Source organism: Rhododendron vialii, chromosome 12a (assembly GCF_030253575.1).
Source record: "Rhododendron vialii isolate Sample 1 chromosome 12a, ASM3025357v1".
Taxonomy (NCBI): Eukaryota; Viridiplantae; Streptophyta; class Magnoliopsida; order Ericales; family Ericaceae; genus Rhododendron; species Rhododendron vialii.
This window is the reverse complement of record NC_080568.1, coordinates 27658432-27797071: the sequence shown is the minus strand read 5'-3', so window position 1 is coordinate 27797071 and position 138640 is coordinate 27658432. Positions and strand designations below refer to the sequence as shown.

The 138640-nt window shown below is 39.4% G+C and overlaps 15 protein-coding genes across 27 annotated transcripts; 10 read left to right on the top strand and 5 right to left on the bottom strand.

Annotated features, from left to right (window-relative positions):
- Nucleotides 1-223: 223 nt before the first annotated feature.
- On the top strand, nt 224-3002 carry LOC131310863 (pentatricopeptide repeat-containing protein At5g48910-like). Its single transcript, XM_058338107.1, has one exon. The coding sequence runs from the start codon at nt 401-403 to the stop codon at nt 2039-2041; it is 1641 nt and encodes a 546-aa protein (XP_058194090.1). The 5' UTR covers nt 224-400; the 3' UTR covers nt 2042-3002.
- Nucleotides 3003-4803: 1801 nt separating this feature from the next.
- LOC131310864 (protein NEN1-like) lies at nt 4804-12150 on the top strand. The gene is made up of 6 exons (XM_058338108.1): nt 4804-5314; nt 5951-6108; nt 8817-8863; nt 9356-9419; nt 10014-10732; nt 11662-12150. Exons 1-6 carry the CDS (start codon nt 5032-5034, stop codon nt 11894-11896), a joined length of 1506 nt encoding a protein of 501 aa, XP_058194091.1. The 5' UTR covers nt 4804-5031; the 3' UTR covers nt 11897-12150.
- A 3119-nt stretch (nt 12151-15269) lies between these two features.
- LOC131310767 (two-component response regulator-like APRR1) lies at nt 15270-22160 on the top strand. Its single transcript, XM_058337963.1, has 6 exons — nt 15270-16222; nt 17201-17362; nt 17494-17627; nt 18089-18283; nt 19697-19793; nt 20607-22160. The coding sequence occupies exons 1-6, from the start codon at nt 16006-16008 to the stop codon at nt 21539-21541; spliced, it is 1740 nt and encodes a 579-aa protein (XP_058193946.1). The 5' UTR covers nt 15270-16005; the 3' UTR covers nt 21542-22160.
- Nucleotides 22161-22824: 664 nt separating this feature from the next.
- On the top strand, nt 22825-25102 carry LOC131311629 (pentatricopeptide repeat-containing protein At5g61370, mitochondrial). The gene has a single exon (XM_058339151.1). The coding sequence runs from the start codon at nt 23274-23276 to the stop codon at nt 24726-24728; it is 1455 nt and encodes a 484-aa protein (XP_058195134.1). The 5' UTR covers nt 22825-23273; the 3' UTR covers nt 24729-25102.
- Nucleotides 25103-26773: 1671 nt separating this feature from the next.
- Nucleotides 26774-30927, top strand: LOC131309618 (uncharacterized). Its single transcript, XM_058336227.1, has 8 exons — nt 26774-26927; nt 27011-27373; nt 27481-28689; nt 28772-29212; nt 29312-29539; nt 29643-30293; nt 30404-30472; nt 30536-30927. Exons 1-8 carry the CDS (start codon nt 26774-26776, stop codon nt 30925-30927), a joined length of 3507 nt encoding a protein of 1168 aa, XP_058192210.1.
- A 976-nt stretch (nt 30928-31903) lies between these two features.
- LOC131310845 (NADH dehydrogenase [ubiquinone] flavoprotein 1, mitochondrial) lies at nt 31904-36849 on the bottom strand. 3 transcript variants are annotated; one of them, XM_058338080.1, is made up of 3 exons: nt 36685-36848; nt 32954-34424; nt 31904-32158 (listed from the first exon to the last, which is right to left on the bottom strand). In XM_058338080.1, the coding sequence occupies exons 1-2, from the start codon at nt 36706-36708 to the stop codon at nt 32967-32969; spliced, it is 1482 nt and encodes a 493-aa protein (XP_058194063.1). In that variant the 5' UTR covers nt 36709-36848; the 3' UTR covers nt 31904-32158; nt 32954-32966. The 3 variants fall into 3 exon arrangements, with proteins under 3 accessions (XP_058194063.1, XP_058194065.1, XP_058194064.1); XM_058338082.1 differs by lacking the exon at nt 36685-36848 and adding an exon at nt 36154-36174; XM_058338081.1 differs by lacking the exon at nt 31904-32158 and having other exon boundaries at nt 32748-34424; nt 36685-36849.
- A 4451-nt stretch (nt 36850-41300) lies between these two features.
- On the top strand, nt 41301-43308 carry LOC131310866 (probable xyloglucan 6-xylosyltransferase 5). Its single transcript, XM_058338110.1, has one exon. It carries the CDS (start codon nt 41591-41593, stop codon nt 42941-42943), a length of 1353 nt encoding a protein of 450 aa, XP_058194093.1. The 5' UTR covers nt 41301-41590; the 3' UTR covers nt 42944-43308.
- A 7084-nt stretch (nt 43309-50392) lies between these two features.
- Nucleotides 50393-59390, top strand: LOC131311459 (uncharacterized). 4 transcript variants are annotated; one of them, XM_058338940.1, is made up of 19 exons: nt 50402-50556; nt 50589-50663; nt 51237-51338; nt 52112-52194; nt 52344-52428; nt 52535-52621; nt 52988-53049; nt 53153-53334; nt 53451-53511; nt 53962-54139; nt 54970-55008; nt 55109-55170; nt 55271-55307; nt 56873-56922; nt 57047-57116; nt 57923-58004; nt 58390-58469; nt 58578-58646; nt 59027-59390. In XM_058338940.1, exons 2-19 carry the CDS (start codon nt 50595-50597, stop codon nt 59084-59086), a joined length of 1458 nt encoding a protein of 485 aa, XP_058194923.1. In that variant the 5' UTR covers nt 50402-50556; nt 50589-50594; the 3' UTR covers nt 59087-59390. The 4 variants fall into 4 exon arrangements, with proteins under 4 accessions (XP_058194920.1, XP_058194923.1, XP_058194924.1 ...); XM_058338939.1 differs by having other exon boundaries at nt 50413-50544; nt 50581-50663; XM_058338937.1 differs by having other exon boundaries at nt 50393-50663.
- Nucleotides 59391-60284: 894 nt separating this feature from the next.
- LOC131311457 (formin-like protein 20) lies at nt 60285-79201 on the bottom strand. Of its 3 annotated transcripts, XM_058338931.1 has the most exons (17): nt 78513-79201; nt 76201-76904; nt 75898-76119; nt 73727-75816; nt 73350-73476; nt 72059-72130; nt 69611-69709; nt 69406-69447; nt 67295-67375; nt 67152-67202; nt 66992-67073; nt 65507-65601; nt 63716-63787; nt 63510-63626; nt 63085-63153; nt 62926-62992; nt 60285-61476 (listed from the first exon to the last, which is right to left on the bottom strand). In XM_058338931.1, exons 1-17 carry the CDS (start codon nt 78583-78585, stop codon nt 61325-61327), a joined length of 4215 nt encoding a protein of 1404 aa, XP_058194914.1. In that variant the 5' UTR covers nt 78586-79201; the 3' UTR covers nt 60285-61324. The 3 variants fall into 3 exon arrangements, with proteins under 3 accessions (XP_058194914.1, XP_058194915.1, XP_058194917.1); XM_058338932.1 differs by lacking the exons at nt 60285-61476; nt 62926-62992; nt 63085-63153; ... (1 more) ...; nt 63716-63787; nt 65507-65601 and adding an exon at nt 66538-66708; XM_058338934.1 differs by lacking the exons at nt 60285-61476; nt 62926-62992; nt 63085-63153; ... (3 more) ...; nt 66992-67073; nt 67152-67202 and having other exon boundaries at nt 69598-69709.
- Nucleotides 79202-85780: 6579 nt separating this feature from the next.
- LOC131311464 (uncharacterized) lies at nt 85781-89869 on the bottom strand. 2 transcript variants are annotated; one of them, XM_058338949.1, is made up of 4 exons: nt 89707-89836; nt 89393-89648; nt 88556-88678; nt 85781-86145 (listed from the first exon to the last, which is right to left on the bottom strand). In XM_058338949.1, the coding sequence occupies exons 2-4, from the start codon at nt 89643-89645 to the stop codon at nt 85988-85990; spliced, it is 534 nt and encodes a 177-aa protein (XP_058194932.1). In that variant the 5' UTR covers nt 89646-89648; nt 89707-89836; the 3' UTR covers nt 85781-85987. The 2 variants fall into 2 exon arrangements, with proteins under 2 accessions (XP_058194932.1, XP_058194933.1); XM_058338950.1 differs by having other exon boundaries at nt 89422-89869.
- Nucleotides 89870-92406: 2537 nt separating this feature from the next.
- Nucleotides 92407-110333, top strand: LOC131311463 (probable LRR receptor-like serine/threonine-protein kinase At1g74360). 3 transcript variants are annotated; one of them, XM_058338948.1, is made up of 3 exons: nt 92407-92521; nt 106560-106570; nt 108579-110333. In XM_058338948.1, the coding sequence occupies exons 2-3, from the start codon at nt 106564-106566 to the stop codon at nt 109742-109744; spliced, it is 1173 nt and encodes a 390-aa protein (XP_058194931.1). In that variant the 5' UTR covers nt 92407-92521; nt 106560-106563; the 3' UTR covers nt 109745-110333. The 3 variants fall into 3 exon arrangements, with proteins under 3 accessions (XP_058194931.1, XP_058194929.1, XP_058194928.1); XM_058338946.1 differs by lacking the exon at nt 92407-92521 and adding an exon at nt 102519-103768 and having other exon boundaries at nt 106308-106570; XM_058338945.1 differs by lacking the exons at nt 92407-92521; nt 106560-106570 and adding an exon at nt 107779-108054.
- Nucleotides 93250-98107, top strand: LOC131311458 (probable LRR receptor-like serine/threonine-protein kinase At1g74360). Of its 2 annotated transcripts, XM_058338936.1 has the most exons (3): nt 93250-93811; nt 94341-97590; nt 97852-98107. In XM_058338936.1, the coding sequence occupies exons 1-2, from the start codon at nt 93748-93750 to the stop codon at nt 97586-97588; spliced, it is 3312 nt and encodes a 1103-aa protein (XP_058194919.1). In that variant the 5' UTR covers nt 93250-93747; the 3' UTR covers nt 97589-97590; nt 97852-98107. The 2 variants fall into 2 exon arrangements, with proteins under 2 accessions (XP_058194919.1, XP_058194918.1); XM_058338935.1 differs by lacking the exon at nt 97852-98107 and having other exon boundaries at nt 93251-93811; nt 94341-97725.
- Nucleotides 110334-119837: 9504 nt separating the features above from the next.
- On the top strand, nt 119838-121185 carry LOC131311465 (uncharacterized). Its single transcript, XM_058338951.1, has 2 exons — nt 119838-120011; nt 120673-121185. The coding sequence occupies exons 1-2, from the start codon at nt 119871-119873 to the stop codon at nt 120913-120915; spliced, it is 384 nt and encodes a 127-aa protein (XP_058194934.1). The 5' UTR covers nt 119838-119870; the 3' UTR covers nt 120916-121185.
- A 798-nt stretch (nt 121186-121983) lies between these two features.
- Nucleotides 121984-128144, bottom strand: LOC131311460 (flavin-containing monooxygenase FMO GS-OX-like 9). The gene is made up of 7 exons (XM_058338942.1): nt 127465-128144; nt 126138-126208; nt 125083-125241; nt 124882-124964; nt 123337-123472; nt 122494-122667; nt 121984-122296 (listed from the first exon to the last, which is right to left on the bottom strand). Exons 1-7 carry the CDS (start codon nt 128018-128020, stop codon nt 122099-122101), a joined length of 1377 nt encoding a protein of 458 aa, XP_058194925.1. The 5' UTR covers nt 128021-128144; the 3' UTR covers nt 121984-122098.
- Nucleotides 128145-128683: 539 nt separating this feature from the next.
- On the bottom strand, nt 128684-134277 carry LOC131311462 (flavin-containing monooxygenase FMO GS-OX-like 9). Of its 2 annotated transcripts, none has more exons than XM_058338944.1 (7): nt 133495-134277; nt 132573-132634; nt 132021-132179; nt 131563-131645; nt 130935-131070; nt 129609-129782; nt 128684-129404 (listed from the first exon to the last, which is right to left on the bottom strand). In XM_058338944.1, exons 1-7 carry the CDS (start codon nt 134048-134050, stop codon nt 129207-129209), a joined length of 1368 nt encoding a protein of 455 aa, XP_058194927.1. In that variant the 5' UTR covers nt 134051-134277; the 3' UTR covers nt 128684-129206. The 2 variants fall into 2 exon arrangements, with proteins under 2 accessions (XP_058194927.1, XP_058194926.1); XM_058338943.1 differs by having other exon boundaries at nt 132573-132643; nt 133495-134276.
- Between the last annotated feature and the right edge of the window lie 4363 nt (nt 134278-138640).

The following is a 138640-nucleotide window of genomic DNA, read 5'->3' as shown; positions in this document are numbered from 1 at the left end:
TGCGTGAATCTCGATTAATTGTGAGATCCTGAAATTGACAACCGAAAAAACCATACAGTGATTCAAAATTTGAAATAATTGACTTCGTGTGATTTAAACATGAGATCTCACAGAAGAAAAACAATTGTTACTTTCTCATGCTTCTTCGACTAAAAACCATTGGGATTCTAATTCAGCCGGGTTATAAGTGCGGTACCCGTGTTATCCACCACCACAAGAAAAAGAAACTCTGGAGTTACTACTCCACGGGTTATAAGCGTGGTACCCGTGTTATGCGCAACCTCAAGAAAAAAGAAACGCTGGAGTTACTACTCCACTATGTATCGAAATTGAAATTGATCTATGTATTACTCCAGTAGTTTTTATCCTGGAAAAAAAAAATCCACCGTTTTCTTTTCAAATGCTAGTTGAAGGAGCCCTTCCCGCCATTCCAACAACCTTCGGAGCACTCCAACACACCCTCTCCTCTCTCTTGCTCAACTGCAACACCATCAAAAGCCTCACCCAAATCCACGCCCAGATAATCACCAACGGCCTTTCCCACAAAAACTCCATTCTCGTCAAACTATTCCACCCGTACATAACGTCAGGTTCCCTCTCAAACGCCCAAAGAGTCTTCGAACAGATTGAGTACCCAAGTCCTAATCTTTGGAATCAAATCGTAAGGGGCCACGCTCGGAGCAAAACGCCGCGTAAATCGGTTGAGATGTATAACCTAATGGAAGCGGCACAAGCTGTGCCTGACGGGTTTACCTATTCGTTTGTTATTAGTGGTTGTGCGAGGGGTGGGTTGGTTAGAGAGGGGGAACAGATGCACGGGAAAGTAATCTCAAATGGGTTTTGCTCGAATGTGTTTGTTCAGACGAATTTGGTCAATTTGTATGCAGCGGGTGGGGTTGGGAGCGCATGCCGCTGGGTGTTTGATGAAATGTCTGAGAGGAATGTCGCAACTTGGAATTCGTTGATCGCGGGTTATGTAAGAAACAAGGAGATTGATAGGGCGCGTGGGGTCTTCGATGAGATGCCGGAGAGGAATGTTATCTCGTGGACCACGATGGTTGCGGGTTGTGCGCAGAATGGAAGGTGTAAGCAAGCTTTGGTTTTGTTTCGCGAGATGAAGAGAGCTAATGTGGAATTGGACCAGGTGGCATTGGTTGCAGCTCTATCAGCCTGTGCTGAATTGGGTGACCTGAAATTGGGAAGGTGGATCCACTCGTGCGTTTTTCATTTTAGAAACCAAGCAGTGCTGGTGTCATTGAATAATGCACTCATACACATGTATGCCAGCTGCGGCGTGGTTGAGGAAGCTTATAAAGTACTCCTTGAGATGCCGCGGAGAACATGTATTACTTGGACTAGTATGATCATGGCTTTTGCAAAACAAGGACGGGGAGAAGAAGCCCTCCGTGTCTTCCACTGGATGCAATGCGCTCCAGCCAGTGAAGCAAGACCCGATGAGATAACCTTCATAGGGGTCTTGTGCGCTTGTTGCCATGCTGGTTTAGTTGACAAGGGACGGAATTTTTTCCAGTGTATGAATCAAGTTTGGGGGATTGAACCAAGGATTGAGCATTATGGTTGCATAGTTGATCTATTAAGTCGTGCTGGATTTTTAGATGAAGCGTATGGGCTTGTTCAGACGATGCCCATCAAGCCAAACGATGCCATTTGGGGGGCCATTCTTGGTGGTTGTAGAATTCACAAGAATGTGGAACTTGCTTCGCGTGTTGCCAAGAATTTGGTTTTGGAACTTGACCCTGAGCGAGCTGCTGGATATCTCATGCTTTTGTCAAATGTATATGCTACTAGTAATAGGTGGCAGGATGTTTCGATTGTGAGACAGAAGATGGTTGAAATGCATACGAAAAAACCACCAGGCAGAAGTTGGGTCCAAATACATGGGGTTATTCGTGACTTTGTGGCAGATGACAGGGACCACATTCATGAATATTCTATATATGAGGTGCTTGTAGATATCTCTGCACAAGCTAAATCAGAAGGGTTTGAGCCTGACAATTTAGAGGTACTTCTGGACATTTAGGACTTAGAGCAGTTGATTGAAGTTGGTTTTTGCTTATGGCTTCATCTCAATCCTGGCGTCGAGACTAAAATTCATCTAGTGAGGATTTCTTTACTAGACCTCGTCCAATGTGAAATTTTACGCAGTGGGTCTTCACGTATGCATATCAGGGGTTTGAGTCGTCACTGTTCTGAAAGGAGAGCCAATTGCTCCCAGTGAACATGCTAAAGTTGGGTGGAAATCATTATTTGGAAGGTGGAAATTGGGGAAGGTTCTGCTATCTCTTTGTGCAGCCCAACAATTCCTCCCCCAAAGACCAAAGTCCTAACTTATTCGTTCGTAATTTCAAATTTCATGATTGGCCTGATAAACCCGCTCAATGGACAGAAATGTGGTCACGGATCAAGCATACGATATGGGTAGATTTGTACATTAAGAAGACAGTGTGCTTTCTTTATATTTTGGCAAGACCAAGAGGTTGGTCTGGTCTGGTAGATGAGGCGCTCTCCTTAATACCCATGCTTAATGCATTTTGACTTTCGAGTCTTACTGCAGCTCCTCAATAGCAAAAAAAAAGGCAAAGTTGCTCGTATTTTGATATCCTAACACCCCTTGGTGTTTGAGATGAGTTTGCAATCTTTACTCATTCAACGAGAAATCATTTGCTTGATGATATCAATGTGGTAGCAAAGGTGCAGCAGAGTTATTCAAGCACAAGCAAGGAATAATACCAAGAGTAAGTGACTCAATTTACTTCCTGGCTTGGTTTTGGTGTTTGAAATGGCTTCATGGTTGGAATTGGAATATACAGTTAGGCAACAGATGTGCAGGTTAATCTATGAACTCAAAAATTGTCGTTTTGGTTTGCTTTGCTGTTTTTATAGTAGTAGTATTTAACTCTTTAAAATGTCAATTTTTTTTTATTGGTTTTGTTCCCACGGCAGTAATGAATTTCATGGTTAGGAAGTCTGCATTATTTGTCATCTCTCATGCCGTCACGAAAGTGTTTTCCACAATTGCCCCCCTCATCGAACTTTTCCCTAATTCCCTAATTCCTGTTATGGGCAGTTAGCTTTGGGCAAAATTGTAAATATGCAATTCAACTCCTCACCCCACGTTGCTACAGCCACAACTGCCAAAATGACAACTTCCATCAAACCTCAACCTATTCCTTTCTTCTCTCTTCTTCACGAAAACAATGATACCTTTTTTTTAGCTCGGCAACAATGATACCCTCGATCCAACTCATGCAAAGAAGGGGCTTTGCTTTTTTACACAGGTTCTCTCTCTCTCTCTCTGTCTCTCTCATTTGTATACTTGTATTATGTATATACATCTTTACATACGTAAATTTATATATTTTCATAATTACCAGTATCAGTATGTAGATATTTACATAATTTCCTGTAGAGGTAGTTAAGCTTTTGAACTTTCTATGGCCATTTTCCAAAGTGACAAAAATCTCAGTCCCCGCAGAAATCCTCCAACGCCAGTAATTTAGAAACTAATATTTGCCGTTATTCCAAATTTCTCAAACCCCACAGAAAACCTCTAATGCTTAGCCAAAAAAATTTAGGAAAACTCTAATGCCAAAAAAATTTAGGAAAACTCTAAACCTCTAATGGTACAGTCTTTTTGGATATTCTTCCCGCCTGAGATTCTCAAGTACCGTAGTATGTTGCCGGGGAAGTGCAAGAGCTGTTTATTTAATGGTTATCGTACATTCAAATTTATTAAGATTCGATTTTCACACGCACTGTGTGTACCTCGACCTCTGGTGAATGTAAAAGCCCAAGAAGATCAATATAATACCCATTTCCTTTCGCGCATGTCTAATCTTGTGCGATTTGTAATTTATCTAGAAAGGCCTTGTTTGAATCGGGGATTAGGCGTATGAGATAGGAGTAAATGTGCCTAATCTCGCGTTATCTTATGTTTGGTTTTCGAAATGGTTGTCGGGATTAATAATCCTAGGATTAATTTTAACCATATATATGTAGGGTACTCTCTAATCCTAATCTACTCTATCATAGGGGACTTGGAGAAAGAGATGAATGCTTATAAGAATCGAACTCTGTCCATGTACATGATAGTATAAGGGAGACACCAACTGCATCCCACTCCACTTACGAGAGCGTGTTCCACTAACTAAAATAAGTACTTATTTTTTAAAATTAAAGGTAAAAGTGATATACTATAAGAGAATGACCTATCTCATAAAGCGAAAAATAAGTATTTATAAAAAAGAATCTTAGCGGAACGAGATGTCATGATTCTACTCCATAACTTTTCTCATAACAGTTATGGCATACGAGTCTTGGTTCTTGTTCTCTTTTTGCAGAAATCACAAAAAAACTTGTTTGGTGAAGAGGTTTTGAGACCTATTTTCCAGATAATTTTTGAAAAAGATTAGTACTTTCTTTAAGGCAAAATCACAAAATCAGTCCAATAGGTGCTTTCAGTGATCGAATTAAAATTTGTATTTTCACCGCATGTTGAAATTTCACAGAGTTTAAATATCCCTAATATTGAGAGTTGGGTCTACTGGAGAGAACTTGTCCGATGATCAATTTTATACTTTTAAAATTAGTCGAGACGCACGCTAAGCTTGTTTAGAACGTCGGATTATGAGAAGATTTGTACCGTAGTATTTTCAGAAAAGCAACTTGTACAACACGCTTTGTCGTACCGTGTCCGTTACATGGCACGTTTCTTCTTGCTTCTCTGCCACTATCAACCTCCATTTCCTCCCTCCCTAATCAACCCCTGGAAAAAAAGAATTCATGTCCTTTTCTTCTTCACCATGTACCCCACAAACCGTCCGATGAAAGCAATCCCAGTCATTCACCACGCCACGACGGACACCAGTCAAATCTACCTCTATCCCTTCATATAATACCTCTGGAACAGATATATACTTGCATACACAAATCCAATTGGATTTTGATTTAACCCAATTACTCTCTCTTTCTCTCTCATCCAAATCTCTCTCTCTCTAGTGCTATACTACTATGGTGGTTTTGGGTGGTGACAGGTCGGAGATAGCGTTCTTCGACGTCGAGACCACGGTGCCGACCCGACCCGGCCAGGGCTACGCGATCCTCGAATTCGGAGCCATACTGGTCTGCCCCAAGAAGCTCGTTGAGCTCGAGAGCTACTCGACCCTGGTCCGGCCAGCTGACCTATCCCTCATTACCTCCCTCTCTGTTCGATGCAACGGCATCACCAAGGCCGACGTCGTTCCAGCCCCCACTTTCTCCGAAATCGCCGATAGGGTCTACGACATTCTCCAGGGTATGCCTCCTTCCTTCTCTTTTTATGGATATATTTATATTATATGTAGTATATGTTTTTGAGTTTTCTGGGGTTTGAGATTAGGTTCTGATTGAGTATATGTATATGTTTGTTTTTTGGGTTTTCGTGATTTAAGTTTTGACTGGGTATTTGGGTGGAGATTTTATGTACTGGGAGTACGTTTTTGGGTTTTCTGGGTTTTTGTGATTGGGGTTTTGGTTGGGTGTTTGGGGTGGAGTTTTTATGTACAAATAGAAGTATAAGTTTTTAGTTTTCTGGGATTTTGAGATTAGGTTTTGATTGGGTACATTTTGGTGGTGTTTATATGTATACTTACTTAGTCATGTATGTATGTGGTTTTGGTGGTTTTCTGGGTACTGGGATTTGAGTTTTGAATATTTTGATTGGGTCTTTTGTGTGGTGTTTATATGTGTATATGTTTTTTGGATTTTGACACCCGTTCTGGGTGGAGTTTTCATGTACATAAAGGGGTATATGTTTCTGGGATTTTGAGATTAGATTGGGTGGTGTTTTTTTTTTTTTTTTTTGTATACTTATCATGTTCGTTTTGGATTTCTGGGTATTTACGATTTTTGGGTTTGATTGGGTGTTTTCTGTTTTGTGTGGTGTTTATAGGGAGGATATGGGCGGGCCATAATATACTGAGGTTTGATTGTACTCGCATTCGGGAGGCCTTTGCGGAGATTAATCGGCCGCCACCGGAGCCGAAGGGGACAATAGATTCATTGGCTGTATTGACGCAGAGGTTTGGGAGGAGAGCTGGTGACATGAAGGTATATTTCTCTATCCGAACTGTCATTAGTTCGTTTTTATGGTGAGGTCATTATTAGTGTTGAAACTATGCAAAACATTGACGTAAGATACAGAAATGGTAACTAACTTGACAAATGTTATATGTCACCGCTTAGTGTATGGTTTTGATTTGCTTCCTATGTGTATACGATTAGGTGAATCATATTTTGCCGCATGGGGTGAAATAAAATGGGGATAAAAAGCGGTGATTTGTAACAGGCCTCAAATTATATTGACGAGTGTAATTGGCAATTGGTTGTGTGTGAATTAGGTGATCAGGTGATGTGAATTTGCCAATGGAACAATTCAGGAGATTGTACAGGCACACGGGTGTCTTGTTTTCTTCAATTGATAATGTTAGCACTATTATTGCCTTGACTTAAGTGTTTTCACGTTTATAATTTCGTGGAAGTTGGGTTTTGCATTTTTCGGTTGCTGAAGCCTGAAAGTGGGGCATTGCTCAGTATTCTAAATCTTTGAGTTTCTATTATTTTTTCTGATTTCTAAATCGTGTTCTCGTCATCTATCTTTGAGCATACGTTTCTAAGTTCAATTGCCATGCAGCTCTCATTTGGATTTAGAATATATTGTCATACCAATTCTCTGATCGGTCTGTAGTTTCCCATTCTAGACGTTTCCATCATAGAATGTGACCCAACAATCTTCTACTAACCAAGGACTGAACCAAGACTTCTTTATTGAGGTGCAAGATGACCGACAGGTTTTCAATGTTTAATATGTACTAAAATTCAACAGGAAATTAACAAAAACATAACTAATAGAAAGCTGAAAGAGCTAAATTTTTGATATATCATATATCAACTAAGCTGCATCAATATGGAATTCAGCTGTTTTAAAAATTCCCGCAAATCATTTTTGATCAAGTGTGTACTGAATTTTGCAGTAACTTCCTTCTGTACATAGGCAAATTAAGATTTATAAGAAACTTGCTGCTCATGTTGTTGCGAAGTCTAGTTTCCACAATATTCACGGCTTAACATACTTGTTATGTAGTTCCAGTAGACTGTACTGTAAGTGTACGCACAAGTACCACCATTCTATAGAGTATTATAGACTCAGGAAGAACGACAATCTCCTGCTCCTAACAATTACCAACCATTGACATTGTCCAGGAATGCTTGACAACGTTTTTGAACTTGGGGATGTTGAACAACATTATGCTCCTAATAGTTAAGTTTCACTGTTTCACTCAGCTGATCTGTGAAGTGTTATAGACTGAATTATACCAATCCCAATGGTCAAATATCGTCAATTTTGTAATCTCCATGTGGCCGCATACTTTTTTCTTTTTGCTAATGTCAAGGGGGTCAGATCAATGGCACCTGACCTCATACATACATACATTACAGACATACATATAACTGTATATAGTGGTACGCTTTCTTTATCACACCCGCAAGAAAAAGTAATTTTACAGTTTAATTAAGTTCCAATCGGATAACCCCTTGGGACAAAAGAGGAAAACGACCCCATGTAACTGCTTGAGAAGTTATCAAATGGGGTTTGCCCTCTCCTCTTCTACGGCTTTCTACTAGTTTTTGCACACACATAGCGTGTCCATGGACATGAGTGCGTGCACACAATCTATTCACCATCTATTCTCGTGAATAGATCGTTCGCGAATCTGGACCATTCAAAACACAATCCAACGGCTGAGATCATGGTCCACATTTTACACAAAATCTGGGATCCCGGACTGGATCCGCGTGTATGTTTACATATATATATGCATATAGGCGGACAATGACAAACTACATAAGATATCTCATCTTTTCCAAGAAGGGTTTTAGAAAGCCATCTGCAAAATATTTTTCAGTTAATCTGTTCAATGAATTTAAGGAAGAACCTAAATTATGTTTCACGTGGTCTGTGAAAGCTAGGGTGGGAGCTTATTTTTTTGGAATTTTTCTGAAGGACGGAAGGATGGTTGGCTAGTGACATGGTGAGCATGTCTTCAATCTTTAGTGTATTGGGAGTTCCTGCACCCATTTTGGGATACATATATCTCATTCTGAACCTGTTATAATCTTCTCCAGTCTCTGTTACATTGCTGGACCAAGGGCTGATTCTAGGCTCAATTGAGGGATTCTATTGTTCTAGTCAATGTTGTTTCCTTTTTTCTTTCTATTATGTTTTCTTAAATGTTATTGTCCATAGCTAGTCCTGTAGTCCATGAGTCAGTGTTTATGGCTTCTTGGATTTGTGCTGATATGCTGGGTTATGCCGATGGGTAATTGGTGCGGACACCAGGTTCACACTTGTCTATAGCCGTTGGCGTGGGAGGATGGCCCATCCAGTTTCTTTATGGGTAGATGATTGTGGGGCCATATGATTTATCATTATGATATTTATGTCATTTGCAATTTAGTATCCTTCTCATTTATTTGTTTCTAGATAGGTTTTTTCTTCTTAGTTTGTGTTTTATCTTTTGGTAGGGGATGTTATCACATTGGGCCTATATATATTATATATGGCTCCTGCAGGTTGTTTATGGATTATTATTGAATGAATAAAAGTTTTGGTTTCTCTTGAATTAGGGTGGATTCTAATTCTACCCCCCTAGGTGTGGATTCCTAGGGGTTGCGCATCAGTTCTACATCAGTAATGTTATTTGCATTTGTTTGGTTAAGACTTTTGAATTCTGATTCAACCATACTCTTGTATACAGATGGCCACACTTGCAGCTTACTTTGGGCTTGGGCAGCAAACTCATCGGTAATTATGAAATATGCATTCTCGCCTCAAATATAAATTTGACCATCTTTTCCCCCCCTTGGAAATGACTACATTCTTTAGAATTTGTCTAATTTAAAGCCCTCATCTGCTCACATTTGATTTTGAGTTTATTTTATTTTATATATATATATATATATATATATATATTATTTTTTATTTTTTGTGAATGGAAAATATGTAAAGGGTTGAGTTCTTCTTTAAGCATCCTTGGTGTTCACTCAAAATCTGTACTTCTATCGGAATGTCTAAGTGTCCAACGGCTGTGCCTATATGATGCCACGTGTGCTAGCCCCAGAGGTGTCTAGCTCTAACATGCATGCATGAACTTTTAGAACGACCAATGACATGAACACAATCGATGGTCCAAATAATGTTTGCTTTGAGGAATGTGAGCCTGTGAGAAATGGTAGTCTCTTACTGTTGTCAACTAATTATTAACGTCTGACGTTTCTACTATGTGATGATTCTCAGGAGTTTAGATGACGTTCGGATGAATCTCGAAGTTCTCAAGTACTGTGCAACAGTTCTATTCTTGGTAAACATTTACCTATTCAAGTTTCGATCTCCTTTTTGATGAAGGAAGCATGATCACACTCTTAGCCTGCATTCAATTTTACATGCTTTATCGCAGAAATAGACATAGTTTGTCACACCTACTAAAATATGATGTCTGATCCCCTTGTTCATAGAAGGACTGCTGGCTATGTTTGTTAGGTAACTTAGATGATTAGATCATATAACTACAAGATTGGATCCAGAGGAAGATGCAAGTAGGGGCTTGTGGGGATGGGCCCTTATGGAATTTTTTAGAATTATCCCGATGCCTCCATAAAATCATGATGTGCCCACTCTCCTTTTATGCAAATGCACTCCTTCCTTTCTGTTTATTGCAACATAAAGTTACAAACATAGCCAAGCAGTTACACTCCTTCCTTTAGTAATGTGTGAAATTCATTACCCTGTTTCGTTATGAGACAAGAATTCAGCATTGTCATTTATATGTGCCCCTGCTATAGTAAATTCCTGAATCTGCCACTGATTGGGTCACCATTTGTCACTTCCTGGTTATGGTTGAGAGTTTTGCAAAGTTGGTTCATGGAACTGGACTAAAAATCTGCTTAACATGCAGGAATCAAACATACAAACGGAAAACAGTTGGGTTTCTCCAAATACTACTACAAGAAGTAGGAGTAATGGGTCAGCTTCTCGGGACGGGATGATCATGAGCTCAACAGATTCATCCTCACCAAGTATCAACATTGAAAACCACCATATATCATCTCCCACAAATCAAAACAGAGAGGGAACCCTTCATGTACTATCTCTAATGACTCCCAACACAGGGGAAGAGGCTCGTCCAGACCCTTTTAACATGGGCCAACTTAGTGTTGAAGTGGAGATACAAACTCTTCAATCAGACAACATGGATGAAGAATCCAGTTTGAAGTCTCCAGAGTCTTCAGTAAATGCAGCAGTTGAATCTGAGGGCTCCAATGGGTATACAGCCTTCTTAGAGCCTGATGGAGTTCATGTACCTTCGATTAGTGTGTCACTTGCCCCATTTTATCGTGGAATTCAAAGAATACAAGTAATGCACAGAGATGTTTTGCTGCAGCTGTCCTGTACTCACTTGAAAGTGCGCTTTGGAGTAAGTACGAAGTTTGTCGATTATGCTGGGCGTCCTCGGTTGAGTTTTGTTGTGGACGGAACTCCAAATCTTTGCCGGGTTTTGGATGCATGTGATGGTCTTGCGCAGAGGTTGTCTGTAGATTCTGGTAGCAGCTCTGAGTGGAGGCCTGTAGTCACCAGAAAGGGTGGCTTCATGAACTCGCGTACTGTGAGATTGAAGTAACTCTCTCTCTCTCTCTCTCTCTCTCTCTCTCTCTCGCGCGCGCGCACAAATATATATTTGGACTAACCAGTGGCGTAGCTAGGATTTTGGTTCAGTGACGTCATTCAACAAGTCATCGTGTCATTCTTTAGTGCTTCCAATGTACTCAAATTAATCAACTTTCCTTTAAAACCAGGTAATCTCGTAGATTTGCAACAGCGCAAGCGAAAGTAACTTGTCAAGTTACTGCAAACTTATTAAGTTTTGGTTTCTCAGGTTGACCCCCCCCCCCCCCCCCCCGTTTAGGTTTTCTCTAAAATTTCACTGGTGTCATGATTGATAGAAGCTGCGCCAAATGTCTGTACTATGTGTCCCTAAGTATTTCAGATTCCCGTGGGTTCACACGGGATCATGTGAACCCACCCAAATGACTGTAGCTACACCCTTAAGTTAATCTAACTGGCTCAGAATTCAGAATAACATGCTAAGTGCAATTTTGTAACTTTTGGTTTATCATATCCGATAGGAGGTTCAAATGTCAAGTAGCAGATTGTTTCGCCATATCAACTTGTTTAAAACATAGTAAGCGACTTTATTTCAGTAGAATTATTCTGTATGCTTCAGAAAGTGGAAGGGAGAAATGGGGGACTTGACAAAGACTAGAGTGGTTTTGTTTGAATGTTGATATCATGCTTTTTTGATATCCAAAAAACGAAGTACACGTTTCATGCTTTATCTTGTTTCTGCGAAGATTGGAAAATTATTGGTTAAAATTGAAATCTTCGGGTAATTTCAAGACGGAAATGGAGTTATGATTGAAATCCTGTTAATCCTGTCTAACGTGCAATTTTTATTCACAACAAATGAGGTACCAGTGGCCAGTTTAAACTGTCTCAGATGTTCTGTTGTTACTGAAATCTGACCTTCGATTTTGCCATTTCTGCAGCATACCTACCATAGCAGATGGGGGTGTTTCCAGATGGCTCACAGATATATACAAGAAAGAAGGTTCCGCCACCCCACAGCGGCTAGTGGTTAGTAGATATGACGTTGCTGAACTCGATGCCTTGTTCACTCCAGGAACCTTTGTGGATGCGTGTTTCTCATTGGACGCGTATGACTATCAGCAGAGTGCTGGTATTCGACTAGTGGCGAAAAAGTTGATTATACATTCTAACTGACACACGCGTACTTCTCCTTGGAGAATTAGCGAAAAAGTTGATTATACCTCTAACAGATAGGTTGTTTCTCATACGAATTTGTAATAAATTGATTAATTAGAAGATTGTATGTCATGGTTGTAAGGTTTAAACAGAATAGGGATGGATACTGAAAATGATGTCATGTAGTTGAAGCTACCATTTGTTTTATTCATGTCAATGGCCTTCGATGTAGGATGGATTAATTTGAGATGAAGGAACCTGTTTCTACCCTATGGTTTCTCTTATTAAATTTGTTTTTTTGTGCCAATATTGTATAGTTAGTGGAGGTTAGTGGAATGTTAATCAATGGGGAATTCAGAGATTATCCATAGTCTTGAAAATCTGAAATCTCAAACCCGCCTTTCGTGGGGCTCGAACACTGACCTCCACGGAGGGGATGAGAACGCACCCACTAGTGTTAGCCGGTAGTTCTTGGTTTTCTCTTAATTGCTTTTGTGATTGTGGGTACTCTCCATCTCCACAACATGATGGACAAAAGTCAATGCTGTATGGAGTTTGCTGAGTGATGTGACTTGTGAGCATTTAGCAATAATCTTTTTCCTTTATTAAAAGAAAGCACTAAACCATATGTTTAATCTTCCCGAACAGCTATATGCACTTGAACATAAGCTTTAAACGAAAAGTTTTTATAAAAGTGGTCCCTACAAAGAAAGTACCTTGGGTGAAAAAAAAATTCTATATGTGGGGTGATAATTTCTAAAATTTCAAGTTATCAGATCACTTTTTAGGTTGTGTGAATGCAATTAAACGGTAACTATACACATACAATATTGTCTCTTCTTTTGACCTCGTGACGGGTGTGGCTGCGCTAGCTTCTCCAAGGTTTGGGTTGCGCAGTCGAATCCATTTAGTGACTTGACCGTAGGCCCGTTAACAAAAAATAAAAATAAAAATCTGAAATTTTCTCTTACTTTGTGTGTGTTCAGTTGCCTAAAAAACTTGTGATACCAACATTCCCAGCAAGTGAATTGAGGGCCACTTAGAAATGGTACAAGGGAGCTTGCTTGTGTGTCAAAGGGTTAGAGGACCTAGAGAGGCTGAAAGTGTCAAAGCAATGCCATACCACCCACCTTACATACAAAATAAAATAAAATAAAAATTCAAAACAATACTTTCATAATGATCAATTGGCCGACCAAACATAATTTATCAATGGGTAAGAACACGTGGAGTACTTTGTGAAAAAAGCCTTAAATATAAATAAACATAACATATCCTGTTCAGAAATCAGAAAATATAGCTTATTGACTTCAACTTGTAATGAACTTGCACCCAAGGGGCCAAATGTGCTTTTCTAACAAACGAATCCATAACCATGTTGCCAGACAAACCCAATATGTTCATGCAGAGTTTGATTTTTTGGACTAATTTCCAAGCGATTGAGAGTTATATGAAGATAATACTGCATAATCTACTATAACGATCTGTGCCGAAAGGTTAATCCTAGATTATACAGTAGCTGCTCGCAAATCATTTTTATACCATTCAAAGGGACTAGTTTTTTTCTCAAATATATGGGCTCCCACATCTACCACTGGGAATGTAAATTTCGAAGTGTCATTTCATAATAAACAATTAATCCGATAGCCTGTTAAGTTATTTAGTATAAGTTGCTACTAACTATTACTCCCAATTAATCTGAATTTGTCATCTCATACCTAATTATGATATCTTCATCCTTCCACTAATCAAACATGAGTTGCAACGCATTTTATTGTTACGCTGAGCCTAACCAAACTAATCTCAAACAATCACTCTATCCGTTCCATAATTTTTGTCTTGCTTGAAATTTAGTGTTTTTTTAAAAGCCGAAAAAAATTACACCGTCTAAAAGTTCCCAATTAGGCTTTTTGAAATGTGTAAAGCAAGTTTTAAAACCATTCAAAAAAATACATTTTTCTGAGTTCCAAAATGATACAGAATTTCGAACAGGACAAACCCTAGGCCTAGGTGATAGAAGGGAATATTTTTTTTTCTTTTTCAGCACTCTCTCTCTCTCTCTCTCCATCTCAACGAGATAAATGTATTTTTTTTAAAAATATCTTTGACCAAAAGTTCTAAAAAATGCTTCAATAAAGATGAAATAAACCCCCTAAAAAAAATGATTTTTGACCTTATTTGGTAGTACAGATCTGTGTTATGTTTTCACTTATCCGTGAAACTAAATTATCTGAGAAGTGACTTTGCTACTCCCATTTTTTTTTCTAACGGCACTCTTTTTGTTTCACAAAACAAATCAAATGATAGAGACACAAAGAGAGGTACCGTTAAACAAAATAAGAGTGACAAAATCACTTTCCAATTATTTTGACCAAAACTTCAAACAAGAAAAAGAAAAGCGCGCGTACACAGACACACACAAAAACATGAACAAACCAATTAAAGAACCATGAATACAAAATGGTCCTTAATTAAGGCTCTGTTTGGAACCTATGGAAAGGAAAGGAAAAAAAAAAAAAATCCTTTTCAAGAATTTCAAGTATAGTGAGTAGTAAATTTTTCCTCCAATTTTTCTCTCATTTTCCTTCTCTTTTATTTTCCTTTATTTTCATTTCCTTTCCCTAGGTTCCAAACCGAGCCTAAAGCATTACAATCTAACTCCTGGTGATTAGGAAAGGATACATATTCTACGATTAGCTATTGATTTTGCCATATAAACAGACGTCACAAATCGATTGGATTGGTTTTCGTTTTCGTTTAGGGAGTCGCCCATCCTTCTTGACAAGTGGTTCAACATCCATGTGATTGGGCCCACTCTCTTTAACCAATAATCACCCTTGCATAATTCGCGCCCGCATGCATGTGCTGCAGCGTGAGCGTGATCGTAACTTCAAAACACATCCTAGACATCTTCAACTTTTGCTTCAAGTCTCGAGAACTCAAATATTTTTTGGAAGGCTAGCGTGGTAATTTGAGACCCACATGCTATTTTTGATAATCTTTATACATTTGACAATTGATGCCAACTTCGAAGAAAATTGGTTGTCTTTAAAATTCATTTGGAGGTAAGGTTGCATAGAGCTGTGATGTCAATTTTGATAAGTGGAGCTCCACGTAGAAGATGCTCCATCTTTTTCCAAGCCGGTAATTTCCTACAGCGAAAATTAAGAACACAAGCACAGTGCGGTTATCGATGGCGGGTGTGTGCTATTTTGAAGGATTACGGGACTAAAAAAAAGCCCATGATACGCATCCTTCCAACTTGACGTGTCCACGTGTAGTTCCGGATTCCGATCTCCGTCCTCTCGAGATCTTTCTCCAAAGATCTTCCCCCCGTGACGTGGCCAATTTCCTATCCCTCATTAAATATCTCCTCACGCGCCCCCGGACCGCACTTTTTCCCCGCACTTTTTCCTTTTCCTTTCCCACTGTCCACGTCCCCATTCCCGCTACCCTACGCCCCTGCGCGCACTGCGCCACCCAAAACCCAATCCCGGCCCCCCGCCTCTTTATTTTCAACGGCCCAGATCACCGGCCCCTTCCCGCGCACGTTAGCCGCCACCACCGCCACGTTTTCGCCAGACTAGAAAAGGCTTAATCCAAGGACGACACGGATCAGACCAGAAGAAGAAAGAATTTCCGTTTTCTTCGGCCCCCTCTGGTCGGGAGAAGGAGAAGACGTGTGCTAACGTGCGCTGGGGGTGATCCGAATCCGGCTGTTGATTTTTTTCCCGTTTTTAGTTCTTGCCTCCGGATCAAAAAAAGAAGAAGAAGAAGTTCTTGCCTCGATTGGTTGTGATTTCTTTTCTGAAACTTTCTACTTTTGGGGTAAAGATATCTTGCGCTGCCGGTGCGCATGGTATTATCAAGCGCAACTTCACTTCTGCTGTCTTCTTGGCTGTTGAAAAATTAGGTTTTTTGAAATCTGTGTATGGATATTTGTGTATTTGACTGAAATCTGTATTCAGAACCCTATTTTCCTCACCTCTCTCTCTCTCTCTCTCTCTCTCCTATGGAGGTTATCTAGTATTCTATGAAACTAAGCCTGTAGTCAAAGGCGGTGGTGTATTTTTGAGGGGGTTTTGGGGAACTGTTGTGAGGTTTTTTGTTATTGGTTTTAATTTGAGATGATGGAGAGGGATGGGATTGTACCCGGAAAAGATGGCGGATTTAGCGGCGGGGCCGCCGCCGGTGGTGGTGATGGTGGTGGTGGTAGGGGTGGGTTTGGTGGTAAGAACGGCGACGCGTTTATCGATCGCAGCAAGGTGAGGATTTTACTTTGCGACAACAACCCGAAGAGCTCGGAGGAGGTTTTCACGCTCTTGTGCAAGTGCTCCTATCAAGGTATTGGATTTTGAACTAATTGGTTATTTTTATGATAATTGTTTCGTTGCGTACGATTCTGTTGTGATAGTTCTGGAATTGTTGTAGAAATATGGCGTTCGATTCGGAATTGTGATGTCGAATTATTGGTGTGTGCGATTCTAGTGGGTATAGTAAGTGTTGTAACTTCTATAGTAGATGTTGATTAAGTTACTTGAAAAAGGTGTATGGGAGAGGTTTCTTGGATTACCTGTCTTGATTCCACTTGTTTTTTTGTACTTGATTGCTAGACCCAGCATGTAGAGAGAATATACCTGCTTGTTGTTCTTGACTTCTTGGGAAGCTATTCTTTTAGTTGGAAAAGCTGTTACTACCTGAGTACCTGTTTGTTTGTTCGAATTGGACAATTACTGTGGAACAAGATTGATCCAGTTTCATGCTTCACTAGATGGTCTATATTACCAACATGATAACGTTTTCTGTATTTTCTTAGCCTCGTAAGCTATTGTATTTGCTGTGTGAAATCATCTTCTTTAGAAAGGCTAGGATATGGACTCATGCTTGAATGCTTTGTCGAGAAATGACTTATTTTGAACTGAGCAATATGGCTAGGGCTTTCATTGTGGGACTGTTAAGTTTCTTTTGAAAAAAATTCTACATTGTAAGGACCTGTTGTGTTCTAAAAGTTCTAATTTAGAAAGTACATCCTGCACTTCCGTAGACATCTTGATTTGGAGTCTCTAATGGAATCATCTTATTTGCAATCAGGCTTTACATTTACTAATTGACATGTGCAGTTTAGTGCCTTAGTATTTTCAATCCGTGCCTGTTCATCTTAATCTAAAAGTTTTTATCGTCGCCTTCATTTTCTTGTATTGTGATATTTTAGTTCACTGAGAAATAGACCTCCTGTAATTAGCTGATTTTTACTGAATTGACATTTATTTTAAGGTAATCTACAGTTTGTTATGCTATTTACTGGCTACTGGTGTTTTGCAGTAACTTTAGTGAGGTCAGCCAGACAGGTGATAGATGCACTGAATGCTGAGGGGCGTGAGATAGACATCATTTTGTCTGAAGTTGACCTTCCTATGGCCAAAGGCTTGAAGATGTTGAAATACATTATGAGGGATAAAGAGTTGCAACGCGTTCCTGTTATCAGTAAGTATCAACATTGGTTACTCTGCGGTTCAAAAAAAAAAAACATTGGTTACTCTGCTATTTTCTATATGTGATGACTTTCGTTTGCATTGGTAGATTTTAATGAATATGCAATTTTTTCGTTTCCTAAGTGATGTCAGCGCAGGATGAGGTTTCTGTTGTTGTCAAATGTTTGAGACTTGGAGCAGCTGACTATCTCGTGAAGCCTTTACGCACGAACGAACTGTTAAATTTATGGACTCACATGTGGAGGAGAAGGAGAATGGTACATACTACATAATGCTTTTTATTGTTTCATTGTTGCTTGAAAGCATCCTTGATCCTTATTCCACTTTTGGCAAAATTGTGAATGAACTCGAGTCATTTATTTTGAAAGCACGTGAGATATCATGAATGAAAATGCAAATTGATAGGTGAATACTTTGATCTTCGTTTCAAATGGAAGGATCCTTTTGCAAGTGCTGCTTCTCTGTCTTTCATTTTCTGTCATCAAGGATTGTATGGTATCAACTGTCTGTAATTTCAAAAAGCTACCCTGTAATATTACACTCTGACACTACCTCATGAGAATGTTTTTACTGTTACTTCGTGATCATGTTGTTACTTGTGTCAATTTTAGTTGTATACCCCTATACTGGATTGCTTTCTTACCGTGTTTTCAACAAATGTTCTTTCAAAATCTCTCTTAAGGAAATATTCTTATGATCATTATTCTTTTGTGGGCAGCTTGGATTGGCAGACAAGAACATGTTAAACTATGACTTTGATCAGGTGCCATCAGACCCTAGTGATGCTAATACGAACAGCACTACTCTGTTCTCAGATGACACTGATGAAAGGTCCCGGAAGAGCACAAATCCAGATATATGCGTTGCAACCCGCCAGGAAGATGAGGTCAATGTGATACAGAGTCAAATTACGGTAATTATAATACAAAAAACCCTTCATACTGGTGACTAGATTCTTCTGAATGCCATGCGGCCCATGATTAATTATGTGAATCATCGTTTTGATTGTGAGACATTAAAGTGAACTTAGTCTGTCTCTTCTACCAGCATTCTCCTCCTTTTGACATACTGGCTTCTGCTAACAAAGGTGAAATAGTAAGGAAGGCTTATGGATAAGGACTAATGCATGGAAAAGTATACATGGATAAGTTGGTGTACATCATTTAACAATTGGAACCTACGGTCTAGTAAATTTTTTATCCAAATAAAAATAGTAGAGTTTCACTACAGAGGAGAAAAAAGGGAACTCCATTCTAATTTCTTCTCTGGCTGTGGAATTGCTTAATTCATAGAAAAATTATCGTACTGCCAGTGTTGAACACCTTACCTTGTGACATGACATGTGGCATTTGGGGTTACTATGTCACCAATCACAATAACTGAACTTCTTAGTTCTCTAGTGTCGCCTAGAATCTGAGAATTCTTCTTTTCCTTTTTCAAGGATGACGAATTAAGAGAATTTCATTTACGTGTCAAATATTTACAGCACCTAAACTGGTCAAGGTGGAAGTTTTAGAGGTTTGTAACCTGAATTTAAGTTTTGAAATCTAAGATATGCATGCTATGCGCTGTATTTGCAGGATAGAAGGAGTAACTTCATGTTGGTTGAGAGTCCTGAAGTTTCTTTGTTTTATTGCTTTAAGCGGCTTGTTATATATCTTGCTTCCAGCTTTCAGATTCTTTTGTATATACTTCTCTTTATCATTCAGTTCAGATTTAGTGAAGCTGTTTATTTCACTCCTCATCATTTTCCCAACAATGGAAGTCTATGAGATCTGATTTGTAAATGAGTCAAACGACTATGACAGCTCATGGTGTGGATGAGTAAAAAGTAACTAAGATTCTCAATTGTTGGATGCTCTGGAAGATCATACAGTATATGAAAACACTACAACGTAGCTCTCTTTAATAGATGATCTGGTGGCTGCTGCTGCAGCTCATATTCCAGACGAGCCAGGAAAGAAAGCTTGTAGGCAAGCTAGTAGTGACTAGAAATTTACCTCAGCTATTTGGAGTGCAACTTGGTGGAGAGTTATTGGATATCTGCTGTTTGTTCTTAATACGTCAAAGTGGATTTTATTCTATTTAGTATTATATGATTAAATAACGTTCGACACTACAGTAGATTAAGTATAAGACTTGCAGAGTTGAACAAACCAGCTATATGCTATGGGTGCTGTTTCCATCTGTGAACTGCTTCAAGGCTAGTGTTATTATGTAGCTGTTGTATTTCCTGAAGCAAGTATATAATTTGTGATTGAATTGCCCAACCTAAGCCCTTTTATGTTGTTATGTATTTGTTCTCTTTGTGTATATACATTTCCAGTGTAATGCTGCTACTGCTGCTGCTCCCTTAGAGCCTCCACCTAAGGATTCACTTGATTATCGGCCTGATGTGCCTGGAATTAGTGACCACCAAACAGGTGAGCACTCCTCACACTTCTGCATCAGCTTCTTTGCATGTGGTGTGTTGTGCATGTCCAACAATAATGGAATGATGGTTGTCAATCTCTTAATATTAGCGTTCCAGAAATTGTAATCGTGATTTTATGAGTATTTGAACTGGTTAGATTACAATTCTATAAGGAACATCTTCAATTTCATAGTATCTTCCTATTTGGTGTGCTCCATTTTCTTGGATTATTTGCATTGGAAGCAAAGTGAATTGGTTTTTCACTGCTGTATTTTGCATAAGCACCAGAATCTTGTGGAATATGCATGGCTGAGTTTCTGAATATCCCAGTTGCATCCTATATATTCACCTTGAAAGTTTATGAAATTTGTAAAAACTGCTGGTGCTGGGAGTTGGCCTTTTCACCTCCTGCATGGATAAAGCAAAATTACTTGCCTAATTGGTATGTGGTGCACTGGTGGCATATTTGATATTGGTGGAGGAGATGTTTCAGGTTGCTTACTAAATTACATTAAATTTGGGTGAAACTGAACTTCATGTTGGCAGTGACTCCTTCTGAATTAGCATAGTGTCAATTTTCTGTTGTTCTTTTAATGTTATTTGCATGCGCAACGTATGCTTTTGTTTAAAAAGCAGATTATTACAGAGCAAACAACCCCTGCCACAGCAAATTGTGTATCCATACGTCATGTCTAGCCGCTTCCTACTTGCTTCATATCCAATTTCACATTAGGAATCTCGGACTTGATACATGGGTGCATCTTACACCTTTTTTCATCATTGCCTGCAATAGAGCTTATAGAAAATTGTGTTACTTTTTCAGGACAATTTGCATCAGGTCCAAAGAAGAGTGAACTGAGAATAGGCGAGTCTTCCGCCTTCTTCACTTATGTTAAATTAAGCATGCCCAAAAGCTATACTCAAGAGGTGGCCCCAGATAGTGAAAAAGTTACTTGGGACTCCAGAATAACAGATAGCAAACTTTACCCATGGGTTGGACAAGTGTGCAATGATACTCGAGGTTGTGAAAACGAAGAGGCACACGAGACCCAACCCCAAGGAGATGACTTTCCAAGCAGTAGCAGTATTCCTGATTCTCTTTCTATGGAGAGGTCCTCGACTCCTCCAGTATTCACAGAATTTCAACAGCAAAGAGACTCCAAAATGGAAGAGTTCTCTCAGGTCCAGATGCATCCGGGCAATGACTCTCATCAAAGAGATGTCTCAGGTTTTCATCCTCATCCTTATCCGTATTTTGTACCAGGCGTAATGAATCAAGTTATGATGTCACCGGCACAACTTTACCAAAATAACCTCCAAGATTTGCCAAACCATGCCACAACTGCTATGCTTCCTCAATATGGCCATATGCCCCAGTGCCCTCCTCATATGGCACCATTCCCATATTACCCATACGGCGTGTGCATGCAACCGGGTCAAATGCCCACTACCCACCCATGGCCACCATCATATGGAAGTTCATCTGTCGCGGAAGTAAAAGTAGGTAAAGTTGATAGGAGAGAGGTGGCCTTAATGAAGTTTAGGCAGAAGAGGAAAGAACGTTGTTTCGACAAGAAGATTAGGTATGTTAACAGAAAACGGCTAGCCGAAAGAAGGCCTCGTGTACGTGGTCAGTTTGTGAGGAAGAAAAATGGGATAAATGTGGATCTTAATGGACAACCTACTTCGGGTGATTTTGACGACAATGAAGAAGAGGAGTATGAGGAAGAGCCTGAGGATGATGCTTCAATATGCTAATTATGAACACTATTGAGATTTTCCCTTCCCAGTGGTAAAGCTATTGTTGACTCCCCCTGTGCTGTAAAAGTACTCCACATTCTGCTAGCGAAGCCGTAGTTTTCTGGTGATCTTGATTTGAGAGAATACTTTCCATTTGATCTTTGAACCGCACTGTGTTCTGTGGGATTGGAAGCGTCTGCATCATGCGATTTCCAAATTACAATCAGTCAACTCACTTCATCGAGTACAAAGATGGCACAAACTCACTTCACGTGATACCCAGTGGAATTTTGGAGCCATGGAATGACGATTCTGATCTGCAGATGTGGATTACCAGCCGGGTTATGCTGAATTTTCGAAATGCTCTTCCCAGAGAAGGCATGCTATTTTGTATCTGTGGTTTCAAAAGTCAAGAGGATGATACCGGAGGGAAAACTATCATGCCTGAATAACAATTCCTTCGAGTACATGAGATTTCCAGTTCTGTAATATTAGATTATGAGTACATTTTGATTTACCTCTTAATCTAGTGAACAAATTTGCCCTTTCTTTTCTTTTTAACATAGGAACACTAAGCAAATTTGTAATTGAGATAAAACATTTCAAGGGATTAATCCTACCTTCCGCTTGAACCCTAGTGACTTCACTGGTACAACTTTTTTTAAAACTAACCCAATGTAAAGTTTTTCCTATGATACGGTAAATACTCTATCATCTTATTGAAATATTAAAGATTTATTATGGCTTGGGTGGGTTTTTGTAAACATTTTATTTTTTCATTTTGTATTTTGTTCGTCTTTTTTGAATTTTTGTTAAATTTGCGTTATTTTTAGAATTAATCCTCCATCTCCATGAGAGTAGTCTGAAAAGTAAAAAATTATTACCAAAAGAAATTTTTTTTTCACCAAAGACAAAAAAAAGTATCAAACAACTATTTTTTTTTGTCATTTTATACGAATTTTTTTCAACATCAATCCATATTTTTATATTTTTCCGATTCGTTCCATCAAGAAGAAGGATTTAAAAATTACGACAAAAAGAAGCTTAAACTTTCAAAATTGTTCTTCAATTCAAGTAGACTTGTCACATAAATTCAAGATTAAACAGGCAAAAGGGTAATATTTTGAATCTCTCTCTAATTTCTCAAAAAATGGACAACTTGGAAAATATGAGTGATTATTCAATAATTTTAGGGCAACGCTGCTACTTAGTAACTTAACACCTTTATTCATACATTTCCGTGGAATCAATGCGATTAGTAGTAGTAAGTAGTTTCGCGGAGATGTGCGGTGAACAACAAAGGTGTGGACCATCACGTGGCGGTGCTCCAAGACCACATGCATAATTTATTTTGGAAAATGAGATTGGAGTAAACTCCTACCGATTGGACATCTTTTTTACCTAATCCCCATTTTTCGGACAGCGTAGTCAGGATTTTGTTTGTTTTGGAGTCGGACATGCGATATTATCTGGGTTGCTATACAGTGTAGTCTACTTGCTGGTCGTTGGACCAAAGAAGATTCTTGCGCGAGCAATCGCACAAAAGACGCTTGCTTGTTCCTATTCTTGTTAGGTGTGAAGAAAGCAGCAAAAGAAAGCAAGAAATTCAGGCACTTTATCAGGGGTCACACCATCTGTTTGATAAAATTCCCCAGACAATGTGCTAGTTCTGTGGGTTTTCCAAAGTTCTTGTACTTTTCATGTTAAGTTGTCAATTGCATGACTTGTTCACTGAGTTTCTTTGGAAGAGATGCTATTCTTATGGAAACCGACATGGCGAAGTTTGACGCGGCTGCAAACTATCAGTGCCTGGAAGCCCACGCAACGTTTTCCGCCACTCTACTGCACAATGCCACCAACCCATTTGCATACAGATATCCAAGAGCTATGTAGTGTTGTTTGTAGGAGCTTTGGGGGTTTAGATGAACTGGAAGCGAGTCTTGATAGATTTAGCATTCCTCTCACGTCATCCCTTGTTACCCAAGTCATTGATTCTTGTAAAAATGAAGCGCCCACTAGGAGACTGTTAAGGTTCTTCTTATGGTCACACAAAAATTTAGATGATAAGCTGGAAGACGCGGATTATAACCATGTGATTCGGGTGTTTGCAGAGAATAAGGACTATAGGGCAATGGAGATACTAACATCGGATCTTGGCAAGGAAGGTCGGAAGATGGAGACTTGCACATTTAGTGTTGTAGCTGAGGCATTGGTTAAATTGGGTAGGGAAGAAGAGGCATTGGGGATTTTCAAGAACTTGGACAAGTTCAACTGCCCACAAGATAGAGATACAGTCACAGCTATTGTTAGTGCCCTTTGCTCCAAAGGGCATGCTAGGAGGGCTGAAGGGGTTGTTTCCCACCATAACAATAAGATTTCAGGTGCAGAGCCTTTGATTTATAGAAGTCTACTATATGGGTGGTCGGAGAAGGAGAATGTTAAGGAAGCACGGAAAATTATCAAAGAGATGAAGTCTCTTGGTTTTACGCCAGACCTCTTTTGCTATAATACATTCCTCAGGTGCCTTTGTGAGCGAAATTTGAAATCGAATCCGTCAGGTCTTGTTCCTGAAGCTTTGAATGTGATGATTGAAATGAGGTCTTATCAGATTAGCCCCACCTCAGTCAGTTATAACATATTACTCTCTTGTTTGTGTAGGACACGAAGGGTCAAAGAATCTCTTCAAATTCTCAATATAATGAGGAGTTCAGGTTGTTTTCCTGATTGGGTTAGCTATCATCTTGTTGCAAGAGTCCTATATTTGACAGGTAGATTTGGGAAAGGTAAGCAAATAGTCGAGAAGATGATAGAGGATGGGTTGGTGCCCAAACGAAAGTTTTATTATGACCTAATTGGCATTCTGTGTGGAGTTGAAAGGGTGAATTATGCTCTTGAGCTGTTTGAGAAAATGAAGAAAAGCTTTTTAGGTGGCTATGGGCCTGTTTATGATTTGCTTATACCAAAGCTTTGTAGAGGAGGAGAGTTTGAGAAGGGCAGAGAGCTATGGGAGGAGGCAACGACAATGGGTGTCACTCTTCAGTGTTCAAGAAATGTGTTGGACCCGTCAATCACTGAGGTGTTTAAGCCAGTGAGGAAGGTGAAGGAAGAAGTTAACCTCGTCGACCACACACCTAGAACCAAACCCCGCGTAGCAAAGACTATCAGAAAGAATTATAAGGGTAAAAGCAAAAAAAGAACAAAATAAACGCTTCTCGTACTTACTTGATATTTGACATCTTCCTCATTGTTGCTCTTTCATTGAGCTTCATTCTTCTTAGCATTTTTCTATTTTCCTCAGCTTTTTTATCCCCTTGAGATCCCAAGTAACTTTAATGGTGTTTTATTTATATTAGGATATTGAGTCTCGCATGCTGACTCTTAAAAGAAAATGTCATGTTTTCATCGATAACTGACGAATGTCATTTTTTTGTTGTTGTTGTTGTAAACGAAGGGATTGGTGTTCACAGCTTTCTGCAGTTTAAGATCTCAAAACAAGCATGTTGATGTTAGTATGATCAACGGAATCCCTGAACGCATTCCTTTCCTCAGTTCCTGTTTCTTTCATCCTGCTGGCATAATTGGGCGTGGTTGTTCGCTAATTCATGGTTCTATGTAGGGATATCATGTATATAGGGTGCTCTTGGGCATGCAAATGCCAACAGACAGTAGTGACCTCTTGGTTGCAGGGAGTGCTCCAATGAAAATAGTTTCTGCTAGGCTGAACTTTTTGCATTTTCTGGTACATTAGCATTCTAAAATGCCATCATCCTGAGCAATAAGAGCGTGCAAATGCAGGAAAGAAACTTTCGTCAGATTTCATGCTTCACTTTGAGCACACCTCTTTGTGTTATTGAAATTGTTTTTTTGGACTTCAGGTTGTTCATTAACGATCCAGTTCCCATACGATTATTGAAACGCGGATATGCTAGGTTCAGAACTTCGAAGCAGCAAGTTTGGTCACGTTCTGGACCAAAAACTCCATCAATCATTTGCTGAAGTGCGATGCAGGTATAAACCACCTCAAAAGGGTTATTATTTGAGAGGATAGAAAGCCTAGCTTTTCTCCTCATCGCAAAACTATTGTCAGTCGCATTTGGATTTTGGAGACCTGTGTAGTCACTAGATCCTGTGCCCTGCCTTTGTCACAATTAAGACCAAAAAAATTAAAATTTGAAAGCTAGAGTGTTACGCGTGTGGTTTAAAGAAATAGAAAATGGTCTTGTCGTAGTGCTCATCTGATTGTACAGCGTATTGGCTCCTATGATGAAACTAGGAAACTGTGTGTGCACATGGAATCTGAATTTGTTCTTCCGTTGCGTGGTGGGATTACATTGCTTAAGTCTCATTGTGTTGTTATCCGAACTTTTGGCAAATGAATACTGTCGTTTTAAGTTCCTATTACTGGTTGAACTGCTCGATTAGGAATTTGATAAATGCGCCTCTATCTTGTTCGTGCTATCCAAAAGTTTAGGTACGTTGGGAGAATTGGGAATTTGGTCTCTGGCAAGCAAGGAAGCTTAAAGAACAATGCAGGATAACTCTTTCGGCATGTTGGTTCATGTTGTTTTCATTCACCTGACCAGGCTGTCAAGGTACTGTAATGGAGAAAAAAAAGGTCAGCTTCTACATCTTATGATAGCCTACTGCAAATTTAACATAGTATGGAGAAAATTGCAGGCTGCGAACAGTGGCTGCCCATGTATCAAGTACAATACGGCTGAGAATGCTCCAATCTTCGAAGGTCGGAAAAGGTTTTAGTTGGGGAAGTTGTTTGGCTAAGATGGTGGTGCAGAGGGCTCGGAGGACTTCGAAAAGAGCATTTACTCCAGTGGATGAGGAGGAGGGCCCTCCAAAAAGGAAATCACGATCTTCCTCTTCGGCATCTTCAGAATCTTCTCCGAGGTCAACTCCGTCCTCCCAAGCTCCTGCTACAACACCGGATAATGTGTTGAATTTTGCAAGAAGAGGGAGGGATGGGGCCCCGTCCAGCGCTATTCTAGGCGGAGAAGGGGTATTGGTTTCTTTGGGTCTTGGCGCAGTCCAGCGTTCAGGGATGGAGGACATTAATGTGGGTGATTATTTGAAGATGGTGATTCATGAGTATTGTCAAAATCTCTCAGATGCAGAGCGGAAGTCGGAGCACTTGAAGGAAAAATTGAAACAGTTGATCAGAGATAAGCTTGTTGAACTTTTTGCACTGAATTCGAACGGGTCAAAAAACGGGTCTTCGGAGGAGGTTGTACCCGATCAATGAAGCTCCTTAGCTGGAACTGTCAAGGGCTGGGCCATCCCCTCACAGTTCGAGCAGCCCGTTCTCTGGCCTGTGGGAATGGCATTAATTTGCTGTTTCTTATGGAAACTAAATGTACAGTTTACTCTTTGCGTTCTTTGGTTTTTAAGTTAGGTTTTTGTCATTCTTGTGGTGTAGATGCATGTGGTAGTAAAGGTGGTTTATGGGCAGCTTGGGATAATTCGATGAATGTTCAGGTGATGGAAACAAATTTGCATTTTTTGCTCCTCAAGATGGTGGACGGTATTTATGGGGACTGGTTTTTGCTGTAATATATGGACATCCGGTTCTCAGTCGGAGGGAGGATACTTGGGTTTTTCTAGGTGAAGTGGCGTCAAAGCTCTCAGGACCGCTGCTTGTCATGGGGGATTTTAATCAGGTTTTAAATGACGATGAGAAGTGGTCTACGAATACAGGTCAGATCCGAGGTTGGAATTGGTGCTCTAATTTTGTTACTAGATGTGGGCTATCTGATATACCTAGTTTTGGGGTTAAGTTCACATGGTCCAATAATCAATCCGGCGATGCTGCTACTTATGAAAAGTTAGATCGAGCTATGGGTAATGCGGCTTGGTCTCATATGTTTCCAAGGCAGCGCTTCTAATTCTACCTATTTTCAGATCAGATCATAGTCCTATAATTTTGGATACTCATTGGCAACAAAAAGCGTATCAACGAATTCAGCGGTTTGAAGAGGCTTGGGTGGGTATTGATGCAGTTCATCAGATTGCTAAGAAGGTGTGGAATGTGCCGTTGAATGGTTCTTTTGCTTTCAAAATTATGCAGAAGCAAAAAATGCTTCTTAGGCACCTGGCGAATTGGAAGAAATTATCGATAGGATACTTGACCGAGGAGATTGAAAGTAGGAAGCGTCAATTGGAAAAAATCCAGTTCCAGCTAGGCGGGCAGCAATGGGGATTGGAAACAGAAGTAATTGTTAAACAAGATTTGTTGGTAAGAAGAGAGCTGGAGGATCTACTGGCACGTGAAGAGGCTTACTGGGCTCAGAGAGCTAAGCAGAATTGGTTAGCGATGGGGGATCGTAACATTAAGTACTTTCATAAGATGGCATCTATTCGAGCCCAAAAGAATCGTATTGTTGCATTAAAAGATTCGACTGGGGTATTGGTGACCGATCCTGATGCAATTGAAGCTATGTTTCTGGATCATTTCCGTTCACTTTTCAGATGTGAGGCGGGTTCTAGTATGTCAAAGCATGGGTACGCAGATTATGTAAATGGAGTTAGGGACGAGACCCGAGTTAGTCCTAGTTTACTGACTACTATTAAGACTAAGCTAACGGGCGCGCAGCAACAGGACTTGGACCAGCCTATCACCCCGGACGAGATAAGGAAGGCTATGTTTCAGATGGATGGACGCAAGGTGCCGGGGCCGGATGGATTTGTGGCAGCATTTTATCAGGAAAATTGGGATTGGCTCGGAACGGATGTTGTTCAAGCTTCATTGGCATTTTTTGAGTCGGGTTTCATGCTAAAGGAATTAAATCAAACTCTTATTACGCTAATTCCAAAGGTTCCTAATCCTCAAAGCGTGAGTGATTTCAGACCTATAAGCTTGTGTAATGTGTTATACAAGGTACTAACCAAGGTATTGGTGAATCGACTCCGGTTGGGTCTTGGAGACTTGATTTCCCAATATCAGAATGGTTTTGTTCCAACTCGGATGATTTTGGACAATGTGTTAATTGCGCATGAAATGTTGGAGTTCATTCGGAAACGGAAACGAGGGAAACGGGCAATGTATGCTCTTAAGCTTGATATGAATAAGGCATATGATCGAGTGGATTGGAATTTTTTGTTGGGAGTTTTGCGGACTATGGGCTTTAGTCAGAAGTGGGTAGGGTGGATTCATCAGTGTATCTCTACTGTCTCCTTTTTGGTGGTGTTAATGGAAGAAGGTCTCGCCCTATTATACCAGCTTGTGCCCTATTATACCAGCTTGTGGACTTCAGCAAGGGGATCCGCTCTCGCCTTATTTGTTTATATTGGTGGCTCAGGCTTTCTCGGATGGGTTAGAGGAATTTGCTTCTCATGACATTTGCAGAGGTATCTCGGTAAGTTCTTGTTCCCCTCGTGTTTCCCATTTAATGTTTGCGGATGATTGTTATATTTTTATGGAGCATAATGTGGATCATGCATGGTGTCTAAAGTGGATACTTGATGTCTATTGTGATCAAGCGGGTCAAAAAATCAATTTTAATAAGTCAGAGCTTGTCACTAGCCCCTATATGAAATCTCAGGAGGTGGCATACTTGAAACATATTTTTGGTGTGAAGTGTGTGGATAGGCCAGGAGTATATCTTGGTGCTAACATGGATTTTTCTATTCAAAAAGGTAGTCTTTTTTCTAAAATTTTGGAGAGGATTGCTGCTAAGCTGAGTATGTGGAAGGCTCCTTTGCTAGCTTTTCCTTCACGGGTTATTTTGGTTAAGCATGTTTTGCTCTCTATCCCTAATTACTTGTAATCGGTTTTTCCAGCTCCGGCCTATTTCCTAAATAAAGTCAAGTCTGTGGTGTCGCGTTTTCTTTGGCATGGGGAGAGTGGAAAGGGGATTGTTTGGCGTCGGTGGGAGGTGTGCTGTTTACCTAAGGCTAAGGGAGGGTTAGGTCTGCGAGATTTGGGTTGCCTCAATCAAGCTTTGCTGGCTAAACTTGCTTGGAGATTGTTGAAAAACCCAAACTCTTTGCTTTCTAAGGTACTGGTTGGTAAGTATTGCCAGAGGGTTTGGTTTTCTTGATGCCCGCCCATCATCTTTAGCGTCTTGGGGTTGGAGGAGTATCTTGTGGGGCAAGGAGTTGTTGTGTAAAGGTCTTAAGTGGAGAATTGGTAATGGCAAGAGGATTAGTGTGTTTCGGGATGAATGGATCCCAAAAATGGTTAACCCTCTCAAAGGGTCTCCTCTTAGTGGTGGTTTACCAGATTTTAAGGTTTCGGATTTATTTGATTCGAGTTGCGGCGTCTGGAGGGAACCTCTTCTTGAGGTTCTTTTTCCCAAAGTGGTGGTCGAAATTATTCGGTCTATTTATTTCCCAATCCAGGAAGTTGAGGATGAGTTGATTTGGGAGCACACTAAGAATGGTGTGTTCTCAGTAAAGTCGGCCTACCTGTTTCGGTTTCAAATCCAGTTTAGTGAGACCTTTCGGCATGAACAGGGTAGGTTCCAAGGTTGGGGTAAAATTTGGGCTTTAGGGTTGCCCCCAAAATTCTTGCTGTTTGTTTGGATTGTTATTCACCGCATTCTAGCGGTTAACGATGCTTTGCTAAGAAGAAACATTACGGTGGACTTGTTGTGTCCTCTTTGTGGGCAGGATGTGGAAACTATTGAACATTTGTTTTTGCAATATAGCTGTGCAATGAGAGTATGGAGAGCTTCTCATTTGGGTTTTGATTTTTCGAAAGGAAGTCCAGTTGGTTTAATGAATGGTTTAGTCATTGGCTCAAAGAAGCTCCCGACAAGGAGTTGATCCAGGACTCCATTCTCGTTATGTGGTCGGCTTGGTGTGCGCATAATGATGTGTTATTTAAAGGAGCTAATGTCGATATTGATAATGTTTTACACTCTTTTTCAGGCCTTATGATTGTTTGCAGGTCTTCTCAAAGGAATAGTGTGGTGAGATGTAGAAACGTCAGTGAAGGGGGTGCTATGAGCTAGCCCCTTAGCTTTTATTATTCAAAGCCTGGGTTTGGGGAGAATTATATAGGTTGGGTTACGTTTGTCACGGATGGGGCTTGGTTAGCTGAGTCTCATAAAGGGGCTGCGGCTTGGGTACTGGAATCAAGTGACGAGGACTCGCCGTATCAGTGTGAACAATGCAGGGCTTTATCTGCTTCTTTTGTGGAGATTCGAGTAGGTTTGATGGTGTTACATTGGGCACTCGGGCAGAAAATGGATAGTATTTGCATCAAGACAGATTGTGCAGTGTTTGTCCAAGGGCTTGTAGATCGGCAGAGCGCCCCTTATGATGTTCAAGCTGTTCTTTCTGATTTTTGTTCTCTGTGTTCTAAGTTTAGTGCTGTAAAAGTTGTTAAAATTTCTAGACTAGACGTTAAAGCTGCCCATGTTAAAGCTAGGGCGGCATTAATGCGTTTGTAAGGTTATTTTTCATCCATATGCAGTTTATCTTTGGTCGAAAAATAAATAAAAAAGAAGGTACAATACAACCGCCCGCGAGTTACAAAAGAAGTCTATCCACATAACTTAAGCCCTTGTTAATTATAGGGAAATGATTTTGCCATCCCTTTTTTTGTTAACGCTACTTCTACACTTGCAGGGGAATAACGTTAATAAAAAAAGGAGTGGCAAAATCAGAAGCCTAATCATATCACAATCTTTAAAAAAAACTGTGATCATAAATGCCCAATGACTTGGAAATACAGTTTTGTCTCGCTCCCTTCTCTTGTCTTCGAATGTGGTAGTCAATAATTTTAGGGAAAATGACGGCCCAGGACGTGTTTTGATAATTAATACCCGCCAAGGACATGCTGAGAATATTTGAGTGCATTTGTTAATGCTGAAAATGTCCTTGGAGGGTATTAATTATCAAACATGTCCTTAGCCGTCATTTTCCCATAATTTTAGATTAAACAACTTTTCATTGTACTTCTTTACAATAAGATTTTGTTATAGTTATTTAACATTAACAATAACCAATTCTAAAAATATTTAGATGCCATTTCTGACGTCCATTGTACTTTTTTTACACACGAATGCTTTTTTCGACCATTAACGGTTAGATAACTAACCTATTAAATAAAAAACTTTTAAAATTATATAACCATCCTATAATTAGAACTTAACATAACGCTCAAAAACTTGGAGTCAGAAATACCTATCCCTGGGATTTTCGGAACATGTGGTGCGCTTTTTCAGAATTCATAAGGTTAACAACTCACACATCCCTCCGTTTCACTACAGCAGATCTAATAAACCAATTGTTGCTATTCAACACATTTCTGATTATGATGGTGTCGGATGTTCTTTGTTTTTCCCTCGCCTAGTGAACTCGTATCCTTCAACTTCAATCTCGAACGTGCAACATGGCATTTTTGTTTTATTCAAGAAATAGAGATACTTTAAGCAAGTTTATTCAAACAGTCAGTAACATGTCCTCATGGCTCAAATAGAAGAATTGACAATAAAAATTCAAGACCCACACAAATTGGGGAGGAGTTACAGCATCTCTGGTACAATCATTATTGATACAAAATCATAAAAATAAACATGCCACTCACTAGGACAGCCAGCTGCCTGAGTCAATTCTAATGTTTGGAGTATTCCCTTTCCCCTTCTTTATTCTACAAAATCCAGCACCAAAGGTGTTTCCCTACATACCAGAACACAGACCGAGAATTGCCGTAAATCAGGAACAGGTAGATTGTTGACGTCCATTGAATGAACAAATAAACATGGTACTTCTATGCGATTCTCAGACTAGGGTATTGTGTGTTGTGTGCGCGCGTACAGGTGTGCGCGAGACAAGTTACAACTTACACTTCCAAAGGCTGTTGCCATTTTGCCAATGCACAAGGCTATTAGTTGGGCAACAAACTATACCTACTCGGGAAAACTATAAACATTGTTTTCAGTTTTCGCTCAGTCTTGTCACACAGGCTCATTATTCCATGTTGATTTTCGAGAAAATTGGTTTTTCAGGTCAATTGTAATCTGCCCTCAAATACTTGGATGTTTTTATATGTTACTGCGAAATTAGCTAGTTTCAATGACACTGCAGTTGTAAATGTAGAAATAAGTCCTCCAAATACCACGGGGGCAAGCTCCACCATACGTTCGTAGAGGACTGTTATTAGGGAAAAGTCATTAAACAATAAGAGCTATCATTAGAGCTAGTGGAAATGCTACCCAACGCTAGCAGGGAGGCCTAAATTAACCCAGGATGCATTGTACAAAGGAAATTAAGGAAATAGGTCTAATTGATTAGAAGGCCCTTGACAAAGCAGAATGGCGAAAAAACGGTTCTTGTAGCCAACTCCCCTTGATTGGGACACAAGATTTAGTTTGGTTCACTTCTTGAGAACGGTGCACGTGGCTAGATCCTTGGGAGTGGTAGCAAATACTCACAATGCGAAAACTAAAAGCCAAAAAGGGTGCACAAACAAACCTGAATTCAAAACTCAAGCAGCAGCCTCCAGTAACTCCCTCTCTGCACGCTCCCTAATTCTCCTCTCAAGCTCTGGCCTGAAATGCCTAATAAGACCCTGAACAGGCCAAGCAGCAGCATCACCCAGCGCACATATGGTATGCCCTTCAATCTGTTTTGTCACCTCCTGAAGCATGTCAATCTCCTCCAACTTAGCATTTCCAACTTTCAACCTCTCCATAATCATCCAAAGCCACCCCGTACCTTCCCTACAGGGCGTACACTGACCACAACTCTCATGCTTGTAAAAATAAGAGAGCCTTGAGATTGCGTCCACAACATCGGTTGACTTGTCCATCACGATCACAGCCGCAGTCCCTAATCCTGATTGGACGGCCTTGAGCGCATCGTAGTCCATCATCACATCATCACATATGTCCTTAGGAATCAAAGGCACAGATGAACCCCCCGGTATTACTGCAAGTAAATTGTCCCATCCACCTCTAACACCCCCACAGTGCCTCTCTATCAGCTCTTTCAATGGAATACTCATCTCCTCTTCAACGGTGCACGGTTTGTTCACATGACCCGATACACAAAATAGCTTTGTACCTGCGTTGTTCTTCCTGCCAAAACTAGCAAACCACTCTGGCCCACGCCTTAAAATGGTGGGAGAAACAGCAACCGTTTCGACATTTGTAACAGTTGTGGGACAACCGTATAGCCCTGCATTTGCTGGGAAAGGAGGCTTCAATCTGGGCTTCCCTTGTTTCCCCTCAAGGCTTTCCAAAAGTGCTGTCTCTTCACCACAGATATAGGCGCCAGCACCATAGTGGATATGCACGTCAAAATCGTAACCAGATCCACATGCATTTTTTCCCAACAGTCCTGATTCATAAGCTTCTTTCAGGGCCTTCTCAAGGTTCTTGCGTTCATTTACATACTCGCCCCTGATGTAGATATAAGCAGCAGTAGCCCTCATTCCCACCCCGGCTATTAGGCATCCTTCTAGTAGTTTGTGTGGATCATGACGCATTATTTCCCTATCTTTACAAGTTCCGGGTTCACTTTCATCAGCATTAACAACAAGATAAGAAGGGCGTCCATCAGACACTTTTGGCATGAACGACCATTTGAGACCCGATGGAAAACCAGCACCACCGCGTCCACGTAAGCCAGACTTCTTCATTTCATTAACGATCCAATCAGCACCCTTGAGTACTAGGTCTTTGGTTCTATACCAGTCACCCCGTTTCATGGCCCCTTTAAGAAAAGGATCATGCAAACCATATACATTGGTGAAAATGCGGTCTTCATCCTTCAGGCCACCAAAATGGGTTTTCTCAGGAGGTGGGGGAGGTGGGGCAGGCTGTGGGGTGCTAGCAGTTGTTGCACCTTGGGTGCTAAATAATCTGCTGCCTGGGACCCAGCTCTCACTGAGACGCTGAACCAAAGCCATCCTATGAAGAGTAAGCATGGTCTTAAGGGGTACCTATCAAAAAAGTCAAAGAGTGACATCAATGGAAACCAAAATATCATGTTTTCCCATCTTGTCCAACTTTAATTCAGGTATAAATCTACAATGTCATGAACATAACTTCTACTTGACAGAAAATATAACACTCTGCCCCAAGCAAGTGTAAAAGAGATTTAAAAAATGGAAAGTAAATAATACTAGATAAAACGGAATAGAAAAGCAAGTGCATTAAACCTAGCCATTTATCTTTTATTCATTTTCTAGAGGCTCTGTAAGCCTCTGAAATGTCAGGTATACATCCCCACTAAGGAGGGTAATAAGAGAAGTAAAGTAAGCACAAACTGACATTAGACTAAAGCTATGTTTGTTTGGGTGTAAAATATTTTCCTGGAAAATGTTTTCTTATTTTTTGGTGTTTGGTTCTGCAAAAGACAGGAAAATATTTTACCACGTAAAACATTTTACTTCATATGTTTGAAAATGTTTTTTTTCCTTGAAAAGGTGGTACGTCATTTTCCGAACTTGGCGTCGTTGTACTGAGCTCTTCTACAGCCCTAATCTCATCCACCTATGATATAACCCTTTGTTTTCTCATCAAAGACAACAAAATGTATGTAATACATACGTACATACATATATACATCATTTTACAACTATCAGTCATCAACCAAACACCAGGAAATTTTGTTTTTTGCAAAATCATTTTAAATGGAAAAACTTTTACATCAGAAAACATTTTACTTCGAAACAAACGGAACCTGAGAGAATAGGAACATGATCAGATTTAACAGTAAGGATAACTGGATAAGTGGTCAAATTAGACTGGGTTCACATATCCAAATTGTGGACATTCTTACAGATGAAAAACTGGATGGAAGGTCTAGAGTGATAACAGATATCAGTCATGTTGGTGGCTATAGCTGCAGCCAAGGGTTCAAGATAAACTGATCAAACAGTATAGAGATAAAATGCCACAGGTCATAATTTTCAAGAATTTGCAGACATAGGCAGAGGCCGCAGAGCCAACTTAATAGATCAGATAAAACAAGTAAGCACGTACTTAATGCAATCAAGAAACTTCATCAATCTTTCTAAGTTAAACTTTTTTGAGAACCCAGAACACACAATCACGAGTCACACATCATCTGTATGACAGTATTAATAATGAACTTAAACAACTGAATGTAACAAAACTTCTCTCAAGCATTTAGCTTCACTTACATGAACTTGTATAACTTCTTTGGTTAGAACATACTCCTGTGACTACTGGTACTATATGATTCCTAGTTAAAATATTATGTCGCCCTAATCTAGAACAGTCGATGCGGAACATGATTAGTTCTCTTCATTACATTTGGAAAAGTTACTAATTTATAAAAATCGGTCGAGTTGGCGCCTAAGCATTGGGCGGGGGTCAAACGCGTAGATAAAAATAGGTTGTTGGACCCTCGCCTAGCACTTAGGCACCGACTAGTCGGCCAGCTTGGGAGCTAACTGGCTGACTAGTTGGCCTCTGGACACTAGGCATTCCTCTTCCGCCCGACCAGTGCCTAACGACTTTAAGAACACTAAGATAGGAAGTAGAACACAAATGATACAGAATTTTATTTTGAAATAACACCCAATTCAACTCTGCACTCTGTAGTGACAACATGAGTGTCTGGAGTTTATTTCCTCAATCATCTTGAATACAACCATACTGGTAGCTATTTACTAAAAAACACTACAGTGGTAATATTTTCACCTGCCACGAGTCCTTGAAACCAATTTTGTCACTGTGCTTGCCTTATGGTTCACACGTTCTCTATAAGGCACAGAGAATGATTAAAACACCACTCCAGTATCTACACACAACCCTAAAATTCAGAAGGAGTTCATATGCAACAAAAAAAAAACCTTCCAAGAAATCAATCATTCTTTCCCGGAACCCATGTCATGTGACAATGTGAAACTATCTTTTTTTCCCCGGGCGAAAGTCAGTATTGTTAGAACACTTCAATTAGCACCTTGGGAGAGGAGTTGATGTATACTAATTGATGCCCTAAAACACAAAAATCCTCACTTTTGATGTAACTACACGAAGCATAAAGTTCCCTTTTTTCCTCACATTTCCCGAACAAAAATTAAGGAAAAGAATAAGGCGAACCCATGTAGATCTGTTAAAACCACAGATTCTTTATAAGTCACTCGTAAATGCGATGGAGGTATAAACTCGTATACCACCATATGTACAGAGAGAGAGAGAGAGAGAGAGAGAGAGAGAGAGATTGCGTACCATAACACCACGAATTTTACGCATAACACCACGAATTTGGAAGACCGGTCGAGCTCTGAATGTATCGGCGATGATTCTCAGGTGGGGATTTGATTTGAGGAAGAGGAGGATAATATTTCCGGTAGTTTGAGGGTCCACGGTAGAGAGCTCTGGTGCGAGTAAAACGGACGATTAGGATGTAATTATCGTAATTGTTTTGACTGAGAAAATTATTTGACGGTGGGGATTGGTGGAGGTTAGGCGATCATAGAGCGAACACGTGGAGTGCTGGAGAACTGTGCAACCTTGGGATTGGCGGAGTTTAGGCGCTTACAGTCCAAACACAGGTTGCACAGTTTTCCGGCACTCCACGTGTTCGCTCTATGATCGCCTAACCTCCGACAATCCCCACCGTCAAATAATTTCCCCTATTTTATTTTCATTCAAACTAAATATTATTTTATCTCCTCTCTTTAATAACTTGTCCAAACAAAATACATTTTAATCTTTTTCCATAAAAATTATATTGATGTTGGGCTCCTCCATGGGACCCCCTACATAGATAATACTACTATTCTCTACTATATTCACCTTGTTTGGTTTGTATTTTTGAAAATTATTTTTGATGTAATAAATGGTAATGAGTGGAGAGAGATAAAGATAAAAAGCTATTGAGAAACGTGTAAAGAGAAAAATGAGATGAGTTGATATGTAAACCAAACAAAGTGATTATCTTTTTCATAAATAATTTCCAAAAATTTATCACGCATCCAATCGGACCCGTAGAGACTAAAGTAGGGGTTACTGGATAGCCATTTCATTGCTTTATAGTTTATACCTTCCTCCTATGTCATGGCTGGAAAATGGGAATTTGCAACTTCATATCAATAGCTATGTTAATATCCGAAAACTAAATGCCCCCGTAAGGGAGAATACCAGAGGTCAAAGGTCTGATCGCAGACTATGCAGTTGGTCCCAGGGTTCTAGACTTCTAGTGTCGAAAAGGATGTCTGTTGTGTCATGCAAATCCGGCTACAGGCCTATAGACCCACTAGGTGACCGCTTAGAGCCTTTAGTTTTGAACCTAATAATTGAGCTTCAAAATAGTAAAATATATTAAATGTTATGAATGTGAAGTATTATAGAAGTAGGTTAATGTGGTACACTGGTAGGTGGGCACGCAATAAGTGTAGGGTCACGAGTTCGAACCTCAACATCTTCAAAATGACAATTTTGAGGCTCCAACTCACATTCTTAGGGAACCATGAAGTGATACAACAATTTGGCCACTGAACCACAACACGAATATGCTTCTTTTATGGAACAACTAATTAATAAGTATATCAACATATAAGAGACCCCATTTTCAAATACCGTCTAGGGCCTCGAAAATTCAGGACCGGGCCTGGTGTCATGTTTGTCTGGTCGGTTTTATTGTGAGCGGATAACTAATACCACGTTCTCCAACGTATAACTGATAAAGGAATAAGCGATCCCTCTACCAACTAATGCATTGGAGAAAAGTTCCATCTGCAGCTCCGAAAATGCGATCCAAGGAGAACTGAAGGCAGGAATCTGCAGCATTGGTTATTAGTTTAAGTTATTCGAAATTATGGAGATTGATGCAGTTTTGTACTAACTAATATGACTTCAATTGTCTCTGAGTTGAGATGGATTGGAATCCAATGGGCAAAATGTCAACTCAAGTTTTTCCTTTCCTTTTTCGAACGCGACCTAAAAAGCTTGGTTCGTTTTTTGTATTCACAGAGTCTAGCCAAACCGAGCTCCATAAAACCCAAACCAGCTGAGCTCGACTAGCCTAAGCATTTTTCGACGTATATTCAGAGTTTCTAGGGCTCAACTCACCGTAGGTGCGTCCGCATGCAGCAAAATCACAGGTGAAAAAACCATGCAATTCTGGCCATTTTCAACATAGGGGTGATACTAGAGCAACCAAATACAGAGAGAGAGAGAGAGAGAGAGAGAGAGAGAGAGAGAGAGAGAGAGAGAGAGAGAGAGAGAATTAAGGCACATGAGCAGCACATGAAAGCAAGGAATCAACTAGGCATATGGCTTATATTTTAAGGGTATCACGTATGTATTTCTCCAGATAAGTGCTCTCCTGGCCACTTCCAGTCTCCAATGCTTTTCCTTCAATACCGGCGTGGACTTTTCTAACCCCTAGGCAAATCATTGACAACAGTGTGACGGTGCTCTAAAGCCCTTCCGCGCTACACATTGGCGTGGGTTTCATCACAATGTACGTGACTTACACACCAATTAATGTGTGGTGAGGAAAGACACTGAAATATCACGTGGTAGTGCTTTGAGACTACTGAATACTTTCTCCGATTGATCCCATGAAATGGTTTTTATGACTATTATGATATGATACTAAAAAATTATTGCATGTACAAAAATCATCCCATTAAAATATGGCTTTAACCCATCATGGTATGCAACACGTTAGAGTATTTTCGCCATCAAGTCTTAAAAAGGGCTATAAACTAGATTTAATTACGAGTTGTGTAACCAAGTGGGAAACCAAACAATTATTGAACGATCTCTTGGCCACAAATATTGAAGAGGAAGTTCGGTACTATCAACAATATTGACGCTGTTATGTAATGATAATTCTAAAAAATGAAAATCCATTTAATACAATTATGAACGCTCACATATTTTTTTAATTAAATAGCTCAGGTGTCTAAGCCAGTTTGCGTGTATCTCGACTAACTGGTTAGCTAAGAAATGTAGTTAATTAAGCCTTTGATATGTGCTATGTTAAAAATAGATGATCGATTGTTCATTAATCTAGTAAAATGGCATTTACGTTTGTGAATGACTATGATGATAAAATCCTAGAGTCGGTGGTGGCCGTGGCTCTTGCCCATAGTCCCTTCGGTGGCACTGGCAAGCCATGGCCCTCGCCTGCACTTCCTTCCTATCATGATAAAATTCTGGAGTCCCCCACTGATCGTGGCCCTCACCCGCATTTCCTTTTGTCTGCCAAGGAGAATGAACGAGGTAAGTTAAAAGTTTTTAAGCAATGTTCTTTGGTAGAAGCAGACTTGGGAAAGAGGAGCTTACCCTGTACAACCCCGAGGATTTGGGAAAGTGTTATCAACTTCTGTGGAGCCAGTCCATAAGTTCTTGCTTTAATTGAAAATCCCGCAAGTGGTAGGTGGGATTTATTCCACAAGATTAATCTAAGTGTGTGTAAGCTGGCTCTGGCTTTGATTGAGACACCCCCTAAGTGGACGTTGAGATTGGTCTTCCGAATTAGTTGAGTATGCGGAAGTTGACCTGGACACTTGAGTTATTAAAAAAACAAGAAGAAGAAGTGAAGTTTGGGAAATCATTCTATCATCCCCATCCAACCAAATTCTAGATGGCCATAGCCAGTATAGAATGACTCAAGAGATGGCATTGGTACTTGTTAAATCCGGACGTGCAAAGAACATGCCCGTAAACCAAGGGTCACATTCACAGGGTTGGGGTCTTAAATCATGTGTGGACTCTTTTCAAATCCCATTTCGATTGTCAGAATCGTTTATCTTTCGGAGCTAGTTGAAAACTTATATCATGTCAAAAATTACAATAACTAAATTTCAATCGAAGTTGCCTCCTAGCTCAATTTGTAGATCAGGACATCAGGTAATGGACACTTTGAAGTAATGAATTCGTTTGGCTAGGATTCAAACCCAACCCCTACTCCTCCTTTTCCTAGGATAGGGTAGAATATAATTTTCTTCCATAAAAAAAACTCTTTAGTTTTAAAACGAATTTATCTTATAATTAATTGTCACGCTGAATGGTTCAATTCCATGGAGTATGACTGATAAATAATCCGAACAATTAATGATTTATTTGAGATTCGTGTGAAAAATAAATGAATTTTTAAAAAAAATATATAGTTGGTTGCTTTATCAAATAAATTGATTTCAAATAAACTTTAATCAAGTCGATCACAAGTAGTATATATTTTAATATCATAAACTGAAAAGCAAATAATAACTTATTTAGGCTTGATTTGTAAGCCTTAAGAAGTTTTTTCTCAAAAATATTCCAACCAAATTTATTTATACAAAATTTATATTAAACAGACACAGCTTCTTTGCAGACCTCTTTGAACTGTAGTGCGTTGTTCATCACACCCCCCAACCTCTACTCGTTGACCCGACCCGTTTATATTGTAGGAATTGTCTAATGGAATATCCATGCTTAAACATTCAATTTGATCGGACAACTGCAACTACCTCATCAAAACGCTTTTATATAGAGAAATGGACAAGTAATCATTTGTCTACATGACTAAAGTATTCCAACGAGGTGGTTACAGATTCTCGATCAACTTGAATTTTTGCGTGAACATCATATTTTGGCAAGCCTTTTAAGATGAACGGATCAGATCATTGATCAGAGATCCGGGCATGGTGAACCGCACACCGCAGTCTGCATAGAAGCTGTGTTCTATACAAAAATGAAGCACGGCCTCCATTCCCGTTGACTATGGCACAAAATATTTAAAAAACGGTTGGTAACACATCGCCCAAAACAGTTGGTGCATCCACTTCTTCTTCTATGTATCTTCCTTTCCCCCATCCCCACACAAACCCCTCTCTCTCTCTCTCTCTCTCTCTCTCTCTCTCTCTCTCTCTCTCTCTCTTCCGGATACAGCTCACCCACCACGGTGACTCCGTTGTCACCGTTACCAAGTTAAGGTTTTACATTCCCTCTTCTTCTCTTTCCTAGCCAATAGCCATAGCCATAGCCATAACAAGAACCCTTTCGAGTTTTAACTCTTAGATGTCCTCTTAACTCGTTGTACTTTGTGTTTTTCGAGTTAATAAAATCTTTTTTTGCCGATCAGAAAGTATAGCGCCATAACAAGATTGAGAGAGCGTGGGTGTGTGTTGGGTAGGAAATGGGCCAGGAGATAGCTCAGAAGCGCGCAGCCAGCGACGGCGGCCCGAGAAGAGGACCCATTATACCCCGCGGCCAGCAGCTCCGGAAAACGCTCAACAACATCAAGGTCACCATCCTCTGCGGCTTCATCACCATCGTGGTCCTCCGCGGCTACATCGGCATCAACCTTGGCGGCGGCTCCTCTTCCGCAGAGACTGACGCCGTCCGCCAGAACCTCCTCGAGGAGACCAACCGCCTCCTCGCCCACCTCCGATCCGACACCGATCCCGACGACCTTGACGACCCCCTCCCCGACACTTACAACTCCAGCACTTACCACACCTACACTCTCGGTGCCAAGGTCACCACTTGGGATACCGACCGAAGCACCTGGCTCCAACAAAACCCGAGCTTCCCCTCGCACATCCAAGGCAAGCCCAGGATCTTACTCGTCACTGGCTCACCACCCAAGCCGTGTGATAACCCAATTGGGGATCACTATCTGTTGAAATCAATCAAGAACAAGATCGATTACTGCAGGCTACACGGGATCGAAATCGTGTACAACATGGTCCATTTGGACAACGAGCTAAATGGGTACTGGTCGAAACTGCCAGTGATCAGGAACCTGATGCTGTCTCACCCGGAAGTTGAGTGGATTTGGTGGATGGACAGCGATGCCCTGTTTACAGACATGTCATTCGAGATACCAATCGGGAAATACGCCGGCAGCAACTTGGTGGTGCACGGGTACCCTGATCTGTTGTACGATAAGAAAGACTGGATTGCCTTGAGCACCGGGAATTTCCTGCTGAGGAACTGCCAGTGGTCTCTGGATTTGCTCGACGCCTGGGCTCCAATGGGGCCGAAAGGGCCCGTCAGGGAGGAGGCGGGGAAGGTCCTGACGGCGAATCTGAAGGGCAGGCCGGCGGATTTCGAAGCGGACGACCAGTCCGCGCTGATATACCTGCTGGTTTCGAAGCGGGGCGAGTGGGAGGACAAGGTGTTTCTGGAGAATTCCTACTACTTGCACGGTTTCTGGGGCGAGTTGGTGGACGGTTACGACGAGATGATCGACAAGTACGATCCGGGGTTGGGCGACAAGAGGCGGCCGTTCGTGACCCATTTTGTGGGCTGCAAGTCTTGCGGGAGCTTCGGGGATTACCCGGTCAAGAGGTGCCTGAGCAGCATCGAGAGGGCGTACAATTTTGCTGATAACCAAGTTCTCAATCTGTATGGGTTCAGGCATAGAGGCTTGTTGAGCCCCAAGATCAAGAGGTTCAGGAATGAAACTGTTAATCCCTTGGAGTTTGTAGATCAGTTTGGTATCCGGCAGCGTTCGGTGCACGAAACCCACAAGCCTCGGAGCTAGAAAGGAGTAATCTCATAGTGAATGGGTGATGATTTAGTCGGTACCAGGGTTTTAAATAAAGTCCGTTGCTCATCGGATTGGCCGTTACAATTGATCCGGTTTTCAACACCCGAAACGGTTTACCACCGATACCATTACGTTTCCTGATACCGCGATTTAAAACCCTGGTAGGTACTGTATTTTTTTCAGCTGATACAAAGATTTTAAACTTTCCAACAATTCAATGTAAGTTTTTCTTCTTTTTCTGTTTCCTTGTATTTCACTTGAGCTTGAGAAAATTTGAGCTGAATTCTTTTGTTGACTTACAGTTTAATCTCAAAAGGAATAAAATTTGTCGGCCCTGTTTTTATGGCTGTTTTTCTTTCCTTGTAAACTGGCATTTCTGATCAATCATACGTTCTGAACATTCTTATACAAATTAAGCAGTAGGGCTGCAAAACGAACCGAACTATTCGCAATCAGCTCAAGACTTGGCTCGTTATGGGGTCGACTCGGCTCTTTAGCAAATGAGTCAAGCTCGATTTTCAAGCTCGTTCAGTAAACGAGTTGAGCTGTTAGTTGTAACTTGGCTCCTTAATAAAAGCTCGGATCGTTTGTAGAGAGACTCGGCTCATTAATGGAGTCTTGTTTAGTAAACGAACCGAGTTCGAACACCTCCATGCTAAACGAGCCGAGCTCAAGCTCGATTGGCTAAACTCTATGATAGTTCACAACTCTCTTGCAGCCCTACGAAGTGGTCTGGGACTATAGGCGGGCAATCTTGCCGCACCTTTTTGTAGAGAGTTTAATTCCCGTGACTCGTGCGGCTTAATAGCATTTCACTTGTCTATATATAGCTTTGCCTAGTTTTGGCCTGTAAGCATTTGGATACGAATCCAAGCCAGTGTTGTAAAAAGCTCTAGGCGCTCTGAGGCGTCACGGTCCCTTGGAGGTTTTGCATGAGGTGAGGCACACGCTTCATTAGAGTGACGCGAGTTGCATAAACTATGAAGTGCCAAGAATTGTGCAGCTAGGGCTCGCAACTGAGCCCTTTTACTTCAAACGATTCGATTCAGCATTTTCCTAACTTGTAATCCTTATAAATCGACGGCCGAGTTGGGACTTTTAACGAGTCTGGAATAGGATAGTGAGGCTCATGCCTCATGCGCCTCAACGTGAGGTGCGCAGTTTAGGAGCCTTAGTAGCGCTTCACGAACCTTGCCTTGACTCAAGGTATTCAAGGTGTTCTGGCCGAGTCTCGCATCTCCTTAGTCCCCTTACCCGCGAGGTGACTGCGCGCCATTCTGAGAAACGAATCCGAATCTCATACTGCAAACACATTGCAATATGAACTCATCCAAATTGCAATTTCTCTGTGATCTGCTAAATAGTTGTTCAGCACATTGATGGACAAAATTCTGGAGCTCTTGGAAGTAATTGGTTCTTACATTTAGATGATTTTTTTCATTCAGAAACTGAAGTCCTGAAAATCAATGTAAAGGTCCTTCATATCATAGGAGTATTTGTTTGCTTGTTTTACAATTGATCCGGTTTTCAACAGCTCTCGCAAATTTACTGGGGAAGCTTTTTGCTCGAGTCTTATTGATCGATGCTGATATTCTTGCACCGATTTCCAAGTATTCTCTTGTAGAAATGTCACGCTCGTACTATCATTTTATTGGGTTGGTCATTGTACCCCTTAAATGCGTCACGTCTTCTCTTCGCAACGATTTAGACTGTTAGCATGCCATATTGAAGAAGTTCCACTAAAGGAGAATACTTTTACGAGGTTATGATGATTACTGAGTTTCAACTGCTAATGTACCAAAGGCTGCAACCCTTTGACCTTGTCGGTAAGAGAATCCATCCATCCTTATCGATAAAAGAAGAGCGCCGCCCTCTTGGTATGGACTCAAAATTGAGGCTGGCTCACATTTACACTAGACCAAAATTTTCCTTCAACTGTCACCGTATTTCCATTACTATTGTGTATTTCCCTCCAACTAAATGCCCTTTTAAAGGACGAAAAAAACTGCACACATCTCAGATTTAGCATTACGAGCCCCTGTGGCATCTCATCTGAACCTCTTACTTGTGTTTGTGTTAACGTATTTTCTATGATTTGAAATCAAATCGTTCACTTTAGACGTGGATTGGGTCTGATTTTGTCGAAATAGTTTCAATTTCATCATCTTGAGTACTCGTGGGTTCTCTGTTACTATTATAACTATATCTTGGTGGGTTTCTCGTTTAACATTGTGTACGTTCCATTCACCAAGTTAGCTACAGTAGAGGACCTTGCGGTTTTAACTGCATGAATGGTTCTTGCAGAGTTCTCTAACCTGTTTCCACAGAGAAAATGGAGGTCAAACCTTGTACCAAGAAAACCTCTGTACCTCTGTTTCCTGTGCATTTTCAGGGCTCTAATGTTAGAATCTCTTTTACTATTGTGCAATTCTGTGGTTGAAAATGCACGGAAACAGAAGTACAGACACTTTTGATATAAACGATATGGTGCTACCGAAAGGACATGAGATTCTAAACAGTAGAGCCCTGGTTTTATGTTCTAGCACGGACAAACGGATGATGGTTGGCCTGCCTTTGTTAAGCCAGATGCGTGGCGATAAAGGCAATTTTTGCACATTGCATACGATTCCGGTTTGGTTTTTATCTCTAACCTTGAAAGGAAGTACTGATTTATGAGCTGTGCCCAGAAAAGGAGAAGAGGTAGGCTGGGGGAAGAGATCAAGGGAATCCTCCTAACTCTTTTGCTTGGCAGATTGATCGAATGGAAAACACTGCAATAGGGGTTTGTTCCATCGTAACAACTCATGTCCGATTATCGTTGCTAGCAACTCTTGGGATCGCCTCATCTCACGTGTATATAAGTTAAAAGGGTTGTGAAAGGGGCAGTAGGAATTAGTCCGAGGTCTGCACAAATTGGCATGGAACACTCTACATACCCCAAATAAATAAATTGACCCAATGGAAAACAAGCCTAGAGTCAATGGTTTGGCGCCTTCAAACCCTCAGATGTAACATGTGCAACAGCAAATATGGTGGGGTTTTTTTTTTCCCGAAAATGCTATGGCGACCGACCTTGCACCATTGGTCACGCAGGACCCACGCACGAAAAATCCAAGCCGTTTAATATTTAAAAAAAAAACCTAATGGCCCATTGAAAAATCAGCTCAAACAAATCTTCCCATTTCATTCATATTACAGGATCGAACGGCTTGAATTTTCCGTGCAGGTTCCGTAGTGGGCTCCGCGTGACCGTTGGTGCAAGGTTGGTTGCTGTAGAAGGGTCTTTTTTTTCTTCTACTCCATTTTTTTAGAATAGAATCCCCCAAGAGTTTTGAGGGATTTGTCTGGTGTTCAGCCTTTGTCGCACTGAGGAGATAATATTTTATGTTACCCTTCTGTCTGTAGTATTAGTTGGCTGAATGTAACATCAAGCGGTGGCAAATTGGCAATCACTCATGATTATTACTCCCTCCATCCGAATTTAATTGTTTTCAGTTCAATTTTAACCGGCTAAAAAATGGGTTATATCTTTTAATCCGTAATGAATTTCAAATCGAATATGGATCTTATTTGATAGATCTCAATTAGTTCTATAATACAATGTTTTCGAAATCGCGTAAAACATTATAAATTGAAAGATATAATCGATTGAAAAATGACACGAACTCCAAAAAAAAAATATTAATTCCGGACGGAGGGAGTATTTATTTGCCTAGGTTGTGTTTAGAATAACTATAAATAATGACTTCCATTATTTTTTTCTTACATATATAATGACTTCCATTATTCTATTATTAGTACATTACATATATGAGCCCCTTCTGTCAATGGCATAAGTTGTCAGCGTCAAATGAGCTAGTATTTCTCAAAGTCTGGAAGTAGTAATTCTGAAGAGATCTTTTGTCCATCGTAATTAATCCAATTTTTGCTTCAGGCATATGTTCCAGTTCCCCATCTCGAGGCCCTGCAAAGTTTAGTTTCCAAATTTCACAAAATACTAGCAATGTTTCGGTTTGATTCAATGCAATTCCTCCGGCACATGATCTTTTTCTGGTGATGAATCATGTTATATTAGTTGTTAGTATTTGGTTTGTTAGAGTGTCAAAAATGTTACAATGAATAAATGTTAGTATTTTCAACGATATTCTAATGCAATTTTGGCAGTACTTTTTTTTTTTTTTTCCTGGTCAAACGGAAATTCAATTTTGGCAGTACTACTCCTTCTCTACTATTGGATTAAAAGCATTAAGGATTAAAAAGGCATAGAGGATGACGTGAGAGGTAAAAACGAACTTCTTTTCAATGCCTTGTTCAATTCACAATTCTATTTAAAAAATATTTCTTAACTCAATCATTATTCTCTTTCTAACTTTTTAATCATTACTCTTTTTTCTCACTCTATCTCTCTTCATTTTTTACCTCTCACTCCAATCATTACTCTCATTATCTCTCTACTCATTTTTCAAAAACACTACTCAAATCACAAATCAAACAAAGCACAAGTATATGGATCTTGGGCTTGCTGTGGTTGGGACACAATGAATCTTGCTGTGCTGTTCTTTTAGGTCCGTCGCGAGGAAAAATAACGATTCAAGCCATTCATTTTGATCAGCTCGTTTTGTTCGTCATCTATGTTGTCTATGGAACAAATCAAATTGATTGGACATTGATAATCATATAAATTCCCACGCATTTCTTTTGACGTTTACTTCATAAATAGTATCAGCTGTTAATTTTTTTTCAATACTAACGCATTTTTATTCATGTAAATAACAACATCCAACCTTACTTGCCAACTTGTATCAGAATATTCGACGAGCATAACAAAATGAACGAGCTGTATCCCTTTTTGAAGCCGAAATGGGGCTGTATCCGGGTCCCATTGCGCCCGGTCCGGGATCAGACTCTTGGTTCATTGGTAGAGCTTTTGCTTAGTGTTCGATCAGAGTTGGGCTTCGGCTGCAGATTTGGTCCACTGGATAGTTGCTTCAAAGGAAGGCTTTCTGTTTTGCACTGGTGATTATCTCAAGTGATGGGAGGCCATGAGGCACTGGCTAAAGTTTTAAGGGGTCCATCCTGCTCGCCCCCTACGTCCGTCGGTTAGGTTTTTTTTTCCCTTCTATAACAGAGTGCCCGGGCTAGTTTGCATCTGCTATTGAATTCGTGACACTAGAAAAAGAGTTCGAAACAAAATATACAATAGTAAAACGAATTGATCCAAAAAAAAAAAAAAAGTGAAAGCAAAGAACAAATTAAATTGTGACCTTGCACCACTATTTTCTGAAAATTAAGATGTTCAACTTTGATATCGTGGAACAATTGTAAATATCTTATTTACTCCAAATATGCAACCGCTGTTATATCGACTTGGGAACGGCTAGAGCGAGTGTTCTAACCTTCTACGGAGAGGTTTCTGTCCAATTTTATTAACTTCTAGTCCCATCTAGTTTTCGGTTTGCTAGATGGTTGCATGTGCGAAAGAAAAAAAAGAAAGAAAGAAAAAAAAAAAAGACATCTGAAGTTTCAATTCATATTTGGCTTTCCTTTTTTTCCCTCGCACAAATACAATTTGTTTTTTCTAGCAAAATGAAGTCCGATCAAAATGATTTTCAGCATAGATATTCTTCTCGACAAATACCATAAAATGAACGAAACCTATCACTTGTTTCTGTCCGAAATGGACCAAAACAACTAAAAACTAGACGGGAAGGCTAATAGAGGGATGCTACATACACTACATCTATTTATTACATCATCCATTATATTTTTTGTGGGGTCCATCCTGGGTCCCAAAAAAATACAGAAAAAAATTTATAAATTTAAAATTAATATTTTATAGGGTCCTGTAAAAAATCAACTCCGAGAAATATCGATAAGTATTATTTCTTAATTTGTAAGGGAGAAACTGCTCAACGGCACAGTTTCACCCATAGAATCCATAAATAATACTTACCTTGGAGCAGATTTTTTACAAAGCCTTATAAAATATTATTTTAAAATTTATAAATATATTTTTATATTTTTGTGGGATCCTGAGGTGGACCCCACAAAAAATGTCTTCCCTAATCTAATGAGATCTTATGTCTCTGCCTTGAAAAGATTTTTCTCCGGTAAGGGGGGGTGGTTGCTGTGCCCAATTTCTGGGCTCACTCCGGTCTCGCTCCGATGATCGGAATCGTTCACTTTGTAGAGCTCGTCGAGTAGAATAATTATGCAAAAAAATCAGCTTAATTGGATATCATTAAGTGCTTGATCGGAACCTTTTTATCGTGAAAAGAATGGATCCGAAACACTGGATCGAATCCACTGTAACCCTAGAACCGAGAGTTACATGAGCTCCGATCAGGCACTTAATGATACCCAATTAAGCTAATTTTTTACATAGTTGTTCTACTCGACGAGCTCTACAAAGTGAACAATTCCGATCATCGGAATGAAATCGGAGTGGGCACAGAAATCGGGACAGCAGCCCCCCGCTTCCAAAAGTTAAAACTAGCCCCGACGTACCTCTCCGTATGGCCATACACTCTTGTGATTATATCGACTTGTTGAGCAACCGCCCTCCTTTCACATTTATGTAAAATTGCACATAAGAATATGTGGTCCAGACAAAGTGGAGCCCCACATACAGATAAGCGAGGTGTGGTTGATGGATGCATACATGTACTTTCTCGATCCGGAATATCTGCTACTCCATTACTCTCTTATCCCCGTCAATTTCCTGATACGTGAAGTACCGGCTAAATCCAATCCAACCACCCGTCAACCATTCTACGCAAGTCATTTTCTTAGACTGTAGTTCAGTCGCAGTCGTTTACGTCGACAATCGATAATCCAAATTTACGGAAAGTTATATACTTTTTGGTTCATTTAAAAAAATGAATTCACTAGAAATAATATTTTCGAGCGGCTACGATCACACCAACTACTTCTTTCATTCAAAGGTGGACCGTAGACAAAGTTTTTTTTTTTTTGGACAAGGAAATGAATAGATAGAGTTAAAATTCTTTCCACCACATGTGAAAACCTTTGGTTTTTCACCATAGCTCGTTACGGGTCTCACCAAGCATTTTTTGTTATAATCTGAACCGTTCATCTTGTAAAGCCCACATAATAGGATATCTACGCAAAAAAATGAGTTTGGTCGGATATCAATAGGTATATTAAAAATTGAATTTTGATTTAGGAAATGCCATAAACAATTTAACTTTAAAATTTATGACCCTCCATTCCGTAAACCAAAATTCAAGTTTTGATATATCTATTGACATTCAATCAAGCTGATTTTTTTTCATGGACATACTACCCTACGTATTCTACAAGATAAATGGTTCAAATTGTAACAAAAAAAGTCTTGTAATTTCCACATGCAATAGTAGAAACCCTGTGGTTTCCACCCATGGCTGATAAAATTTACATTCGAATAGATATAGAGAGAGAGAGAGAGAGAAATGTGGAGAGAGAGAGAGAGAGAGCACGTAAAATCATATAGTCCGTATATGCAATCGCGGCTGCAGGGAAGAACACGAGTGCTTTCCTTCACCTTCCTCTTCCCATTTCAGCGTCCTAAATTCTCCGATTCTCAGTCTCATCTCCCTCTCTCTCTCTCTCTCTCTCTCTCTCTCTCTCTCTCTCTCTCCTGTAAATGGCCGGGGAAGCTTCACCGACGGAATTGAGCTCGGAATTGCTCGAAGACGTCGAGGACTTCGTCGAGGTGAGTTTGTTTTTCCTTCGACGTTCGTTTCCGATAAAATGTAGCCTCACACAAAGCGAAATCATATCTCCCTTTCGAATGCATTCTATACGAGAGACTGAGTTGTTTTAACACACGGTCCGGTTCTATACAGAGAAGTTATTTTCAACAAAGAAAACTTCACACTCACCATCAAGACGCCAGAAGTTTTTCTTTCGGTTTTGTACCCCCTCCGTCCCGGACAAGACGATTCTGCCAAACGAGGACTTAAAAAATACATTTTTGTCAAGAAAAATTCTAGCTTAATTGATAAATTACAAGAACTCGTTGATATTTAGTTACTAGCAGTAGAAAGGTTGAATTTTTGTCAACAACGATGGATTAACTTTAAGTCCTTGTTTTGCTGACCGAACAAACTTTTTGGACGGAGGTAGTAAGTCTAAAGCAATGAGAAATTTTCTCAGTTGAGACTGAGAAATAATGTGTCCGTAATTTTCCCTACTTTTTTTGTTGTTGCTTGTTGAGTGTGGAGGAATTTGTTGAATCTTTGAAGGTATGTTTTATATTTATATGGGAGTATGATTTGAAATGCAGACGAATGAAGGGGAGTCTTCATTGTCGTCAGAGCGAATTCGTCATGTTTCTGATCTTATGAAGATTGGGAACCAAGCATTCCGAGAGAATTGCTTCGAAGAGGTTGTTCTCTTACTCTTTGTTCAGTCACGAGTCATCTGGTTTTGGATCCTGTTCTTAAATGGTGTTGGCTGTTTTAGTTCTCCTTGGCTTTTCTTCCCCCGTTTTCTACATGTAATCTTAATCGTATTCCATTCCCCTTCGACCTGTAATTTATTTCCTTATCTTCGGTATTTAGGGAATTTTGAATGTTGTGGTTTCATATGATTCGAAAGTTAGAATGAGTTTCAGAAAATAGATGTTGTTGAGCTAATTGGGACTATTTCAATGTAGTACCTTTTATTTTAATTTCTATAGCTCTAACACTCGTAAATTGTTTGACTATATACTATACACGAAGAAGTGGTTAATGTTTAGCGTATGTATATATATGTAGTTGGATTTTGGATGCATATGACTGGACTTACTGGGTTCTTGGATTTTTTTCTGATTAAATGGAGTAAATAATTGAGTGGTACATAAGTTCCCTGTTTTCCTGGGGAGGATCATATAGTTCTTAGATTCCTTGAAATTTGTTGGATCATGATGCGGCGGAGGGGCTTGGAATTTTCGGGGTAGCTTCATTCTTAGTGATGTAGAATTATACCTTTTCTAGTGCAGCAACTTATTGACTGTGTTGGGTTTTTATTTTCACGAGGAAAGGTGTAAGTTTAGGATTATCTTCTTCTGTACTTTTCCACGAGACACGTCTCAGAGTGACTTTTGTTTTTCAATATCACACCAATTTCTTGTCCCACTGATATATCTGTAATAGTCTGTTTGTTTTTCATGTGCAGGCAATCAATTGTTATTCAAGAGCTAATTCTGTTAAGCCAGGTGATCCTGTCATTCTCAGTAACCGATGTGCTGCTTATCTAAGGTTGCACATTTTGCCGTGGTTATGTTTTGATTAGTTGTTGTTCCATAGTCCTCCATCATTCCAATGAGTCTGAATTCTTATAAATTTTTTTTTTATTGCTATATAGATTTTCGCCTGATAACAATTTGTATTTCTTGAACTTCAACCAGGATTTGCCAATTTCTGAGACACAGACGTCCATCAGTTTCTGAATACAGTCCACTGAGTGGATTGGATCCTACAATACATGCTGAGGTATCTCTTGATGTTTTTTTTTGTTTGGTTGGTTTAAAACGTTGCCCTCCACATTTGATGGCTGTTGGATGTATTACTAAATTTGCTCTTAACAACAATCTCTCAGCTTGCATTGAAGGATGCTGAGAAGGTGATGAACTTTCAAGGTGACTCAACAAAATCGTATATTTTGAAGGCCAGCGCACTCATTATGGTAATAGCGTTATCGTGTATTTCAACTCCCATCATCCTAATAGAGTAAGATGTAAAATATCATGGTTTCAAAACTCTTGCATGTTCTTTACTTCTGTTACAGTGGATTCAATAAACTCTAGTTTTTGCTCAAACTCGCATGTCTTTATTTGATCTCACTATGGATGGGAAAGGGGGTTAGTAATTTCCGTGCTTCATTGTCTTTATTTCAGCTCAGTAATCACTACAAATGGTTATTTTGTCAAGTGGTCACTAAATGCTTATGTGCTGGCAAAGTAGTTTCAAGTTTAGGATTGCCTCCCATTTTCATATGATATTTTCTAGGTGGTTATTAGGCTTCTGACTCTACCTTCATTTCAATTGGCAGTTAGAAAAATATGAGCTAGCCCGGGATGTCATTCTTTCAGGTCTCCATGTAGATCCTACGAGGTAGTAATTTTTAAAATATGACTATGAGTAGTTACATATACCCAACGGTCACGTGTCCCACATCCTAAGTTCCTTCTCAATATTTGATTGTGGTGATTTGTAGTGATCCTCTTAAGGATTTAGAGAGAACAACTGCGAGCACAATTGGGAGTAGAGGCCATGGGAAACCTGAGCGTACTGATGATTTTGATTGCACTGTTTGCCTGAAGTTACTTTATGAACCTGTTACAACTCCTTGTGGACATACTTTTTGTCGTTCATGTTTGTTTCAATCCATGGACCGAGGTGATTTTCTGCAGTAAACACATTCAGAGACAAGACATTTTTATCGGTTAGATCGTATATTTTATTTGGATCGTTTTCCCTACTTCACCATTCTGACCTTGAATTGAAAATGCCAGGTAATAGATGTCCATTGTGCCGAACTGTTCTGTTTATTAGTCCAAGAACATGTGCTATCAGGTGAGCTGCCTACATTCGTAGTTTTTTTTTTTTTTTAGCTGTCAAACCATTCGTAGTTATTTATCATCCTTGTCTCAGCAATGTGACATTAGAGCATGTGTAGTTGGTCCAGAAGCAGGAATTCATCCCACCATCATTGTAACGTTTGTGCATTGCGATTTTGGTTTTGGTTTTGAGATTTGAGTTTCATTCACCTGACTTAATGTTGATCCATAGAGGAAGCACAAAGTGGAAGGAAAGGAACATGCATTACTCAACATCTTTCTCAAGAGTCAATTTAAGTTTGGCCGAGTTTTACATGCTAACCTGTTCATTTGGAGGGAATGGCAATCCTATGCTCCTTCTGAGTTACGCTTTTGCCTAATTTGTATTTTCAATGTTTCGAATGATGTACTCTGAGTATTTGTTAACTTATTTGTCTATAGTGTATAACATAGCTTGGTTCAACAGTTTCACACTGAACAACATTATCAAAAAAACCTTCCCTGAGGAGTATGATGAAAGGAAGCTGGAGAATGAAAGTTTGACAAGCCCTGGTGGTGATTTTATGCCTCTTTTTGTCATGGATGTTGTCCTACCTTGCCAGAAGCTTCATCTCAACATATTTGAGCCTCGCTATAGACTTATGGTGAGTTGGCGATGGCTATTTCTCATATACAAGTTTATATGTGTTGGTATGCCGTACACTATAGTGACATTGCTTTTCCGCATAACATGCTGTCAGCGTATACATTTAATTTTTTATAAATAGAAAGTTAGCAACAAGTTTCTAACTATGCAATGAAGCATTGCACTTGTATTCCAACATGTTTCCAATACTGAGTGAAATCGAAAAGGCAACCAGGTCGACTGGCACTGGCATTACTTCTATGCGGACAGAATTTCCTTAGTGTTTTGTTTCTGTGAAAAATATGCAAAGGCTTCTCTGCCTTGCTTGGTGTTTCCCACTATTTGAAACTCCTCTCATTAGCCCATTAATGAACCGCCCTTGTTGGAGTCATTGTCTACATTTCACTCCCTGACATTCCGTAAGAAAATATAGGATTTGAAGTTGCATATTCCAATTTCAGCTGATAATTGGTACTCCGTATTATATCTGTTCTATGTCAATGGATATGGATACATCACATCGTTGAGGGAATGTCACATGATAACCCCGAGTTTGACCCTAGCAAGTAGTAACAGATTGAACCCAATTTTTTTTAAGCAATAAAAATTCAACTGAAATTACGAGTTTTTAATCTTGTTTCAATCTTAATGCTATTAATCTCTGTTAAGTTGCTTTACGGAGAAAAAACTTAGTTGCACGCGTGGCACTCTCCCTCATTTTATCTCTATGCTCTAATAGTCATTTCAAACTTAATCACAACCATAGTTTACCAGACAATTTTTTTTGTCTTCGTTGTGTAGATTAAAGTAGTCTCATTGTTAATGTTTTCTTATGTACGTGATTTACAGGTCAGGAGAGTAATGGAAGGAAATCGCCGCATGGGAATGGTAGGTGTCTACGGTCCATTCGTTTGCATTCTTCTTGAAGCATTTGTTGGTGTATTGTTCACTCACTACTTCTGGCTGTGACCTCTATATTGTTCTGTAGGTTATCCCTGATTCTAGAACAGGTTCAATAGCTGATTTTGCATGTGAAGTGGAGATCACTGAGTAGGTGGTGTTTTAAATGAACCGCTTCTAACTCTTTTGAAATAGAATTTTCAATCTCGTATTTGTGACAATATTTTTCGTTTCGTTTCTTTTCCTGCAGGTGTGAACCACTTCCAGATGGACGCTTCTTTCTTGAGGTGAAGTATCAATACAATTTTGTTGCTTATTTTTGTGTTTACCGTTTGTTCCCTGTATCATGTAGTAATACTCCCTGACAATGGTAAAGCCTAAACCAGTTTGCTGCTGTTTTGGATGTTGTATCTTTCTTGCTTATCCGAGGTTTATATAACAGAAGCCCTTTTGTGAAATACAGGAAAGAAATGTTTAGGTGGTGGATTCTTAACATCTGTTTAGAACTCAATCCAGCCATTGCACCCGACATCCCTGTTGAAAATCTCTTGCTTATTTCTTGTCTAGTTGTGGGAGTGTGGACTTCCTATCAAATTTTCATAACCTTCAACTCTGAAAGGCGAGTTCATTCTGCACACCTTAGTGAGATCCCTGGAATGGATAGGACTAATGCCCACTCTGGTAATCAGTTTTAACTGTCAATGCCATAGTAACTACCGAAATGCTTATGGCCGAGCAAAAAAAAAAAACTACCGAAATGCTTATGTTTTGCGGTTGGATCATGCATCGTAAGTAACAACAAAGAGCAAAAACTTTGACCTGACTGGGAAGAGTGAGTAGGCTATCCGCTACTATAAGTTGGAACTGTGAACCCAATTGATATGATAGACTTTCGCTTGTAACATCCCACCTCAAAGACTGGTTGGGGTTTATGTTCAAGGATGTTTTTGTTTAGTCTGTACTTCAGAAGGACATTTTTTATGCTTGTGGAGCCTGTGCATGTGATTTAATGTCTTTGTGAGTGCTTCATAGAAACTCTGAGAGGTGGTGTTTTTGTGTGGGAAATTGGTACTTCGCATATTGCTGATTCTTCATTGTTCACTGAAGAAGCACCATTTTGATATCCATCACTGTTCAAATGCACAATTTTAAGCAGAGAGGCTCCTTCTAACAAGGAGCATGTGGGTAGTGATTCAGTTAGGAATGGAAGCTTCATTAACAAAGACTCAAGGAAAGGAATTCATTATTCTTATCTCAGAAGGCTGGTTTTGTGGCCCGCAACTATTTAATCGGTTAATGCATTAAGTTGGAGACATTTGATGATAAATGGAAGAAATGGCATTAAGACACCTTTTCTTTACAGATATTCCCAAAAAAAAACCTTCGCCTTGCAAGCTATGGGCTACCCTTATGATCTCCTGGTGCTAGTGTCGGTTTGGTTTCTTTTTTTGGTCTATCTGGGACATGGCCATGTGGGTTTTTCTTTCTTTCTTTTCCTTACGATCTCCTGGTAGTATGATGTTGGTTCCATTTCCCAATGGTTAGAGCTTCTAGGTACAATTGGTTACTTCACATGGTATTAGAGCTTTGGTTTTTGGTAGGTTATGGGTTCAAGTCTCTCCGTTGGCATTTGTCCCCTGTTTTGATTCTCCCCTTCGCATTCTATTCTCTTTCAATCTCCATGTGCTATACAGGGTTGCACATTTGGGAGGGTGTTGGATTAGCTTAGTATATATTGTTGGGCCTGTTTTCCTAACAGTTTAAGCTTTTGCGACAAGTGATAACTTAACACGACGTTCCTTTTTCATCTTCACTAATTCTGATTGTCTAACATGGGTGCAATAAATTGCAGCTTGAAAGTCGCAGGAGATTCCGCGTTCTTCGGGATTGGGATCAAGATGGGTTAGTTTATTAGCGCTTTTAAATGTCAATTATCTATTATGGTGGCTTCTCATATTATTGGCATTTTATTCAGTTGTTTGGCTTTTGAAGTTCACTTTGATTTCGTGTGCCATTATGTATACAGGTATCGTGTGGCTGAAATTGAATGGGTTCGTGATATATCTCCAAGCGCAGGAACAACACAGAGAGAAGATGTAAGTGTTACACTTTGACTTCCATCTATTATGTTCCTAAACTGCGTCCAAGGCCTAAAAAATCAAGCCGACAGTCTTATTGAATGTATACCTCAAAGCCCTACGGGGAGGATCTTGGTTGCAACTTTTCTGCCTTTCTTTACCTTGGTTCATGAGGCCTGCATGTCATGATGTCATCTAATTAGCGTTCAACTTCCTCTTTTCTTTTTGATTATTTTCCAAGTGGGCAACACTATGTTGGAGATTTCCCTCGTGTTGAAATCAATGTTGGCTCCAATTCAACCTTCCGATAACCCACAGTCTTCGTTGACAAGATCAAGCATGCTCCAGCTTAAATGAGCTTGGAGAAAATCTCTTCAAGCGTGGAAGTGAACAGCTCCATTACTTCTCCTATAAGTTGATAGCATTGTATAGGGCTAAATCATCATATAGAAACAATTGAGAGTGGGTTGGGTGCGCACTTTGGCGTTTGGAATTGTGAGTGATTTGTATCCTCTTCTAGATAATTGAAATCTGCTAGACATAGTCAATTGCCTAATCATGTTAAAGCGTGGTCTCTCTGCATTTTGGGTGCTTATGTGTGTTCCGGTATCCCTGTGTTGTGTAACACTGCAAGCATTTGGTACTTTTTGTGTTCAATAAAAGATTTACCACGTTTTGTGTTTGCTATTATACTGGGTTTTTTTTTGCTTGTTTAAATCATCCAGTACGTGGTTGAGTGTTTGTATTTTTTTTCATTTACAATGACGGCGATGCTTTTAACTGCGGTGTAATGGTTCCTCTGACTAATTTCTGGATGCTCGTAGTTACAGGAAGTAATCAATGCTGCAGCTGAATATGCTCAATCATGGATGAAGACAGCTCGAGAAGAAGCACAGCAACGACAAGGTAGAGATTGACTGAAAGTGGTGAATCTAATGATAGTCTGGAACGTACCTTGCAATTTGTTGCTTTTATAATACTAGTTGGACTATCAGGATCTCAACTTGGTATGTCAAAGTCAACATAGATGCTATTTAATCATTTATCATTATTGTTCCGGGTGACCCGGCAGAGCATGAAGTGAAAGAGTAATGCCAATGATCATGTAATTGAGGAACTTGTGTGCGGTGTTCTATTTAGAGTGGGCCCTGGCAGGGCCATGTACCCCTCAAAATCTAAGCATTCTGCTACCAATAATCATTAACTAATTGTAAATAATTTTTGACTTGAGCAATCGTATTCGCTCCTCTCCTTAATCAGCTCTACTGTTTCATGATGAGTTTGTGGGCAGATAGGGCGAGACTCCTAGAACTTGATGAATTGGAATCGATGATGCCCACAACACGGGATCCTGAGCTCTACAGTTTCTGGGTATCCGTGTTCATAAGTTGTCCTTTTGGTTAACATCATTTTCATAATTTATCTTGAACCGGAGTATGGTTTTGTGGTCACATTGTTGATGCATATGCTTAATTACAGCTTACTACTCTTACAAGACGAAGGCCATCAGAAAAATTGGAACTCCTTCGAGAAAGAGATACGAATCAGGTATTGCGTCATAATTTTTCCTACGAATTTCTAGCATTGGTTTCATGCATGGCTGATTGTGATCACTTTGTTGACTACATTGAATTGCCATAATTCTTACAATAATGGTCTAACTTTAGGATGATTGTAGTGGTTACCCTGTGTTCCTTATTTATGTGTCCTTTACGGGTGCCATATGTATGTCATCTTTCTCAGAAATGCCATGGCCATTTTTGGTTGCAGTTTCCTCTCTTTTTTTTCCCTGGATACGTTTTATGATTATAATTGTAATGCCATCTCGGTATTCAATACATTTTATTTTTCATTTCCTCAACTGAATGATGACTTTAGTTTGTTGTAACCCATCGTTCATTGTGTCCTTTTGGAATTCATTACGGCAGAGGATAAGCAAGGCACTCGTTTACCTGAGATTAGAAGCCCAAACCTGCGCAATTCAATAACAAAGCTGATTGTCAACGCAAGCTGGCTTGTGTGAATGACTCTTGTGGATGTGTGTCGGCTCGCGTTTTTTTCTTGGGTTCTGGATGTGTTCTAAATTCGATTTCTTGCCCGCTATCATTGTTTTAGTATTGTTTAGTTTGATTTTCAAGAAGCTCCTGGAGTTGCAAGAGATTTTTCTTGAGCATTGTTGTAATATCTATTTTCTGGGTATAAAACAAGCCGCATTATGTATATTACTCTGATGTATTATTTTTTTAGAGGAACTCAATAACGAAAAACAGTATAGATAATTCCTCTGCTTTATTATTCTTTTACAAGCCTCTTGATGTTTGTTTGATTCACACTAGAACGATCGTGGACCCTGTGATGGGGTGATTTACTCGGTTCTCAGCGGGTCTGATCCCTTCCTTCGAGTTGCCCTCTCCTTCCCTTGGACAACCTACAAAATAGAGGACCGGTTAGTGTCATTTGGCCGTAGTCAGAGTTACCCTCTTTGGGGTTTATTTCTTAGGTTGTATAAAGTGTACTTGTTTCCCAAGTTTGTCTGTGCTATGCACAAGCTGCTGACATCAACCGTAATCGTTTTTGGTAGGCGACATCATGAGTGATGCTCGGTGGGCAAGTGGCCGAACGCATGTGTCCAATATGTGGCACCAAGACGCCGCACAGAGTCCAGCTAGCCACTGGGTCATCCTCACTTGCTGGTCACAAATCTCGTCGGCTTCCCTAAATGGGCTTCACGTGCTGCTCACAAATCTCGTCGGCCTAAATGAGCTTCAGGAGGAGACGGCCGAATGTCTGGACCATGGGCGTCCGGCACGTGTGAGCCCCAGTACAATGGGCTACCCAGAACGTCAGGCCCATTGCCTTGTCGGATTTGGCCCACTACAGTGAAGTAGTGGACCCTCTGATTATTTGCTCAACCTTAACCGTATTATTGTTGCTTCAGCTTTGTCAATTGTCACCTTTTCTGCATATGTATTCTTTTCATGCCTTTTAATCTGGACTAATTTACTCAAATTATTTAAGTGAACACAGTTTGAATTGCACAGTTTAGCACTCAAATAAACTGAAAGAGAAGGTTTACAACTCCTGTGCTTCATAAAGAACTGGCCATAGACACCAATAACTAGCACGCAAAAAGCCAGAACTGCCAAAAAGATCAGACCACAAGAGGAGAACGAAGAGAAGCTTTGATGTCATACAAACGAGAATAATTTACTAAAGAAGAGTCAATGCAATAAACAAGCTGTTGCTAAGCCAACCGTGTGTATTATGGTTATGCTACAATTGCACAAGAGACAGGAAACAAGGGTCTGAGCAGTGGTTATGGTACAATTGCACTAGAGACAACCTGTCTCGTACTTCCTATTACTTCCTCTTCTTGTCCTATCACCCTATACAACAATTCTTACTTCCTCTTCTTATCCTATCACTCTATACAACAATTCCTTTTTGAATTCGATGAGAGGATACAAAAGGATCCTACTTCTAGTTAGGATGAAAATCATCGAATTTGAATGTTAATAAAAGGTTAGATCAGTGTACATGTCAGTGATACTATGGGGTTATGCTTTACAGTTCCGAAGGCAATCACGCTGGCGGCGAAGAGGCCCTTGAATGTTGAAAGCCATTCTGTGCCCATTTAATTGGAGGATGCCCAATGTTGCCAAATCCTCTTCTATATACGAACCAAGAAAAGGTCTGTTCCACAGATGCATCATATGAAAGACCACCTTCTATTCAGAGTGGCAATAAACACTGAGCAATTGTGTGAAAATCTGGTGTATCATGTGATATCTCGTGTGAGAGATAGATCAGCTGCAAACATTCGAGTGCCAAAATGGCGATCGATCCAGCAGGTGCAGCTGACATTTGCAAAGAGAGGTTGGGCGGTGTTTGGATCATGTACTTCATCAAGAGCAATGAAAGTGACAAGGACAAAATTTCACTTCGTTATTTTTGTTACTTTCCTTCATCTTTTCTTTAACCGCGAGAATTCTAACCTTCACAAATCCAGGATCCAAACACAGACCTAAGTTCCGCAAGCTGCAGGTAGGAGCCTTTTCCCTTAATTTTCTTGAATCTGCTTGAAGGGAACACAATCACCAAATGCTGGAGGGAGGGATGCTCCTTAGCATTCTTTTGAAGAAGCATTCTTGGACACAGTTCAAGGTCCAAGATGTTCAATGGAAGAACCAGAATCCCACACCTAGGACTGAAGCAGACAGTCTCAACTATTTACCACTTTTCTTCGATAGATTCATCCCCTTCTGACTCTCCATTTCAACCTCGTTCTGGACTTTCTTCTTCTCCAATTCAGCCTGTTTACAGTTCTCTTCATGTGCTTTTCGGAACAACCTCACAAAGTTTAAGAGGGTCAGAGTAACTGCAAAAAATCAAATAAATCAATCAGCCATCGAATACAAGTCATGGATTGCAAGAACTGTAGAGCAATATACACTAAAAGAAAAACATTTAAGAGCCACTGAGATATCCTACAAAAGCTGAGTAATGCTCCCGAGTGTTTCACTAAGTTTTCACATACGGTGACAATAAACGAATCCCTATGTACTATATTGACATGTCTACCATAATGCAACTATGGTAAAACCATCTCTCAATATTTGAGCTAGCAGAACCCGTGAAAACATTGTAGGAGTTATCTCTCTCTGAGTAATGCTCCCGAGTGTTTCACAGAGTTTCCACATACGGTGACAATAAACAAATCCCTATATACTATATTGACATGTCTACCATAATGCAACTATGGTAAAACCATCTCTCAATATTTGAGCTAACAGAACCCATGAAACATTGTAGGAGTTAAAACATCTCTCTCTCTCTCTCTCTCTCTCTCTCTCTCTCTCTCTCTCTCTCAGTAATGCTCCCGAGTGTTTCATTAAGTTTCCACATACAGTGACAATAAACAAATCCCTATGTACTATATTGACATGTCTACCATAATGCAACTATGGTAAAACCATCTCTCTCTCATAATGCAACTATGGTAAAACCATCTCTCAATATTTGAGCTAACAGAACCCGTGAAAACATTGTAGGAATCAAACCATCTCTCTCTCTCTCTCTCTCTCTCTCTCTCTCTCTCTCTCTCTCTCTCTCTCTCTCTCTCTCTCTCTCTCTCTCTCTGTGGCCTGTCACCTCATCAGCCCCCAGCGATCTTGGGTTGTTATTGTATCAACCACGAACCATCTTGCCCATGGCCTGGGACTTAGTAGCATCAGAATAAACAAGTCGTGGGAAGAACCCAAGCAAGGAACTCAAGTGCGTGAATTCAACGGTTTGGAGTGAGACTTCACAGTGATTACTTCGACCAATTGAAATTGCAAAATTGATCAGGTGAAATGCGAATTGTAGCAGCAAATTGGGGTTTAAAATGATAATTACTTTTGGATTTAATATGAAATAAAAGTTTTAAAAACAGAAACATATATTTACAAGTTAAACTTCAATCCAATTTCCCAAATAAAATCAAACCATGAATTCAAAGTTTCATATTGGTTAACATAGGCAAAACTTAGAAAGTTGACAAATGTTCAATTTGTAAATTCACAACTCTTAGTGCCACAGCAACCTTTCTCATCATGTAAACGCGAAATATACCAGATAAAAGAAATCCTACTAGTTAAATAGATCCGCAAATGTGAACGACTTGATCCCTTCCTGAATTTTCCTATCTCAACTAGGAAGCGTAATTGGCTACCTTTTGGTCAGTCCTAGTGGCATCAAATGGCATAAAGGTGAAACCCAAAACTAAGAGAAGGCAACCTTACGCCTATGAGATCAGGAAGGGGATTGAATTAACAATGGCACTTACCTTGTTCAAATGGGCAACGGGTTGGGTCCTCGCCAAAATAGAGGGCTAGTGCATCTGCATTTCTACCCTGTCCACCAACAAGAAAAATGATAAAAGAGTTCAGAGAGAGAGAGAGGCTATAAAAATATAATACACAGACAGATGGACGTAGAAAATTACCACCACGGAGTACATATTTGTTACAGATGCCACCTCTGTCTCAGCAATATCAATGAACTCCTTCAACGTCTACAAATAAACACAATAATCCTTAAGTGCAGTAAAACTACAGCGCTTGAAAAAAACTAACTCCTCGGTCCTCAATAACAAAGTTTAACTTTCCACATATAGATAACTTGAACATTTGACTGAATCCAGATGTTTATGTGTACAAAATTTTCTAGCTAAGAAAAGGTCAAACTTCTAATGGAAAGACCTTTGAAGGGCATACTCCATGTTGTACTATTTTCTATTTACCACAATTTGAAGAAAGTACTTCAAGTTGAAAATTAAATCTTAACCAAACTAGCAATTAAAGTTTTATTACTCGATGAACATAAAGATTTTCTGTTGCAGAATCAAAACTTACAAATCATGTTGGATACCTTATGAAAAACTTCAGATACAGGGCCATCATTTTCCGATGCGACCAGCTCGAGCTTTACCTTTTCTAGACCTTTGATAATAGATTGCATTTCTTCTGCTAATGACTTCAACTGAATCTGCAAGGACGAAAACCCCAAATGAAACATTTCTAATATTTTCTCTCACATACTCCACAGCGGCAATGAGACAGAGAGATCATGTCAACCTTTGATGCAGCTTCAAGGCTAATAAGATCCTCATGAAAGTCCAAAAGAGATGGTGATTTAGAGGCAAGAACCTGAATCGCAAGACAGGTCAGTACTAAGACTAGACAGCAGATAAGTTTTCCTTTGACAAGTATCTATCAAAAAGTTTGGAGGAGCACTCATGAACATAAAAACAGATACCTGCATTTATGCATGAACATTCCGCACTATTTGCAATCCTACATGTGCATATATACAAAATTGATTTAAATTATAAGAGTTCCAGCACCATCTTCACTTTCCTTTCTGATTTATTCACCATACCAATCATTTAGGGCATCTCTTTACAAATCCATACAGGGATTCTTTGTTGAGGACATGAGGTGTTCATCATCTAAAGGGTATGCAGCAGTCTGGGTCCAAAAATGCATCACTCAGATAGCGCCCTCAATGCCACATCATTTTGTTCCGCATAAAATGTTTAATGATAAGTCTGCTATAGCTTGTCATAAGTCACAGCTATGCAACTTTAACACTTAAGGGCCCAGGACAGCAGACTGAATATATACATCACTTGTGTATATATATTCTGCAGGTTGATAGGTGCGGAAATATGCCTATTTACGCCCCTTAACTTGGGCTTGTTACATCCAATTATTATATTATTTGGAGTTTGATACTCATTTTCTTTGTTTCAGGCTTACGGAGCAATTAAATGGTGTACGGAGCTAAATTGGTAGTTATTTCATATGGTGGGACCACCGAGAAAGCAAATTCAATTCGGAAGATTATGGGCTAATGTTGGAGAATTAAAGCTTGGCTTGTGGGCCCAAGTAAGGAAGTTAACGTGGAGGCCATGGGTAATTTGATTAGAATTATGAGGGCCAATACGAGATTAGTTTAATTGGAGAAGGAATTCTTTTCTCCTTCGTTATACACGGCAGAACTAGTATAAAAGGAGACAAGCGTTTTGCTTTGCGGGACAATTCTTTCGACGCACAAACAGTGCCGCGGCTGTGGCTTCCGAGCAACAACTCAATGATCGGCTAATCTCTTTGGCTAGGGTAACGAGGATGTCTCTCCAAGTAGCATAGTTGTTAGATGTTTAGGATGTTATATTCAACTCGATTGTAAGACTTGGTTGATTCATAACTTTTTATGAAGTTTTATATTTTCCCGAATATTCGAATGTGTTTGTATCCATGGTTTCAAGCACCGTCTTACAATGATTTCTCATGTTTCGAGATAGGCTTTGAGATAGACTATACGACGTGAGACGGGTCGTGCCGTTGGTTAAATCTAGTGAGACGATCCGTGCTGTGTTGAGATAAGCCTATACTGACTGAGTACAAGTCTTGGTTATATTTTTAGGGATTATCGATAGGGATCGCTACCTAAGGGTGGTCTGGTATGATGTTGAATACGAACCCTAGGTTTCGAAGCAACTATGCTATAAGGGGAGGCTGAATTGGAAACCCTAGTCCCTCCTCTCTTCTGTTTACAAATCATTTAATCACTTTCTAGTTTAGTCTATAGTTTAAATCAAATCACAAATCCAACTTTTATTCTCCGAGTTAAATTAAAAATAAATCGAAAGTACAGCAACTTCGCTTTTTACTCTCCGTGGAGATCTCGGACTCAACCGTTGTTCTTCGGAATAATAAGTAATTCCTTGTTTTATAAATTGTATTTTTGGTACAAAAACGACAGACCACAGGTCCACTACTACAACTAATACAGTTAGAATGGACAAAAAACCTCAATTGGACAATAATGATCTAAGAAGAGAAAAAAGAAGAAGGTGGCATTACCTTGCAAAGATAATGCATCAGTGTCATCTTGCTGTTGGAAGCACGTGTATCAGTGAGTTTTAAAAGACTGTCCATCTTAAATCCAATTGCAGAACCTGACAATGGATAAATTACGTCATTTTGGCAAGTTTATTGAAAGATGCGATAGTATGCTATGCCACTGGTATAACCACACCATTTCTGTTTAAAATAGATGTGCAAGTTCTACATAAATTAGGAGCCAAAGCATCAGTGTGATGTAGCTCACTTTGGAAAGTGTTGCAAGAGAATCAAGAATAGCAAGCAACAAGTAAAGATAGTTAGTCATGTAAAGGTGAAAACCGAATACCTCTGGTCTCCTAAAACATGTTCATAAACAAGTTCCTGAAAGGGATTCAGGTAATCATACACTTCAAGAATATTACTTACAAACCGGTGGACATGAATCTGATATGGTTCCTCTTGGCATTCACTAAAGCTCTAAAGTTGAAAGCCAATACATCTGATCTCCTAAAAACATGTTCATAAACAGGTTCCTGAAATGGAATTAAGTAATCATTTACAGTTTTAAGATTATCAATTACAGACCAGCGGACATGAATCTGACATGATACCTCTTAGCATTCAACTAAAACTATACTGTTGTGGACAGAAGCCACATTATGTCCATTGTCCACAATCTACATAGTATGACTATGAATGCAGTAGAAGGAATTTCCGCCATCCGGGAGAAAGAAAAAAAAAATTAACCAAACAAAAGGTTTTCCATTTGTTTTTTTATTTTACAGAGAAAAACAGATTTGATTCTCTTTACAAATGTGGTGTTCACAAAACTCTTAAGTCTGTGATCTATTTTGGACAATTGAGCCTTCTTAAACTATTTCCTTTCAAGAACCAAAAATATTTGTGGCAAAACCCAAGATGCCAAGAAGAATCAAGGGTTTTGAAAACACATCATGGATCTAGAAGTACTCTTTCTGCATCTCGCCGACCAAATCTGCCTACAATAGGATTAATCCTGAGTCCTGACTAATCAAATTCCATAGAATCACCTTCAGAAACAAGAAGTTCCGGTCCCTCCCGAGGCTTGTCCCCTATGCCACTCTCTTTACTCTATGTTGCCCTAGCTGACTCCCAATCTACTCTGTCAAGAGGGGCGCCATCTTATCAGTACCTAGCATTAGTACCCGGTTTTTCCAATTCATCATAGACCACCAGAAAGCCTAAAACAATCAGCACAGCCGAATGTTAAGTCTACCAATATCATAGGCAAGGACTCTCATGAAGATCAGGACTTTCATATCTTTTTCTTCTGCTCTACTTATTGCCCTTTGGCAAAAAACTCGTGTGTGTTCTTCTTATGAGCAAATATACTCGGATACACCTAATTAAAGTGTTTTACAAGCCCTAGTTAGAGCAAGACAAAGAAAACAACCCTTTCAATTTCCGCAGGACCTAACAGATGAACATTAACGCCAACTTCTTAATCATATAAAGGTCCTTTACCTCTTGCAGTTCCTTGATTCAATGTATTCCCCAAATATAAGATTTTCTTCATGATGTCCTTCAGTTTGAGGGAATTTCGAACCTATGTACATCGAGAAAACCATATTATGTAAACAATCAAGAAACCACATGAAAAGCTTATTTATTTACAGAGGAATACCTCTTCACATGCAGAGTTCACCGAGTTCAAACTCTTCTTAAATTCTGTAATCTGCAATGTAGGTCAACAACTAGACAACTAAGGCCACATGCTAACTTAAGAAAATATCCTAGAAGTAGCACCAAAATCTTCAGCTACCAAACCTGAGTATTAAACTGAATCTTGAAAAGAAACACTCTTAGTTTAGACTCCACCCTAGGCACCTTCATCAGCTCCAACAAGAACTGGAAATTGAAAAAGTCATAGGATAAGAATACGAAACAGCCATGGTTATATGGTTCAGCAATTGCAATATGAAACATCCATATAAAAGAACCCAAAAATAGAAGCAAGGACAAGATAAAAGCACTCAAAAACTCAAACAGTCTATTCACTAAATCCTTTGCAACTAAGTTTGCTTCAGGAGCATCCATACCATCCCTGTTTGGCCTCATTTTTTCCTTGATTTCCATTTACAAAATTTAACGCATCACCTAAAATCGTGCGCAAGGGAGCCCGAGGAAATTGGTGAAACCTTTGATTGATTTTGATAGACTCGTACAAAAAGGGATACAGATTGTTGGCCTCAATTGCCTCCCCCCGTCAGACACCATCTCCCTCCTCACCCCTATCTTCCACCCTTTGCCCTACCTGCCAGAAGAACCATCTAGACATCTAATTGTCTTTCCATTTATTATTACGAATGTAAAATATCTTAAGATATCCGAGAGTCTATACCATCTGATACGTGATCAGAAACAAGATACATGATTTTCTTATTTGATTGCCAAAGAGGAAAAATCCCCCACGTTTGTGGAGTTCCAAACTTACCATCCAAGTGTAACAAGTACTAAGTTCTCCATGATTGTCCCAACCATGATACTACATGGTTATTATTAGATTGTTAACCACCAACTCATCTAAAAGCTTAAGCTGTTACATAGAGGGGCAACTTTATTATTTATATTCTCAACACGCCCCCTCACGTGTAGCCAGGCTCTTCTCCATAAGCGGGCTAAACACTTGTAAATTTTAATCATTAGGTAGGCGGTGAGGTTTGAACACAGGATCTATTACCTGCTCTGATATCATATTAGATTGTTAACCACTAACTCATCAAAAAGCTTGAGCTGTTAGAGACAGGGGCAACTTTATTATTTATATTCTCAACAGTTATCATAAATCTCATTGTATCCCATAACACCATCAACGATTTTTGTACATTCCATCATTTTGACATCTAAATCCCATGGTCCACCCATTATTTCCTCCATAGGCGAAAATCTGATTGGTTTTATGTTCCATCTCTTCTGGTTCAGTGGTTCCTAATAGAAAACTCGTGTGACAAGCACCTTAAGCTTCTCAATATATGGATCTCATGCATCATCAAAACATCAAATAGAAAGCATGACTTGCGATCTCTTTTTGTTTCTTATAACTCACGCATGTTGTGTACTATTGGGTACTAGAGAAGGATATTCTCAAGCAATCCCATGTACTCCAAGGCCTGCCCATGTATGCTTATGTGTCAGGACAGCAAGCAGAAATTAGGTTCTATATGCCTATTCATTGGGACTATTCACCTTAAAACCTTGATTCATCACCACCTTCAATTCTGCTAACCCTGATAAACATCATTTAACTTTTACAGAGGGCACATTAACAACAACATCATTCAAAAGGCAATCCCTGTATCCCTGATTAGAGAGGAGCCAGCTACTATTTCCTCCCAAATAGCAAATTCCAATTCAAGCACCACACCGCATGTACAACAAAGTAATGTGGACTTGAATTATATCCTAGGTCCAAGACACAACAGTTTCACCAAACAATTGTCCAGGCCACAGTTGCAAAAGGGAAGTAGGAGTCTATGCAAAACTAGGAGTCAAAATATACACAGACTCTTTCTCGTAGCCTAACAAATCAGCAACACAAATTAAAATGTACAAGATGCAACATGTTTATGTCTGTAAAATGTGAAAGAGTGTGTGAGGGCGGCAGAGAGAAGGGTCTACAAATAAGCAGAGCATCAACTCAGCAAAAACACGGGACAAACAATCAATCCTCAAAAGTTCTCAAGTGAACATGGAATCCAGATACATCAACACAACTAGGCAAGACCGAATCAAATTTCAGAGTATTCAAATACTTTGGCGGATGATAATTATTCAGTTCAAAAATTAAAACACTTTTTCCTGTCCAAACAATCAGATCTATAAAGCACTCAAATCTTGTTACCACTAGACAACTAAATCATGTAAGCTTGTTTACAGACCTGTTCACATTTTCCCAGGTTCTCCTTGTCACCAGAGTAACCCTAAATAGTCATAAAGCAGAAGGTCAACATAAAGTAAGAGGAGAACAAGAGGAAAAGGACCAAAGAAAACTGTTTATGCAGCAGGAAACCATCTCATGTCCAAAATAACGTTATTAAATATACCAAATATCCAAGAGCACGATGCTTTACATTATTGCATCACCTTAAGAAGTTCCATTTCCTCTTTAGTAGGACAAAATTTTATAAGATTTTCCACTTGATCAACATCTAAAATTGACTCATCCATCGCAAGTGCTGCAGCCTGTGGAAGTTGAGCATAAATGCTGTTAGTCTTTATTTAGAAGGGAAACAACCTCAACACCGGAAGGCAAAACACCAATTCATGACAAACAAAGTCCAGTTGATGGTCTATAAAGGTAGCCGTTCAAGCCATGCAACCAAATGTACCTCCCGTCAAAAGGAAAGCCGACACACACGCAGACACCTAATATCGGTAATAAACAAACAGATATCAATTCACTTCCATACAACCACCAAATATCTTTTTCATATATTCCTAATTTCAAATTTCATTCATTAGTGGATTTATTTATTTTCTGGCAACACTAGAAATCAGGACTTGAATGAGATACCTCTGTCTCACACTACTAGGTGGCATGGCGTTGCGATAGTTAACAAATTTTGTTTTGTGTGCGTCAAGTCATGTATGTTCTGAACAAGCTATTTTACAGACTCTTCGTAATGCATGAAGCAACCATGTCAACTCAGACACACATGACCCTTGAGTAAGGCCGGTAATACATCCATTATTTGAAGGATGTCTCAAGGACACATGGTGCGATTCCATCTTCATTGTTGTTGACAGATCTCCAAGATGGCGACATTTCATTCCTTTGTAAGAAGACATCTGATGCCAATCATGTCTCTCAAGTGTTCTTTGGAGAGGAGTTCGTCCGCATAGTTTGCCAAAGAACCGTTTCAAACCTGATAGAAAATTACTTGGTCACTTCTACGAAACTCTGGAAACGACGTCATACTACTTTAGGGTATAGCACTACTTTTCATCCCCACACCAATGGTTACTGGTTAGGCTAAGGTGCTAAATCGCACATTGAGAAATATTCAACGACGTTTATGTCAAGAAAGTCCAAGGCAGTGGGATTTCATTATTCTCAGGTCGAGTTTGACTACATTAATGTACCAAATAGATCCATACGACAATTGTCAACGTACATCCTAAGCTTCTTGATATGAGTATTATTACTGATCATATGGAAGTGAATCTGCTGCAAATTACAAAACAGTAGCAGAAAAGCATAATAAGCTTAAACGAAAGAAGGGTGGTCCTGTTCCATTACTGAAAAGTGATGAATGATAATTGTGATGGGGTCGATCTTCTGGATACTTCGCCATCTCCAATACTTCCGATGTTCAAGACTTGTTTGAACTTTGACCATCATACAAACTCGGATGTCGTAATTCCTATCGTTAACTCAAGGACAAGTTCTTTCAAATACGAGGAGACTGAAGCAAAACAGGTTGCTGTTGACTTCCTAAGGAAATTGGACTGTCGCAATTCAATGAAGTAGACACATAGTTGATTAATAATGATAGGAGAATACTAAATAAATGTCTTTCAAAGTTCCAAAGTTGTTTCTTTATATCCTTTAGTTTCTTTTTGTAAGACACAGGAGTCTAAGGTAAGACACGGAAGTCTAAGGTTCGGTTCTTTGTATTTCACACATGAGTCTAAGGATTAGTTCTACTATAAATTGTTCGTATCAAATGGTAGGCTTATCTTTTACTCCCTCCGTCCATATTGTTGGTCCAATATGAAAAGACAGGCAATTTTCGGATCAAAAAATGAAGTACTTCGTTGCACAATTTTTAAAATTTCTTGACACCCATTAAAGAACTCATTGGGAGTATCTAGAATAAATAGGTTGTAAACCTACAGGCGAAGGTATGAACTTTTCAATCAAACTACAAAGATTTCTCTATTTCTTGTGTTCAAGGTATTCATCTTTTTCTTGTGAATTGAAGAAACGATCTATGAGAACGAAATCTAACCAACTAGTCTACTAGAATGATATATAATCATTCTTTCCGCTACAACGCTCCGTCAAAGCAAAAGCATCCCTAGCTTGCATCAATAAGATGTTCCTAAATAAATATGTTGGAAGAAAACAAGTAAATACAGTCAATGCAATACTGAGGCAAATGCATCTATGTAATGTGCATCATATCTACATGTCATATATTGTTTTGTTATACATTGTCAAAAGGAGTCAATCCCCCATCTATATCAAGAATACAAGTTGATTTATTTATAAGGCATATCCTATTTGTGTACCATCGTGTTAGTATACAAGTCAACACCCCATATAAATCATACCACACTAATTCTGTTCTCATATAGGTGAATCGGGTTTAAGTTAGTTTTCGACGAATGATATGTACATGCAAAGTGTCATAATTTATTATACTGCAAAGTTCTTTTCCTTATTGATTTCGAACATTTTGTATATATTCCACAAACACAAATACAAAACAATTTAAGGAAATGCCACGGCAAACACCTTAATCTGTGACAAAAAGAGAAAGGAGATTCTGTGCCACAAATCAGAAGGATTGCTCATGCGAAGCTTACCATCATGTCAGGAAGCGGCATCTTAACTTTTGTGAGCATAATTTCAGTGTTATTGGCCCTCCTGAGATCAACCTGCAAAGCTTTGAGAAGAAAACAGTCAATAACACACCACGGAAGGCAAAGAAATGAGCATCAAACCGTAAAGCCAAATTGCAAAAATGTACGAACACTTTTTTAGGAATTTTTTTTGACCAATTGTTCTACAACCAGTAACTTCAAGTCAACGTTAAATTGTTCTTCTGATGGATAAATGACTAATGCAACTATCTTGATACTATCTTCCTTTAAGCCACTCAGATAACAGGAAAACTAAAAAAACATGCATTTTATATCCACACTGTTGATTCGTGTTATGATCATGGAAGGCGAATTTGTCTAGCAGTACCCAAAATAAGTCGGTGTGGCACACATCAACAGATTAATTAGATCCTTAGTAAAACAAATAAACAAGGTTAATCAACTCTCAGCAGAAAAATGCATTGATAAGGAAATGTATGCAACTTACAAACGACAAAAGCTCCACTTCACTAAAGAATTATCCCACGCACTGGAGATCAAACAGCACATGCTGGCAATAGATCCAAAGATTACCGCAAAAAACAAGGTCATATTAATGACCCATGTATTATACCTAAACAAACATGCATGCTTCATGCAAGACTTTCTCACACACAACAGCCTCCCAAGGGAGAAGGAAGTAGGGAACACCCTTTGGGAAACAAGTTTTCATATTTGATGCCAGATATTCCAACTTTGCTCCCAATGAAGCACATGGATTCACAATATGCGCATGTATTTGCTTTGATCAACTAGAATGGTAGTAACGCTATATACTAAGTTAGAACCTTCAAAATTAAAAAGACCATACGGCAAGGATAGGGGATGAGAGCACCAATTAACCAGTCTCGCGTCCTTTCATCTAAGTGCCAGCCTCACGACATGCCTTCGTTGAAACCTCATGTAGCCAAAACAATCAATCCATTAACATCACATTTACCCTGCCAATAGACTGCTTGACGAGCTTATACTTGGCTATTCTATGATATCCTCGGGTGTGGGTGATGATGTGTAACCATGTGTTACAGAAAAGATGGTTATTTATATCATTAAATTCCTAAAGCATGACATTTGAAATTTCACAAGGATCTGCTAAAAGACTCACTAAGATGGCAAGAGATAAAACAAGCAAAACCAGGACACATCATGAGACCAGCTCACATAAATGCTACAAATTTCTCCCTCAAGAGAGCAATTTTCTCAATAAAACTATTCCAAAAGTTAATTTGGTTACCAGGTTGACTTTGTCAGATTTAGATCCAACAGACTTCCGCCGGTCTCCAGATTTATCTCCTGAGTTCAACTTTGGGACTGTGGCAGCGAAAAGAGTCTCCAGCTCTGACACATCAAATTCTGATGCACTAGGATTAGAGTGTATATCATCAGTGAGTTACAATGGGTAATAGTAAAGCAAAAAGTTACTGAATCACATTTCAAATGCCATGCTGAAACGATATGCATTTGTACAAAGTCTGTAGAAACAAAGTCTGTTTCTACATGTGTGGACAAAAAGATGGACATTAATTACTTAGAATAGAGAAATTGTAACTATGGCCAACCCTGATATAATGTCATACAAGGGAGTTGAATTCATAAGAAAAGTTGCAATACATTTGTGGCTCTCCATGTCTTTGCAATTCTTCCCATAAGCTTCCTTGCAATGCCCTGGTAACCTTGCTCCAATGCAATGGCTTCATGGTAGATCTTCGCGGAGCTGAAGCAAGAATTGCAGGATGTGAAAGCCCACGCCCTCTGCCGGGAGGTGGAGGAGGTGCACCACATGATGGTGGTCCATTGGAGCCAAAAGCTGAAGGTGGGGGAGGTGCAGCACCTGGAGGTTTTGCTGGGGCAGGTGGTGCAGGGGGGCCTGGTGCATGGGAACCAGGAGGAGGAGGTGGAGGAGGTGCTCCAATGAGCGAGGGAGATGGTGGAGGTGGTGCTCCATGCAGCGGGGGAGGTGGCAAAGGATGACCTCCAATCTTAATAGAAGGCAGAGGTGGTGCTCTACTGAAAGGTGGTGGAGGAGGTGGTGGTGGTGCAACACGTGGAGGGGGCAAGGGTGGTGGAGCACCGTGACCAGGAGGTGGTGGTGGTGGTGGAGGAGGAGGAGACATAACTCCATGCACGGGAAAAGGTGAAGAGGGAGGTGGAGAACCACAACTAGCAGGTGGATTTGGCGAGCGAGATGGAACAGAAACTTCAACCCCAGCAGGTTTAGAAGTAGCAGATGCTCTAAAAGCAGGAAAAGGTGGGGGTGTGGGTGTGGGGGAAGGAGGAGGTGAACCCAATGCTGTCACAGTGGCAGTTGCCGAGGTCTCAACTTTCCAAGGTGGTAGAGGAGGCCGAGGGGGAAAAAGAGTACCACCATTCTGCATGCTTGATGGAGGGGGAGGAGGAGGAGGAGGAGGAGGGGTAGTGGTTGCTAGAGGAGTTGCCCTTAAGCTTCCATGTGGAGGTGGAGGAGGAGACAGTAGGGGAGAAATCACAAAAACTGCATTTTGTGCCAATGGTGGAGGCGGTGGTGGAGGAGAAGGTGGAGGAAAGGGTAGACTTTTTGTTTTTACCAGAGCAGGTGGCAAAGCAGATCTAGAGGAAGAAGTATCAAATGAAAAGTTTGAAGAGGGAGGTGGAGGGGGTGCAGGAGGAGGTGGAGAGGCCTGTATTGCTACTGATTGCAGAACTCTTGCAGGATTGGGTGCAGAACGGACATTTGAAGACTTGTTGAAAGATGGTGGGGGAGGCGGAGGAGGAGGAGGAGAGGGAACTGAAACTGGGCCTTTATGAAGTGATGGCAAAGCTGAAGAGAGAGGGGAAGTCACTTGAAGAGGTGGTCTACCCAAAGGTGGACCAGATGTATGTTTCACTGGCTCACTGTTTGCACTTCTCATATAACCAACTTCATGACCTAAAGAGGCAGGAGTAGCAGTAGAAGCTTTTGACTTTCCGCCTGCATGAGAATCCTTTGCAAGGGCCAGTCCACGGGGTGGGCTGTAATGCCGTGATGACGGTAGATACGCTACATGCATTGAATTAGTGTACGAGCCTTTGTTAGAAGGAACCCACCGAGATACTGCATCTGGTTTTGCCTGTCTTGCAAGAGTTCCCAGAGGCTCTTGCTGTTTTACTTTTTGTTTTGTGGTAGTTGAATCTGCAGCTGATTTAGCATTTGAAGTTGGCTGCTTCTTTGAGGAAGATGAAATGGACTTGTCAGATTTTTGTCTACTGACATGGGCACTAGACTTTTGATGCGAACCCTGCCGTTCTAAGTGATTCTGTGAATATAAGTCATTCCTATCTCTTCTATTCTCCATCTCTTCTAAATTGCCACTCAGACCTTCGGTTGCTACTGGGGAACCTAACTCATCTGTATCATGTAATGCAATGCTCTTGGCTGCCTTAAAATTAGGATCCACACTCCCATTTTGTTTGCGACCATGGAAATCAGATGTGGATTCAGGAAAATCATGACGTTCCAACGCCTCCTTCCAAACTACTTGGTTATTCTCATCATCCCTTTCATTGTATCGAACTCCCTGAGAATCCAAGTACGCCTTCCCATTCTGTGAATCTACTGCATTGCTGAAGATCTCCTCAACCTCAAAAAACTCATCAGGTGTGACACTTTCTGTCTCACTCCCATCTTCAGTTCCCACTTCTGTGGTGACGGTTGACGGAAACACATCAGCATCCAAAAAGAGTACCTGATACAAAAATGAGTATGAAGCATTCAACCCTATAGCTTAAAATAAAGGAGCTGACATCTAAGCAAAAAGAGATGATACCTCTGCTTTGAACTCCCTAGTGAACTGGTCCTTTGCGTCCCACAAAACATCCACTTCTTCATTGTTCAACATCAAAACATTTGACTGGACAAATGCAGTGTGAAACGTAAATCTGAACATCACTTCTTCCCTTACTAGATCATCATCCAAATGGATGCACTCTAGAACCACATCCCCTTGAACGTGGCGATGAATATCTATTTTAACTATTTTACACTCTTCCTGCAGTAGAAAAGTCATAAGTACGCAATAAACACTTACCCAGAGATCCTTTAATGGTGAAAACTAGGAAATTAATATTACCTGTCGGTAAAGGCGACCACGTTTCTTTGTCTTTAAAGTAGAAAACAGAAGCTTAGAGCTTCTTGTGGCTGTATTAGAAGGGTCCTGACCATAAACGCGAACAACCGGTCGGCAACCCTTCCCTCCACCAAACACAGGAAGGTATCTAAGTATAATACAATCTAAAACTAAGGGCGTATCTGCCGGCGGCCAATCTGAACCCAAATTCCATCTGGAGATGTACTGAAGATATCTCAGCTGCGAGGGTTGAGGATTTATAGGAGACAAAAGATGAAGAAGAACCCTAGGAGCTTGCTTGTACATCATTTCAAGAGTCTTCTGCTCACCACTGTACTGTTTTCTGTATAACAGAAGACCAGCAAGCATAAATGCAAGCACTGGCCATCCTCCCCTCTCACAATGCATCAAAAGCACATTCTGCTGCCCTGCCGATGTCAGCCAGCTTTCACTGGACCGAAGGAAGTGATGAATCATCTCCAATGGTAACAAAGGACACCCTTCATATTGCCGAGGATAATCCATGACTGTCATGTCATACTGAGATAATATATCTGAAATTTGACTCCTCTTTCCCCCTTCTCTGAAGTTAAAAACCATGAAAGATGCTTCGGGATAGTAGTCTTGCAGCTGAGCTATAACACCACTCATGTAAATTTTGTACTCATCTTCTTCCAATACATCTGTTGAGAAGCAACAATCGAACACTGCAGAAAGATAAAACACATAGGGATTACCAAAATACACAGTCAATAGTCAGCCTCCAACCAAGGGAAAGAAGAATAAGGAAAGGCAAACAAATGTTTGTAAACCTTCAAAGTCTAGGATGATATCTTTAAATAGGGATAAGAAATTTTCACATGTGATTCAAAATTACACAAGAAAATACAAACAACCAAAAGAAAAACATAGGTGCTGTTAGAAATGTCATGAACTCAAGCTTTGCACTTGAGATTTTTACAACTCCAATTTCTGCACGTAGAAAGCATGCTGCATACATGAAGTCATTATTCTCAGAAGATCACCCACGTTCCGCACCCCATGAAATTTCAAGACTTTGGATGAAAGTACGGGAAGTAAAAAAAAGTATGTCCATTTAGTGTGTCGAAGCCTCCAGCGATACTTCTGAACTCAAAATTCTTTATGGAGACATGACACTCAAACAATGTGACTGAAAAATACCAATGTCTTTGAATTCCAGTGCACTAGCTACAAGCTACACAGTGGACAAGTCTCTCTTTTCGTGTTTCAAACTCGGGCTTTCTAACCATAAACTTGCAACATTCTAACCTCAATGCATAAGAAATGCAGAGCGAACCCCAACATGTTGTGAGGATACTGAAAGTGTTACCAAAAACAATCATGAGCAAACAGAGAAGGACTACAATATTAAGACTGGGAAATAAACTTGATATATCTTCATATTGGAAGTTAAAATATCTACTACATCTAAGTTTGAATTTGTTCATTTGGAATCTGGGCAGAGCAAAAGCTAAACCTCAAAAGTGCGAAAGCCAAAACCTAAAGTCTGGAATTTGTCTAACATAGCATATTAGAAAAATTAGCAAATTAAAATAAAAATGTGCATCATATTGTAAGCTAATCAAGTAAAATATACATGGCTAATTGTCCATCTTAATCGTATTGGCACCCCCTTAACTGAAAAAGGTCATCGCAAAGTGACTTGTTGACGAGCATATCCTCCCCCCTTGGAACACAACTTTTCTCAATTTTTTTCCACACAAATTGTTCTCTCCAAAGAACTTTTACCAAATTATTCAATCTGTGAGCATTTATCCCGAAAAAAATTCACCATTTCTTTGTCTTTCCCTCTATGTTTTATAAATTTAGAAGAAACCCACTTTGTGTAATTAGATAAATAAAGACCCAACAAATTGATGCAGAACACGTCAGAGAGATAAAGTTGGGAAATAAAAAAATAAAAAAAGGAGACAAAATCGCAGTGTCAAAGCATTTGGTATAATCGGAATTTTGCATCTAAATTTTGTGTTGACCCCAGGGCCAAGGGGCTGGCATGGTGGTCAATGCCATGGACTTAGGGGTTTGCTCCTCAACTCCTTTGAGCCAGTCCATGGGCCCAACTAGTGGACGGTGGGCTTGGTTCAAGAATTAGTCGAAGTGCGCGTAAGCTAACATCTAAAAACCGTAATTGTGTTGGCGTGGTTGAAATCCTGTTTCCGCCACTGCGTTCATTGTCCGTTAGAAGCAGAAGAAAATCAACAAAATCCCGTTTGGCAATACCATAAAAATTATAATTATGAGCTAATAAATGGGGAAACGCAGAAGTAACGAACCGTAGACCCGCTCCGAGATCTCGAGAAGACGGTCCGGCGGTTTCCGGTAGAAGAACCTCCTGAACAGCGCCATCTAATGGCGCTGTCGCTGTTGCTGCTCCCCAGATCCGACCCAAACCGTCGATTTCATGAGGCAATGTATCAACGGCCAGATCGGCTCATTTACAAAAGTTGTTCCAAAATTGAGCAACCCAATTTGAAAAGCTTCAACAAAATGCACAATGTACGTATATTATCTCTCACACAAACACGCAGAGATTTAGAGCTGGAAATATTGTATAGTGCAATAATGTGGAGTGAAATTTTAGAGAGAGAGAGGAGGGGGGAAGAGTGAGAGTGTTTTAGGGTTTGGGGAAAAGTGTGAAACGGAGGAGGGGGAGAGAGGGAAACAAAACGAAAAGGTAGAGTGGACTGAAAAAGGTCTAAAGACAATTTTTAGCAATGGACAATTGATGTACGCGTGGCACGTGACGGATTTCGAAGGTGACAGAGGAGAGAGAGAAAGAGGTTTTGACAGAAGAAGAACGAGAAGAAGGGTTTGGTACAGCTGGGTGTGGAGCAGAACTGGAGAAGAGGGCGTGGTTATTGCGTTGAGGCAATGGCGGTTGAGATGAGAGAGACGAGCTTGAGAGGGAGAGGGAGAGGGAGAGGGAGGGAGAGAGAGAGAGAGACGTTTTTTCAAGTGGAAGACAGACAAGAGACAGAAGTAACGTTAATTTCAGTTTAACCTAAGTTTTCTCCGGGGGGTTGTTTTGGACGTTTATTATTGCAAGTACACATTGATTTTTACGTTCTGGATTTTGCATTATTGCTCAAAAGACCAAATTATCCCCAACCATTTATGGAATTACCCCAACATTGTTATGAAGAATAACCAATGGTAAAATCAACTCATAATTTATGTTTATTTAGTAGTATAATATAAAAATACTCCCAAACACTCCTTTATTGTAAAATTTATTATGTACTTATCATCCAAACACTTTGTAGATTCACAACTTAATTTCGACTACAGTAACACATTTACATCATGTGACATACATTAGGAGAAAGAAAAAAGAAAAAAAAGGGTCAAGCATTGGCGTGGAAGAGGGGAGGCAGGATTCTCTATGCCAAAAAACTCTGTGCCTCTATGGAGAGAGATTTTTCGGCCGTTGAATTTAAAACATAAAGAAAATTACATAATTCAACGGCCGAAAAATTTCTCAACAGAGGGTTTTTCGAGACAGATGAGATCGGACTCTGAGAGAGGGACACCGTATAAAGTGGGGTGACTTGATGCATGGACTTTAAAGTTTCTCCATTAATCAATCACAATTCTAATAAGTATTTTATAGAGTAGTAGTTTTTGAAATGAACTCCACAATTGCCATGAAATTGACCCGAAGGAAAGCACTCCTAAAAGGTTCATGGAATGAATTCCTTTATACTGGGTGGTTTGCAGACCGAGGGACTGTGCTGTGCAGCTTCGTGCTACATACCGTGCAGCGCAATTTTCGGCGAGGCTTTTTGGGCATCGGTCTGACGATCGGAGACGTTCACCGCGTAGAGTTCGTCGAGTTCTACATGTGCACCAAAAAATCATTTTTTTCAAGTTATATATGTTCCGATGAGGCACTTAACGATATCTGATCGAGCTGATTTTTGGTGCACATATAGAACTCGACAAGCTCTACGCGGTGAACGTCTGCGATCGTCGAACCGATGCCGGAAAAGTCTCGCCGGAGGCTACACAGCACGAAGCTGCATAGTACAGTCCCTCTTCCGTGGTTTGCTAGACACCACCCGATAGGTGGATGATAAACATACATTACCAACTTAAAATTGCAATACACATTTTGCAGACGTGAGTCCTAGGGGTGCAAAGTGTATACGTTTTGATTTAGTTCAGTACTCTAGACGTTTCACAAACATAATCGGACATTTCGATTTGGACATTTTGTAAACCAAAATATTTTATTCGAGTTACCATTTGGTCAGGCTTGGTTGAGTAGACCAATCTATTCTGAATTTTTATTTCGAAGAAAAAACACTAGCTCGTGACTTCAAGCAAACTATAATCTAAACAACAAATTTTAAAGTCCAAATAACTATCACGAAGCAAAAGCTACTAAAAACAAGGTTAGGGAAGAAGAAGAAGAAAAAAACAGCAAAAGAATTTTGAAGTCCAAACACCAAACATTTTGATGTAGGCTTAATTAGGCCACTAAATGTTAAGCAAACGCCAACAAATTCTAACAGACATTCGAAGTCCACATTTCATTGTACAACAGTAGGGGAAAAAAATGATACTATTAAGCCAAATCTTTGAAATAAAAGTTAGAAGTCGACAACCGTAAACGATGGTCGACATTTTATAGATAAAAATAGACATTAAATGTAGATAAACATATCCGGTTTGGTTCAATTTATTTCGGCTTAGATGATGACGAACCAGTCCGGATTGATTTTGTTCAGTTAGGTTAAAACTAAAACAGTTCTGTAACCTTTACCCCTGAAATCCATCCAAATCACTGATTTGACCTGATTTTTGTTTTTGATTCGATTTTACCAGGGTTTTTTCACACCCCTAACTTAGGGGGTGTTTCCACTAAAGTTTTTGGGTAACAACTTTTGCTATTTTAGCATTTTGTTCACACTAATTAACAAGTTTTCACATTTTAATATATTGTTCACACTAATCATGCAACAACTTACCTACACTAATCAACAACTTATTTAGCATCTTATTCACACTAATCAACAATTTATTAGTTAGTGAAAACAACTAACAACTTGTCAACAACAACATCTTCTTCTTAACTTATTCTCTACCGAAAACACCCCTTAGAACGGTCGTTAGATCTTCTGTTATTGAATATTGTTAGGGTGGTCGTTAGTATTCCCTGTTATTGAATACATGTTTTATTCTCTGATTAACAAATACTAAGAAAAAGACTTCGGGGAGGAGTAAAAAATACAAGCAAATTGGTGGTTTGACCATATTTTTATATAGCTAATGTATACAAAAGTTTGTCATTGCAATTGAAGAAATCACAACCACACCGACACATTAGTTTGAATATAATCTTAGTCCAGTTGGTTGGTGAGTTTGCTCTTTATATAATTGATCAGAGTTTGATTCTCGGGATCTTGTCGCAAGAAAATTATTTCTTGTGAATTTTCTCATTCCGGCGTAAACGACATGCCTTTGACCGAATCAGAGAAGGAGTTAGTTGAGGTGCTCCTAAACTGACTCCGACGCCTCTGATAGTAAGGGAAAAAAAAAAACCGTCTGACTCGAGCCACTCGACGTAGCCAAACTTTATGAAATCTAATCGAATAAAAAAAAAAAAATTTGAAATCTAATCTTTGGTCAACGTACATGCTGGCAAATGAAATGATGATCATACTATTAAGCAAACCTCCTTTAATGTTAGTGACCCCACCACGTGCATGTCATGTGCGGGCTGCCTCTTTAAGCAACATCATTACTCTAATTGATTGTGAGTGTTTGTTGTTTGTTTTTTGTATAAATGTGTTGGTGGTTTTAGCAAAATTTGATGATTCTAATAGAGGAGTATTTCTTTACTCGGCTCTTGTCTGGGAGCGGTGATACAATTGGGCTCCAGGGCTGCAAACGAGCCGAGTTTTGTTGAGCTCAAGCCTGAACGAGCCAAACTTAGTAATTTACTAAACGAGCCTCTTTCATCGAACCGAGTCTTTACTCGGCTCGTTTACTTAATGAGCCAAAAACTCGAGCACGAGCTCGCGAACTGCTCGATTCATTTGCAGCTCTAGGCTCCACCTGCATGATTTTAGGTTCAAGACCTTCCCCATCGCTCCTCATTTTTAGTGGTTAAATGGTTGAAAACATATCCTCTTCATGAAATTTAGCCAGACTAGGACAAAAACTAGTTTATGCAGCATCGCCACTACCAAGGGCGTGCAAAAAATTTGCCAATCCGACAAACACATTGACCCGCGCCGAAAATCTTGGGTTGAAAATCATGACCGGGTTGGGTTGGGCGCGCGGGTAAAACACAAATTTTAAGCGTGTCAGTTTGGAAACGGGCAAAAATTCTCTAACTTGATTTAAAGAGTCCCTTTCTACAAACCTTTCCATGATAGAAGGGAAGCTCAAAGAGCTTTCTTTAGTACCTTTAGAGGTTCCTATTGCCTTGCTGGTTTACGTTTCCTGAGACGAGAACCCCTTTTCTCCATCGCCTTAGAAAGGCAATGGTGGGATGGGAGCTCAACCCAAAACAACAAACATAGCCAATGTACCAGGGGACTCATTCCCAACCTGCTATATCTACAAGTGTAGAATAATAGCCAATAGAATCCACACCAATTCTAAACCTACCCTAGTAACCCCAGGTGCTCACCTCATTCCATCCTTCCTCTCTTTGTTAGGGCAAAGAGTACACAATTGTTGAGAGTCTTGTGACCCACTAACTTTTCAGCCAATGCCACCCCAATAATGAAGCTTTTCCAACTCGCTCAACCTATCTATTCTACTGAGTCGAAACTATCAAAAAGTTAACCAACCCGCTGGTTTTAAAGGTCGGTGGGTTGGGGGCGGATTAAAAAGTCAGCCTGCCACATACAGGTTAGTTGGAAAATACACCTTTCATCCGCTCAATCTAACCTCAAATGAACAGAATGGCTGAAATTAAACAGCTTGAGACTATGACTAATTTCATTCTGTTCACTTTTTGAGGAAACTTTTGACATGTCTAGTCTAGACGTGGTGTTTTGGTGCTTTCTTTTGAAAACCCAAAAATAAATACTACTTTGGTGAATGAAGGGGAAGATGATAAAAAAAAAAGAATGAAGGGGAAGGAACCAAAGCAGTCATTTTCTGTGGTGGTGGCACTGGTCCATTGTACCCTTTCCAGTTTCCACTCTTATCATTTGCCATTAGGTCCCCCAATAATTTTAGCCTTTTGTGATGTTGTGTGTCCCCTCAAATTTAGGTAGTCACATTTCAACTGGCTCATATAGATCGAAATCATTGAACTAGAACTTGATATTCTTAGATATAACTCTAACTTGGCATTTGGGAATGACTCAACTATTTGAAGTAGAACTCGGTTGCTATCAGTCCTGAAACAGATATGCATACCAAATCATGGGCTGTTGATCAGTTTCACATAAACTCCAAAGACCTCCCGTTGACATGGCCGTTCACCTTTCCTGGTATTAGCTCAATATGATTTGGTGTTTTCTTTTGAAAACTCGAACATAAGTAATAGTACTTTGGTGAATGAAGGAGAAGGTGATCAAAAAAAGAATGAAGGGGAAGGAACCAAGGCACTCATTTTCTGTGGTGGTGACACAGTGGTCCATTATTTGGACCCTTTCCACTCTTATCATTACAATGCTGGACACTTCGTAAGATACAAATTGCAAAAACACAGAGTGTTATCATTTGCCATTAGGCCCCCCAATAACTGTAGCCCTTTGTGATGTCGTGTGTGTCCTCAAATTTTTGTTCTGTTTTGTTGTATTTTGCTTTGTTGTACTTTGTTTCTGTAGTAATATAACTAGGATGAATATATATTGAAATCATTGAATTAGAACTTCATGTTCTTCGGGAATGAGCTGGTTGAGCATAATTTGCATCTTCCTATCAGTTTAATTTGCGTTTGCTTTCAACTTAGACTGACTCAAGCCCATAAAAAAAAAAAAAAATTTAGACTGACTCAACTATTTGAAGTACAACTCGGTTCCTATCAGTTTCGCATTAACTCCAAAGGCCTCCCATTGACATGGTCTTAGCCTTTTCTGGTATTAGTCGATTTGGAAGTCTGGGATTTCCAACGTGTGACAAATATACAAGCACCATGTAATTCGGGGATCTCTCCTGGTTTATGGAAACGATTTCCAACCTGAGAGCTAAAGGAAACGCCTCATTAAGTAATGCATTCGGGATGGATGTCCCACCGTCCCATGGATAGGTAATTGGCATCCATTGGGTCCTCTCTATAAAAGGTTCAGGTGACAGGATTGTGTGCAATCTGGATAGATCCTTGGAAGCTAAAGTTGCATCTATACTTTATAGTGTCTCATGGGTAGCAGTTCATGGGAATCGTCCACCACGGATAGGCTGTTGGGGGTGGCTAACGATACTCACTGTTTTCCACGTAATTCAAGTGTTGATAGCTACAATCTTCTCTTCTTAGAATGCTGCCTCGCTGCAGAAGTTCGGAAAAAAAATATATTATTGGAAAACTGAGTAGCTAGAGATCCTATGCACCTTGGTGCCGAAATTAATTGGGCAGTGAATAAGCAAACCATTGGCAGCAGCCACCTATTTCTCGCTGCGGGAAAGGAATAAACGTTCATCTCAACATATGGCTGTGGATCCCAACAATCTTGCAGCACTGCAAGGGACATTCGAGCCAAGCTATGCTCTACGGTTATTTTGGAGAGGATTGACCAAAGCAGATTGATCTGAGGAGCGGAGGGTGCACTACAGTGTTATCACGAATTAGTTGTATTCTGTGTGTTTTTAGCTAAGATGTAGATTTTGCTCCTCGGGGTTGGTTTTGGCTTTTCCCCATACTGTGGCTTGTTGTGTGCTTTTCCCTTGTTTGTTTGTGTTGTTTTGGGGTACAGTCCTGTGCCTTCGTTGTTCTCGTGTTGTTCAATGATATAGTTACCCCAAAAACCAAAGGACTAGCATTTCTACCTTAAATGTGCAATTGGAAAAGCCATCACCAATAGGTTTTTCTACTATTTGAAACTGTAGGGTTTTTTTTTTTTGATTGGCAAAAGAAAATTTTATTAAACTTGAAGAGGGTACATAGAGTAAAAGGGGAGGGGGAACCAGAAAGTTCAACCCAACCCTACAAAGATAAACAAAGACAAGGTAAATAATAAAAGGAAAAATACACCCAAATACTCCTAAATAATGAAACTGAAGGTTGAAAGCTGGTAAATCAAAATAATGTATCAAGGTGTAGACCAGAACCACATAGCCAAAAGCAATTTCCAGCAGACCATCGGAATTCGGATCCATATATCAAAGCATCTATGCACATGTAGGCCTCTTTTGTTTCCTTTTTTGGGTTTCATATACTCTCTCTCAGAAACACATGCGCGTGCCTATTCAATCCAGTGGCATGTCTAATTAACCATGATCAATTCAAATCCCCTAACTCCTAGTTATTTAACTGTCCAAATTTGAGACCAAAAAAATGTTACAAATCATTTTCCAACTAATAACATTTGGGTGGCAAGGGTTCCAATACTATTCCAACAATGAAGATTAAAAACATTCATACAACAACAGGACTTTTGATTTCCAATCCATCTGTACGAGTCATACAGTGTACAAATACATTGAAACAATGCAATTAACAAACAACTAACGATTGCCACATATATGCAGCTTCTCACAAATGGTACATTAGCAATTTTTGACTAATGAATAAGGTAAACTTTTTCTAAATGACGAGTTCAACAATTGAATTCAAAACACTTGCCTGCTACAAGGACTCGCTACTCTGTGGCAACTTGCAAGCCGCCGTGCTGTCTTTAGACTTGTATTTGCCAAGCATTTCTGCAACAGTTCTACAACGACACTGATTTCCTGGCCGGATTACATCCCCATAAACAGCCATTTCAATAATGTCAAGCTCTTTATCTGCAAGTAGATGAACATGTCATTTGGGAGTAAATCTACTTCCTACTCGAAGCAAAAGTCAGAAAGGTTAGAAATACTAGGATGTTTAGATATACCACATAAACAATTGATTCAAGAAACAGAGCAATTAGCCATGGTTGGAGTCCTTTGGGCAACGTTTAAGAGAAAACAAGGTTAGGCAGGAAGTTGGACATGTTGCGATAGGATGAGTATTTTAAGGTTGATAACTACTACAAATACATTAGCATTAGCAATATGCCAGTACCAGCACATCGTCCTTCACAAACTCAATAGTTCTGCATATATCTTTAACCACCCATCTGTACATGTCATAATCACCACCCTAGTTTGCCAATGGGCAGTAAACTATGAGCCTCTGAACTGAAACATTGACACCATAGCACTGAATTTGGGCATCTAGGTACAAAGCTAGCTATACTATTTTAATAACAGTTAAAAGAGGAAAAATGAAATTTTCGCCATCAAAACTTTGGACATACGTGGTTTACCTCTAGAAGTTTGATTGAGTTAAATCTCCTGCCTCTACCAAAAGGAAAGTGAACTGATCAACCCCCTTATGTAACACATGTGCGAGTGTCTTATCTCGACCAATAAGAAAACAAGAAGTTCGGTCAATGATCATAAAGTATTACTTCAACACTTTGGCGTACCGGTTATACAGGTCATTTTGGTGCTTTAGCTTAAGTAGACATATATGCAATGATATCCATGATTCAGCTAGTATGGACAAAATATACTGAGAGGCTGCATGGATACAGCAAGCTCCTTCACAGAATAGGGTATGCAAATTCAGTACACAAAAGGATCCTAGGCTCCTAGCTGAATATATAGTCTCTTATTACATTTCTACCAGCTCTGACCTGCACTATGCGCTGTTCACGATCCATGTCAGCAGACATGGTAGAATGAATGAATCCAAAAACTTACTAACTAAATACATCCATAAGATCTTTTTTTATAAGTAAATAGATATATTAAAAACCAAGCATTAAGGAAATGCCACCCATTTACAAAAAGAGGGGATTGCAAAAAAGGCCCTATACCCGACCAAAAGTATGAAAATGATCAATCCAATCTATGAATAGGTCAAGGGAGGGATTACATTCCCCCTTGTCCCTACTATACAAGCTACTAAACAAAACCCCTTGATCCTAAACAAAGGATGCGAACCCCTTCAAAAAATCTCATGTTCCTCTCACGCCAAATAATCCACATCAAACTAAGAGGGGTCATGAGGCAAACACACTACCTTCTTTTTCCTACTCTAGCACCTCCCCACGCGATTAAGAGCTCCAATACATCCATAAGATCTCACGATTTACATGGGGACAAATAAGAAAAACACCCTAAATAGCATCAAGAAATCGTATGTAACAGTGATTATGTAAGCATTATCTTGCCTAAATTTCTTTAGATTAGGCTCAATTACTGACTACAAAAGTATATCCTGAGAAGAAAAAAAGTGTCATTAAGAAGTATGTGCCATAGATTTCCTCAAACATACAGGAATATAAATTTGTCAAGAAGAGTCAAATTGTATGCCAACCACACAAACTTGGAATATTTCTCATTGCTCCTTCAGTTCCAACAATGCAATAATGAAATGATTTATTACGTAAAACACCAAATGACCAACTTATGTGAAATAGAACATCTTGATTGCACTGAATTCAAGCCACATAACAAACACAATTTTACAAAGGACATCATCAGCATAATAGGCTATTCAAATATTAAAGGGAAAATTTTCTTAGTCGTCCCTCTAATTTTACGGTTGTCTCAATTTCCATCCATGTAGTTTGTTTTATATTCCAAATTGGTAAAATCATTAACACCGTTAATGAAACTAACGGAAAAATATGATTAAAAAATTAAGTGCTCAAATTTTCAATCCGGTTGAACCGGTGCAAAGATTTTATTTTTTTGATCATTTTATCTTAAATGGTCATAATGGATTTTTGGCTCTAAGACCTTTCAATGAGCACCCCAAGAGTGCCTTGGAACTAAATAAGGAGTCCTCGGGTGCTCGTTGAAAGGCCTTAGAGCCAAAAATTCATTACGACCATCAAGGATAAAAGGATCAAAAAAATAAGATCTTCGCACCGGTTCAACCGGATTGAAAATTGGAGATCTTAATTTTTTAATCATATTTTTCCGTTAGTTTCATTAACGGTGTTAACGATTTTACCAATTTGGAATGCAAAACAAACTACAGGGACAAAATTGAGACAATTGAAACTAGAGGGACGAAATTGAGACAACCGTAAAACTAGAGGGACGACTACGAAAATTTGCCTAATATTAAATACACCAAAGTCGGGTAGCCAAGCAAGCATTCGCAGAAGACGAAAAGCCCAATGCAAAATGGGAGAGAATGGAGCAATCATACCTGTAAACTTGATATCACAAGAGTAGCCTTTCAATTGGGTAGTATCCACCTCATCTTTATTTCCTTTGAATCTATTTACCCTGCTTTGCAGAATCTGACAGTTTTCTGCAACAGATTCACCACCTGTAATACAAAGCTCCAATTTTAAAACAAAACAACCCCCAAAGCTCCAATTTTAAAACAAAAGAACCCCCAAAGATGGATTTTTTTTGTCCAATTCACAAACGGCCAAGGAAACCTAACCATTAGAATTTATTCAATTATCATCAACAAAAATCTATCAATCAAAAACCCTATAAACCCACTTATCTATTTACTAAAACATCACAATATTGAAGGAAATTAAGAGAGAGAGAGAGGGGGGGGGGGGGGGGGGGAGGACAATCCATAGAATTTTCAATCTTTTTTTTTTCTTTTTTTGGTAATGCAGGGCGCGCGCCTAGAATAAATTGCTGTAATCACCTCCCACAGCCGTTTCACACGCTTACAGGTGGGGTGGGGTGAGGTGACCCCAAAAATTATTGGCAAGAAGAATTCAACCTAAGAACTTTAGGAGGGAGCAAACCCCAAATTAATCAATCAAAACCCAAGAAACTCATTTATTTATTTATACAACTAAAAATGATGGAATTTGCAGTTGAAGGCAAAAAACAGTGGAACAATTGAAAGAGACAGAGAAAGAAAGAACATATGCCAATTAATCAATCGAAAAACGACAAACCCATATATATTTATTCAACTAAAAAACAGTCACTCAATCGAGGTACGAATGGCCGAAATGTTGAACAAATGGGGTTGGGTTTTAAAGTGAACTTGATCGAAGACAAGGGGGAAAACCTTTGGAGTAAGGGATGATGTGATCGTACTCAAAGCAGAGGCAACCGAGGCAGTTGAAGAACCGCTTGCAGACGACGTTGTCAGCAGCGTCCTTGCGCCACCGCTCCGGGTGGCGGCCTGGGACGGTCTTGGCTTTGGCCCAGCAGATGCTCTTTGCCTTTGTGTTGAAGAACCTCGGCGTACTACTATTTCCCTCTTTTTCGCTACCATTGCCACCACCACCGCCACCACTTGGGGAAGAAGAAGAACCCATGTTGTCTCTCTCTCTCTCCCTCTCTCTCCCTCCCCGGTTCTTGGGTTCTTGTGAAATCGAGGACTCTCTCTCTCTCTCCCCTGTTCTTGGGTTCTTGTGAAATCGAGGAGAGAGAGAGCCCTAATCTCTGTCGTTGGCTCTTGGAGCTGTCTGCGGAAATGTTCCGGCAGTGCTAGGAGGAAAAATTACAAATGCATACCTCATTAATAACCAGTTTCCGATTTAGCCCATTTTTTGCTGAAGGGCAACACTTTGCCCCATATAAGAACAAAGGTCCTTGATGCCGTTCATGCCGTGGCGGACGCATAAGCTCGAATCACATACCTCCGTCCCGGTTTATTTCTTTCCTTTTTGACTTATACATGTCTCAAATTGATTGTCCAATTTTAAAATCAATGCATCAGATTATTTAAATTTCCAAATCAATGGATCATATTTGATTTCCTTAATAAGGTTGGAAACTCGAGATTGGACAAATAAATCGGGATGGAGGGACTATTTTTGTATAGACAATAAAATTATAACTATATATTGTTACTTGTGAGATCCAAAGAAGAGACAATATTGTGAGTTTGCCCGCCTAACCACCGTTTGTTTTTATACACGTGACATAAAAAAATGATTGATAAGGGATTTTTCCACCCCACACAGAAATTTCAAAGAATTGTTTTTTCAAGGAATGTGCTGGGGTCAATTAGAATTTTTCTTAATTAACCAAATCTCTACAACTGCAGTTAATCTCATAGAAGTTTGTGGAATAAGCAAAATCAAAAAGTTGGTAAAATTAGCAATATTTGTGCAAAAAATAGCTTACATTAGAATAACCAAATTTAATAATCTCTTAAAACATCCTCATTGAATAATCAAAACTGATTTTGATTATCCATTTAGAAGTTGCTAAAGTTAGCAATATAAAGTTCACATTGTTTATTTTTTGCCTATAATCAAAATCAATAGGCCTACTGCCACCTATTCCTTCTTGCCAAAATGTTCACCTCCATTTCACGCTTATTTCATCCCTCCAAAATTTTCCCACCGCTTCGTCCCAATAATTTTTCCACCATTCTATTATTTTGTGGGTTTTGCTAATTTGAGGTTGCCAATTATAGTTGGAAAATTATACTTGAAAGCTGAAATAAAACAAAATAAAGTATTGTTTCCCTGTGATTTGGAAGCATTTAGCTGCCGAAAGGGCAACTGATCACATGAATATGTTGACTGCCTTTTAATTGGGGAAGAAGTTGTGAATAGGAAAGGGGAGGGCGAGGAGGTGTCTAATAAATTTGGTTATTGGCAAAAACATTACTAGTTTTGATTATGCAAATGCCCAAATTTGATTATTGGTTAGAAGGTTACTAAGTTTGATTATTACAATGTAAGCACTTTTTTTAAGCACATATTGCTAACTTTAGCAACTCTTTGATTTTGATTATTACAATGAGGATGCTCTTAGAGCATCTCCAAAGGGAGATGTCAAAATTGACGTGGACAAGTTAACAGTCATTTTTTACATCAACTCACAATCTAACCCATTTGCCTTCACTCATGCCAAAGCTGAGGTGGCTTTGACAACTTACTGCCAATTTTGAAAGCCTATCCCTCGCCTGCCAAATTTCAAAAAGTAACTGTTAGGAAAGTTTGAAAACTTTCTGTTGAGATCAAACATGATTTTGCCTACTGCCTTTCGAGGTTTTTTTTTTTTCGTTTAAGTTTATGAGCTTTATTTTTTTTGACATAGGATTGAAAAAAGAGAGCTTGATGTCAAATGAGAGATGTCAAAATATCACATAAGCCTTCAAAAAAATTGACATCACTAATTTGACATCTCCGATTGGAGATGCTCTTAGCAACTCATCAAATTTTGGCATTTGAATAATCAAAACTAATAAACTTTTGTCAATAACCAAATATAGTGATTTCCATATTTTCTCAATTAAGTACACTTATCATTACACAAAAACTTTTTCTCTCTCTCTCAACAATGTTTTCAAAAAATAATTTTAAATTTTTTTTAATAAAAAACTGTTTTTATGAACATTTTTTTTATAAATTTTTTTTTAAAAAAAAAACTTTTTTTTCACAATTTTTTTTCATAACCTAATTTTTTATACAGCTATTTTTTTTCCTTCCAAAACTGTTTAAATAAACTATTTTTTTCCAAACACAAATTTTTTTATTAAAAACTGTTTTTAACATAAAATATATATATTTTTATTAAAGACTGTTTTTAACATAGATTCAAAAACTAGTTTTCCAAAAAATATACGTGAAATGAAGTAGGAAAAGTTTAGAGGAAACTCAGGGAAGGAATCAATGTACACATTGGTTTTGATTATGAGCAAAAAATAACCAATGTGAGACTTGACATTGCACTTTGGATGTAGCCTATGATCAAAATTTGATATGACATGTTTTGATTATTCACTTCTGCCTATTCCACCGTGGATGTTCTAAGAGTTTAACAATAGCTTTTTGGATTTTATCTTAGATATTTTAAAAAATATATAAATAAAATTTATAATTTTTATTTTTTTGATTCGTACGAATTAATAATCTACAAAAATTAGACGCCAAACTAACAAATAAGAATTTTTTTAAATAAGAAAAAACTTAAAAATCTTTGGAAAACTTAGCCAAATGATTCTTGTGCAAAATATTTTTTTGTAGAGAATAATTCTTTACACCGTAGCTACGTGGCGGTATAAGAAATTTATTCTCTTTTTTAACGTTGAACAGTCATAACGTCAGATCCTCTATTGCGCCCACCAAATATACATGAAAGGTCAAAAGCAATACTCCATTCAACTAAAGTGGGGACGTCATGGGCAGGCGAATTTTGACGTTCACTGGCGACGGAGATGGTCGGCGACGGCGATGGCGATCTGAATGCAAAGGTGTGAATTATTCAGAACCTTTTCTGCATTTAATTCGTTCTTGAATCCCACGCATAAATGGTCTAATACAAATAATTTGCGAGGGAGGATTATTATTGTATTCAACCCTTGGGAATCACACTTGATGATCTGAAGTCTGAACAGTTAGTTTTGTTGGACTCAAATTAAAAAAATTAGGTTAACTGCATAACGGCAAAGGTTTAATCGAGTGATATATGTTTGACGACAAATGAACTGGCAGGTATCTGGCTGTCTATTTTTCTCGTGACAATTACGTTTCCTTCAGACGGATATTGATGCCCGGTCGATCTAAATTTTTTGATTGAACAATATGGATCAAATCAGGTCGCGATGGAGCCATCCAAAAGTGTATTGGGCGGTCTGGATGTGCCGAGTGGGTATCGCGTGGGATATACCCACCCGGCACCAGAAAATTCCTCCCTCGAGGAACCACATGAGGAAGTTTACAAGAGAGCGAGAGTATTTCATTCGTACAAGTTAGGCAAGACAATTGACCAAAGAATGATTTAAAATTGGAAACTACTCATCAAAGTTCTTAACTTGAGATTTAGAAAGACAGAAAACTCTCCCATTCCGAGCGTGCGCATGGAATTCAGTGTTCTTGTTTTATTATTACATGATTCGGTTCAAAGCAAAATATATCACGTACACGTTAGGCACACGACCATTGACCAAAAAAGAATGATTATTATCAAAAGTGGAAATTAGTCATTGGATTTTCTAGAAAATACACTACCAACTACAAATAGACGTGAAGGCCAAGAGCATTCCTTTTGACTCTAGGTTGAATATAGAGCCCCCATATATGGAAGGAATAACCAGTCAAACTGGGCGGCTGTTTTGCTGCCCCCACAGGCTCTCTATGCTCTCTCTCTGTGTGTGTTCTTCTTCCCACCCAGAAGAATAGTTTAACAACTAATACAAGTCTTCAACTTTAAACAACTCCCATCACACCCAAATAATCAAACTCTCTAACCATACACAATTGTACATAGATATTTCTTATTGTTTAAACCAGGTTCTGCTCTGAATCCCACCAAATTCTCATACATCTGTTTTCCCAAGTACCCTGTGTTGCTCTTGCGAAAAAGAAAAGCTTGTGCTTTTTTGATGATAATCTAACCCCCCATGAGATCACTTTAGAACTCGTCTAATATATATCTGAATCAGAGGAAGTGTTGCTGATCATGTCAAAAAACAAAGTCGGGGCTAGCTGTGTCGAATTAGTCTTTTTCTTGATCTTGATTTCAGGTACTAATCAAATTTTCCCTGTCTGAGTAATCTTCTGTTTTTGTATCTACTTGGGTTGTATGATCAAGCTTTTCTGAATAGCTTTGCAAGAAAATCTATCCATGTGCTGGTTTTGCAGTATTTGCTGTTTGATCAGTTCAGAATTAGAGCCCTTAGTGGTTATCAATGTTTTTCTAACTCAATTCTTTTTTTCTTATGGTCAAAGAGTACTCCTAGCATATGCACCCATGATTGAGGTTTCGGTATAATGGTATGACATGGATATTTTTCTCAATTAGCCATGTATTAATATCACATGGTGATTGATTTTGTTAGCAGGACTTGAATTTGATTACTGTCGATCACGGGTTTTGTTGAGGGTGAAAGTGTTCGTGGATTTTGTTGCTGGGACTGGAATTTGATACTTACCCAATAGCTATTGTTGATTTTGTTGTTTGCACTTGAATGGGATTCCATTAATCTTGGCTTTTTCTTGATAAGATTCCATTTCCACTGTTCTGCTATGTCATCAAGTCTGAACTTTTGTTAGGTACTACTGTTACTGGAGATACATTGGAGTCTGACAAAAAGGCACTGCTGAACTTGAAAATCTTCCTCGAAGAGCACAATCGCGTAAACCAAGGTAAATACTCTGAATGGAACAAAAATCAGACTTTGTCCCCATGTGCCTGGCCCGGAATCACCTGCTCCAGTGGCCGTGTCACCGGTGTCAACCTCTCAAGCAGCGAAATCTCCGGCAACATATTTGGAAACTTCTCCGCCTTAACTGCCCTCAACCACCTGGACCTCTCCAGTAACACTATTGGTGGTAGATTACCAACCGACTTAGGGCAGTGCCATGGCCTCAAGGTGTTGAACTTGTCTCACAATATCATCAGTGGTGAGCTTAACTTGACTAGACTCAACAACTTGGAAATTCTTGACTTAGCTACAAACCGTTTTTCTGGTGCAATTCAGTTAACTTTCCCGGCTATATGTAATAAGTTGGTTGTAGCCAATTTATCGACCAACAATTTCACTGGCACAATTGTGAATGGATTTGATTCATGCAATAATTTGAAGTTCCTTGACCTGAGTGCCAACAGATTATCGGGCAATATCTGGCCGGGTTTCGTGAGGCTTCGGGAATTTTCAGTTTCCGAAAACAAGTTAGTTGGCCCGATTTCACCTGATTTTTTCTCTGAGAGATGCGGTCTGCAAGTCTTGGACTTGTCGGAAAATGGTTTTGTTGGAGAGTTTCCGAAGGAAATTTCAAATTGTGGAGAATTGGTGATTTTGAATCTGTGGGGAAACAATTTCATCGGTCAGATCCCCGAGGAGATTGGCAACATTTCGGGTCTGCAAGGACTTTATTTGGGAAACAATAGCTTCTCCAGAGATATTCCAGAGTCTCTACTTGGATTGACAAACTTGGCCTTTTTGGATTTGAGCACGAACAACTTTAGAGGTGACATACAAGAAATTTTCGGGAAATTCATCCAAGTCAAATTTCTTGTATTGCATTCAAATTCATACACTGGTGGGATATACTCATCAGGAATTCTCAACTTGCCAAATATTTCCAGATTAGATCTAAGCTTCAACAACTTTTCGGGTCCATTACCAGTTGAAATCTCTCAAATGAAGAGCTTGAAGTTCTTGATGCTTGCATACAATGAGTTTGACAGTATTATCCCTCCAGAGTACGGGAATTTGCAAAGCCTCCAAGCTCTTGATCTATCCTTCAACAAGCTAAATGGGTCAATTCCTTCAAGTTTGGGAAACTTGACATCCCTCTTATGGTTAATGCTTGCCAACAATGCCTTAACCGGTGAAATCCCAGCAGAGTTGGGAAACTGTGGGAGCTTGTTATGGCTAAACCTTGCAAACAATCAACTTTCCGGGAAAATCCCCCCCGAGTTGACCAACATTGGCCTCAATGCAACTCCAACTTTTGAGCAAAATCGCAGAAACGATAGGGTGACAGTTGCTTCGGGCGAATGCTTGGCGATGAGGAGGTGGATTCCGGCGGATTACCCTCCATTTAGCTTTGTGTATACACTTCTTACAAGGAAGAGTTGTCGAACCCTTTGGGATCGGTTGCTTAAAGGGTATGGTATATTTGCGCTGTGCGTTGATGGCGTGAGGACGTTTCAGATGTCTGGTTATGTTCAACTCAGCAGCAATCAGTTATCTGGTGAAGTCCCTCGTGATATTGGTAAAATGCTTAAAGTCAGTATGTTGAACTTGGGAATCAATGGATTCTACGGTGATCTCCCTCCGGAGATTGGACAAATGCCACTAGCTGTGCTCAATATTTCGCAGAACAAGTTTTCGGGTGAAATCCCTAGGGAAATTGGGAATATTAAGTGCTTGAGAGACCTTGATTTGTCAAACAACAACTTCTCTGGAGTTTTCCCTACCGAGTTGAACAATTTAAACGAACTTAGCAAGTTCAACGTCTCGTTCAATCGCTACATCACCGGTGTTATCCCAGCAACCGGACAATTAGCAACATTTGAAAAGGAGTCCTTCCTTGGCGACCCACTGTTGAGTCTTCCTTCTTTCATAAACAACTCTGCCGATCATTCTCCAACAATAAATGATGAAAAGAAGTTGAAAAGAAAGCCGGCAAAAAGGGATTCGATTTTGGTTTTCTTGGCTTTGGTGGTGGTCTTTTTAGTGTGTGGAATTGTGACACTCGTGGTCTGCCTCACGGTGGAAAGCCCGGTAGAAATGCCCGGATATCACTTGGGGGATACAAATAGCCAACATGACTCTATTTCAAGTTCAAGTGCTTTTTCCCCATGGATTTCAGACACGGTTAAGGTAATCCGATTGGACAAAACGGCTTTTACTCATGCTGACATTTTGAAGGCTACGGGTAACTTCTCGGACGACAGAATTATTGGCAGGGGAGGATCTGGAACCGTATACAGAGGAGTGTTGCCAGATGGGAGAGAAGTAGCAGTGAAGAAGCTACAAAGAGAAGGCATTGAGGGCGAAAAAGAGTTCCGAGCTGAAATGGAGGTTCTCAGTGGAAACAGCTTCGGGTGGCCCCATCCGAACCTCGTGGCACTCTACGGTTGGTGCCTTGACGGGTCTGAAAAATTACTGGTTTACGAGTACATGAAAGGGGGGAGCTTGGAGGATCTAGTTTCTGACCGGACAATGCTGACATGGCGGAGGCGGATCGATATCGCGTTAGACGTGGCACGTGCCCTAGTATTCCTACACCATGAGTGCTTCCCTGGTATTGTACACCGTGACGTCAAAGCTAGCAATGTTTTGCTTGATAATGACGGGAGGGCCCGTGTGACAGATTTCGGCCTAGCTAGGGTTTTTGATGCCGGAGGAACCCATGTTAGCACGATGGTGGCGGGGACTGTTGGATACGTTGCGCCAGAATATGGGCAGACGTGGCAAGCCACTACTAAAGGCGATGTTTACAGCTTTGGAGTGCTAGCAATGGAGCTAGCCACCGGGAGGCGTGCAGTGGATGGAGGGGAAGAGTGTTTGGTGGAATGGGCTAGAAGGGTTATGGGAAATGGGCAAAAAGGTTATCTCAGTCGATCTATGATACCGGTAGCAATTTTGGGTTTTGGGCTTGGAGAGGCGGCGGAGGGGATGCGCGAGTTACTAAAGGTTGGGGTGAGGTGCACGGAGGGCATGCCACAGGCTAGGCCAAACATGAAGGAGGTCCTAGCCATGTTGATTCAGATTTCTAGCTGTCAGGCGCATAGCAGTTGTGGATCCTCTTCTCCTCCCTCATCTCATTGTGATGAAGGCTTAAATTAAAGGTTCCATACCTTTGCATTTCACATATAGATAGCTAGTTGAATATAGTACAGAAAGGGATACTTCGATTCTTCATGTATAAAGGGCATTCATCATTCATTGTTCTAAACAAGAATTTACTCAATTTTGGTGCTAAATTGTGAAGCAACTTTAGTAGAATACTTCTGTTGTCTGGTCAGTAAGATTGTATTAACAGTACTTGTATATCACGAGCTTACCAGCTGAACATGGTTAGATTGATTCATGCCAATTTTGAGGTCCAGATTATTGAGGCTTTCAGCATTTGTAATTTCGTTGAGGTTGTGACTGTGAGCGATGCAAGTGCTATTCGCTCTCTGTGCTATGGCACGAGTTCAGGAGCCTATTGCGAGTTTCGCAAAGGCCATCTACTATTACCTCTGTTGGAGTCCTACCTATGAAGCACCAACACACTTGCGTTGGTTGCCATATCCGTGTAGAAAAAGCCGAGAGCACCAACACGCTGGGAGCACAAGTATGCATATGGGACATGCCAAATGGCGCATCTAGTTATTTGTAATAACACCTATTGGCTAGTGTCCCTGATTACGCCGAGACATGTACGGATTGAGGGCGCATCTAGTTATTTGTAATAACACATAGTGGCTAGTGTCCCTGATTATGCCGAGACATGTACGGAGGCACGGCTTGGTGTCACTTCATTGTGTAGAAAGCTCATTTCAGGGGTTAAAATGTACAACAAACTTATGACTTGTGCCTTGTATTTGTCTCTTTTTGATGGATCATCTCTTAATTTTGTAGAAGCAGGTTCAGTTTTTGGTTTTATGTTAAGTGGGGTATTTGCGGATTTAATATATGTGTTATTTACAATTGAAAAATATACTATATTGTGTCTCTTGCCTTGTTAGTGTCCCCAACAATTTAGAATTGTCGTGTCACATGTCTGGTCTTAGAAGCCTACGGTAAGCATAAAGTTTGTGTGCGTGCTCTTGTTATTTGCCATTTTTTTCAGAATATTTATTTCATGTTATGCCAAGATAGATTTAAGCGCAAGTATCGTACACTACCCCTATTATTTTCTTGTTTTGAGTGTATGTAATTCAAGATGTGCATATTCAGTTCATGCAAAGCATGTCTCACGTTTCTTTGTCAAATTACAATGTTGAAACTTCCATGGTGTACTTGTTTGAACACTTTTTGTGGTATAGTCAAAATATGCATTGCACTTGGTACTGTAAATTTCTGTGAAGCTCTTCTATCAGAACTTGAACTCTTTTGGAAGTCTTAAAAAGCAGCTGCAACACATTCTCACAGGGAAGTTATATACTACTCTATACGTCAATTTTTAAGTGTCTAGCTTCGTAATTCCAACTTATTAAGGCGACATTATCATTACACCTTTCATATCAATTTTTACCTCCATTTTTTCTAATTACCCTCTTTGGAGACATTATCATTACATTTTTACTCATTACCTATTTAAAATAAAATTTACTTTTAGGGATAAAATGAAAAATGTATCAACTTTTACCCACTTATTAAGGAACAACTTAAAATGAAATATTGGACTCTAAAAAATGGGACGGAGGGAGTATTATTTTTGGGGTGACTAGGGAAGTTCTCAGGTAATTTACTGATGCCAAAGAAAATTATGCACTGACATTTTTCTTGGTCATGACCTAAACTTCAAAGCTTTCCCACAATTTTATTATTCCTCCATTTTGGTGGTTGACCAATAATTTTAAGGACTTTTGACTGAATTAGGCCTCATTCGGCTAAATAAGTCATTTGGCTTCTTTCTTTTCTTTCTTTTTTTTTCTTTTCGTATTTGTTACTTTTTCGTCGATTTTTTTGAGGATTATTGCTTTGTCATGACGAGAGGAATCTAAAAAATAAAAAATTACAATCGAAATCCAATTTTTTGAATAAAATTGGCTTATTGGCTTATTTTCGTCTTTCTTTAAAAAAAAATGGATTTTGATCTTTATTTTTTACTTTTTAGATTTCTCTCGTCATGACAAAGTAATAATCCTCATAAAATCGACGAAAAACTAACAAATGTGAAAAAAAATTGAATAAGGATAAAAAAAATAAGTCAAATGACTTATTTAGCTGAATGAGTCCTAAGAACTGGGGATAAAAGACTCGTGCTAGATACTCGACATTCAGGATGTGTGAAACTTGTCTGACGCATATAATTGGATTAATTCCTGAAACTCTTGTATGATTAGTTAAGTCACCTTGTATCTTTTACTCTAATAAATAGCTAACATATTGAAGAATATAACCGATTGACGTATTCGCATGTACTTGAGATGAAAAATTAGACGAATATAACCCCAATAAAATTGCATTTAACACTCGTGTCCCAATTCATGTCACATAGGCCCTAACCCGGCGGTGGTTATGGGCGTATCGCACAAATTAGTAGTCGGGTCCGCCGCCTATGATCAAATAAAATGACATGTTGCAGATAATCCAATTTGATAGGTGGGTATCCACACACGGTAATATGGTGCTTATCAACCTTGCCAAGAGACCCTCCTGGCATCATTAGCATTTATCTGGCACAAGCTGTATACATGTCTTCCGTGTTCTTCAAGAAAACCCACTTGGGCAAAATTGCTATTTTGATCTCTAGAAGGGTGTTTGGAGATGTTTCTGCCTTGATCAACTAATATTGGAATGGGGTGACCCTCAAGGAAATGACTGTTGTAGGGGACAGAATAGATTGTGCAGTTGAATGTGTGGACTTCTTTGGGTAGGGCTCGGGTTTTCAGGTGAGAACAATTTTTTTGATCCTATATTCATAGGGGAGGAAAAAAAAAAAAAAACAGATTTTCGGATTTCGGATTGGAGAGGGAAAATCAAAGAAAAATGATGGAAAAGAAAAGGGATAACTTACGGGACAATCTAAAAATTGCCCCTTATTGATGGTGCATTTTTAAATTGGGCTGGAGTTCTTGGGAATAAGGGCCAATTACTTGGACTGACCGGTAATTTATCGAAAGAAAAATGAGTTGGAAAGCTATTAGTAATTTTTTTCCCCCCTTTCGAACACGTTCTTTCGAACACGTTAGGACAATAAAAGTAAATAAATGTACCCATTCCCACGAATTTCTTTCCTCAGTTACCCATATATAGAGTTTTTTTAGTGTACTGGATCTTCTCTAAAATCTAGTACTATGGTGGTGATTCGAACACGCTCTCGATCACTATTCTCAGAATCTGGATCTCGACCAAAGCTACCAGTTCCAGCAGAAGCTACGATTACGATTACAGCGGTTCAGCTACATCATTGCTTGAATGAGGAGCGGTGATCACTTTTTTTACAGAGAAGAGAAGGAAGAAAAAGCAAATTTTGTGGCCCACCTCTTGGATGGCCCATAGCTCAAGGTCGTGCTGATCAAATGATCCTAAGTAAGGGTCATCATTTAGCCCGAAGGCCCGCGACCCGCACAAAACCCGCCCGGTCCGTCGGGTGGTTACTCGGTCCGAGCCCGTAAAACGGGCGGGTTAGCCCGGCCTGTAGTTTGTAATGGGCGGGCTCGGGCCTATGAATTTTTACTCGGCCCGCCCGTAGGCCCTACCTGTGAGCCTGCCTGGCAGCCCGCCCAAAGGCCCGCCTACTAGCCCGAAATCCCACAAAACCCTTTCTTTTTTCCCTTAGTTTAGTTTTGCCCAAGGAAATTTAAGCCCGCAGGTTGGCCCGCCGGCCCGCCAATTGGGCTAGCCCGTAGGCCGGGCTTGGGCTTCATTTATGGTAGGTAGCCCGGCCAGCCAAAAAGAAAAAGCTCTATCGGCCCGGCGCGATGATGACCCTTAATCCTAAGCATCTGTTGTAGACACCAGTGAGATCAACTGGGTTATGAGCTCTTTGACCGTTAAAAAGGAGATTCGAGAAAAGATGGAATGGGAAGATGTGTTTCCGGAACAAACAAGTTACGGGTCGAGAATGGGGAGTTATCAAAGTTAGACAAGATTGGAATGAGGATAGGAACATGTATTTGATGTACCAGAATGAAATCTTTCGATTGGTGAAAAGAATAAACAGCTAGTTTATCAAATTAAAGGGCACGACTTTCGAGAATTTGGCATACGAATCGCCGAAAACCATTTCATAACCAGTGACCTTTCGAGTATTGCTATGTGTACATACGCAATATATATATCATGTATATATAAGTTTTGTGGGGCCCATCTCGGGTCTTACATAAATGATTCGAACCGTCCATTATTTTTAAAACAATTTTTTATGGAGTCCTATAAAAAATCAGCTCAACCGATATCGCTAAGGTTTTTTTCTTAATTTGTAGGAGCGAAATTAAGTAGTTAAGTAATTTCATCCCATAAATTCAGAAAAAAACTTTGCCGATACCGGGATGAACTGATTTTCTAAAAGGCTCTATAAAAAAATGTTTTAAAAATAATAGGTGGTTCGAATCATTTTTGTAAGACCCGAGGTAGCCCACAAAACTCATTTGCAACTCATGTATATTTATAGCTTTATTGGTAAATAAAGTGTGAGTTTAGGGCCTTTATGTTCAGCATCAGGAAAAAAGTGCCAAATGTGTTGCTCCAGTTTATAGGGTCATATGTTTTAGCTTCAGAAAAACGTGGGGAAATGAGATGCACATAAGTAGGAGCAGAACCACTTATGAAGTGAATGGCTGAGATGCACCGCACATTCTCACCCACCAAAACCCTCCTTACCCAATTCCGTACTGATGTTCTGATGTATTTTCAGACCATGAGATTTGACTCAGGCGAACGGAGACTCGACCACGCGAGGTGAGGCTATCCAAGATCCAGCTCTGATACTATGTTAAATTTCTTGAAGAGTTCCAACATAAAATCAATGTGCAACAGGCGAAGTGGCCTCTAGAATATAATAACCAAGTGGCCTCAAGAATATAATAACTAAGTTCGGGTGACTTGGATTAGTGATGTGGGATAAAGTCTACCGAATTTCAATTGCGGAGACAAAGTAGCAGAGAGGGAGATGGGAGCATGTCATGAGTGGGCCAAGCCAGAACATGGGGTTGTCTGGGTACCGGAGTTGGGGTTTGAGATCTTAGCTATGGGGTAGTGAATTGTTTGAGTCTTCTGGTATAAATGTTTTGTGTGTGTTGTATAATGTTTGTGCGTAGGTATGGTATAATGTGTGAGAATTTTGAGAGAGAGAGAGAGAGAGAGAGAGAGAGAGGGACCCTTCCAAGGGGGTTTCCCCCAGCCCTGTTGTGGAGTATGTGATTGTGAGAGAGTGAGTGTGAGAAACGTGTGATGTGTTTATGTAATTTCGTGAGGCTAATAAAAGTAGAGTTTTTTTTTTTTTTTTAAATGTTTGTGTGTGAATCTCTCTTTACCCACCAACATTTTATACTTTCTGTAGATTCGTCCTACATGAGAAGTCTACATGGATGATCCGGAGTATATAATAAATTTGGACCCAAGGGTGCTGTAGTGCATTGTGTGACTCGATGATCCTTGGTCTGAGCTCCTCTTCAATCGGTTCAAGAGTTGCCTAGCCTTCTTGCCCTAACCTGCACAATGAACGCACGACTAAGACCTAGCCGGGTTAATTTGCCCTGCAAGGTCCTCCGGCGAGAGGATGAGAATGTGCAGAGAGCAAAACAAGAGACTAGGGTTTTTGTGTGGGAGTTCTGGTGTAGAACAGTAGAAGTATGTATCTCTTTAGGGCTGCTTTGCTTGGTATTTATAGAGTCTGCTTAGCTTGCTCTCCAAATACAGGCATGTGCCTTGCATGAGTCGGCTAACGTCATTGTGACATCACTGATAAGATATAGTAACCATTTTTGGTGTGAACTGGCACCCCTATGTGCGCCAATCATTATCTTTTGGCATAACCGCTTCAGCGCGTGGGGTGGTACGCTGGTACGTGGTATTGCTGAGCCCCGTCTTCGGCCGAGCCCCAGGGCGGGCAACTTGAAGGGGGGAAGAAGCGACGAACTCATTTATCTTGACATCAGCCGAACTGGAGGACTCTCTTCTCGGCCGAGGTGTCGGGTAAGTGGAGGGGACCTTTCCCTGAGCTCCGGTCATCGCCAAACCTAGGCATCAAGGGTACTACCGCCTCCCTCGAAATAACCTCGGTCTGTACTTGTTGGACATGGGTCCGAGCCATTTGGTTCGGCCTACTACAATAGCCCCTCAATTTCTGCCGTCGCCATTGCATGGTAGGTGTCACGCCCTCGATTTTCAACATAAATAAATAATCCTTTTTGATAAAAGATCCTCACATGTCATAATTTATACCCAAAAGAGTTCCCATAGGTTAATCTTTACAAAACAAGTCCCCATGATTGGCGTTATACAACTTTGGCACTCTGGCCCCAAAGAAAAACTTAAATACATGTACAAGCAAACCATTAAGTTCCAAACGGTTTAGTTAAGAGAAATTTCTAGAATGTATAGTTACAAATCCATCTTTAACAAAATAAAATCCTTTACAAACGATGACCAAGTAACTAAAACAATTATCTTCCAAAAGTCTTTCACTTTCAAACACGCAATGCATGCAAGCTACTATCCAGCATTTGAACTTGAAAAGAAAGATTAGGTTGAGCTACACTAGCCCAGTAGAGAGTTCTATACTTAAACTATATGAAAATGCGAAGAAACATGCACCAAGGGTGAATGAATACAGCAGAATATATAAAAAACAATAATAATAGTAATATGAGTCTTCCACGACGAAGGAGCACTTTATAACAAAACAAAGAAATCAAATCTTATAAGAGTATCCTCAATAACTCACAAGTCAACTAATGGTAGAAATCTACTCAAATCATTCTAATTAAACCATTGCTTGTCCTCAACCATCACTTGACCAACACTACGCAAAATTAAATTCTCATATGTTACCCATTGTGCCTCAATCTATAAGGATATATGATGATCATCCACAAACCGTAATACAAGAGCAATAATAAATATGTACAACGAATACAAATGAACTAATGACAATGAATATATCTCCCTGTAGAATAATACGAACATAACACTGAATTTTCTTTTAGAACATAATCAATTTGTCTTGTACATCTCAAGTATTAACCATTTTCTCTTTCAATACAATTTCGGGCATTCGGGACCCCGTGCGTCCATGAGAAACCTTTCGTTTATGTCCGGGCATTCGGGACCCCGTGCGTCCACTAGAAACCTTTTATTTCTGTCCGGGCATTCGGGACCCCGTGCGTCCACTAGAAACCTTTCATTTTTGTCCGGGCATTCGGGACCCCGTGCGTCCTCCAAAACCATTTCGTTCATGTCCGGGCATTCAGGACCCCGTGCATCCACTAAGAACCTTTTTATTCATGTCCGGGCATTCGGGACCCCGTGCGTCCACATCACATCATTCGTATCGCTTTTCATCCTATGTATTTCCAAGACTCTAACTTGAAGAATGTAAATAAGAGATATCGATGTTAAACAGACGGTTCACATATTAACTCCTACTTCCGTATTGTTTCAAAACTCGTTATCTAAGTTGATCCCTCGCACTACATGGCACCAAGTGTAAACTGATCATATTTCATTCATGATTTATCCAACTTTCTACTTAGCAATCAACCTCGGCGTGCGACAAGTTCATAACGTCTAATTCGTCATCCCATCATATTCTTCAATTCACAAATCTCAATATCACACTAGAAAATATATACATCAGACTTGCATCATCATATAAACATGTCTTAAAGCTCCCAAAATCGTTCTAATGCATAAACACTATTTGGCATTATTTCAAGTTAATCTCATATTTTGAATTCCCAAAAAACAAGGGTCCGAAGACACGAGAGCAACTCAAGCAATCATTGAGATACAAGTAACCGTGTTAAGAAGTGGTTTGAAAGTGTCGAGGGGGTATTGAAAGTGATCAGGGGTCCAAACCATGGAAGAGGAAACTTTTTAAAATTTTCCAGTTTGGTACATGTAGCAAGATTAAGGCGCTACATGTAGCCAGCGAACAGAAGGTATAATTTGAGTTAATGGTGCTACATGTAACCAGCGAACAAAATGTATAATTTGAGTTTGCTACATGTAGCGGTTAAGGGTGCTACATGTAGCTAATGAACAAAAAATCAAAGAAATCTGGGTTTGCTACATGTACCGGGTAAATACTGGTACATGTAGCACCTGGATTTTTCAGCACGATTTTGACAGCTTTCAAAGGCAAACACGAGGCCTCCAAACAATGATCCAACGCAAGTTTTGGACACCGAATCATCCCATAAACATATAGAGAAAGATAGAAATCCCTACCTCGAGCATCAAAGCCGAACCCCACGAGGGATCGAGCCCTAGCTTCCAAAATCGACTTCGAGAGCAATACACCTCCACCGAGCGCTAGCCAACGATGTACGAGCTCCGAATACGCGCGTAGACGATGGATTGGAGGTTGATTGTCTTGGGTTTTGAGTTTTGGGTGGAGTTTTTGAGTTATGGAGTGAGAGAGGGAGAGGAGCCGAGAGAGGGGAGAGAGGCCGGGAGTTAGAGAGAGAGTGGGATTGGGGATTTTAATCCCCTACATCCCTATACACACATATATATACTAGGACACACACACACTAATCACACTTGCACTCCCTCCACTTTCAATCCTTATCACTTAAATTCCCAATTCAAATAAATTCAAGAAATTTCACATTTAGTCAAGATTTTTTTTTTTAACATTATAAATCCTTTAAGAGATTTTAAAAAATACGAGTCTCTACGGTAGGTATTGATAATAAGCCTGGACAAACTTCGGAATTCGCCGAACCCGGGTAACCGCGGGTATGTCCACAACTTGGCCGAACCTTGCCATCGATTATCTCCTTGGAAGAGCTGGAGCTGGAGCTGCAACTGCTAGAGTTGTGCTCCAATGGATGAGTGCCAGGTGTCGACTTCTGTGTGTGTCGACTTCTGTGTTGGTGCAGGCAAATTTTGACGTTCCCTGGCGACGGAGATGGTTGGCGACCGCGATGGCGATCTGAATGCAAGGTGTGAATTATTTAGAATCTTTTCTGCATTTAATTCCTTCTTTAATCACACGTATAAATGGTCTAATACGAATAATTTGCGAGGGAAAATTATTTGTATTCTTTCTTTTTTTTCGGTCAATCGGAAATTTGAATATTGTTGTATTCAACCCTAGGGAATCACACTTGATCTGAAGTCTGAACAGTTAGTCCTCAAATTAAAAAATTAGGTTAACTGCATAAAATCGAGTAATATATGTTTGATGACAAATGAACTGGCAGGTATCTGATTGTCTATTTTTCTTGTGACAATTACATTTCCTTCAGACGGATGCCGATGCCCGGTCGATCTAAATTTTTTGATTGAACAATATGGATCAAATCAGGTCATGATGGGGCCGTCCAAAAGTGTATTGGATGACCCGGATGTACCGAACGGGTATCATGTGGGATATATCCGCCTGGCACCAGAAAATTCCTCCCTCGAGGAACAACATGAGGAACTTTACAAGAGAGCGAGAGGATTTCATTCGTACAAGTTAGGCAAGTGTTTGTTCCATAATTGTGATTTTCTTTTACCCGTCGATTGGACGACACGTGGCAAGGGTAAAATTGGAAAGATGAAAGGTGATTTTGGTTCGCCTTAATAAAGTAGGTTTAAGTTGGTTAAACTTGATTAATATCAACAAAATTGTGATAAAGTTTTAAGGATTATTCACCCGTCGAGTGATTGGTTAATGAATATTATATGAATTGTTTCTTCTTTCGATCAAGTGACAGGTGTCAGAAGGGGGTATATCCAACTCCCCCATGATCAAAGGAGCAGTTGGCCACGATCAAAGAGTTAGTTTTTTTTCCAGACGTGGGTTACTCATTGTACGTGGAAGTTACAGTTTTTTTTCCAGACGTGGTTTACTCATTGTACGTGGAAGTTACAGAATTGGAAAGAAGAATTTAACTGCCATCTCGGAGGGAAGATTCAAATTCAAACTTAAAAAGGCTTCTATTTATAATCAAGATCAAGACAGTTTGAAGGACACACAAACAACGTCAATAGGCCTTTATCTTTTCTTTTCTAGGAGTAGTTATAACTTGTAATTGTTCACTCGATTATCTTAATTGATTGTTCTTCTACTTTGGAGATTAATAAAGCCCATTTTGTTAGTCTTCTTCTACAATCCATCCACTTCATTGTTTGTTTCCAAAGAAGTTCTGAAATACGGCAACGAACCAGACTCTACTTTTCACACCCACATTCCAGCAAGTCACGATATCATTTCTCTGTCGATTTCCCGTCGATTGGATAGAAATCAGAAAATTAGGAAACAGCAAGAAAATTGACCAAAGAATGATTTAAAATTGGAAACTACACATCAAAGTTCTTATAACTTGAGATTTAGAAAGACAGAAAACTCTCCCATTCCGAGGAAGGGTTGCTAATCATGTCAGAAAACAAAGTCGGGGCTGGTTGTGTCGAATTAGTCTTTTTCTTGATCTTGATTTCAGGTACTAATCAAATTTTCCCCGTCTGAGTAATCTTCTGTTTTCGTATCTACTTGGGTTGTATGATCAAGCTTTTCTGAATAGCTATGCAAGAAAATCTACCCATGTGTTGGTTTTGCAGTATTTGCTGTTTGATCAGTTCAGAATTAGAGCCCTCAGTGGTTATCAATGTTTTTCTAACTCAATTCTTTTTTTCTTATGGTCAAAGAGTACTCCTAGCATATGCACCCATGATTGAGGTTTCGGTATAATGGTATGACATGGATATTTTTCTCAATAAGCTCATGTATTAATATCACATGGTGATGGATTTTGTTAGCAGGACTTTTATTTGATTACTGTCGATCACGGGTTTTGTTGAGGGTGAAAGTGTTCATGGATTTTGTTGCTTGGACTTGAATTTGATACGTGCCCAATAGCTATTGTTGATGTTTGCACTTGAATGGGATTCCATTAATCTTGGCTTTTTCTTGATGAGATTCCATTTCCACTGTTCTGCTATGTCCTCAAGTCTGAACTTTTGTTAGGTACTGCTGTTACTGGAGATACATTGGAGTCTGACAAAAAGGCACTGCTGAACTTGAAAATCTTCCTCGAAGAGCACAATCGCGTAAACCAAGGTGGATACTCTGAATGGAACAAAAGTCAGACTTTGTCCCCATGTGCCTGGCCCGGAATCACCTGCTCCGGCGGCCGTGTCACCGGTGTCAACCTCTCCAGCAGCGAAATCTCCGGCGACATATTCGGAAACTTCTCCACCTTAACTGCCCTCAACCACCTGGACCTCTCCAGTAACACTATTGGCGGTAGATTACCAACCGACTTAGGGCAGTGCCATGGCCTCAAGGTGTTGAACTTGTCTCACAACATCATTGGCCTCAATGCAACTCCAACTTTTGAGCAAAATCGCAGAAACGATAGGGTGACAGTTGCTTCAGGTGAATGCCTGGCGATGAGGAGGTGGATTCCGGCGGATTACCCTCCATTTAGCTTTGTGTATACACTTCTTACAAGGAAGAATTGTCTAAGCCTTTGGGATCGGTTGCTTAGAGGGTATGGTATATTCGCGCTGTGCGTTGGTGGCGTGAGGACGTTTCAGATGTCCGGTTATGTTCAACTCAGCAGCAATCAGTTATCTGGTGAAGTCCCTCCTGATATTGGTAAAATGCTGAAAGTCAGTATGTTGAACTTGGGAATCAATGGATTCTACGGTGATCTCCCTCCGGAGATTGGACAAATGCCACTAGCTGCGCTCAATATTTCGCAGAACAAGTTTTCGGGTGAAATCCCTAGGGAAATTGGGAATATTAAGTGCTTGAGGGACCTTGATTTGTCAAACAACAACTTCTCTGGAGATTTCCCTACCGAGTTGAACAATTTAAACGAACTTAGCAAGTTCAACGTCTCGTTCAATCCCTACATCACCGGTGTAATCCCAGCAACCGGGCAATTAGCAACATTCGAAAAGGAGTCCTTCCTTGGCGACCCATTGTTGGGTCTTCCTTCTTTCACAAACAACTCTGCCGATCATTCTCCAACAATAAATGATGAAAAGAAGTCGAAAAAAAAGCCGGCAAAAAGGGATTCGATTTTGGTTTTCTTGGCTTTGGTGGTGGTCTTTTTTTTTTTGATTGGCTTTTGTGGTGGTCTTTTTTTGTTTGATCGGCTTTGGCCGTCGAAAAGATTGTATTAACAGTACTTGGATATCACGAGCTTACCAACTGAACATGGTTAGATTGATTGATGCCAATTTCGAGGTCCAGATTATTGAGGCTTTCAGCATTTGTGATTTCGTAGAGGTTGTGACTGAGAGTGATGCAAGTGCTATTCGCTCTCTGTTCTGTGGCACGAGTTCAGGAGCCTATTGCGAGTTTCGCAAAGGCCATCTACTATTACCTCTGTTGGAGTCCTACCTATGAAGCACCAACACACTTGCGTTGCTCGCTGTATCCTGTTGAAAAAGCCGAGAGCACCAACACGCTGGGAGCACAAATATGCGTATGGGACATGCCAAATGGCGCATCTAGTTATTTGTATTAACACCTAATGGCTAGCGTCCCTGATTACGCCGAGACATGTACGGAGGCACGGCTTGGTGTCACTTCATTGTGTAGGAAGCTCATTTTAGGGGTTAAAATGTACAACAAACTATAACTTGTGCCTTGTATTTGTCTCTGTTTGATGGATCATCTCTTAATTTTGTAGAAGCAGGTTCAGTTTTTGGTTTTATGTTAAGTGGGGTATTTGCGGATTTAATATATGTGTTATTTACAATTGAAAAATATACTATATTGTGTCTCTTGCCTTGTCGGTGTCCCCAACAATTTAGAATTGTCGTGTCACATGTCTGGTCTTAGAAGCCTACGGTAAGCATAAAGTTTGTGCGCGTGCTCTTGTTATTGGCCATTTTTTTCAGAATATTTATTTCATGTTATGCCGAGATAGGTTTAAACGCGAGTATCGTGCACTACCCCTATTATTTTCTTGTTTTGAGTGTATGTAATTCAAGATGTGCATATTCAGTTCATGCTGTCACGTTTCTTTGTCAAATTACAGTGTTGAAACTTCCATGGTGTACTTTTTTGAACACTTTTTGTGGTATAGTCAAAATATGCATTGCACTTGTTCTTTAAATTTCTGTGAAGCTCTTCTATCAGAACTTGAACTCTTTTGGAAGTCTTAAAAGGCAGCTGCAACACATTCTCGCAGGGAAGTTATATAGTACTCCATCCGTCCCTTTTAAGTGTCTAGTTTCGTAACTCCAACTTATTAAGGCGACTTTATCATTACACCTTTCATATCAATTTTTACCTCAATTTTTTATAATTACACTCTATAGAGATATCATCGTTATATTTTTACTTATTAATTTTTCAAAATAAAATTTACTTTTAGGGGTAAAATAAAAAATGTATCAACTTTTACCCACTTATTAAGGGACAACTTAAAATGAAATATTGAACTCTAAAAAAGAGACGGATGGAGTATTATTTTTGGGGTGACTAGGGAAGTTCTCAGGTAATTTACCGACGCCATAGAAAATCATGCACTGACATTTTTCTTGGTCATGACCTAACCTTCAGAACTTTTCCACAATTTTATTATTCCTCCATTTTGGTGGTTGACCAATAATTTTAAGGACTTTTGACTGAATTAGGCATCATTTGGCTAAATAAGTCATTTGGCTTATTTTTTGTCTTTATTTAAATTATTTTCGTATTTGTTAGTTTTTCGTCAACTTTTTGAGGATTATTGCTTTGTCATGACGAGTGGAAGCTAAAAAATAAAAAATTACGATCGAAATTCAATTTTTTTTGAATAAAAACGAAAAAATTGACTTATTGGCTTATTTTCGTCTTTCTTAAACAAAAATTAGATTTTGATCGTAATTTTTTACTTTTTAGATTCTCTCGTCATGACAAAGCAATAATCCTCATAAAATTGACGAAAAACTAACAAATGCGAAAAAAATTTGAATAAGAACAAAAAAATAAGCCAAATGTCTTATTTAAAGGTTATTTGGTTGGGATACGAAAAGTGAAGGTGTAGAGTAAGTATTTGAGGGTGTTTTATCCAACTTTGGTTGGATAGATCTTTGTACTTTTGGTTTCCTCATCGATGTACCCTTTCGAGTTTAATAAAAAGTTTTGTTTGCTGAGCAAAAAAAAAAACAGGGGATAAAAGACTCGTGCTAGATACTCGACATTCAGGTATGTGTGAAACTTGTCCAACGTATATAATTGGATTAATTCCTTAAACTCTTATATGATTAGTTAAGTCACCTTATATCTTTTACTCTAATAAATAGCTGACATGCTAAAGAATACTAACTGTTTGGCGTATTCGCATGTACTTGAGATGAAAAAATTAGATGAATCTAACCCTAATAAAAAATAGTTAGTAGTCGGGTCCGCCGCCTATGATCAAATAAAATGACATGTTGTAGACACTCCAATTTGATAGGCGGGTATCCACACACGCTTATGTTGCTTATCACCCTTGCCAAGAGACCCTCCTGGCATCATTAGCATTTATCTGGCACATGCTGTATACATGTCTTCCATGTTCTTCAAGAAAACCCACTTGGCAAAATTGCTATTTTGATCTCTAGAAGGGTGTTTGGAGATGTTTCTGCCTTGATCAACTAATATAGGAATGGGGACCCTCAAGGAAATGACTGTTGTAGGGAACAGAATAGATTGTGCAGTTGAATGTGTGGACTTATTTGGGTAGGACTCGGGTTTTCAGGTGAGAACAAATATTTTGATCCTACATTTATAGGGGAGAAAAAAAAAAACAAAACAGATTTTCGAATTGGAGAGGGAAAATCAAAGAAAAGGGAAACGACGGAAAAGAAAAGGGATAACTTACGGGCCAGTACAAAAATTGTCCCTTATTGATGGTGGATTTTATTTACTTGCAAGTTTACGTAAAAAAATGTGGGCCTCTTTTTGATGGTGCATTTTAAAATTGGACTGGAGTTCTTGGGAATAAGGGCCAATTACCTGGACTGACCGGTAATTTATCCAAATAAATGTACCCATTTCCACGAATTTCTTTCCTGAGTTCCCATTTACAGAGTTTTTTTAGTGTACTGGATCTTCTCTAAAATCTAGTACTATGGTGTTGATTCGAACACGCTCTCAATCACTATTCTCAGAATCTGGATCTCGACCAAAGCTACCAGTTCCAGCAGCAGCGACGATTACAGCGGTTCGGCTACATCATTGCTTGAATGAGGAGCGGTGATCACTTTTTACCGAGAAGAGAAGGAAGAAAAAGCAAATTTGTGGCCCACCTCTCGGATGGCCCATAGCTCAAGGTCGTGCTGATCGAATGATCCTAAGCATCTGTTGTAGACACCAGTGAGATCAACTGAGTTATGAGCTCTTTGACCGTTAAAAAGGAGATTCGAGAATAGATGGAATGGGAAGACGTGTTTCCGGAACAAACAAGTTACGGGTCGAGAATGGGGAGTTATCAAAGTTAGACAAGATTGGAATGAGGATAGGAACATGTATTTGATGTACCAGAATGAAATCTTACGATTGGTGAAAAGAATAAGAACTGTGCTACTGGTACAACAAGTACAGCGGGCTTTTGGGCCCGTTTTGCGTTCAATAAAGATAATTGGAACTGCTCATTTTATTCAAAATATTTATTTTAAGATCCTTGAAAAAATCAGCTCCATCAGATATCGTGAAGAGTGTTTATGAAATGTCCATATTTTCTCAATTGCTAGCCTAAATTTTGAAGCGAAATTTGATGTTTTGTAAACACCCTTAATGATATTCGATGGAGCTGATTTTTTATCGAGACCCCAAAAAAAATATTTTAAACAAAATGAGCGGTTCCGATTATCTTTGTTGGATCTGAGATGGGCCCAAAAATGCATTGTACGCAATGTCTATACAGCGCTTGCTGTACCAGTAGCATTTCTGAAAGAATAAACAGCTAGTTTATCAAATAAAAGGGCACGACTTTCGAGAATCGACCGGTCTGAACAATTTGGCATACAAATGGCCAAAAACCATTTCAAAACCAGTGACTGTCCACCCGGTTTCTTTTACGGGTTCAGAATCCTTTTTCGCAAAATGAACAAAACCAAAGCATACGGAGTAAGCGTGTCGATGGACCAAATTCGATCTGAATCCGATCTGAAAACTTTTTTACTTCAAAATTTTTAGGGGAAAATTGGTGTTTAGGGGCCCTTGAGGCAAATTATTCCCAAGTCATGGAGTGATTTTTGTAGAATTCATCCAAACATGAAATGGAGGAAGAATAATTCCGAATACATGGGAAGGGCCATGTTAAATGACTATTACGCCCCTTAGCCAACCCTTCCTCCCTCTCTCTCTAACTTTACTCTCTCTCTCTCTCTCTCTCTGCTAGTCTATTTCTCAACCCCCCAACCCATCACCGCCGCCCACCATAGCCACCACATCCACCATTGCCGTCGCCACCGATCACCACCACATCGCCCGAGCTCAACAACCCCATTATTCCTAAAATAAATGGCTCAACCTTCATCAATCACCACTGCTTTCATCCCCAACACCCTCCTGATGGACGCCATTTTCACCTCTCAACCAGGGTGGCAAACCTGCACATCTCCGGCGACGATTTCCGCGATCGAGAAGAAACCCACATCCCCCATATTAGGGTTTCTCTCTCCACAAATCACCATTCTCCTGACCCAGATCAATCTTCATTTGGGTTTTCCAACCAATTACGCCCTAATAATGTCGACAACGGTGGTTGGGTTTCAATTTTGAATTTCAAGTTTATTGGGTGTGGGCCTGGAGGAATTCATTTAGTGACTGAGTTGCCCCCTAAGTTTTTTTTGGGGTACGATTGCCCCCTAAGTTGCACCGTTTTTAACTTAAGTTGTTCCATGTATGAACCTAAGTTGCCCTGTGTATGAACCTAAATTGCCTCGTGTATGAATCTAAGTTGTCCTCTAAATTCAAGACAAGAGGGGTATTTTTGTCTTCAACACCATGTCTTGGAAATTATTGTTTTCCTTCCCATGAAGGGGCAATTCCAAAAAACCACTCTATGACTTGGGAATAATTTGCACCAAGGGCCACTAAACACCAATTTCCCCAAAATTTTAGCAGAAAAAAAATATTTTTTTCAAAAAAAAAAAATAAATAAAATACAACTTTTTAAACATATATAATTTTTCAAAATAGAAAATTTACAGTTTTTTTAAAAAAATAAAAAATTTTAAAAAAATAAAGTTCGGATCGGATTGATAACGGATTTAATCTGATCTGATCCGAATTCAATTCGATCCGTATTTGGATTACCGGATTCGGATTATTTGATCAATGTTATCGGATTCGGATTGAATTTTTTGGATCGAATTCGAATTGGATCCGATCCATTAATAAGTCTAATACGGAGTAAATAAAGTGTTAGTTTTGGGCCTTTATGTTCAGCATCAGAAAAAAGTGCAAAAGTGTAATAAAGTTTACAGGGCCTTGTGTTTTAGCTTCAGAAAAAAGGTGGGGGAAGGAGATGTCAGTATCTGGTTGTGCATATCAAAATGTAAGTAGGAGCAGAACCACTTATGAACTGAATGGCTGAGGTGCACTGCATATTCTCATCCACCAAAACCCTCTCTGCCCAATTCCGTACTGATGTTCTGATGTATTTTCAGACCACTAGATTTGAATCGGGCAAACGGATACTTGATCACGTGAGGTGAAGCCACTCAAGACTCAACTCTGATACTATGTTAGATTTTTTAAAGAGTTCCAACATAAAATTAATGAGCAACAGGCAAAGTGACCTCTAGAATATAATAACTAAATTCGGGTGACTTGGATAAATGATGTGGAATAAAGTCTACAAATAAACTGCGGAGACAAAGAACCAAAGAAGAAGATGGGAGCACGTGATGAGTGGGCCAACCCTGAACATGGGGTTGTCTGGGTACCGGAGTTGGGGTTTCAGATCTTTAGCTATGTGGTAGTGAATTGTTCAAGGTATAAATGTTCAATAATTTTACAACTACACCCATTTTACACACCCAAATGCACACTCATACACACACTAGAGTGTCTAGTGTGTGTGGAACTCACACACTTGTATGTGTGGATGTGCATTTAGGTGTGTAAAATGGGTGTGGTCCTAAAACTACTCATAAATGTTTTGTGTGTGTTGTACTATAATGTTTGTGTGTAGGTATGGTATAATGTGTGGGAATATTTTTGAGAGAGAGAGAGAGAAAAAGAGCAGACAGAGTGAGAGACAGGGACCCTTCCAAGGGGGTTTCCCCAACCCCTGTTGTGGAGTATGTGATTGTGAGAGAGTGGAGTGTGAGAAACGTGTGATGTGTTTATGTAATTTCGTGAGACTAACAAAAGTAGAGTTTTTTATTTTTATTTTTTCTGTTTGTGTGTGAATCTCACTTTACCCACCAACATTTTTATGCTTTCTGTAGATCCGTCCTATATCGAAAGTCTATATGGAAGATTCGGAGTATATAATGAATTTGGATCCGGGGGTGCTGTAATGCACCTTCCATAATACACATGTAGTGCGGCCAATCCGGTGGTCCATTTCAACAATAGACAGCTCGGATTTTCATCGAAACAATAGACGGGTAGAATTTGTAAAAGCTCGGATTATATCCAACCATTCATTGTCAAGATCGATGGCCCGTTTGCGCCCTACAGGGTGCCTTGCAGGGCCTTTGCACTACAGAATTCCCCAATCCAATAAATTTTGTGGTCTATTATTAGTACCTTGGGCTTAAGTATTGTGGGTCATATAAGGTGACTTGTGGATCAGAATCAAGGTACTGAGCCAGTGGTTTTTTTTTGAACTGTGGCCAGTGGTCTGCTTGGATCACATGATCGTGGTACAGACAAAATCTTGGTACAGACAAAACTGGGTACAGAGAATTTGCTCTATTTTCCACACGAGACATGATCATTTCTGTTAAAAGTAAGTATATGGGTGACTTGAGTTGTTCAATGCTAAGGACAAAATAACTTGTTGCTTTATTGAGCCAAATTAGTTGGGTTGATCTGGTGGTGAAGTTATGAAACTTGAGGTTTTGCTCATTTCTATTTGAAGGTTGAAACCTTCACGGTGTCGATAACTCTTATAGGGTTAGTTTATTCGTGGATTTGTCATGGCTTTAAATACCCAGCAATGCTACACACACAGCAAAAGTATACAGATTTTGTGCATAGATTTTTTGTAGGGCCCACTACAGGTCCCACACAAATAATCCGAGCCGTTCATTAAATATAAAACATTTTTTCAAGATCCCCCGCGAAAAATCAGCTCAATCCGATACTCATAGATGCTCGATTTAATTATTTAACTTTTCATTCGAATTTCAAGATAATGAAAAGTTAGATGATTGAATCGAGCACTTATAGATGTTGGATTAAGCTGATTTTTTGCGGAGGCCCTTGAAAAAATGTTTTACATTTCATGAACGGCTTGAATTATTTGTGTGGGACTCGTAGTGGACCCCACAAAAAATCTGTGCACAAAATCTGTGCACTTTTGCTGTGTGTGTAACATTTCTGTTAAATACCTCTTCAGTGGACACGAATTCGAATATTCAGGTGGCATAATGATGTCGAATATATTGGGGACAACAGGAACCGAAACTCGAGCTCTATCTCCAATATTTTTTGGTATTTTGACAATGCAATTACCAATCTTTAGCTTGTTATAGTGTCATTTTGTCATTGATGATTTGTTTCATTAGTTCAATGTTATTTTAGCATTACTAATCATTTGGATCATTCCCTAACGTCGATGAATAAACATTAGAATCAAGAGTGATGACACCGACGTGATAAGGTTTGTCAAACCCAAACTAGATTTCAATTTGAAACAAGAAATGACTAAGACAAGTTTAGGCAAGACTGATTGCGTCTTGCATGTTCAGCCCGTCCCATAGTGGCCGGATTCATGGTCCCTGTAGCGACTGTAGTGCGCCATTCGAACCGTCCGTTTCCGCGATCAATGTTTCAGATTCGGTGAAACACTTTTACCGGTAATAGTTAACAAATATACCTGAATCATTGATTGCCGAGATAGACAGCTTGAATAGGCACTATAGAGCGCAACGAGTTGAGATCGCTAAAGCGGCCCGAATCCGTTCCATTGAGCTCTAACGTCTTGTTCCGCCCCCGTACCTTCACACATTTTGTTCGAGTTAGATGTCGAAACGTCGGCAATAGATGCCACACAATCGTCCAAATCAGAAGCGCAGTATCCGGGATTCATACCGCATTAGCCGCACAAGCAATGATGCTAGTTTTGTCCATGTTTCCATTCCCATTCCATAAGCCAAAAAAGATGCCACAGGCACACAACTTTATTGATAGGTTTGCAAAAAGATTCAATAGCTGACGGGGATGCAAATCTTAACCCAAAATAGCCTAAAAGGAAATCTAGAGATCTTGGGAAAAAAATAACGCCCAAGGACAAGTTTTGATAATTAATATCTGTCAAGGATATGTTGAAAATATTTGTTAATGCTGAAAATGTCATTGACGGGTTCTAATTATCAAAACACGTCCTGGACAGTCATTTTCCCGGAGATTCTTCTAATAAAAAAGAAGGAAAATTGGAGAAGGGTCCAGCCCAGTTGAGGTTCCAACCAGTTAGGTACATTTTTGGACTGTTTGTGGGCCTTTTCCGGATCCACAACAATGATCGGAACCGTTCACTTTTTAAAGCTCGTCGAGAACATTGACCACGTCAAAAATCTGATTTGTCGGATATCGTTTGAAAGGATATCGAAATGCATTTATCTTCGATAATTGTGTCAAATGGGTTGCAATCCAGTGTTGCACACTTTTTTCCTCCAAACATAATGCATTTCGAAATTATATCAAACGATATCCGATAAACTTGATTTTTGTCGTGATTAATGTTCTCGACGAGTTTTAGAAAGTGAACGGTTCCGATTTTTGTTGTGAGCCCAATAAGGGCCCACAAACGGTCCAAAACTGGACCAGTTGAAAACCAACTGGACATGACCCTTGCCCGGAAAAATTGGTGACTTGGGGACCTTGTATTATAGGGATGCACTAGAGGATTGTAGTGCGCAATCCAAGCCGTCCACGAGTGTTTTTTATGGTTCAGGTTTCCAAAAAATATTCTATAAGGTAGTGAGATACTTTTACTTTTTGAAATCTGGTCCAATTGATTGTAAAGATGGCACTATCCCTTTGTAGCACTTCTGCACCCACAGGTCCCAGGTGGCCAACCGATAGTGATTGGCCAATCGATAGCATTAAGTGATTTCAAGTCATGTTTGGGAAAATGGAAACATGCTTTGTCATTCCTCACGTGAATACATTTTCCAAAGAAAAATTGCTCCTCCATCAACTAATCAGCGGATTTTGAATCAACGTATTTTAAATAATCTCTATGTCTTTTTAGAACTCGTTGAAAACAATAATCATGTCAAAAATTAATTTAATTGAATATCGATTAATATATTTCGAAAGATAGTTGTACTGTGAGAAATGAGTGCCTACTTAATCTCCCAAACTTCATTTTTTCAACACAAATATATCTCGAAAGCATAATAACCGATATCTGATCGATATCAATTTTCGCTCCATTGATATTCACAATGAGTTTTAAAAAATCATTATCAATAACCCCAATAAAGAGCCCACGAATTCCTTGAACAAGGCTCTCCGGTTGCTTAAGGTAGATACAATCATAGTCCACTAACAAGGGCGCTTTTGTAACTTAGCATATTGAAAACAAAACAACAAATTCTGCCACAACAAAAGTGAGTTAGCCCCGTTCTTTTTTCTTTCTAAACCTTCTTTTTCAAAAGAAGAGTGCTAGGGACAAAGAAAATGAACAAAGAATTGACCCTTAAAGTGTACATGAACGGCTCAGATTCACTGTGCAGTGCATCTGAACCGTTCATGTACACTTTAAGGGTCAATTCTTTGCCCATTTTCTTTGCACGTAACATTTCTCTTTTCAAAAAGTAAGGTAATTTCAAACTCAAATATAACGAAAATAAAAAATAATATTTTAATTTTTTTTTGCACCGTTTAAAAGATCTCAATGAGATCTATCAAACAAAATCCATATTGCCATATTGGTAGGAAAATTATTTGCATAAACACATGATTTTTGAGCTTAAAATTATGTACATTTTCTAAAAGTTTCTTTTTTAAGAAACCGGAATGGGGTTACTAGTACTATTTATTTTGAATGGGGCCCTCTATCCTTCTCATTTTTGCCTTTAAAAATAGGGGGATCAGTGACAAAGGGCTGAGATCAAATCCAATAAATAGAGTGAAGAGGAAATGGAGAGTCCTAATGGGTGTTCAAGAAAGGCAGCTAGTAAGGGTGTTTCCCTTCAAGAACTAAGAGAGAGGCTTGCAGAGTTTGCTAGAGTCAGGGAATGGGAACAACATCACACCCCTAGGAATCTCCTTTTGGCTCTTGTAAGTCCCAAGTTGTGATTAGGAAAGCCTTTCATTCCTAGTGACTTTCAAATTGTGTTATCTTTCTAATGTGTTTTGCTCAGGACACAACATTATTTGGTTATTGGTTTCTGAAATTAGTTCTCTTGACAATGTGTCTGAAATGAACCCCATTTTTGAGAAACATGAAAACAAGGTTTTTTTTTAATTCCTAAAAGACAAATAAGATTAGTGGAAAGCATTTTTCCTTCCAAGAAATAATTTTGTGAAAATGCACTTCGCGAAAATTGATTTTGAAAACTGCAACTAAACATGACCTCTATCCAACCATAACGATATGATAGCGGTACTTTTAAAACACCTAGACTATTCTTATGGGTACTTTAGGTTGAAATTATAGGACGAACACAAATGTATCACATCTTAGCCTAAAGGTTAGCTCAAGTTATAAGGACGGAGGTAAGTGCTTTACAAGTACAAGTCTTTAGCTCGACCCCCATGAAGAGCAAAAAAGGCTTGTGCCAAATGGCCATATAAAAGGGCTTGGATTACGGCGTAGCCACGCAACTTAAGATTCAATATTGCAATAGCACCACAAAAAAAAAAAAATAAAATTTTGCCACTTCATTTCACATAGATTTCTTCTGTATAGAATCATATTTGGGATTGAATTTTTTTGAAGGTAGGAGAGGTGGGGGAACTGTCAGAGATATTCCAGTGGAAGGGAGAAGTGGCAAGAGGATTACCCAATTGGAGCCCTGGTGACAAGGAGCATTTAGAGGAAGAGCTCTCTGATGTTTTGCTGTATCTTGTCCAATTAGCTGATGTTTGTGGCATTGATCTAGGCCAAGCTGCCCTAACAAAGATTGTCAAAAATGCTCAAAAGTACCCAGTTAACCCAAAACCCTCCCCCAACTACAACTAGCCACAACTTTTCTACCCAACTGTTTGTGCATTTGCTGGCTCTCTCTTTCAGTCTTGAACCTGTCACCTGTAGCTTGAGCAGAAAATTTGCTATGTATCAGGCACAAGTACTATATATGAGCCTATGACGATGTATCTTAGGTCTAGTCTATCTTACGATTCACAACCGTCAGAATCCCACGAACAAACATTTTTGTTGGAACGGTAGGGATTGGAATGGTTAGGGATTGCTTCAATCAAACAGTTTGCGTTGATAGTGCTTTAAAGGCAAGGGTCGTAGCTTGTTCCTTGGATGGTGTGCTTTGTCTCCATATTTTTTCTGCAGTTGTGGATCTAGCACGTAGTTCTAAGTATGTGTTTCGTGTTACGCCTCTAGTATTATGTACATCATACCATATAAATGTCCAAGAAACAGCCCGCGAACAATTGAATTCACTAGGAATATCATCCCAAGGGTGTTCAAGAAAGAAAAGCAAAGGATGCCATGACACCTTATAATTTAGTATTTCCCCTCGTCCAAAAACACTGATTCCTCGTGGTGAACAGAAATCGAGTCATGACTTGGAAAATCCTTACACAAAGGCAAATATAGTTCTCCGTGGGGTGTGTTTGGATCTTGAATTTGTTCATGAATAAGGAAAACTACGAGAAAAACTATTCGAAACATGTTTACATACAACTTGAATATGCAAGAACAAGATCCACATGCCTGTTGAAAATAGAGCAAAAATACTCGAGAATTCCAGTTCTTCTTGGTAGGTGAAAACATGGATTCTATAAATACACAAACATTCTTTTGAAGTACTTTTCTTGCTTCTGAAAAAGAAGCAATTGTATAATTTGCCTTAAATTTGTTTCCGAAAGCAATACAAGTACTTCCCTCACCCTGATGCTAACAAACAACCCCTTACCAAAACAAAATCGAATTGAAAAAGTCCAGGAACACAACTTTAAAACACAACTGAAACCATTCGATGTGTGCAGGTCCACATGTATCGAACGGCTCTGGATACAGTTGTGTTCTAAAGTCGCGTACCTAGCATTGCTCAATCGGATTACAATAGTAGTCTAATGAATCTACTTTACTTCTCCATTTAGTTCCTGCTTATTTAAACTGTATTTTCCCTGTTTTCAACAAAGGGCTGCTGTTTTGATTGAAATCTATTCAATTTAACTGATGGGTATCACATAGGAATAGAATCAACTTCAAGTTGAGTGAAATGAGGGCTCTGATGGGCTACTTGAAGAAACTCAAGATCATCGTAGGAATCGCGGTATGTTTCCAAATTGGCATCTGCACTTCTCAGGGCTGATAAACATAGCACTTTCCTCCATTCTTCCAAGTGTGGGAATCCACTGTTATCAGCATACTTATCACAGTACTGCAGGAAAAAACAAACAAGAGCTAGAAATCAATCTCGAATGAATCAAAGATAAGTGTTCTTTTTTTGTAAGGAATTGGATTCTCTCCGGTCCCTTTTGGTCCAGTCTGTCTATCTTCCGGTTTCGTTCGGTCATAAATGCAAGAACCAAATATGCTTTTAGCTATTTGAGAGAGGTTTCAAAGGGATTTCTTTACCTCAAAACTGGCAATATCATGTGTTTTATGCTTTGGAACTCCAGCAACATCCCGTAAGTGATAGAACTCCTTGATGAAGTTCATCATTTCATCCCATGAGGGCAATGCTCTTTTCCCAGACAATAGTTGAGCTATCCATTTTGCTTGTGACTCAAAGAAAGGGAAGCCTATGAGCTATACATTAATGAACACAACAAAACAAAACCAATTAAATTCTTGTCACATTCGTTATTCAGGTTCCCAGACAAATTGTATGTATCGATTAATGGGTCCGTCAAGATTATTTTTGACAGAAAAGAGGATAAATTTTATTAATCAAATGTAATGTTACAAGAGATTAAAGGCACAAGAGCACACTGGCATCATGACACGAAAATAGCATTCCAACGAGGTTGGCACCCTATCTCCACTACAATCATATGCCACTCAATACCCAAAAGCTATAAAGGTTGGGAAGTAATCAACCAAGCAGCCAAGGAAAAGGAGGAACAGAATACAGAGAGAAACAAGCCATGTCCATACATAAAGATTGTTAAGCAACAGACATGGAAAATGGGGTTTTGTAGGAGAAATTGATTTTCATACTTCCCTTCTGCACAAAAATACTCTACTTTTTCCCTGTTTCAAATGCGAATTTTTGAAATATAATTAACTTTTTTGGAAGAAAAATGTACCAAAAATTAATAAATGAAAGGGCAATAGAGACTTGGAAAAGTTTCTCTTATACTTGTACTTTAGAGGGTAGTCATGTCATTTAAAATTACATTTGTATTAAAAAAGAAGCACATAATTATTTTTTAGAGAAAAAAAAAACTGAATATAATGCAAGTGTAAGAGCATTACCTTCCTAGGGATGCCTACAAAGGAGAGAGAAGGAGCAAGTGATGGGGGGAAGGTATGCTCATAGAGAGGCCCCACCCTATCATCATCCACCACCACTATTCCTTTAGTGTCAAGAAATGGAAATGAATATGAATACCTGCATCCAAACAAAAGAACACTTCTCTATATATAATGAACCACATTTCCTTCTTATGAAATATGATCAAGATCTATTATACTTGAAGGAGGGTATACATTTACCCAAGTTTTCCCACAATGATTGGAAAAAGGGACCACAGGATGATCAATTGGGTAAGTTGTCATGAATTCAATTAGGAAACCTTTTGGTGTTAAAAAATGTGGAAAGGGCAACTAGGTGTGATGTGAAGTCCCACATCGGCGGGATATAAATGACATATTAGAGTATCCGCATCAGCATCTCCACATTTTGGACCAATTTACACTCTAAAAAGTCACTTTATTACTTTAGCTATCCATTTTTAAAATATATACTGCATCAGACTTTCTACATTAAAACTATCCCATTAAAAATATTATATTTTATTCTAAAAAAAAAGAAGCACCCAAACCAAAGGCCTCTCTCTCTCACTTTACTCTCTACCCACCAAACAAAACCCTTCTTTAAATTGCTCTGTTCAAACCAAACACGGCGACGAGGACAGGCCCGAGATCCGATCGTCACCATAACTGACCTGCCGTTCAAGACGAGCATCGTGTGTTCGCTGGCAACCGAACCAGCCGCTGTATGGGATAGATCGATTTAGCGATTAAGGTTTGGACCAAGTTTTTCTTCAATTGTTGGTTGGTTTGATTGTGAATCACTGATGGGGCGGTGGACCGGTGGTAATAGGTGCAAGTATTGTGCAGGGATAAAAGCCTTTGGATGACGGGCGCATTACGTAAATATTATTTTTTATTGCTAAATGAGTGAATAGTGCCTCGTGCTTTGTCGCGAGGTACTGTAGCACTTGGGTATTGTAACGAGCCTTGAGCGAGTCTGGTGCAGGCGTGTTTTTTGGTTTTCACTCGCTAAAGTAGCCTACCGGGTGATATAAAGAGGCTACTACATATGCTCTTACATGTATAAGTAAAGACCTACTAGCTACATGGTGCATCTGAGATATATCATGTGAGGTCGCATGGTTCAGGCCGAAGGTGTCCATGGCTAGTTGGGGGCGGGTTGTTATATGTGAAACCTTCTAACCCAAACTTATGTCTTCCTTGCTCAAAACACGACTGTAACGATAGTTTTTGAAATTTTAGTCGTACGGTGCGATTAGAAGTGGCCTGAGTTGTCCCCATTGGTCTGTGCTAATAGAATAAGACAGTGACAGACAGATGAGCAAAACCCGATAACCCAAGAGTCATAATCCAAGAGTCCTTGCTAGCATTGGATTTGGTCCATTTGGAGCTGATTGATTTGGGAAATACAACAAGCCAGGGCTACACCAATGAAACACCAAACTAGAACAATTTCACAAACTTAATACATAGTTGCTAATTTTGATTTGTCTTTTTTAAGCTGAATTGCATATGTTGCCTTACCCGGTGGAGTAAATGACGGTGTCCGCAATTACCCAAGTTCCATCTACAAATTCAACCCTTCCATCCTCTTGTAGGGAGTCTATCTGCAATTTTTCAAGTTTCAAGGGTGAAATTCCAATGTTCTTCAAACTTAATGCAGCTGAGTTTTAGTGATCAAATGCTTCATAACTTGATATATTTTGTAGGACTAGCGATATATACCTGTGGAGAGAGGTGCAAGTTTTCATGTTTGGAGATTGCTTTTGATAAGCCCTCACAAACATCACTAGATTTGGCACTGAGATAAATGTCCTTTGCCACATCCACAAGCTCCATTGATATGTCCTGTCCACTCAAAGAATTTCCAACCACCACAACCACCTGTGCAATTAGGAAACATGATCATAAGCCTCTTTGGATTAAGCAAACATTGCTAACTTCTTTTTTTTAATAACCAGACATCTGGGCCAGGTTGCGTACAACTCAACTAATTGTGGGGCACTGAAATTAAAGACCGGGAAAACCCTCCAGTGGCCCCAAGGTTTGGAATGTTTGGCTCCGTGGGATTCGAACATATGATCTACATGATAGGGAATTGTAGGGGCAGACCATCTTATTTTACCAAGTCTCTCTGTTCCTTTGTCTGAATGCACTCCAAGCTCTATGATATACACTACTGATCCATGTGGTTTCAGATTTTCACAGTATCTTGTTACTGAAAGTGCATTGAGACTAGGAGACTCTAATAGGTTTCTTAAAAAGGAAATCCTCGGCCAACGAATGTGACCATCCTGCTTGCTTGACGTATCCCTAGGCAACTTGTATGGCTAACGCACATTAACTTCTTTTGGGTAAATGTTTAATTTGAAGATCTACTCAAACGCGATCAAACCATTTTCTTGAAGTTCAATCGAAGAGGTTGTGACAAGGAGTGATGACATGTGATATTCACTTCAACTGCGTAGCTAGAGCAAAACTTTGGAACACTGTCTACCAACTAGCTACCTGTTTCAGACTCTGTTGTATATAAACTGTCTTATGCAGCAAGTAAAGTATAACTTTGTTTGGAAGTTGGAAAAGAAGTACGTATTTTGAAGATGGATGGCACGATTGTTTGATTTGATTTTGCTCTTGTTTTCTGGTGTACACTTTGCGAGATCTTTCTGGCGCGCTATACAAGAATATACAAGAAGTAGGAGAAGTATGTCTAGTAAGGATTTCTTGACTTTTGGAACACATAATTCTGGCAATCATAGAAAGTATGCATTTGAAATCACCTCATTGCGAAATGGCTCAGGAACTCTGTAAACATGACTATGCATCTGTTTCCTTTTCCATGATTCAATTCCTCAACAAAAAATAAAATGAAACCATTAGCATAGCACATTAGTGAAGAATTTCAGAAGTCACAAGTATAGATGAAAAGAATAAAGATAGTTCAACAACATACCAAAACTAACATCATAAAAAAGCTCAACTATAGTCTGGAGATGACTGTTGGAAAATTTGTGAATGAATTTGGGAAATTTAGAGAATCTCCTGAGGCAACCGTACAGACCCACTTTGGTTCATCGACGAGGCACCTCTAAAGTCTAGCGATTACGGATGGTTAATACCCCAATGATGTGAGATTTATGGCATAGAATTCATTCCAGCGGTTACATGGATTTAATTCCCCTACGTTTTCCACCTTGGTTCTTTGTGTGAGAGAGAGGTAGACGCAAGTTCAGTTCGCCATGCTCACAGTGGTGTTTTGTGGGTAGTGATCCTGACTGGATAAATTCTGGGATGGGAGACAGATGCCAAATCAACCTCAACACCCTTTGGTAGGCGGCGAATCTGTTTTAAAGATACTATGAGTAACACAGGTTTCGGTTCGCATTTCTGTATCGATTTTGTATCGTCATCTCATTTACAGTTTATATAATACATGTAATCTCTATCATTCAGTTTGTACATAATGGAATGGTTCTCTGGATTTGCCGATTACTTGTATTTTTCCCAGCAATGACATGACCTTTAAGAACGTTTTCGGAACCGTGAAAAAAAGAAGAAGAACGTTTTCGGAACCAGTTTTGTACTGTAAAACACTTTTCCAGAACTTATTTTGAGTATGAAAACTCATCGTAGTCACATTTTATTTGTTTCTTGAGCAGAATGGTCTTCTAGAAAGTGAAAACATAGTTTGATGTTCTCATAAAAACAAGTTTCCAAAGGACTGGGCATGACTTTGGTAAGTTTCAGTTACTCACCAAATCTTGGAAGAAGTCAAGGCTTGTGCAAGCCCTTGGAGGAATGTGGATAACCTCAACATCTGCCTGGATTTGGGGATTCCATAATTCCATTTTTGTGTATAGGTTTCCTTTATTGTTTTGTAGTTGGTTGGTTGTTTGGTTTTGTCTCTGAGTTGATTGTTTCTAATCTGGACTCATTCGAGTCTTGTTTTGTGTAGCTAAGGCTCTTTTGTATCCAGTTTCAGGGCCATGTCCCTGAATTATTTTGGGCTTAGTCCCTTTATAAAATTGCCCGGTTCCAAAACAAAAAGTTTCGAAAAACGAATCAGGAAAACAGATTTTGTGAACTCAAGGGCAATTTTTCACATACCTCTGATGGAAGGCAACCTAGGCTTGGAAAAGTTGCCAGTGGCCACAACCACAGCATCAAACACCTCTTCCACCATTTTCTCACACTCTCTCTCTCTAGTCCTAACAACCCATCTCAAATCCTTGCCACACTCACCATAATCCAACATACCCACATACTCCACCTTGGTATTGAACCTTATCATCTCCCTTAAACCAAAAAAGGCACAAAAATCACTAAGGTACAATAGAAGTTCCCCATGGCCAGGGAATCTCCTCATGTCCCTACCTTTCTTCACCAAGAATGGAAAATCAGTGAAACCCGTTATTTCCCTTGGGGATGTAAGCCTCAACGAGGCATAAATACTGCTATGCACATTAAGGGCAGTTTCCCTTCCTAAGGGATCCTCACCCTCCACATTGGGGTCATATAGCCATTGTCCTCCAACATCATGACTTTGTTCAAAAACCACCACATGGTGGCCTTCTTTCCTTAGCTCCCGGGCGGCGACCAATCCGGAGGGACCTGCCCCGATCACGCACACGTTTTTCCACGGTTGGTTCCGGTCGGAAACCATGGTGGTGAAATGAGATGTGGAGGGGGTTTATGGTTTTTTATAGCTGAATTTGGTTGAAGAAAACGGAAGGTTAGTATTTTATTTGGAACAGATATGGCTGGTTAGATAGAGGACACACATGGAAAACATAAATCATCTGTTTGGGGTATATGGACAAAAATTATTTTGGTACTACCTTTTAAAATCAGTACAATGTGAGGGCAGGTGAGGATGTTAACCCCCTTTTTTTTTGGGGGGGATAACTTAAGTGATCGGGTCAGTTTACATGCATCTCGACTAATCTTGGGAGACCAATCAAAATTCAACAAAGTTTTGTAGCTGGCCTCAAAAGGAGTTGATAGCACTTGAAAGGTTTCGAGAGATGTTAACCCTTTGATGAAGCTTGAACATGACCTTTAATTCAAAAAATAAGTAGTATTTATTTTAGTTAGTGGAACGTGACCTAACTCTATTAAAATATATGGTACCACAAACACATCTGGAAAAGTAGTGATCATCCATGCACTTTTTGTGACCGATTTTTCTGCAGAGAACATTATTTTAGGTGATTCAATATTGAAATTAAAGTCATTAAGATACTTAAAAATTTCAAACTTATAAAATATTGAATTTCAACTCAAAGTTCCCTTTCTAGCACGAAGCATGTTTGTTGCAAGAGTAATGTGGATTCAAACTCTTACCATTTCCATCTCTTATAAGTTTATACAGATGACCGATCATCCTAATTTTTGACATGAACAATGACCATGTCAAGTCCTACAGAATAAACGACTCTATCAAACGAAACCGTGACGGGTCCCGTTTCGCATCCCATCACACGAGAGATCTAGGATTCTTCCACATCAAATATGTCAAGAACAAGATCCAAATGCCTGTTAAAAGCATAGCAACATTCAAAATTCCAGTTCTTCTTGGTAGCTGAAACAGGGTCCTATTCCATAAACATATTTTTCTGTGAAGTAAATAATCCGGATGAAGTACTTTTCTTGCTTCAGAAGGCAATTTCGCAATTGGTCTTTAAATCTGTTTCCTAAAGCAATACAAGTACTTCCCTCTCCTTGGTGCTAAACAAACAATGCCTTAATTACCAAACAAATCATCAAATTACATTGTATTTTGCCCTGTTCCTTCAACAAAGGGCTGCTTTTTTTGATTGGAATATTATTTTGAATTTAACCGATGGGGATCACATGGGGATGGATTCAACTTCGAGTTGGGTGAAATGAGGGCTCTGGTGGGCTACTTGAAGCAACTCGTGATCGTCGTACGAGTCGCGGTACGTTTCCAAATTGGCATCTGCATTTGTCAGGGCTGATAAGCAGAGCTCTTTCCTCCATTCTTCCAAGTGTGGGAATCCAACGTTGTCCCCATACTTATCGCAGTACTGCAGGAAAAATCAAAACAAGAACTAGAAATGAATCTCGAACGAATAGAAGATCAAAAAGTGCCTCTCTCTTTTTTTAAACGGAATTGGATTCTCTCCGGTTTGTCTATTTTTGGTTTCGTTTGGTCATAAATTCAAGATCTAAACACGGCGTTAGCTAGCTATTTGAGAGAGGTTCCAAATTAAGGCATTGCATTTCTTTACCTCAAAACAGGCAATATCATGGGTGTTATGCTTTGGAACTCCAGCAACATCCCTCGAGTGATAGAACTCCTTGATGGAGTTCATCATCTCATCCCATGAGGGCAATGCTCTTTTCCCAGACAACAGCTGAGCAATCCATTTTGCTTGTGACTCAAAGAAAGGGAAGCCTATGAGCTACACATTAATCAACAACACAACAAACAGCAGAAATCAGTTAAAATTCTAATCATGCTAGTTAGCACTTGTATGTTTGCCAAGTCGAGGCGCGCTTAAGGTGACCCGAATACTTAAGTTATCAGAAAATGTTGTATAGATTAATGGGTCCATCCGATTGGGGATGGGGGATGCTGCCAAGCAGCACCCTGCAAAGTGGCCGAGCCGGCCTCTCATCTTGGCAATCGACTGCTCAAATCTTAACCGAGCAATGGACAATTTAGATTTGTATGCGCTTAGATTCGATCCGAGCTGTCTGTGCCTAGATGAACGGCTGGATCGGCCACTCTGCACTTGCTCAGCAGAGAGTTGCTCGGCAGCATCCCCGGGTCCGATTGATAGGTAATAGACACGGAAAATAGGGTTTCGTATGAGACTCTCCTCCTGCACAAAAATACTCCACTTTTCCCCTTTCATTCGTAGGCTAATTTTTGAATTATACTTATCCCTTGTGGGAGGAAAAAGGTACCAAGAAATTAATATATTGATAGGTCAATCCAAACTTTCCGAAATTTCACTTCAGCTAATAATTGAGCTGCAGTCTTGTAAATTAAGCAATAAAGATACAAAAGAGCGAAGATTTTTATTTTTTTAAATTATATCAGCTTAAATAGAGTGTAGGTGTAAGCCTACAAACGGGAGTGGCACAATCAGGCCCGTCCCTGAGGGAAGGCAAGTGAGGCTTGTGCCTTGAGCCGCCAAAATATTTTCAAAAATTATGTGCCCTCAAATTTTATAGGGTATAAAAAAAATAAGCTCAATATGAATAAATCCATAAAAAAAATGATATTTAAGTGATGCTTTTACATTTTTGTAATGAGCACTATTTTCGAAAATTTAATAGTACCTTATTATATTTTTTTTTTTAATTTTAGATTGATCTAGGATTTAATTTGGTTCGTTTGTAAAAGTACATAAGGGACTCCAACTTTAAAGTTCGCCATGGATTCCCAAAATGTCAGGCCATCGTGTGTTCCACCAATTAAAATAAGTATTTATTTTTTAAATTAAAGGTGATGCATTGTGAAAGAATGATCTATCTCGTAAAACAAAAAATAAGTATTTAAAAAATAAGAACCTTAATAGAACGGGCCTTAAATACAAGATCATTACCTTCCTGGGAATGCCTATAAAGGAGAGGGAAGGTGCAAGAGATGGGGGGAAGGTGTGCTCATACAGAGGTCCCACCCTGTCATCATCCACCACCACTATCCCTTTGGTGTCAAGAAACGGGAATGAATAGGAATACCTGCATTAAAGAAACCACTTATTTGGATATATGTAAATGAATTATACAATTTCCCTCTTATGATCAAGATCTACTATTCTATACTTCAAGAAGGGTGCAAATTCATGCAAGGTTTGCACACAAGAAATGATTTGGAAAAAGGGTCCACAAGATCATCAATTGGGACCAAGGTGTGGGACCTTCTAAAGTTCTAATCTAGGGTAGTGTCCCTAAAAATAGAAGTCTCTGTTACTTATAATCATTGTGCTCTCAGTTGCATGATTGTGTCTCAAGATTTATCAACTAGAAGTAGACCGTAAAGGTGCGGATTTTAGAGTTGAAGATTTATGGCCTTCGACCTTTGTCTTCGGGTCAAATTCTTGATTTCATAAGATTTATCTGTTGTCCCGTGCTAATAGAATAAAATGGTGATCGACAGATGTTCCAGACCCGATAAGACCGGGTAGGGCTAATTTTGTTCTTTTGAAGCTAAATTGGGATATGTTGTCTTACCCAGTGCAATAAACGATGGTGTCTGCAATTACCCAAGTTCCATCTACGAATACAATCCTTCCATCCTCTTGTAGGGAGTCTATCTGCCATTTGTAAGGTCAAAGGGCATTATTTAATATCCTTCAAACTTAACGCAGCAGAGTTAATCAAATTTGTTGAGAACCAAAGTTACTCCTTCCGTTCCGATTTGTTTGTCCAATTTAAAAAATTCAATTTATTAAAGGGACACAATCATTACACTTTGAAAACTAAATTTTCCACAAATACCTTTCAATTCAAAATGTACTTGTCACATCAATTTAAGAAAGAGAGAAGGGTAAAAGAATATTTTTATAGAATTTCTCTCTTGGTCATCTAAAATTGGACAAACAATTTGGGACAATGAAAAGTCAAAAAATGGACAAACAAAATGAGACGGATGGAGTAATATTATTTTGTGGGGATCAGAGTAGTGATACCTGTGGACAAAGGTGCAGGTTTTCATGCTTGGATATTACTCTTGACAAGCCCACAGAAACATCAGTAGATTTGGCACTAAGATAAATGTCCTTTGCCACATCCACAAGCTCCATTGATATATCTTGCCCACTCAATGAATTTCCAACCACCACAACCACCTGTGCAATTGAGAGAAACCGTGATCATCACAAGGCTCTTTGGATTGCTTGCAAGCCAACGTGGCTGCTAACTTCTCTTCATCTAGAGGATACGACATGGCAGGAGACTCGATCGCTCTTGACGTATCCCCAAGCAACTTGTTCATTAACTTATTTCACAACGATTAATTAAAATGGGTCGAATCATCTTTCGCAAGATCACTATGAGAGGTCGTGACCAAGAGCGATAGCTAGACAAATGTTTTTCACTTTGACTGTGTAGCTAGATGTAAAGTTCGAGTCTCCTGAATCGATAAGTACACAACGACCACCTAGCTAGCTACCTGTTTCAGACCCTGCACGTATAAATTCGTTTGAAAGTCGGAAAAGAAGTACTGCGTATTAGGAATTCACCTCATTGCGAAACGGCTCGGGAACTCTGTAAACATGACTATGCATCAGCTTCCTTTTCCAGGCTTCCATTCCTCAACAACAAACAAACGAAACCATTAGCACATCACAAAAATCACATTACTGAAGAGTGTGGGAACTCACAAGCCATGCCTTTAAATGAAAAGATAGCTCAACAACATGCCTAAAACTAACATGATAAGAGCAAGTACAACAGTATTTAGGTAAATTACCTTGTGAATACTTCACAAATCTAGTTTAGCTATCAACTTTTTCTTCCGCAACTACACCAATACTATCTATTTTACCTAACATCAATTTAAATATACATTTTTTTCAATCTTTTCCTTTATCCTTTTATTTTTATCATTTTCCACCAACCAGTTGTAGCCAAACGGTTGAGCAGGAGAAGAAAAAAAATTGATAAAGTATTGATTGAGTGTGAACAGTTGTGAGGTAAAAGTAGCTAACGACTGTAGCGGGAGGAATTCTAGCCTGTAGTTTACCTCTTCTGCTGCAGGGGCAAATTTCTCTCCTTAATTAGCTAAAGTAGCTTTTTCTCTTGTTTAGCAGCGCTAGTAAACTTGCTCTAAAAAGGCACTACTGTAGATGGACATGACATGACTTTTTTAAGAACGTTTTCACATGAGTGAGGTGACTTGTATTGCCCTTTTTTGACTCCGTTTGGAATCAGTTTTTGTAAAACACTTTTCAAGAAATTACTTTTGAAAACAAGATACTTTTCTTGAGCGCGCACAAAGGTTTTTAAAGTACGTGAAAACATATCGCGATGTTATTCGAAAAGCAGGTCCTTTTCCAAGAAAACTGCATAAAACGAGTTTTCGAAATCCGTTAACGAAACGGGTATCGGAGAATGAATCAAGAAGACAGAATTTGGAAAACTGCAGGGTAGTTTTTCGCATACCTCTGATGGAAGGCAGCCTGGGCTTGGAATAATGACCGGTGGCGACAACCACAGCATCAAACACCTCTTCCACCATTTTCTCACACTTTTTCTCTTTACTCCTCACAACCCATCTCAAATCCTTGCCAAATTCGCCATAATCCAACATACCCACATACTCAACCTTGGTATTGAACCTTATCATCTCCCTCAAACCGAAAAAGGCACAAAAATCACTAAGGTACATCAGGAGTTCCCCATGGCCAGGAAATCTCCTCATGTCCCTTCCTTTCTTCTCCAAAAATGGAAAATCAGTGAAACCCATTATCTCCCTTGGGGATGTCAGCCTCAACGAGGCATAAATACTGCTATGCACGCTAAGGGAAGTTTCCCTTCCCAAGGGATCCTCAACCTCCACGTTGGGGTCATACAGCCATTGCCCTCCAACATCATGGCTTTGCTCAAAGACCACCACATTGTGGCCTTCTTTCCTCAGCTCCCGGGCGGCGACCAATCCGGAGGGACCTGCCCCGATCACGCACACGTTTTTTGAGGGTTGGCTCCGGTCGGAAACCATGGTGGCCGGGGTTTGATCTTGGTGAGATGGGATGTGGAGGGAGGGGGGGTTATGGGTTTTTATAGTTGAATTTGGTTGGAGAAAAAGGAAGGGCAGTAATTATTTGGAACAGATATATGGCTTGTTAGATAGGGGACACACATGGGAAATTAAAATCATGTGCTTGAGTTATAAATATGGACAAAAATATCATAAAATTTGGAACCTTTTTAAAAATCAGTCCAATGTGGGGGCGGGGGAGCCATAAGGGCTCTCTGGAGCCTTTAGGGACGTGCATGAGGTGGGGATGGTAAACCTTTGATGAAGCTTGAACAAAACATGGCTGGTTAAAAAGTTGGATCGTTTTGTGGGACATACCTTGTGGTGGGCCATGTTTCCAAATTGGATGTTAAATCATAAAAATTGCCAGGAAAATGATATGAGAAACAATAAGATGGATACAGCTGTTCATATTTAGAACTTGTGGAAAACAAGTTGATCGAACACCCGTAACCACTTGATCACGACACCTTAGCTTTATAATAAAAACAACATATTAGTCTAAAGTGCAAATGAAACAAATTCATAGGAGCTTCAATACAGCCTAAGTTTCTGTGATGTGTAGAGTCCATTAATAAAAATATTTTAGAGTCTAGAGACCGTGAAAAGACAAAATTGCCTTTAATGAAACAATGACATTGTTTGGCTAACAAAAAAAAATGTCTTTTTTCATTTAAAATGTCTTAAATGAGACAAGAGCCTTGTTTGGCTAACACAAAATATGTATTTTTCGTGTTTTTCGATCTTGTTGCATTTTCATAGGGTACCCTAGGCTTTTAGGCACTTTCATAGAGTATTCTATGATTTTAGGCACTTTCCTATTATAGGGTTTTAAGGTGCACTTTCTTATTATAGGGTTTTAGCGGTTTAGGCACTTTCATAGGTTACCTTAGAGTTTTAGACACTTTCATATATAGGGTACCCTAAGATTTTAGACACTTTCATAAGGTACCCTAGGTTTTAGACACTTTCAATGCCAGTCAACCTTGGTCAATGCCGGTCAACTTTGAGAGTAGTTTTTTTGTAAATCCTGGACAGAATGTCTTTTAAACTTTAGGAGAAAATATTTATGTCATTATTATAGCAAGAATTCTTATAGTATGTCTTCCTACTTAATTTGCCCCAAAAAAAAAAAGAAGGTCAGACCATCGATTTTGATTTTTCTCAATGAAGTGGTTACAGGTGTTCGATTAGCTTTAGTATTTTTTTTTGCGTCGATGTACCCTTCGACGAGATTTGCTATACGAACGCCAGGATCATCAAGGAGGGATTTGGGGTGTGGGTAGATCGAATTTGGCAAGTTGGCATTAAAACCGCAGAGAAGCTGACTTCATTTAAAAATGGGTAAAATTATAATCCCAAAGGGTTGGCCTAGTGGTCAAGATTTGAGACTTAGGGATTTGCTTCTTCCTGAGGTTTCAGGTTTGAAAACTCTCAAGTGCAATCAACTCATTTGGTGCCGGTTCATACTTCATACGGAAGCTTTGCTCTGGCTTTAATTAGACTCCCTGCAAGTGGACAGTGGGATTGGGCTCTCAAGATTAGTCAATGTGCGTATAAACTGATCCGGACACTTAAGTGAATAAAAACAAAAGAGGGTAAAATTGTGGTCATCCTTGCACTTTCTGTGACCGATTTTTCTGTATCCTAGAGGTAATCTTTAGAACATGAGGCCCTTAGGTATTATATTGGACATTGTCCCTGTATCTTTCAACTTATGATTGAAATCATTTTTTCTTTTCGTAATAAAATGTTACTTTTGCCGATAAAAAAAAAAATTCTTTAGAACATTATTAATTAGATGATTCAATATTGACATTAAATTCATCAAGATACTTAAAATTAAAAATGCAATGTCTAACTCTAAACTCTTTGAATGGATATTGAATTTCAACTCAAAAGTTTTCCATTTGTAGCAACCGACACACTGGGAGAAACAAAAATGCTTCTAATTATGTGGGGTTACACTTGCACCAATGATTTGGGGCTGCTCAACCATTGATTAGGTTTTGAGATGTCTACAATAGAATTATTACTCCAAGTAATTAATCAGACTAACAGTATCTTCTCAATTTGTGGACCCTTTCATTTATCACTAGTTTTTTTTTTTTTATCAGTTAGCCTACCCCAATTGATAGGAATTCAAGGTTCGATTTGGTTTGGATTTTTTTTTAATCAGGTATTGATCACTAGTTTAATGTCATGTGCATTGCAGGCGAAAATATTTATTTGAAATTTGATAAAATAAATTTCTTCCTTAAAGCACAGATACCTTACAGATACTCAAAGGTCAATTATTCTATTACAGATACTCCTCAAGTATTTGTATATGTGTATTTGATAGTTCTCATACGTACACGATAGTTGAAATTAATTTCTTTAAATTTAAGTATCGGATACCTTTGAGATCCTCTACATTACTTTTATCAAATTGAGATTGTGATACTTGCAAAATACTCCCTCCGTCCCGATTTATTTATCCCTTTTTACTATTTCTGGTCAGATAAAAGATTATGTGTTTTTTTTTTTAAAGATCAGAATTGTATATGAGTAGTATTCTTTTGTACAATTTGTCGTATGGACGAATCCTTCCAATGTCAAACTTGTTCTGAATTCCTAATTAAATTGGTTCGTCATCGTTTTCAAAAATTATGAAACAACTTCTTTATAATTATAAATAAACCGATCATCTTGACCGTAATTGTATGTTACTCTTTTTTAAATTTTACGATTTTATACGGTACATAAGCGCTGGACATTAGCTTAGTCTTTTTGAATTCCTGTATATCGTTAGTTTTGGGGCTTGGTTGTGTTTCTTTTATCTCTGTAGATGCCGCCTTTGGAATGATAATATTTTCTCTTTTCGGGTAAAAAAAAAAAAGTATTAAGAGGCCCACTAATTAATTAATTTCTTTATGAATTCAAGAAACATAATCTGACTTCAGCACCATGCATGATAACCAATGAATAGCTCTCTCTCTCTCTCTCTCTCTCTCTCTCTCTCTCTCATACGAGTATTTTTGGGACTCGAAGTGATCAAAAGCTAAACAGGCCGGTCTTGTTTGACCAAGGTATCTCTCAGATGGTTTTTTCAAAAGCTTTAGTCGTAATCACATGGATTAATTAATTAAGTACTCCCTCCGTCCCCATTCTATTGTTTCTCGTCGTATCTCAACCGGATAAAAAACTAATTATAACTTTTAATTGATAATACCGTTTATATGCAATATGGATCTTATTTAATAGATCTCAATGAGTTCTTTTAAACGATATTTTCGAAATCACCTAAAACATTATAAATTGCAAGATATAATCAATTGATCAGTGACACAAACTCTTAAAAGGAACAAAAGAATAAGGACAGAGGGAGTATATCTAAGCAGGGCCGGCTCAAGATATATAATTGTAGGAAATTTTGGGGTTTTAAAGCAAAAAATTTAAATTGGCCTTTTCACCGTAGTTAATTGTTTTTAAACATTGCTTAGTCACGTTTATACTTTTTAGATATTTTGAATGCAAATTTACTTCTTGAGCATCTTCAACCAACTCATCAAACATATTTAAAATTGGTGATGTTTTCTCTCCCTTCAAATATAGTGACTCTTCGAATGATCAATTTAAGAGTATAATAGCAACAAAATTTTAAAAAAAGAAATAAATTAATAAAGTTTGAGGAGTGGGTTGGAGTCACAATTTTAAAAACTACAAAAAGGAGTCATCAAAATGCCATGTATGTCACCAAAAGGCATATATGGTAAAAATATCAGATGAATTAATCAAGAATGGAAAATTATATAATCTTTAAGTTGAGGTACACTCCTACCGATCACTAATCTCTCAAATATGTGTGGGGCCCATCCCCCCGTTAAATGTGTGAAGCCGACACGTACGTAAGAGAGAAGTAGTGATCGGTAGAAGTGTAATTGGTCAATTATAATTGCCTGTGCCAGATTTCTTTCTTTTTTATATATCGCGGAAGAGTAGTGGATATAAATTTATAAACTCTAGACTAGATGTTGCCCCTTCTTCAAGGCAAGTAAACAAAAAACAATCATGGAAAACTGATCATGTGCGCATTCTATGTGCACTTCTTGTATCATTTAAAATAACTCTTTAAGTATGGGCAAAGAATGTTGCTTCTGCCTCACAACAAGCTAGCTAGTTGTCAAAAAAAGGAATGAATTAATTTTCACTACTCCTATAATTTTGCTGTCTTATGTGGAACATAAGGATACAATTAAGTAGAAGAAAATTAAATTGTTTCAAAATTGGTACAGCTAGCTAGCACATAATTAATTAAATCATGGGCACTTTAAGATTTTACCAAATGTGTTTGATCAATTCATTCATATGTTAGAAGGGAAGGACAAACAACATTGATGGTGGTTGTGGAAAATGGGGATTGGAAAATTAACACTTAGAAACCATGCCTTTATGATCGTATATCACACTTCTACTCTCCGAACTCTCTTTTTTCTAGCTCGGCAAACGAAACATTTTATAAAACTCCGAACTTGTAATCAGCTTATTCCATGATATATATGACTTCAA

Excerpts from the sequence above, each read along its gene's own strand:
- LOC131311629 (XM_058339151.1), top strand. The coding sequence starts at position 23,274 with ATGCTATTCTTATGGAAACCGACATGGCGAAGTTTGACGCGGCTGCAA.
- LOC131310864 (XM_058338108.1), top strand. The coding sequence starts at position 5,032 with ATGGTGGTTTTGGGTGGTGACAGGTCGGAGATAGCGTTCTTCGACGTC. Across the intron at positions 6,109-8,816 it reads GGAGAGCTGGTGACATGAAG|ATGGCCACACTTGCAGCTTA; the intron begins GTATATTTCTCT and ends TCTTGTATACAG. Across the intron at positions 9,420-10,013 it reads GTGCAACAGTTCTATTCTTG|GAATCAAACATACAAACGGA; the intron begins GTAAACATTTAC and ends CTTAACATGCAG.
- LOC131311457 (XM_058338931.1), bottom strand. The coding sequence starts at position 78,585 with ATGGCGCTGTTCAGGAGGTTCTTCTACCGGAAACCGCCGGACCGTCTT. Across the intron at positions 75,817-75,897 it reads CTAGGGAGTTCAAAGCAGAG|GTACTCTTTTTGGATGCTGA; the intron begins GTATCATCTCTT and ends TTTTTGTATCAG. Across the intron at positions 63,154-63,509 it reads TATCTGAAGTTTTTCATAAG|ACGTTGAAGGAGTTCATTGA; the intron begins GTATCCAACATG and ends GTTTATTTGTAG.
- LOC131311462 (XM_058338943.1), bottom strand. The coding sequence starts at position 134,050 with ATGGTTTCCGACCGGAGCCAACCCTCAAAAAACGTGTGCGTGATCGGG. Across the intron at positions 132,180-132,572 it reads CCGAGCCGTTTCGCAATGAG|GTGGTTGTGGTGGTTGGAAA; the intron begins GTGAATTCCTAA and ends TCAATTGCACAG. Across the intron at positions 131,646-132,020 it reads ACCTGCACCTTTGTCCACAG|ATAGACTCCCTACAAGAGGA; the intron begins GTATCACTACTC and ends TACAAATGGCAG.
- LOC131309618 (XM_058336227.1), top strand. The coding sequence starts at position 26,774 with ATGAAGCTCCTTAGCTGGAACTGTCAAGGGCTGGGCCATCCCCTCACA. Across the intron at positions 27,374-27,480 it reads AAAGTTAGATCGAGCTATGG|CGTATCAACGAATTCAGCGG; the intron begins GTAATGCGGCTT and ends GGCAACAAAAAG. Across the intron at positions 30,473-30,535 it reads TAGAAACGTCAGTGAAGGGG|GTTGGGTTACGTTTGTCACG; the intron begins GTGCTATGAGCT and ends AGAATTATATAG.
- LOC131310866 (XM_058338110.1), top strand. The coding sequence starts at position 41,591 with ATGGGCCAGGAGATAGCTCAGAAGCGCGCAGCCAGCGACGGCGGCCCG.
- LOC131311460 (XM_058338942.1), bottom strand. The coding sequence starts at position 128,020 with ATGGTTTCCGACCGGAACCAACCGTGGAAAAACGTGTGCGTGATCGGG. Across the intron at positions 126,209-127,464 it reads TAGGTTGCCTTCCATCAGAG|GAATTGAATCATGGAAAAGG; the intron begins GTATGTGAAAAA and ends TTTTTTGTTGAG. Across the intron at positions 124,965-125,082 it reads ACTTGCACCTCTCTCCACAG|ATAGACTCCCTACAAGAGGA; the intron begins GTATATATCGCT and ends GAAAAATTGCAG.
- LOC131311464 (XM_058338949.1), bottom strand. The coding sequence starts at position 89,645 with ATGGGTTCTTCTTCTTCCCCAAGTGGTGGCGGTGGTGGTGGCAATGGT. Across the intron at positions 88,679-89,392 it reads CATCATCCCTTACTCCAAAG|GTGGTGAATCTGTTGCAGAA; the intron begins GTTTTCCCCCTT and ends TTTGTATTACAG. Across the intron at positions 86,146-88,555 it reads TTGTGATATCAAGTTTACAG|ATAAAGAGCTTGACATTATT; the intron begins GTATGATTGCTC and ends ATCTACTTGCAG.
- LOC131310767 (XM_058337963.1), top strand. The coding sequence starts at position 16,006 with ATGATGGAGAGGGATGGGATTGTACCCGGAAAAGATGGCGGATTTAGC. Across the intron at positions 18,284-19,696 it reads TGATACAGAGTCAAATTACG|TGTAATGCTGCTACTGCTGC; the intron begins GTAATTATAATA and ends ATACATTTCCAG. Across the intron at positions 19,794-20,606 it reads AATTAGTGACCACCAAACAG|GACAATTTGCATCAGGTCCA; the intron begins GTGAGCACTCCT and ends TTACTTTTTCAG.
- LOC131311465 (XM_058338951.1), top strand. The coding sequence starts at position 119,871 with ATGGAGAGTCCTAATGGGTGTTCAAGAAAGGCAGCTAGTAAGGGTGTT. Across the intron at positions 120,012-120,672 it reads GGAATCTCCTTTTGGCTCTT|GTAGGAGAGGTGGGGGAACT; the intron begins GTAAGTCCCAAG and ends ATTTTTTTGAAG.
- LOC131310863 (XM_058338107.1), top strand. The coding sequence starts at position 401 with ATGCTAGTTGAAGGAGCCCTTCCCGCCATTCCAACAACCTTCGGAGCA.
- LOC131311458 (XM_058338936.1), top strand. The coding sequence starts at position 93,748 with ATGTCAAAAAACAAAGTCGGGGCTAGCTGTGTCGAATTAGTCTTTTTC. Across the intron at positions 93,812-94,340 it reads TTTCTTGATCTTGATTTCAG|GTACTACTGTTACTGGAGAT; the intron begins GTACTAATCAAA and ends AACTTTTGTTAG.
- LOC131311463 (XM_058338945.1), top strand. The coding sequence starts at position 107,991 with ATGTCAGAAAACAAAGTCGGGGCTGGTTGTGTCGAATTAGTCTTTTTC. Across the intron at positions 108,055-108,578 it reads TTTCTTGATCTTGATTTCAG|GTACTGCTGTTACTGGAGAT; the intron begins GTACTAATCAAA and ends AACTTTTGTTAG.
- LOC131310845 (XM_058338081.1), bottom strand. The coding sequence starts at position 36,708 with ATGCGTAAAATTCGTGGTGTTATG. Across the intron at positions 34,425-36,684 it reads GTAAAATTCGTGGTGTTATG|GTACCCCTTAAGACCATGCT; the intron begins GTACGCAATCTC and ends CTTTTTTGATAG.
- LOC131311459 (XM_058338937.1), top strand. The coding sequence starts at position 50,595 with ATGGCCGGGGAAGCTTCACCGACGGAATTGAGCTCGGAATTGCTCGAA. Across the intron at positions 53,335-53,450 it reads GTTTCAATCCATGGACCGAG|GTAATAGATGTCCATTGTGC; the intron begins GTGATTTTCTGC and ends TGAAAATGCCAG. Across the intron at positions 54,140-54,969 it reads AGCCTCGCTATAGACTTATG|GTCAGGAGAGTAATGGAAGG; the intron begins GTGAGTTGGCGA and ends CGTGATTTACAG.